This window comes from Sturnus vulgaris, chromosome 2, assembly GCF_052056855.1.
Source record: "Sturnus vulgaris isolate bStuVul1 chromosome 2, bStuVul1.hap1, whole genome shotgun sequence".
Lineage (NCBI taxonomy): Eukaryota > Metazoa > Chordata > Aves > Passeriformes > Sturnidae > Sturnus > Sturnus vulgaris.
The window spans coordinates 47,339,929-47,484,107 of NC_142244.1; the positions used below are offsets into that span (position 1 = coordinate 47,339,929).

The 144,179-nt window shown below is 43.4% G+C and overlaps 1 protein-coding gene and 1 long non-coding RNA gene across 2 annotated transcripts; one reads left to right on the forward strand and one right to left on the reverse strand.

Moving 5' to 3' along the window:
- Nucleotides 1-15,374: 15,374 nt before the first annotated feature.
- On the reverse strand, nucleotides 15,375-73,322 carry ARHGAP20 (Rho GTPase activating protein 20). Its single transcript, XM_014877651.2, is given in 16 exon segments — nucleotides 15,375-17,320; nucleotides 17,323-18,327; nucleotides 19,885-19,996; nucleotides 20,434-20,623; nucleotides 20,869-20,978; nucleotides 21,997-22,158; nucleotides 25,040-25,218; nucleotides 29,326-29,508; nucleotides 31,320-31,386; nucleotides 34,855-34,932; nucleotides 37,610-37,694; nucleotides 38,619-38,660; nucleotides 40,514-40,663; nucleotides 45,755-45,925; nucleotides 63,098-63,183; nucleotides 73,148-73,322. Coding segments are annotated over 16 exon segments (2,763 nt in total). The 5' UTR covers nucleotides 73,247-73,322; the 3' UTR covers nucleotides 15,375-17,276.
- Nucleotides 20,147-26,837, forward strand: LOC148224765 (uncharacterized). The gene is made up of 3 exons (XR_015801374.1): nucleotides 20,147-20,343; nucleotides 23,784-23,842; nucleotides 25,561-26,837. It is a non-coding gene; the product is annotated as an uncharacterized LOC148224765 (long non-coding RNA).
- Nucleotides 73,323-144,179: the final 70,857 nt, after the last annotated feature.

Sequence of the window (144,179 nt, forward strand, 5' to 3'; positions counted from 1 at the left end):
AGGATACCAGGAGTATTGCCCAAGACATTTTCTCAAAGGGCTTTAAAAGCAGTTTTATTGCTGTTTTTCATAAATATAAATCCCAGGAACAATGATTCAGTCGAAGAGTTAGTTCAAAGTTTATTCTTACTGTAGAGTTTCTGGTGTGACATATATGAACCCAATGTGTCCTCCTCTGGCATGAGCTGAATAACCACCGTGAGGATAAGTGGCTTTAGAAAGCAAAACTGTTCTCCTAGCAAAAGGAAAAAAAATCCAGAGAAAGCTCTTCAGAGATCAAGGATGAGAAGGAAAAATGATAATTGTTAGGAAACCTTTCAGCTGGAAAAACAGCCAAGTTCATGGAGCCCATAATTTTTAGTATCTGAAATAATAATGAATTTCTCTTTGAAGTTTTATTTTTTGAAAGCAGCTGGATCCCTTGAGAATCAGAAGCTGAGAGCCAGAAGTGGGGTGCTATGAATGCACATCTCCTGTGGGTAACTGGATTCTTCAGGGTCTTTATCAGCTCTCCCAGCTAGTCAGGTTTGGTGACTAATGGTCACTTAGTTTTGACCCAAATAATTTCTAATCTTAGGTAACTTCCTTCTGGTAATGAAACTGGAAGGGGTGGGAGGTACCTGGAGAGGCAGAGAGGTTGTGGGTAAAAAAACCCAACATAGGTCTAAGAAAAGTTATTTTTAAGTATGGTCTTCCAACTAGATTTTAATTATTCAACGTTTTTCAAGATATACCCAGAAGGAGGAGAAATCTTTACGATCTTGGGTGGATCTTTTTGTTTTCCCATCAGTCTGCACAGAGTATGTAAACACTGAGATGCTATCATTTGTCTTGGGAAATCAAGGAAATTAGAGTGGGAGCATTAGAGACATTTTTAATCACCCCTGGCTCTGCATCCAAGGATTTTTTTTTTTGGTGATTCATCTTCATCACAGACAAGGAACTTCTGTGCTGTGCCTCAGAAGGTGCAAACCCTTAGATCCATTTCCCCCTGCTGACTTTTAACCTCTCCATTTATGGATCTTGTGCTGTTTTAGTTTGAAGGGGGTTTGATGTGGTGCACCTCTGCTCCCAGGGCTGTGTGCCCACTCCCTGCCTGCACCCTCCTGCCTTGCTGGCACCTTATGGGAGCCTGTGGCTCAGGGACAGTGCCAGGGTTGTGGCCACCAAGGTACCTCTGTCTGTCCCTAACAGTGACACAGGATAAAGGGTGATCTGAGGAGTCTTTATGATTCATTTCTTTCCCCTTAATCTCTGCAGGAGGGCTTTTTGGGGTTTTTTTTAATTGTCTGGGGAGTTTTGATGAAGGTTGATAGTCATCATAAGTCTAGCCCAGTGCTTCATGACAGATCTTTCTGCTCACTAGGTGTTTGCTTTGCCTGTGTGTGGTTTAGGGTGAGTCTACATTTTATATTTTAATGGAGCTCTATGCTCAAAATAATTGCTAATCCCAGTTTTATCAGGGACTGTGCAACCAAGTGGCTTCATGCATCCTCTCTACCTAATCTTTGTTGTTCAGATGGAATTTGAAGCTCAAAGTGACTCATAAACTTCTTTTTTACCATGTGCATTTTCAGCTGATCTCTGAGTTGAGTGTGTGTATACTGCTTTCTTGTTTTCCAGGTTAGGACAGCCCCCTTCACAACAGAGTATCTTTCTGTCTTAGGAAATGATCTTTGGAAGGTGTCCTGGGAGTGCATAAATACAGCAATGTTGGAAACAGAAATGTGGCATTTACCTCAAATATCAAGAGGCAAGCAGGGAGTTAAAAGGGTAATACAGACACTGTGTCATTTAAATATATTTAGTGGGTAAAGTGCTGATGAGCGGTGAGGACATTATTGAAAAGCTTTTGTTACAGGGAAGGATAAAAATAGAATTAATGTCTCTCACAGGCAATTACTTTTAAAAATCACAGCTTGTTCCCTGTCTCAGAAGTTCAGTGGGACGATGGAGCTCTTGTACGGGAATAATAGAAAGGACCAATACGAGAAAACTCAACTGCTGCTTTGTGCCAGGTTTCTCCGTGTGAAAATCCCCTCTCCCTACCACACCTTGTTCTTACCTCTGCAGGACCAAGAGAAGGGCAGCCTGAGGGGTGCAAAGGGCCCATGCACACACAGCAGCCCCCTCAGGGGGCTCCCCAAAGCAGGGATCACACACTGAGTGCTGGCTCTGCTGCCAGTGGGTGGGATACAGGGCTTCTGCCAAAGGCACCTCTGGCTTCAGGCGGCCTCTGGGATGGGCAGTGCACAAGCTCCCTCCCACACCACCCCACTACACCGAGGCCGTGTCCAGCAGGTTTGTGACTCCTGTCAGAGCACTTCAGACAGTAAAATAGAGGTAGCAATGGCTAGAGCTGGTTCTTCTAAATCCCACCTAAAATGGGATTTAACATAAATTCCACCTAAAGGCACCTAAATCCTGGAGAACCATTTAGATTCCTGCCTAGACCTACGTGGCATGACACCTGTGCCACGTCTCTGTCATGGTGTGACCCCAGCCAGCAGCCACTCACTCACTCACTGTCCCAGCAGTGGGATCAGGGAGAGAATCACAAGGGTAAAAGATGGAAAAACTCGTGGGTTGAGACAAAGACAAAAATAGGGAAAGCAAAAGCCATGCACACAAGCAAAGCAAAACAAGAAATTAATTCACTGCATTCACTGCTTCCCATGGACAGGCAGGTGTTCAGCTATCCCCAGGGGAGCAAAGTCCCATCACATGCAATGGTTACTTGGGAAGACAAAAGCTGTCACTCCTAACACCCTCCTGTTCCTCTTTCTTCCCCCCAGTTCATACACAGAGCATGATGTCAGATTGTCTGGAGTGTCCCTTTGGCCAGTTGGGGTCACCTGTCCTGGCTGTGTCCCCTCCCAGCCTCGGATGCACCTACAGCTTCCTCACCAGCACATCAGTACAAAACTGACAACACAAAAGCAGAAAAGGCCTTGGCTCTCTGTAAGCCCTACTCAGCAATAACAAAAACATCTCTACATTGTCAGCACTGTGCTCAGCACAAGTCCAAAGCACAGCCCCATACCAGCCACTGTGAAGACAATTCTACCCCACATCCTGCCCTCTGCCAGGGGTCTGTCTCCAGGTCCAGCCTGAGCCGGTTGGTGCAGCACTGTGGGATTGTTCACAGAGCTTTCCTCACTCAGCCACGCCACATCCTTCTCCCAGCAGAATGTTTGGGCTGCAAAGCCCTAAAGGTTTCTCAGCAAACAAAAAAGTAGAGGGAAATCACATGGAATCAAATGGAACCTCTAATTCCACTTGAGATATTAATTTTCCGACTTCTTCTCTTGACGTTTCTAAAATTATATCATTAATTGAAGCAAGATCTGACATAGAATTTCATTTTGCCTTTTTCATCTAAAATGTCAGAGGAAAATGTGGATTTTCATGGATAAAGAGAGCAGGGTTTCAGCACTATTTAAATAGAAAAAATAATTTAAAAATCAATGCGTATTTATGAAATATTCCAATATAACTTAAACCCTTGTCTTCCAACAGAAAAATATTTTGACCAAGAATCTCCACCCAGCCTTTTGTGTGATCTCCAACATCACCTGCCAAGAGCACAATGTAACAGATGAAAACAAGCTCTGTAACCACCCAGCACAAGCTGCCTATCTCCCTTTTTTGCTTGCAAAGAGCTGCTCTCTAGTCACGACTGCAGCAGTAATAATAATTGCCAAGAATTTGCATTTCTGCTTATCCTAAAGCTTGGTATTTCAAAGCAGACACTTCAGAGAACTAATTAGCACAGAGGTTCATTAAATCTAAACATGGCCTCACTAGGTAGATGGAGCATCCAGACCCTCAACCCATTTCCCAAAGGCAAACGCCTCCCTGCCTCCTTACGCTTTTAGCTGAATTCCTTAAGCTGCAGGAGCGTAGGGAATGCCAGTTTATATCATCTACTGCTTCTGCACCAGCTCTGGGCAGCCTGGGGGAGAGCAAGGGCTGGGGCAGCACCCCCAGCACCCCCAGCATCCCCAGCACCCCCAGCATCCCCAGCATCCCGAACATCCCCAGCATCCCAAGAATCCTCAGCATCCCCAGCATCCACAGCATCCCCAGCATCCCCAGTACCCCCAGCACCCCCAGCAACCTCAGCAACCCCAACACCCCCAACATCCCCAGCACCCCCAGCATCCCCAGCACCCCCAGCATCCCAAGAATCCTCAGCATCCCCAGCACCCCCAGCACCCCCAGCATTCCCAGCACTGTCCCGCACCGGGCTCCACTCATCCATCCCCGCCACAAGGAGCGACCTCCCCCTCTCCAGCACACGGACAGCTCTGCCAAAAATGTCGTAGAGAGCAAAGCTCAGCCTGCAGCCAGTGTGCGTTTGCAGAGAGGAAGCTAAAGGGAAATCACAGCAGCTCTGTGCTCACATTCTCCTCTCATTCTTTCTCAGAACCTAAAGAAATGGCTGTGGCTTTGTGTGGAAGTTAATTAATGATAGTAAATAATATTCCTTTGTGCTAGGAGTGAATAGCGCCCTTTATTGGAGGCTCTCAGCGTGCCTAATGCTCTGTATTTAATCCGGCTTCCCAGCTAAAGCTAGCTGAATTATTCATTGCAAATAAATTGTCTGAAGAATACAGTCCTGTTTTTCGCTGCCTGTGAGCCCAGCCCGCTTTCTTTTGATGCCCTTCTCCGCAGCCAGCAGCGCCTTTGCAGCAATTTGGGCAAATGCCCCTCAGTGCCCGGCTCCTTGTGCCGCTGGCTAATTGCGGGAGCGCGCATCGGGACAACCGTGGGACCAAGGGCACAATAATCCAGGTCCTGCCACTGCTCCTGCTCCTGCTCTGAGCAGCCTCAGAGGGGCGAAGGAAGCAATAAGCAATGCTGAGCATGTTCCTCCTCTGCCCACACAGATGAATACACGCGCATGCATATGTATATGGAGCTTTTCATATGCATTTTCTGGCGCTCACGAAGCGCCCGGACTCCAATTAAGACCCATTTCGTATGGTAAACCGGCAAATAAGGGATTCAGATGCCATCCTTCTGGACTGATTTTTGGTATAACGCCCAATGCTACGTACAGAATGCATCCACTCCCTGATATTCAGGCAAATGAAAACCTCTCCCCGCACCCTCAACCAGTAAAAGGCTCTGATTGCCCAAAGAGAGTGTGAACTCCAATTGCTCCAGGAAAGCAGCAGGCTGTGTGTGACCTGACTGCTCGAGGTCCCGCAGCACACAGGATCACTTCTGGATCCCAGGGCCTTTTGGATGCCCTAGGCTGGGAAGGGGGCAGGTTTGAAACTTGGGTTGTGGTTTTAGCCAACCCTTCACCAGCATTTTGTTGCAGTGGCAGGGTTGAAACAAAGCCCCGAAAGACCTTTCTCATGCGGGCAGAGCTCAGCCTTGAACTCGCTGCTACCAGCAAGCCCAAGATGCCAAAATCTGATGTGGACCCAAAAAGCTTTTTGAAGCATTCCCCTGCGTGGAAACATGCTTGCATGCTGTGCAAGGTGATTGGTTAATTAAGTATTTAATGTATGTCTGTATGTATTTAATGCATGTATGTGCTCTTGAGCAATGAACCACCCCGATCTGGTGGCCACTGGGGAGCCCCTCCAGGACAGCTCTCTGTGGTGAATGTTAGGAGCTGGGCTGGACATGGATATTTCCCAGTCAACAGCTGAAACCCTGGGCAAAGTGCCACTAAACCTCTAGGTTAAGTATCATGGTAAATATATATATATGGATGAAAATTATGATTTCCATGCTCTCAACCTAAAAACATCTGCTTGCTGTTTTTTGTTGTTTTGTCTATTTCTTTTTTAAATAGAGCTCACCGTTGTAGGAACTGTTTAGGTTTTTCAAATTTTCTCTTTGGAAATAGCTAAGCTGCCAAAAAAACCCCAAAACATCATAGGCGCATGTTTTTGTCAGTTCCTTGTAACCAATAGCACCCACCTAAAAAAACCTGAAATCAGCAAGGGAACAGACTGAATCCATAATTGTTGGGCTGACATTTTGTAATCACATTTACTGAGAGGAAAATAAATTAAAGTAGTCCAGCCTCCTGCCTCAAACCTGATGGGTTATTTTGGGTTTGTTGGGTGGTCACCCAATGGCCCTCCAAGCACTGAGCAAGGAAAGCACTCAAATACCTGGGCTGGGCTCAGTGGGGATGTGATGCTCAAGGGATGACAAGAGCAAGGATTCTCCATGCCAGGAATGGGCTTCCCAAATATGCTCCATTCCTGAATTCCCTTTTCAGTTGATCCATGTAGTATGATTTCATTTTGACTTCCAAATGTATGGAAATTCATGGTAAAATAGCTGTCCTCCTCCCCAAGGACTCACCTGCTGGAACTGAGCCCTGACCTGCTGGGTCTGACACATTCCATGTTGGGGAGTTCAGTTGTTCCAGTGTCACCTGGACAGGAGATCAAAGGACAAGAGATTGGCAGAAACAAAGGAGCAGTGGGCTTGCAACAACAGAATGATGGTGAGTTCTTCCAGTGGAGGTGACAAGTGTGTTATTAGAGCCACTTTGTCACTGGACATACAGGAAGCATCAGGATCTGGTTGTTTACACTGCTGTTAACTGATGACTGCAGGTGTGATGGACTGTGTCTCCTAGGAGCTAAATGATCCACGTGTTGAGACAGATTTTCTCTTCAAGGATGGGATCTAGTCTCTCTCACAGGCTGACAATTCCCAGTCCTCCTTTCTACTGTTTTTAAAGATGGGTACAATATTTTCCTTTTTCCAGTTACCTGGGACTTCACCTGACTGACTTTTTGAATATCATGGAGAGTGGCTTAGCAACTGCATCAGCCAATTTCCTCGAGGATGCACCTCATAAGGTTCCACAGATTTATGTACATTCAGGTTCCTCAGGTGGTCATGAACCTGATCTTCTCTCACAGTGGGAATCTCTTTGCTGCCCCAGCCCCCATCTTGCAGTCCACTCATGTGGGAGGTGTGGGAAGAGAGGCTGCCAGTGAAGAATGAGGCAAAAAAGTTATTGAGTACCTCAACCTTCTCCTTGTCCATTGTTACCAGTTTTCCAGTCTGGGGTAGAGTGGATAGCTCCCTCTGATGTCCTGCATGGACTGTATGCCTAAAGTCCAGTCAGGAAGCAGGCCTGGCCATGCAAGCCCAATACACCTTTTGTTTTGTTTTGTTTTTCTTGCTTTTTTTTTTTTTTTTGGTGATGTTTTTGATTTTTGTTTTTTTGTTTTGTTTTGTTTTTGTTTTTGTTTTTGTTTTGTTTTTGTTTTTGTTTTTGTTTTTGTTTTTGGTTTTGGTGTTGTTGTTGTTTTTGTTGTTTTTGTTTTTGTTTTTGTTTTTGTTTTGTTGGATTTTTGTTGTTTTTTTTCTCTTCTTCCAGAAAACAATTCAGAAGATGTTTCTGAACCACTTCTCTTGGAAACAAGCAGCAAAAGGTGTCCTGGGATGCTTCAAGGACAGAGAAGCAGATCAATCTTTGTTCTGGACCTGAATCCAGATTCCCAGTATTCCTGGCCACCTCTGTCCCTGTCCTGCTCTGGAGGACTGTCCTTTCCCTGTCCCTCCTCAGAAGGTATTTCACTGCCAGCTGGTGACACACACCTGAAGAGCAGAGTGGTGTTGTACCCTGCTTTTGGAAGTTTGGCTGCCAATCCCACCTCATCCCATTCATTGCATTAAACCCAAATAAAATAAATTTCTTATAAAATAAATAGGCTTCAGGCCCTGCTTCTGCATCAGCCACAGAAGAAAATCAGATTTGAGAACACTCATATTTTTATGATATGTGAGTCTAAGCATTCCTAACACAGGGAAGTATGGGGACTGTATTAAGGCCGTAAATATCTTGGACTGATGAGTCTGGACTAACAGCCCATTTTACAGTGAGACCTGCTCAGCACCCACATCATGTGGGTCTCTTCACCCCGAGGCAGGGCTGAGATTTTGTTCACTGAGACCTGTTTTCAGAATTATGGCTTTTATGGCCTTTTTGAATGTGAGAAAAGCGAAGAATTTACCCAGTAAAAATTCTTGGCAAAGTCAGACCTCCAGTTTCTGCATAGTGAACCTATTATCATGTTGTTGAATTTACACACTTCAGACAAGTCAACTGTAAATTCATATTCCAAGTTAAAAAAAAATTGAAAAAATTCCGACTTTAGCTTTGCCAAACATTTTATTGGACAAATCCTTCCTTCTTCTTCTTTTTTTAATTTTTCTATCTAGACAGGATGCATAAGTATTGAATACTTTTTATTATTTCTTACAAAATAAAATAACATTTTGGAAGTCTCTATCAAATAATAGATAGACCTCTGTAATATAAATTAAAATTGTAGATGGAGGCTTTGTAGGAATAATTTTTTTCAGTAAAGCAGGAACATCTGGTATGGTTTCTAATTTATTTAGAAAATAGGCATGGCTCCAGCCCAGTAAGGAATTTAAATGCATAAGCAATCTTATTGGACTTCTCTGGGACTATTTACATATAGAAGCTAAGCCCAAGCCCAGAAACTCTGCTGAAGGTGACCTTCCAGACTCCTCATCTATCTCTGGATGAAAAGCATGACATCATTTAGATGCTGCACATTTCTGCAAGTATTTGGATATTCAGCAGAGGGATAGCAATGCCATGGAAGTATTGAGATGGGCCTGAGCAATGAAGAGCATCTTTCAATGACAATCATCTGTGGAGAGCAAGTCCTGCTTGGAAAGATGACTTTATCCATGAACTTCCTTCTGCCTGGCCACCTCAGGTTCCTCAAGTCATGGACACCTGGGGACTTGGTGTCAGGTGTCCCTTTCCTGAGCAGTTGTGCCAATAAAACAATTGAGCTCTGCCCTGCCTCCTTCCTGCCACCCCCACACAGCCAGGCCCTCAGCTCTGCTAAGGGAACTTCCAATGGTGCTTCCAGTGGTGTTTCAGGTAAAAGCCATTTATTTAGGGAAAACATTTAAGTCCTAGCATTAACAAAGCTGCTGTTGCCTCCTGGGGGTTGGGCTGCACATGAGCTGCTCCCTGCAGCAAATGGTGACTTACCCCTTCCCTCTCCTGCACTAAGTCCTGCCAGAGCATTTTACACTACATCTGTGCAAGCTGTCCATGGGGCACCTGACATTTAAAACCCCCCTTCTTGTTCAGAACTGCTCTCTCTGTTGTGAGGCAGCCCCTTGCACACAGAGAACAGCACACGAGGCAGGTACTGCTCCTTCCAGCTCATCAGGGTTGACTTCCACCAGGCAAATGGGCACACACACGTGGAAAATGGCTCTCTCCAGTAGCTGGCATTGGCTACTCAGTGTGCCCCAGAGCTGGCCCCAGCTCCCCCAGGTGCTGGCACTGGCACTCTCCAGTCTCTGAGGTTCGTGGTCTCATTCCAGCTGCTGGCACTTGGCTCAGCTGCAGCTGCCCATTTGTCCGGCTTGCAGGTTGGTGCTGCTCTCTCACATGGACTCAGAGTAGAGGGTGTACTCACACAGAAAGTCAACTGAGAGAATGAAACAGTAATTATTATTAATAATATATAATTAGTTACATCTTTACTTCTGAATATTGAGTAAGAATAGGACAGGTGATGAGGTGCAGGGCTCAGACAGAGGGTTATGTTCTGTCACCCACACCAGCCCCTTTAATCCCCTCTTCCCTCTGTTTTCTCATGCTGGTTCCTCCCCTGTCCATCTCAATCCCTCCCAGTCCCTGCCTTTGATCATTACTCTAGACATCCCATAATGAGCTTGGCACAGTGCTATAGCCCACCTGGATCACCTCCTAAGAGGTTTTCCATCCAGCATCCCCAAACACCTTTCCTCACAGTCCCCCATGAACCTCATGTTCCTGCAGGGCCACACTGCTGCCCTGAGCTGAGCACTCTCCTCTGACAGTCCAAGGGAATGGGATGGGGCTCCCTTGGTGTAGTCACTTGGATCTTTCAACCAGCATTGCCCTTTGATCCCTGTCAAAGGGATCCCCTGGAGTCCAGCCTTCAGTCACCAGTGGGTCACTCTCTGCTCTCTTTAGGGGCAGGGCACTCTGTCTTCAGCAGCCCTTACTGCCAGGGCTCTTTGTCTAAACTCTCAGCTGGGATGGTGGAGCCTCAGCTGGGCACACTGCCAGCACATTCCTGTCCCTTCCCTCCCTGGCTGGCACACCACCCAGACCCCCACCTGTCCCAGCCTCTGGGCCAGCAGGGAACCCTGTGGAAACTCTTAAAAGCCAAGAGGATGAGGAGGAGGAGGAGCAGGGGAGCCTTGCCTTCAATGGACATATCAGAATTATTGCTGAGCCTGACAGCAGATTTGTAGCACATTGACAGAAATAGTTTGTGACACGAGAATCAAGTGCAGAGAAATAATTTCTGTGCTGAAAACACCTCTCCCATGCAGGGTCACAGAACGGCTAAATTCTGAAATATTTTACTTAATGAAACTGGCAGCAGCTACCGAGTACTTGTCCTGGAGGACCTGCTGACATTTGCAGTGAAGCCACTACAAAACTGACAAAATAGGGCCTGGAGCAAACCCACTATCAAGGAAAAATCATTACAGACTGCATTGTACATATTTATAAAACACAAATTATGTCCAAAACCTTTTGGCCTTGTGTGGCAACCATGCCCTAACAGAAATATTCAACACCTTTAACCAAAGAATCTTCCCCTTTGGACACCAGTGGGTCAATTAGTTTATCTTGACAGTGGCCTCGATGCAGAGATGTCAGTGACTAATCCTGGGAGCAAGTGAAACCATGCAAGCAGTGAAAGGGAGAGCTGGCTGCCTTCCCCCGATGTTGATGTGGGGCTCTGCTCAGCTGGCAGACATCATGCTCCAGTGCCTCTTACACTTGGCAGGAGCAAGGAGCTCTTCCACGGGGAAGTGGCCTTGCACAAATGCCAAGGATGAGGCTCGATGCAGCCCTTGCTCAGCTTCTTCCTGCATCCAATGCTAGAGAGGGAAAAGCCCCCAGTGTGTCTGGTGCCTTGAGTCTCCCTCCAGGTGTGAGTGCTTGAGGAGGTGCAGTGGTGTCTGAGCTGAGGCTGTGACCTTAGGCATGTTCAAGTATTTCAAACACAGGATATGGAGAGATGCTAAATACTGAGAGAAAAAGTATCATAGTCTCTGCTCCTAATAGAGAAGTTTATTTTAACCTGAAATTTGGATATAAGACTACAGCTTTTTCTTAGACCTTTCCTGTGTTATTTAGGACATCATTATCAATACTCTTGGGCACATGGTGTGACTCTTGGGGATGGTGCTGTGCAGGGCCAAGAGCTGGACTCGTTGATTCTTGTGGGTCCCTTCCACACAGCATTATTCAGTGATACTTGATTCTGTAATCATTATTCCAAAACATGAGGTTTATTCAATTGTCTGAGTTTAGTTATTTTAACTAAATTTCTCCAGCTGTGATGAACATCATCCAGACATGAGCTACATGTCTTTGTCACAAGCCTTCAACGCTGTCTCCTGAAACATTCTCCTGGAGCAAAAATCCAGCTCATGGCTTGGACAGGTGAACGCTTTGCTGAGTGAAAACTCTTTGCTGGCTGGATGTGTGGGCACACAGAGTGAGTGGAGGGGAATAGAGGTAAATCCAACAGGTGGCCAGTCACAAGTGATGTTCCCCAGGGATCAGTTTTGCAGCTAGTTCTGTTTGGTATCTTTATCAATGATGTAGGTGAAGGAGTTGAGAGCCCCCTCAGTCAGTTCACAGATGACACCAAGCTGGGTGGGAGTGTTGATTTGCTGGAGGACAGGAAGGCACTGCAGAGGGATCTGGACAGGTTGGATTGATGGGTCAAGACCAATAGCATGAGGTTCCACAAGGCCAAGTGCTGGGTCCTGCACTGGGGTCACAACAACCCCAGGCAGTGCTGCAGGTTGGGGGCAGTGGCTGAGAAGCTGCCTGGCAGAAAAGGACCTGGGGGTGCTGGCAAAGAGCAGCTGAGCATGATGCAGGGTGTGCCCAGGTGGCCAAGAAGGCCAATGGCATCCTGGCCTGGCTCAGCAATGGTGTGGCCAGCAGGAGCAGGGCAGTGACCGTCCCCCTGTACTGGGCACTGCTGAGGCCACAGCTCCAATCCTGTGTTCAGTTCTGGGCCCCTCCCTGCAAGAAAGACATGGAGGGGCTGGAGCGTGTCCAGAGAAGGGAACGGAGCTGGGGAAGGGTCTGGAGCACAAGTGCTGTGAGGAGCAGCTGAGGGAGCTGGGGGTGTTTGGTCTGGAGAAAAGGAGGCTCAGGGGAGACCTCATCACTCTAGAGCTGCCTGAAAGGAGGGGGTAGCCTGGTGGGGTCAGTCTCTTCCCTCAAATAAAAATAGGACAAGAGAAAATGGCATCGAGTTGCACCAGGAGAGTTTTAGACTAGATATGAGGAAAACATAAAGGGTTGTCAATCACTGAATCAGGCTGACCAAGGAAGGGCTGGAGTCACCATCCAGGGAAGTACACAGAAGATGTGTAAATGTGGTGCTTAGGGATATGGTTTAGCAGTGGACACGATGATCTTAAAGGTCTTTTCCAATCTTCCCAAAAATTATATGATTCTATGATTCTACATGGGTGTGCAAGCCCCTGGCAAGAGGTTGAATCAGAGAGCTCCTGAGGCCCCTTCCAGCCTGAATTACCCCATTCCCCAGTGTTTTTATGGATAAAAATGAGAGGAAGTTGACAGACCCAACTCAATGAGATTGTTTGGGATGTTTTGTAGATGCACAGGCTGATCTGCAAGACATGAAACAAATCTGTTTGCGTGGGTTATGGCAGCCTCACTGTGCAGACATGTGTGATTGCACTTGTGCATGTGGTCCCCAAAAGCACCAGCCCCCTCCCAGCCCCCACGTCTGCAGTTATGTTTAGGATGGGAGGAAACACCCACCACCCCCCTGACCCAGCACACCAGGATACTTAGAGAACTAAGGGACGTGGTGCAAAACAGGCAGCAGAGGAGGCAAACAAATTTGCCAGATATCATAGAGTAGATCACGAGCAGAGCTGGAAATGAGATGTCAACCACCAGGTCCTGGGATCACACATGTCCCCAGAACAAAAAAGGGTGTGAAACAGCAGCTATTGACAGAAATCCAGTGATATGGGCACCTTCAGTTTAAAGGTCATGCTTCATTTCCTGGATCTATAATCTATTTTGCTTGAACTCTACAAACTCGTTTAGACAAGGATTAGATGGTACATGTCTTCCTGCTTGAGTTGGGCTGTGCTGGAGAGATGAAACTTGCAGGGATGAAGCAATAACATTTATGAGATTGATAAAGAAGAATGGAAGAGCCCACAAAGAAAAAAAAACCCAAAATAAAAACCACCAAGCAAAAAAAAAAAACAAACAAAAAAAAAACCTTCAAAGCAGGCTGAGAACAAATTGGTCTAAATTTACATTATAGTAATCTCTGAAATTACCTGAAAGGAATGATGACTTGGGAAACAGAGGAAGGATGCTCATTAACAATGAGAACATGAACCTCTGTGGGACAGAAAATCCAAGTAGTGAGATAATTTGTCAGTTTGCTTCATTTTCTGTCTTTGACAGCAGTAGATGAGAAATCACAGCCACTGTTTCTTCCCTAGCTCAGTCATCTTATTTTATGGTTTTTCTGTGAGGTTTTGGTACTTCATGAAAGAAGAAAGCATTTGGGAAACGTCTCACCTACCATCTGTCACAAAAACTTCAGCATCTCCTCCAAAGCAGCCACCCTTTAGTTTATGGAGACAGGTGACACCCAGTGAGCAGGATGTGTGTGGGACACTCAGCTGCAGCCAGGGCAGAAGAAGGGGCTCAGCACTTGGGCCCATCCCTACCCCACCACCTTCTCACAGAATGTGTTGGATTTACACAGCAGGGTTTTGGTAGTGGGGGGCTACAGAAGCCTGTGTGTGGCTGTGGGTGGGTATGTGGGTGTGGGGTGTGTGTGTGTGAAATGCTGTCAGAAGCTTCCCCGTGTCCAACAGAGCCAATGCCAGCCCGCTCCAAGACGGTCCCACTGCTGGTCATGGCTGAGCCCAGCAGCTGGGATAACGGAGTTAAGAAAGATGAAAAAATACACAATGGCAGCTGGAGAGAGGAGTGAGAATATGGAAGGGGACAGTTCTGCAGACAGCCAGCTTGGTGCAGAGGAGGGGCAGAAGGTCCAAGTGCCAGAGCTGAGGTTCCCCTGTAGCCCCTGGTGCAGCCCGTGGGGAGGCAGCTGTGCCCCTGCAGCCCATGGAGATCCATGGGGATGCAGAGATCCACCTGGAGCCCGCGGAGAAGACCCACAGCAGAGCCAGGAAGATGCTTACTGAGGTGCTCAGATTGCATCTGACACTCTAAAAAGGATCAGTACAATCCATTTTGGATGTTAGCAGCATTTAATTCCTTCACTGTGTGCTCGCAGCCCAGAGGTGTTGCAGACAGTGATTTTCCCCATTAGTGCTCTTTTTTGTGATTGTCACAGAACATGCCTCGTGCAGCAGCAGGGTGTATGTCTTGTAAGACAAAAGTGCATTTCAAATTGTGCTGGGTCTACATCCAGCTTGTCTGCCATACATTTAAGGCTGAAAGCACTCTCGCATTAGCTACAGCTCAAAAGCAGGCAGGTAACACTTCACATCCAAGCACACTTTGATGTACTCTTTCTTCAGACAGCACAGATAAATGACTTGTAGGAAGATACTATTTGCAGGACAGAAAATTTATATTGCAGAGACTAGAGATTTTCTAAAGCTTTATTATTGATGCAATGAATCAGTATTTGCAACTCGATGTAATCTTGGCAGCATGGCAATATGCTTTTTACTGTTTTGAAAAGAAATGGAAATGCAGAGTAGCTGCTTTATTTCAAAATAGCATCACATCAATCAGTCTTTTTTGTTTGTTTGTTTTGAAGGAGGTGTATATGTAGGGCTGCTAGATGACAGGTCTCAAAATGCATACAAACTATTTTACCTTTGGAGGGTGACTGTTACAGATCAGATTCTGCATACTACTGTTTTCATTAAAACAGCTGAATATGAAAAAGAAGAGCCTGTTAATATTGAAGAATAAATCCTGCTCTCATTCATTGGTTTACTCCTCTCCTTTCCTTGCTCCCAATCCTTATATGTATTATCCCACAAGATCTCTCTTCTCCATGTTGTTGACTGAATCCCATAAACTGAAAACATCCTCTTACCACTAGATGAAGAGAAAAAGGGTATGAATTATTGCTTGACCATTACTAGAATTTACAAAAGTCAACAGCTTGATGGTATGCAGTGGGAATGATGCCACCCAAACTGCAGGAGAAACGCTTCAGTCCTTTCCCACACAGGGTTTTCAGTGATATCATTGGGACTTCTGCTTCAGCAATAGCTTGTAGAACTAACACATAAAAGAATTCCACAGAATATAAACTGAATTTATGACATAACAAATAATATTTAATATATAGCATTGAATGCATACACATCAATACCAGTGCCATAACAACAAAACAGAACTTGTAAAATTAGCAGCAGTTTTTTGCAAGTACAAAAATACACATTTTTTTCCCAGAACATATATAATAGCAAAATTTAACAGGATATATTATACAAACTCAAAGCATTTAGATAATGCATTACTCTAATATATTATATGAAGTATGACACAGACAGTGAGACTGAGTGCACTCTCGGCAGGCTGGTAGGTGACAGGATGCTGAGAGGTGCAGTTGACACAACAGAAGGACAGGATGCCACTCAAGGGACCTGGACAAACTTGAGGAGTGGGCCCATGAGAACCTCAGAAGGTTCAACATGTCCAAGTGCTGCACCTTGCCCTGGGTCAGGATAAGCCCAGATGCAGGTACAGACTGGAAGAACTCTTTGAGAGCAGCCCTGCTGACAAGGACTTGGTGGTGCTGGTGGGTGAGAGGCTGGCCATGAGTTGTCAGTGTGCACTCCCAGCCCAGAAAGCCAAAGGTGTCCTGGGCTGCATCCAAAGCAGCGTGGGCAGCAGGGCCAGGGAGGGGATTCTGCCCCTCTGCTCTGCTCTGCTGAGACCCCACCTGCAGTGCTGCATCAGCTCTGGGGGCCCAGCACAGGGAGCACAGGGACCTGCTGGAGTTGAGTACAGAGGAGGACCATAAGGAACATTAGAGGAATGAGAAACCTCTTCTGTGAGGGAATGCTGAGAGAGTTGGGCTTGCTAAGCCTGGAGAAAAGGCTTCAGGAAGACCTCAGTCAGGCCTTCCAGTACCTTTAGGGTGCTTATAAAAAGAAGGGAGATGACTTTTTATATGGGCAGATAGTGGCAGGACAAGGGGCAAGGTTTTAAACTAACAGAAGGCAGGATTAGAATAGGAAGAAATTCTACTCAGAGAGTGGTAAAGCACTAAAACAAGTTGCCCCAAGAAGTTATGGATGCCCCATCCCTGGAAGTATTCAAGGCTGGGTTAGATTGGGCTCTGAGCAACCTGGTCTAGTGGAAGGTGTCCCTGTCTCTATTGCAGGGGGTTGGAACTGGATGATCTTTAAGGTCCTTTCCAACCCAATCCATTCTGTGGTTTTCTGTTTTAGATGTTGCATAATAAAATTACATGTGTTCTGCTTGCAATAATACATAATGCCATTTACAGCAATGTTAAGAAACTATTCACAACTTAAACATGAACAGAACAGCCAACAAAGCACAATAAATGAAACACAGAGTTGCAAGGTGTTAGTTACAAGATTCAGCGTTTCCCTTTACATATTTTTGGGCTTACATTTCTCTTTCATTTGCAGTGTGAAAGAAATAACTACACCTATTGAACATACTGTATAAACATACAGAAAACAACACACTTACTCCTTGGAGGACAATGAAGGTAATATTTATCAGTTTCAGAACAGTAGTATAATACCACAGTTATGGAAGCTATGCTGACTTTGCACGCTACATCAAAAGCACAAAGGACTGGGACTCACATCTGCAAGGCTCAACACTCAAGTGGACAAGGAGAGAGGCCCAGCAGGCAGCCCGCTGCCCTGGCAGGGTCAGGGAACAGGACACTGGCCTTAGTTACCTCCTGGGTCCCTTCCAGATTTTCAGGAGATTTCTGTTTGCTTGCTTTTCAGCAATTTTTATTATTCCTACAATGTTCTTGCAAAGCTTTCTATTGGAACATTATTCAGTTTCCTAAAAAAAGAAAACCTGTGAGTCCGGGGACTGCTCAATTAAATTTGAACAATCTGGATGTTAAACTTAAAATGAACACACATCAACACCAGAGGCATTTTCTTTATGGTGTTTATTTTAAGCATTAAGATTCCTCTGCAAAAAGCTTTGGTCAGTCTCTTCAAACTTTGGACTGCTGTAATGCTTTTCTAGACCTCCTCTTTGATCATGAAGTCTGTCTCTCCCGGTGACTTTCAGAGGCAATGGCTGAAGGTCAGGCTTAATCAAACAGCCATCAACTCCATCAGCAGGTTTCAGGGGTGCTGACCTGCTGCTGGGCCCCACCAAGCCCCCCTCAGCCCCAGTGTCAGTAGGTTGTGGAGATGGTGGCTCCGTGGTGGGTGGAAGAGAACAGTCATCAGTCACAGCAGCAGCAGCGTCTTCGTGTTTCTTTAGCGACTGGTAAGTGCTGTCGAAAGGGCAGGAGCTTTCACTTAAACTAAACAGAGCCTGGTCTGAAAATACTGAGAAAGCACTGTCCAGGGAGCAAATGGACGACACAGATGGAGATGTCCCAGAAGAAGACCGGCTAAAAGAGCTAAATCCTGAGCAAATATTTAATCCCTCTGGCGTTGGAGGCAGGAGACAATGGGACAGGTCTTTCCTTTCAGTGTTTTGGTTTGTGTCGTCACTTTTACCAATGTTAATCCCAATAAGCAAGCTCTGATGGCCGAGCTTTTGCCTTTCCACCTGCAACGACCGGCGCTGGCAGAGACAGTCCTCATCTCCGTGAGCCAGGACAACGTCACAGCTGGCTTTGCGCGCCGCCTTCTCGCGCCCGGCATCGGCGCGGCCGGAGCCGGAGCTCTGCAGGCCAACTGCAGGCTCGGAGGAACGCCGCTGCCTCCGCACAGCCCGGGCAGCTGTGCCCGAGGTAGCTGCTGAGGGGAAACCACTGCAGTAGGGAGACTCATTATTTGAGTTTTCTTGCAAGGAAAACTTCAGGTGCACGTCAGCGGAAATTGCCAAGTGCTTCAGTTTGGTTTGGCTTTGGATTTCGTCCACCTCTGTCTGCTCCGAATCGCCATCGCTCAGAGTGAAGACAGACTCCCTGCTTCTGTTATCCTGGTCACGGGTTTTAATCCAGTCACTGGAGGAAGAATCAGCTTCATCATTTGCCTCGTTTTCCAGGCTGTCATAGGAAGAGTCATTCTGATGCAGAGAAGCAACATCTGCAAGCACAAACCAAGTGTTAACACATCAGTGACTGAACCACCCTCTTGACAAGCAGCTTCTTTTTTTTTTTTTTTTTTTTTTTCCTGGCAAGCATCCTTTACTATCAGGAGCATTTGTCCTTTAAAGATTCTTCAACCAAAAGTACTAATAATTTCATTACAAATTACTGTCTTAATTTCGAACTGGAGAAGCTGAAGTGAGTACTAAGCTACAGTGAAGTACTAAGTTCAGTGAAGAAACACAGGATAATGGCACAAATAAGGGTTAGGGTGTTCTTGTGGTTTTGCTTTGGTTTGGTTTTTTTAAGTGGATAGAAGCTAATCCAGTTGTAAACAATAATTTACATACATACATATATTGAACTAGTAATTTATTTAATTTTTCATTATTGGATATTGAAAGCAACATTTAACCTTCCTTTCCTTCTTTCAGACAAATGAAGAGAACAGGGCATACTTCTTACCTCTACTTCTTCCAGAAAATACAGTATTTTTAAGAGCAACACTCAAGTTTTAGGCTCAGTTTAAACAGCCAGCTCATTTGCACTGAGCAGTGCACACCTGGGCCCTATCCTGTATCTGCAGTAATTGGAATTACATTAAATCTCTTTTGCTCTGGGTTAGGCTAAGCTGCCTTATCTCACATTTGCAGCAGACAGGGTTCATGCACGGGCAGTCACCATGCCTCAGTGCCTGCCTGAAAGCTCCTGCAGCTGCTGTAACCTGTCGTGGGTCTGAGCTCCCACTGCCAGCACATCCCAGCACACCAGATCCCATGTGCTTCACTCCTGGGGAGGGGGCAGGCCAAATTTCACCCAATCTCACTGGAGTCAGAGCATGAGGAGTTTGGAACAGCCACACTCAGTCAGTCAGACATGCTGACACAAGTGCCATTACCACTTTGAGTACAGGCCACCTGTGACAAAATTTATTTTACAAAGATGCTGCTTCAGAAATACTTTAAGGAGAGATATACAAAACTCCAGTCAAAATCAGAGGGCTGGAGAGAAAAAATCATTAATTATAATCTGGAAAGCTCTTGTCAACTAGTCTGCCAAACACTTCCAGTCACCAGTTCCATGATATTTCTGTGCTAGCAGCAAAATTTGGATGTCCCATTGAAACTCTGGAGATCTCTCTCTTTTGATAGTGAATAGACATTTTCAACCCTAACTTAATGGTGTGACAGCTGTATTATGACCACTGTTGATCATTGATCTCCTGATATTTTGGGAAAACATAGGCTAGATTTGAGAGGAAACCTTCTCTAGATTTTTTTTATTTTCTTTGTTTCTCCTCCCTCCTTTTTAACCATAGTGGTTCAGATGATGGGTATAGGAGAGCAACAGTGAAAGCATTTTGTGATATTGTCCAGGTCTATAGTAGGTTGAACCAGTGATTATGACCAATTCTTTGGGGAATTGAATGGAAAGAGAACAGCAGTATCTGGGAACACCACATGAAGAAGGAACAGCATTCTTCTATGGGATATATCAATCTTTTGCCTGGCTGAGTTTAGCTGTCTTAATGGGATCAAAACATCATCTGCATTACCTGAGCTGTTCTCTCTCTTGCATGTCATCAGTATTTCTCCAAAGAGGGAGGTAATTTCATCTCCAAAAATCCTGCAGCAATTCTCAATGAGGAACTGTACCAGACTAGAAATCTGCAAGAAAGCAATGGGAGAGAGATGATCTTCTATTATTCAACTCAGGACAAGCTCACCATACGGATGAGGAAGAGGAACAAACTGTCATCCATGAAGGCAGCCAGGAACTACTCTCTCAGTCTCCTGGGCCTGATAAACTGTCCTGGTACCATCCTTGTAAACATTTTTTCCATTTTACTCTGTCCTGTTCCGAGGTCACCACAACCAGAGATCTTGATGAGAGAAGCATTTTGCTGATACACTGGGCTTTATGACCTCTCTCCCCTTCTTCCAGGAATATTATGAGAATGGATTGATGAATGTTGCTGGAGCCCTGAGAAGAGGACAAGTCCTGATCTGAAGAGGTACTGAGTGTTCTCATGTTTGTAACCAACAGCCTGGTTGAATGGGATGAGGGTTGGCTTGGTTTTCTGCTACACTGAAGTGTTTCTTACCTTTTTAATAAATTCGCTTTCTATATCAGGAGTGGAGGAAACAGGAGGCCAGAGCAGACTAGGTGCAATGCAGACAGCCAGATTAAAGGCATTCATCTGGTTCTCTTCAGATCGCATTTCTATCCCATGCAGTACTCCGAAGATGTAACGTAAGAGAACAACATTAGCTCTGGGGAGATGCTCTATCAACCTGAAAACATATAAAACCCAGAATTCTTCACATTAGTGACCACTTTCCATAGATACACACAAGTCAAGATCATGGAAATGCAGAAATAGGGTAGCATGGTCCACTAATTAAACCAGGGAGGGTGTAAAAGAGATGCTCTTGCTCTTGTTAAAAAAAAAAAAAATTTGAGTAAGCTGAGTATTTGTAATTCTGCATTCTGGGATATACATTTATAGGAAAAGAATGTAGAGAATATAAATAACTACCTTTGGATGCTTTTTATCTTCTCTTCATTATTTCCTTGATCCAGCACAGAGATCCACTTATCACACAGCTGGGATGATAAAATACTGCCTGGGATATTGCGAAGAAAATCCTTATCAAGAGAAAAGAAGAACAAAACACATGAGCAGCTGTTCTGGGGCATGTGAGGGAGAAGGAATAAGATACACAGATACAAGAGGACGTATCCATGCACTTACTGGCAAGCATATTGTTACACACAACAACCAAAACCAGAAGAAAATTATCTGAGATAGAGGCACTTTAGATTATGCTTAGAGTGAATATTTTCCTGCCTTTCCCTACTGTTTCCTGTCAAAATAGAGGTATTTCAATGCTTCATCTGATATTGCTGAAGTAAAAAGTCTGCAGTGAGACTAGTTATTTTGATGTTGCAATAACGTCTGCCTTTACTTATCACTTAACCTCATCTGTAGTCCCTGTTTCTTCTCCTCAGCTGACAAGCCCAAATACCTCCAGACCATAAGCACTCCAAGGCATCCATACCTTCCTTCCCCAAATCAATGGAGTACTTAAACTAGCCATTGATAGTCCTGCTATTCCTCTTTCCTAACACCTAAACCATGGGCATGGAAATTGTTGCAGTTTAGGAAGAAGGCCAAATACTAGCTTCCCAAAATAGTAAGGGTGAGGGAAGCTATGATGCTTCTTTTGCACAAGGAACATTGGTTTTGACATACAAGACTGTAACAAAGATAATGCATGGAAAAAATAATCCAAATATTTATGGCAACACTATAAACTCACTGGGATCTGTAGTGTAGGGTAGTACTGATGTGTAAGGAGACAGGTCTGCCAACATGCCTTTTAGTATTCCGTATGTAGAGATAAAGAGAGTAACAGGACCAGGCTGTAGCAGAGACCTCAGGAAAGCTGTCATCAAAACAAGCTGGCTACTCCTCTTCCTCATCCTAATTCCATGGTAGCCTCCTTTGGAGATCCTCACAAGGTTAATGTGCCAGCCTACCATCTTTTTAATTCAGTCCACCAGCTCCTCTTTGGGCCTGTCCCGGGAGAAAAGCCCTCTCTGGCTGAGCACAGGATGTGTGCTGCTCTCACCCAAAAAGGTGACAGGAACATTCTTCACATACCTTAAACAAAGACGCTGTCACAAATATGGATTCACGGGCCAGGTCCACTTCAGTGCCTGAATCAAGCTTCTCCTTTAGCTCTTTGAATGTTTTTGCACTTCCAGAGCGTCTGAAAATACCCTTGGTGGAAGGCCCCTCTTGATAAAGGAGGGAAAGCATGTCCTAAAAAATTAAAATGGCAAATACAACGTCTCATAAATATATTTTACTATCCAATGCTACTAAAATGTAGTTTTGCCATTTTGACACGGCTGAAAACCTTTTAGTTCTCAAGAATATCAGAAATCAAAAACAAGTCAAGGCTCAGTCTCCAAACCATGCCAAACTGCACAGCAAAGCTGTGATTTGGGGCTCTCACTTTGGAAAACATCCCCTCAGAAATACGATGCTGCCACTGCTGAGCACTAAGTTTCTGCATGACCTTCCAGGACCTGTGCAAGTTTCAGCCAAGTCATTTAAACATATAAACAGTCTGGTATGGGAAAAGGAGAGTGGTCTATCTAATTCAAAGCTTTGCATTTGACAGTGGCCTCAGCTGGACACTACTTTGCAGGAAGATATGAGAACCTCACTGCTCATCATTATAGCTAATATTATCACCAACCACAGACAGGATTCTGTTTCACTGTTGATATCTGAAAAAAAAGACATTTTTATCTAAACTAGAAAGTGCTTTGTTTGTTATTATATACCTGCACTTTTAGAGCAAACCAGAGTCAGGTTTTTACCCCCTTTGCTGCTTGTGAGTGGTATCAGACTCTGCAAGCAGCTCAGGGCTGTCAGCAGGACTCTGAGGCAAGGTGCTCCTGCTTGGGAGGTCACTCCAAGGGGGATAAAGCTCAGCTTGTGGCTCCCCTGAAGCCAGTGAGGCTGCATAGGATTAAATAAGTAGGCAGATTATTATAGAGAAGGGAAAACAAGCAGATTCCTGCCTAGCTTTTAAAATAACAGAAGGGACTGATTTTTTTCTGTTAAATAATAGAGGAAAACAAGGAGAAAAGGAAATGCTGAAACTTCTCCTGAGCTAATACGTTCAGGATATTTTCCAGATGCTTAGTTCTCTGCAGTCTCTCACGGGCCATCTCTCAGACATGCAGGTCAACTCTTGCAGGCCTGCTCCAAGCAATGTAGAATTTGTCATGTTTATCTCTTGGAAAGGGGAAGCACATGCAGATAGTCTCTGGGATTATGTGTATGCATGCAGTGGCCTGAGGACCAAGATATCAAAAATGATGGCAAGAAAAGGGACACAGCGGGGTCCTGGCACACTGGTCCATCATCATTAAACTGAATTAGTGAACAGTAATGGATAAGGAATGGAGTTTGGGGACTTTCCTAGTCTGGGCTCTAAGGTAGGTCTTCATGCCACACAGCAGTGCAGATAAGTCTAATGGAAGCTATTACTTTTGCTTTTATTCTTCAATGTTTCTTTCCCACTCTCTCAGAAGTCCAAGACCAAGAATTGATGTAAGTGCAGATGCTTTGGAGGAGCATCTTCATGGCAGCAGGACCCATGTCAGTGTTTTCAAAACAGGCTGAGTCCCACAGAACAGGATGTTAACACATGAAAATACATTTTGAACAAAATATTCACAAGATAAAAATGGGAAGTCCCTATTAAACTAACAAACCCAGATGAAATTACATGAATGAAGCTATGGTGCAAGACAAATCAGTGTGGCAATAGCTAAAAGAGAGCCCTTCAGCTGTGAAAGCAAACTCGAAGCCCTGAAGCAGTTATCCAGCTGCCAGCAGCATTCATCCCTGATATTTTCTTTCTCTTGCAGGTAAATTCCATTCAGTTCCCCAGTATTCTATTCTTCAGAGACGCTGCATGAATTCAGAAGTAAGTTATATTTTGTGGCATGAACACAGTGTTTAAAATTCAAAGCATGAAGTCTACCAAGCTGTGATTCTATGCTTAGTAACTCTGGGGAGTTTTTTCAAATAAAAATTTACTAATATTTATGTTTTGGAGAAATTTCTGAAATGCAGCATTGGCTCATCTCTTAAACAGAGAGAAGGAGGGATCAGGTGATCACAGTCATACAGAATCCATCTCTGGAGGGTTTATTTAAATAACCTAAATAATGAAAGCACACACTTCTCCTTAAAAAGAAAACACTATTAAAAGACCTGAAAAATCCTGGTATGATTCACTATTCAGGCAGTGATAAAGCAGCACATCAAGCACCAGCTTAGAAGACAAAACATCTCTTCCTGTAAACTGGTGTGACCCTACTGATTTCAGTGGGGTTCTGGCAATTTCTTCCAGCCAGAAGTCAGGCTGTTAGGATGAAGGGCCCAGTCCTGCAGGGCTCATTCCCACTCCATAATACTTCATCTGCTGTACTGAGAACAGGGCCTTCTAACGACCAAAAATACCACATCCATGCCTTAATTATGTGTAGGAATGGGCTCTAGGACAACCTTTTTCATGGTTCTAGGCTGGTTTTGAGAGCACCCACAGCATCAGAGCTCCCTCAAGACAGGATGAAAAGATGCTACTGTACCCTCCACGTTCCCACCTATTTTTTGCAGTGGTGCTGTCAGACCAAAAATGACGACTCAGGAGTGCTTGCCTGCCCTGGAATGACTTCAAGAAAAGCTCTGAAATTGCCTAATTATGGGCAGGTGGCATTTTTATCCATGCGTGGGCTGCCTATATGGGACAGGAGATGAGACATATATGGATGTGGGGATTTTACAGAGATCTTGGGAATGGTTTAAAGAGCATGTGTGAATGTGGCATTTATTTACACTGTGTAAGTGAGGATTAGGAAACTAGCCATACAGCAGGGGCTATAAAGGAGAAACAGCCCAGAGCAGCAGACTGATCACATACATTTCTCAAGCTGTTCCTAACTGGGTCTGACCACAGTGTAAGTTAAAAACCAAAGTTCTTACTGAGAACCACAAATGGGGTTTCCCTATTCTGGTTTCTTTGCTGGGTAATTTCAATGTCCCATTTACGAACATATCCTCATTTACTACACAGAAAAATTCCACCACTCTAAAACCCAACCCGGAGCCTGGGACTCACCAAGAGGGGTTTGGGCAGGTTGTCATCCTCACAGATGGTTGTTAGTAAGAGGCCAAAAAGCTTCCCAGGAGCAGCAGATGTTGAGGAGAGGGGTGCATTGTCCAAGTGAGTGCCTGGGCCACGCCAAAAAGCCCAATTTATGATAGATCTTTTCCTTTTAAATGACTTTTGGCTTAAGTCTGGGGAAAGAGAAAGGTGTTTATTACGAGAAATGCATTTCAATTCTAGTTCCAGTATTTGGGTTTTGGTGGTTGCTATGGTTTCAAAGGAAAAAATGTCATGAACTCAACCAACTCCTTGCATCAAGCTAAGCCTAATCCACCATGTACATACCTGTGCGCGTGTGTGTGTGTGTGTGTGTGTATAGAATGTGTTACTCATGCCCTGAAGAGGATCACCAGGATCTGCCCTGCACTGATGGAGCAGTGTCAGCACTCTCCACATGTGCAGGATGGCAAACCTCAGCCTGCTGACTTCACACAGAGCTGCACTCTGCTAAGTAACTCATTTTCAACCCACAGGTGCAAATCCACTGCCCTCACCTCAGCATGCTGTCCAGGGCCATCCCAGCTCTCCTGACAATATGGTAGACACTCCCCACAAGTAACACCAGAGAATCAACTGATGGGGTGAGGCATTTTCAGGAAAAGCAGTGCCTTTGCTCTCTTCTGTGCAATGCAGGAGTATCATCACTGTCCTGACTACAAGCATTTGCTGACCATGGTGCCTGCCCTTTAATCAATGCCTTCCAGATGGCATTTCAGCACGCTGCCAGCACACTGATGGGCTCTGCTTGTCTTCACTGTAACATATTCCATGAGATATGGATGGAGGTGTACTAACTGCAACTCTTGTTTGGAGTGTGGAGAGAAGGAAATATTGATATTGGGACACAAAAAGGGGTTTCTTTTATATGACCTTTCTCAGCATCAGCCAGTGTGAAGTCGTCTTAACAGCATGGGTTACTGCTAAAGAGAAAAGGAATGAGGACTGTTTATGACAGAAGTGCTAACTGGGAGAAGCTTTTTCTGATATATTTTTCCTTTCTGAAGTGCTTTCAAAGCCAGTCAGCATTGATTTAGTTGCTTGCCAACCCCATACACATTTTAATTAGCTGGTTCTTCCAAACATTTTACTTTCTGCTGTTGTGGAGGCAAGAAACCAAGGCTTGCAGAATGAAGGATTGTGGTACAATACCAGGTTTTTCTCTCCAATACTTTATTCTCTCCTATACTTTATTAAAATTGGGTTTTTAGCTCAAAGAGTGATTTTCATTATACGTCATTCCATTCCAGATCATGCTCCCGTTGGGAATGGGTGGAAGTCTTTTCATTAGATGCTTACAGGATGAAAAGTTACAGTTTAACTCAAAATGTGAACATATGAATGTGAAAGCATGAAGAAAAATGCTTTTCATAAAAAATAATGAGGATATACATTTTAAGCAGTCCAAAGCTTCAAGAAATGTAAGTCTGGCAGTGTCTAAGGCTTTACTTGACACATCATGTTTTGGGAGACCATAACTGACCTGTAACTTTCAAAATTATATTTTTTTCCTTCAGATGAACGCCTGAATAAGGTTTGCTTCACAATCTAAGGTTTGCCAATGTTCTAGTGACACAACAGCAAATACATCCTGATGTTTTCTTTCTGTAAAACCTGTAGATCTCAGTGGGAGCAAAAATTAAGATGCTATTTTGGAGAACAAGCAAAAGCGAATAAAAAAAAAAAAGTCTTAAAATTAGGAACTCTTCTCAGTCTCTTCGTGATTGTTGCCCTCTTAACAGCCATGTCTCAAACTGAGAATGTGAACAAGGGGTCATTGCAACGAACTGCAGCTCTCTCCTGGGACAGGAAGGAAATCTTAGCCAATGTTCTTCAGCATACCAGGGCAGAAACCAACAACTGATGCGTGGCAGTGAAATGCCCTGCCACTTAAAAACTAACATTCACTGAAAAACAGGAAAATTCATCCTTTTCATACCCCCTTTTTAAAGGGGATATGTTGAGAAATCTTAAACTGAAGAGGAGATGAGAAGGGATGGATGTACACTTTCTTTCCTTGAACCTGTGCAAAGTTATAGTACTAGGAGAAGGCCAGACTCCTCTTAGCCAAGACAAATGCCAATTATTGCTCTGCACAAGTACTTCCATACACAAACCTTATGGCCTTGCTCTGGTGGATTATTCTAAGCCAGAATCAGAAAAAAGTAATACCAGTTTGTTGGAAAATTTTGGTCAGAGCTCACAGCAGCCACCTCTTCTGCTCATATTTTACATGAAGGGAATGTCTATTCATAGTTAGTGTCCTAGCCATTGAAACGGCATTTCCTCTCCTTGAAACTAATCAGAAACTTCTAAATGAATCTTCAGCTCTATTTAACAATGTTCTCATGAGCATAATTTAATGGCTGTCTTTAACTGGTAGGTGACCATTCCTGTTACATGCTGAAAGGCTACAGCAGAGGAATAGAAACACTCCATTTCTTCCACATAGAAAATTCTCCTGTACTTTTTAAACCATCCTGCCAGGACAGTTGATGCAATTACACCACCACATTTGGTGTCCACACAATGAGGGCCAGCTGTCAGTCATGCCTGCCTGTCAGCACCTACACTGCAGTCTAACTGTGGTGCACACTGGTGGAGCTGGGCAGCTGCTCCTTGCTGCCTCCAGAAGGGACAGCATGTCCAGCAGTGTGTCCCTCTGCAGGGAAGTGATGGGAGGGAGGACAGCACAGCACGTGGCAGTGAAGTGTGGGGTTACACTCTGTAAGTTCACCCTGTATGTGGCAGTGTGCCCAGTGGGTACCCAACACAGATTTTAGCTTGATGATTTGAAGATCAAAAGCCAGATCATAGCCTTGGCTTGCATGCAGGTAATTTTTGCCATTTTCCAAACCCAGAACAGTTAGGAAAAGCACAAGGAACAGCGCTGCATGTGAGATAATCTGCTTTGCAAGCAGTTACAGCTAAACATCACTTTAACAGGTTTTGTCTGATGAAAGAAGGAAAGGTGAATGGACTGAAAGCCTCTTTCTGCCGTTTAGTGCAGTCCCTGTGCACGACCTGCAGGCTGCCCCAGGCTTCTGCTGCCCCAAGCCAGGCTCACTCCACTCCTGCAGCTCTCACAGCACCGATGATAACACATCTGCATTAGAACTCTACAGGCCTGATTTGCATTTCTATTTTCTTTTGCCAGTCAAGATCAGCTGCCAAAGCAGGGCCTGTAAACCTAATTACACCCCTTTGCTAGATTGCCTCACTCTTGAAATATGCCATGAAGTAATATATGATACAAATCACTGGAAAGGGGGTGGATGAATGCATGTGGAAAGGAAATTAATTTATATAAAATGTAATCAATTTCCAGAATAATTTGTAATGGACTCTGGTATAGCTTCACTGTATTTGATTTCTAAAAAGATTACAAATGGATTCTATTCATATTCATATATTGTGGAAGATCTTAGGTATTGGGGAGTGTCCAAGGTAACATTGTGGATGTTATCTTTTCTATTATATGGTTATTAATGGTGAAGTAGGGCAGAGTTCCAAATTGAGCTGAGCATGCTACTGTGTTAAGAACAACAAAAACACACCACGGGAGGTATCTTTGCCCTAAGTCTAATTCATGAGCAGAGTGCAGTCATTGTGTCGTTGACAACAGAGTGCAAAAACAGAGAGCAGGTGCTCGTATTTTTACAGCATCAAGGCCAAAGACAGGAGAAAATATTACTTTCTTAATTTTACTCAAAGAGAACTGAAATTAAATTCTATTCACTCACCTCATCTAGGTACCCAAGTACCTGCCTAGACTTTGTCACTTGTGCGTCTCAGTGAGGTAAGCATGTAGTCCTAAGTACCTGAGTGAGATGAAGGATGCTGCCAGATGTTGCATGGGAATTCTGTGCCAAAGTCAAGCCTTGACTCTTGAACCGTGAAACCACCCTGCCTTGTTACAGAGCACAGCAAGGGCTGCAGAGACAAGCTCAGCTAATAGACTCACAAAAATTGCAGGGGAGAGATTCTTTCTTTTGCTGATTTTAGAACAATCACTTGACAGGCAGCTTGTCAAAATGTGACTTACAAAGATGACACATATACAACAGCACACTCAAATCAGTGAGAGCTACACTGCAACCCCCCCGAGCAGCTGGGAGATAACACCTGTGCGCTCCTCCGCGTGTCCTGCTGCGCCCCAGCCTGGCACACTCGCCTTCTGTAGCAGGGCCAGGTGGCCAGGCTGTGGGGACACAGAGATATGGGCTGAGGGGACAACGTACCGTTCAGCTGCTGGCACGGGGCCACCTGGCTGGGCTTCAGCACAAACTGGCACTGCAGCTCCTGGGGCAGCTGCTCCGTCAGGAAAGGGCCCTGAAGCTGCCTGGGGCAGGCACAGTGCTTTGATCCGTGGGGCATGGCGTCACGAATGTGGCTCATTTTAATTCCAAAGGGATATTCATGTCCTGTTCAAAGAGAAATCGTAATAATCTCTGTTGGATTGACTGGAGACTTGCAAAACTCCATCTGCCCTGGAGGAAAAGCAGATTTTGCTTGCTGGCCCGCAGCACTTTCTCAGTAATCTAAGAATTGTTGCTTTTCTCCATATTTGCACGGGCATAAATCATACACTGGCAGATAGGGAGTTACCGTGTTTGGTGTAGTTAAACAGATGGAAAAGTAAAATCAGATCTATTACAGCTGTATCACATAAAAGCTCGTCAGAAAAAAATAAAAGTGCCTACTTCTGAATTCAGTGTTTACTCTTTCTTCTGCTTTTATTGTGGCACTGAAAGTTTAGGTACTGCTTGCTCATATCATTCCGGAGAGAAATGAGATTTTGGGATCAGTCACGTCAAATTTTTGCTGAGCATGCAAAACCAAAGAATTCCAGTGTAAAAGTGATCTTCCCTCCCTTAACATGTTAAGTGCAATGGCTATCAACTCAGTCAAATGAGACACAATTATGGTTCCTGTCTGAGGCTGAAACAGGAAGGAAATGTTAATCACAGGGCTGATGCAAATGAGCTTGGCTTTATGCTTGGCTTTAACCAGCATCTTTGGGGACTACACAGAGGCAATTCATTTCTGGAGGAGCTTTCACAAATGCCACCGGAAAGATGCTTTTCACACTTGTCTAAAGACCTGGTGGATTAAATATATTAAATGTGGATGCAATGCTAAGATGTTTTAGTTAGCTTGCAGTTAGACTTGAACACTAACAGAATGGAAGAGATGTTATTTGAGATTATAGTACGAAGCTATGGCACAGTCAAACTGCTTCTGATTTGCACCTATGATAGAAGTTGGGCTTATCTAATAAACCTTTGCATAAGTATCAAAAACAGCATCACTTTCATGTCAGATTCTTCTTGTCCAAGGATTGCAACTTGAATTTGCAGTAAGAGTCAGTCAATTAGAAAGGCCTTCCCCATTTCTGAATTTCTCTATAAGGTGCACAAGTTAGACATTTTATAAATATTAATGTCGTTTGACTGCAGTGAAGCATTTGTAGCTAAGGCTGCTTTGAGAAGAAATGCTAAGATTTACTGGGATTAAATTCTCAGAAAAAAATCAGAAAATCCACAAGTTTTTCTTGTTCTAATAATCTGCAAACTCATATAGCACAAATAATGCTGCTCTTCTACAGGGAAGTGCTCTTATTAATGGAAAAGGATTTGTTCTTAGTGAATCATGGGCCAAAATCAAATCACTCCATCCAATCACTTCTGAGATTTGTGTTGATTCCTGTCCTAAAATGTTTTGAAAAGCATTTTAGATAGTGAATAAGCAGAAATTTGTCCTTATCAGAGGGGAGCTGTCAGACAGAACGAGAAATACAGGATTGGAAAGGACCCTTTGAATTACCTGAGCTGTGGAAGAAAAGAACATTTCTCAAGATTGTGCTGAGTTTTGCTGAGGAGGGGAGTAAACAATGTTTATGGAGGTGTAGGAAGACATATAGGAAAGCTGGACAACCTCCAGAAGAGGAGGTGACTGAAGAGGCCAACCCTGCAGAAACACTGGGGCTCATGCAGCAAAACTGGGGCAGAAATAAATGAACTTCTTCAACCTCTTAGTGACATAAGCAGACAATTGCTCTTCAAAACAAAGGATCAGCATTTCTTTAATTCCCCAGATAGGCAAACTTGCGTGATAGGGAAGTAAGAGAAAAAACAAAACAAGAGGAAACCGAGTATCAGTCTTCTATTTCTTGCTTCCTGCAGCAGTAGTAACTGAGTGAATACTGAAAAACAAAACAATGTCAACAACTTACCAATAAGAGGGTAAGGAGCATGTTCTCTTCCTGAAATCACCCACAGCTTGTAGTCTTTCTCGGAGCCCTTTAAAACCAAAATTAAAAATCAGTTTGTCAGCCATTAGGGACAGGTTCTCACATAGTTTCTCACAATATAAGGATAATCTGCACCTTGCCAGCAGGGTCAAAGGAATCCCCTTTACTTTTGCAGTGCCCAAGTCTGCCACCAGCAAAATTCCTGCAGTGTGTCTCATGTGCAGTGTGGTTTATGTGACCTGTGTCCAGCTCTGAGCAGTGAGAGGTGCTGGAACCCATCACTTCGGAGAAAAAGGGGGAGATTTGCCCCCAGTTCATTCCCTCAGACTGGAGTGACTCCTGGCAGCAGAGGGATGGATGTCAGAGCCCACTTCACTACTCTGCTCCATTCTGTCCCCAGCTTTTCTACATGTCTAAGCAAGGGGAGCTCAGGTTGGTGAGCCAACAGCATCCTGTGACTGACACTGGAGTGCAGGGCAGGAGCACCCTCACCTGAGAGCTGAGCCCACCCTAAAGATGCCAAGGCAAGAATGGCAGCCCCACACTCCTGGCACTCAATGCTGCCCCAAAATCTCGTTGTAGGGCTGCTGCCAGCCTTTCTGTGCAGCCCTTATGTGTGGAAGGACTTGGGACTGCTGGATGGTGTTTTAAGACTACTGAGCCCTCTTTAAAGTGTACAGCAGAGAGGACAAATTTACATCAAAAGAGACAATTTTCAAAAGACTGGGGAGTGTGATCGTTTTTGAAAAGCTGTGATTTAAATCAAATCAAATTAAAGCAAACTCTAAATATTGCCTTTAGCATAAATGTACGGAAGAAAATAGAAAGTGGATAAATACACTGCATTAAAAGTGATCTATTTTACCTTAAATCCCTTTTTGGTGACACTACTAAATCAGAACAGTTAAAATCTAAAAGTTTTCTGGCTATAAAAAGCGATAAATATGTCATTATAGCATTTATTTAGACCCAAAGTTAATTCCTACCTCTTTTTAAACAGACTTGCCTACTATCCTGCATTTTCTGGACCTTCACTCAGTGTTCCTAAGGCTTTTGAGACTCTTCTTTCTTGCTGCATGCACCTGATGTAATGCTGATACACCCAACAAAGCTTTTGCAGTTTGCTCTCTGACTGACAGAGCTTTCTGGCCCATATTAGCACTGCTGTTAAGTCAGTTAGCAGGGGGTAGAAGGAAAATAAATAGGCTTTGGAGACATCTCTGATGCCTCGAGGCAAGCAGCCAGGAACAAATAAATACAGCTGAAGAGCACAAGAAAGGGTATTTGCTTTTCCTTTCACATACATATATGAAAGGGTTCGTTGCTGTGAAGGGGAAGCAGGGGAAGGGAAGAGCCAGTAAGAGTGGTTCCAGGAGGCAGGCTGTTCATCTCCGATTGCAAATGCTGTCCTTTATGGCTTTATGAGGCCATTTGTCAGGATAAATGTGACTGTCCCAGAAAAGTCAGCAAGTGTACTTACAAAGCTGGGAAACCCAAAGCCCTTCCTTCTGCCCCACTTGGTAATTTGGAACAGATGATCAATGCCATTTTGCACGAGCTAGCTGTCATTTTACCAGAGAAACCACAGAGGGAAAAACCCTGATGTGTTAAACCAGAGTGAACTCAGCCAAAGTAATAGCCCCATTAATCACACAATCTGTGAAATGTAGTTTTTATAATTGCCATTGAGAAGTCATGGAGATCCTTTCAAGTGGTTCTCTGTGGACAGAAATAAAAAACCTTGATACAGCATGTAATGCAGAGCTTTCTTGCAGCCAGAACCATCCTACCAGGGGGCTGGGTGTTTGATTGATATACACTCTACAGCTTAATTTATTTAGCTTGTTTGATTTTATTGCTAATCTTATGATACGCCTCTAATGAAAAAAAAAAGGCTTTCTGCTATAAGGAAGCATGTAGTATATTAGTTGGGCAAATAATTCTGCAGGCAAGATTTTACATCTTTCAGATGGCTTTCATTCTTTTTCCACTTGAAATAAAAATGTAAAAAGGAGGAAAAGGTTGATTGTGATACATACAAAAGAACACAATACTGAAACCCAACCAGCTCCTCCTCCTGTTAATCTTACAGTATTCTCTCTAAATACTACATTTTCCTGTTTTTCCTGTACACAAAGTGAGGAAGCATAAATGACACCCATAAAATGGGTAAAAATGAAGCACATCACAATAAAGATTTGCAGTTGTAATAGCACTTAGTGTCCTGATTTTTGGTGCAGAGCAGGGGAGACAATCTGCAATTAAAATCCTGATTTTAATTCACCTTTTATCCTTTTCACCTTGCAATCCCTCTATCAACTCCAGAGATTCCTTAATTAAATGGACTACTGGATTGTGAGCCAGAGCCCCAGCCCTGATGTAAATGAGATGTCTGAACCATAACAAGATGTGTAGACACAAATTGTTGTGCCTGGGAAATGCTAAGCTAGAAGAATAGACTCCTGCATTAAAAGCCTGTATAAATTAGGGATAATGGATGCTGGGGAAGGGAAATTCTGAGGTTACTCCAGCTTTTGCTGTGAGTCTCCAGAAGCCCCAGGGAAGCATAACAGTGGCATTTTGCTTATCATATTTGAACCTCCACACTCAGGGCTATGGTAAGGAAAGATTTGTCAGATTCCATGCAATGAGATCAACATATGCATCACAAGTAAAACATTTTAAAAATCCTGTTACCCAAACAGCAAGCTGATAGACCAGTTAAGGTGCTGCCATCTAGGAGCTTCTGTATAATCACTGGTATTGGTTGGAGCCACATTGGTTGTGAAACATGAGAGAGCCAGAATTCTTGTCCCTGGCACTGATCCTCTACTACACCTGAGGCACTACCTAGTCTGGTTTAAGGCAAAGGAAGCCAGATGAGGCAGTATCTGATCTAGCAGGATCACTGCATCTATCTGGTACACTACCCTGCATTATCATAAGCTCTGTAAAAGCCTTTTCCCAAAACAGTTTCAGGACACTGTTTAAATTGGGTGCATTCAGATTCCATGCAATCACTTAGTTGCATTTGTATCTCACATAGCTCCAAAGGCCCATAGATATTTAGAGTATCTGACTGGGACACTTGAGAGCAGTGCAGTCTGGGGACACAGCTGATCATGCATGCTTGCACAAAACTGAAACCAGCTAACAGGCAGACCAGTAGGCTTCTTGTTCACATTGAAGCATGCAAAAGGAGCTCTATCAAACTCCCACTTCTTGTGTCAAGATATCTCTTCTTAGGCATCAGCAAAAGAGATTTAAAAGCAACTTGAAACATGACTGATCCCTTACAGGAATGAGAGGCTTACTCAAAACTTTTAAGGCACTTGATAATCTCTAGAGGTCTATATGTTAACAAGGCACCTCTGCTGCATTTCAACAACTCTGAGCTACTATGTTAAAGAATTTAATTAATAGTCATATCCTAAAACTTGTAAAAAGTGCAAGGGAAGATCAGATTGTTTAAAGTAACTACAAAGAAAGACTCATTAAAACTGGTGCAAGGACTTACATTAATTCCCAGCTGCTGCAGGGCCATCAGAATGACATCATTTGCTGTATCAACATTGGTTACACTTAGGGTTTTTGACTGTGAACAGAAAAAAGGAGAAGAGGAAAGTGACATTAAAAATTTGGATTTGCAAAGATTATCTGAAGTGCAGTAGCTCTGCATAATTCATTGTTAAAAAAAATGAGAATATCCTGTTAAAATTTTACTTGATAAATAAATTATACTACATAGATAAAGGTCCAGCTGTCTGAGACCAAGACCATGCTTTGTCACATACTTTCTGTATTTGCTTCCTGCTTCTCCAACAGCTCAATCAGAAGAGAATATTACAATTACTGGGGACATGACTTCCACATTAAAATATGCAAGAAGTCAGAACCACTAACTGCACTTTTAGACACTGCATAGGGGAAACATAATGGTTTGATTAATTTAAAAGCATGGAAGTTTCCTTTGAAAAATGAAACATTTCAGGGAGCTTTTTTCAGTGAAATATCAATTGTTAATTTCTGTCCTTTTCAACTGAAGATCTCTGTGGTAATAAAGTATTGTACACATGCTGTTCATCCCCACAACCTTTCCCACATTCTATATAGATTCCTCAAAGCTAGATTTGGCTTAGTGCCAGATGCACTTCCTCTTGGTAATGTTCCATCCAGTCAAAACACGACCTTTCCAGCATCCTCCAGAATCTGCTGATAGGCAGTATGGAAAAGCAGCAGAGACTCCACTTCCTAACCAGCTATGGTGATTAGCACAAAGTGCCAAGCTTTGTGTCAGCCCAAGTGCCACTTTCCACGGGCAGTCTTTCCAGAGTGAGATTTCAGCACCTGCTGCCTGGCACCAGTGCTGCTCCTGTACTGCTGGGCAGTGCTCTGTACCTCAGCTCCATGGGCTGCTCCAATGCTTGCAGCACCACACCCACACTGGCCAGCTTCCCAGCCAATTCCCACACACCAAGCACAGGTCACTGAGCCCCTGTCAGAGGCTGGCTTGGCTCTGCCACCAGGACTACACAGCTTGGGGATTGCAGCTGGTTCACAGCCAGGCTAAAGCCTTGGCAGAACAAAGACAAGCCCAACAACCCACCCAGGCCCACCTGACAGCCCAAAGAAGGGAAGGGAGCAGAGCTGGGATGTAGATGTTTGCTGCCAGTCTCGAAACAGTTTGCAATATCCTGACACTCTGTGCAGCACGTCAGTTTTATGCTGGCCATAAGACATTCAGGTGAAACAAACTCCTGACATTTTGCATTTACAAAGATCTGAGCTGTACCTGAGTGTAAGACCCTGACAGTAACAAGCTGCCATGGCAATGAAAGGAAAGTAGTGAGAATACTGTGTATCTTGCTTCAGGACAGATCTGAATGCTCATACCATAAAAAATTTAACATTTGCCTGAAGCAATGACATCTGGCTCTCAGGAGTAGGTCAGCACATTTGCATAAGTTTTGCTCTTGGCTAGACTATAGTTTGTGCCTTGTATTCAGCCTTCCCGACTGTCCAAAAATGAAATAATTATTGGGCATCTCCAGCTGCTGTAGCACAGGAACCACAGCACCATAAGAACCATGTGCATCACAAAATTTCCATCTGTTCCTTCTGTTTTATTACTGATAATATCTAGACTACATTGTGTTGTTCCTAGGACTGTCAGTATCAAGAGAGCATATATGGCACAAGAGCTAATTATAGCTAAGGAGAAAAGACACTGCAGAAAGCCCCAACAAACCCTGGTACAAGACTGCAACACCTGAGTTCATGTATGATTTATAGACTTTTACACCTGAGCAGACCTTGATCTGCAGTCCTGAATTTGAACTGTCACAATTATTAGTACTGCTTATTAACTTTTGTCTTAGCAACCTGGCAGTTCTATCATTGTTTACCTTAATAATGATTTCCTGGGAAAAAAAAAACAAAGAAAAAGGCAGACTCCTTTATGCTTACATTTATGCAAATATAGAATTCTAAGTGGAGAGTCATTGTTGGGCAAAGACTTACAGTGAAATCTAACTTCTGTAAAAATTTCTTAAGCCCATGCCCATGCTCCTTAGGATTCTGAGCTTCAAATACAGATGTCACAAGCACAGTTAGAAGAAAAAGACAAAAAGCAGAGGAAGAATGGATTGATTATCACAGAATGCTAGTGTATCTCTATGGAACTGGCTACATACAAGAATTTAGCTTAAATTGGTTAAAATTATATAGTCAAAAGGATACAAATCATGCTATGGATGACCTCCCTTTACCATCTACTCTTTGCCTATAAATTCACCAACATCAATTATTTGGTGATTAATATGCTTAAGGCAATTTCAGGGTGTTCTTATACACTGCTTTACTGACTTAAGATCATTATAAACAATAAAAAACCTGCAACTTTGCAGAATTTAATGAAGGCAGCTGTGGGGTTAGGTTAAGTTTTACAGGCAAAAAAAAAAAGGAACATTATATGGACATTTCTGGAGATGCTTATGCATAAATTCTGCTAGAGGCGTTTCTTGGGACTTCACACCATAGTGTCTTTAGTTCATGTGCCAGCACCAGTGTTTCTTACCAAGCACACTGCCTTTAAAATGGAAATAATGTATTAAAGACAGGGAAAAACATTTCAGGGCTGTCTATGACAAGACTTTTCAAGGGGCTGAATACTTAAAGGAGATTGCAAACTTCTCAATATCCAAAGGATTTCAGGTGAATAGCACTCATAGGTGATGTGGATTTAGAGCCCTGTTTAGCTCAAGAACACTTACGTATGCACAAGTTCCAACATCCTTTGCAATTATCGTCAGAGGAATGCTTTTAGGATTGTCTTTCTCCTTCTCTTCTCTTATTCGACTGACAAGGCAAGTACAAAACAAGTAAATTTTTAATATTGCACACATAAATAGCAAGAGGCAGATTTATACAGCAATCAAGCAGTAACTTGGTAAGAAGGAGACTGACTGAAGATGTACTGCAGCAGAGAGATCTCTGAGGCCAAGCAAGCATCCAGCAGTACCTGGATGGGATGCTGACTGGGGCCTCCAGTAATGCCCTCTTGTACTGAAGTTCACTGCAGAAATCAGAGTAAGCAGCAGCAAAGGAGAATAGCTAAAATAGCTAAAAGCTAAAACTGCCCATCATTGTGACACCTCACATTACAGACTCCTACAAAAATCAGAAATCAGTTACATCAGTACAGACTAGCTCAAAGGACTGAACAGGAGAACAGTGAACTGGAAATCATCCCAGCAAAGATGATCAACCAGAAGATCTGGGAGACCAGAAAACAGAACCATCACAAGTAGTTTTCTGTCCAAACACTGAATGAAATAAGACAGCTCTATTTATGTAAATCCTCCCACCTTACCCTCCAGCTTTGGGCATGTTTTTTTCAGAACAAAATACAGCCACCTTGAGCAGCAGAAAGGTTAGAGCAGAGGTTTCTTAGCTGGGCTTGCTTGAATGCCACCACCATGGAAAGAGCTCCAGGCTCAACTCAAGCCATGGTGGCAGAGGCTCCTGCTGCTGTGATGGCAAGGAACAATTTGATAGGAATTGCTACAGTTTTCTGCTGAGCACAGAGAAGCAATTCCCTCCTTGCACAGGGATTGCTGCATGAAAGCACACAACATCTGAGGAAGAAGATATGAGGTTTTTTTTCTTAATATCACTTTGAAAGAGCTTATCTATCATGATGGCATAGACACCACAGCTTGGGAATCACTGGTCTAGACCAAGACTCTTTCCAGTGTTCTTAAAGACCATATAATGAAGTACCTTTGCAAGAAAGACAGCCATGTTTCCTTTTGTTCTGCAGACCTGAAAGAATTAAAGAAAAAAACAGGACAAATCAGCCATCATTCTAATACTAAAATAGTCCTTCCACAAACCACAATGGAATGGACCGTTTCTTTGTTGCAATTCCATAAATACCTACAAAAACTAAGAGGTTTATCCAGATTTGAATGGAAAGTCTGCTTCCCTGCAAAGTCAACTGAAAAGCCTGCCAGGGAGATCAAAAGCCCCAATTATCAGTTTTTGCCACAGAAGGTAAAGCTTCACCAGTGAATTCGGTAGGAAATGTGTTGAGTTCTTAAAGTAATGTCCAAACAGAAGAGGAAAGCACTTTAAGAAAAAGAGCTTAATTCAAAAGTTTAAAGGTATTTCCTCAGGTACACAGATTTATTTCCACTTTCACTATTCTAATTGTCTTCTTATTAATTACGTTTTATCAGCACATCACAAAGTACATATAAGCTCATTGTACTTAGTAGGGTTTAACTTTGGACATTTTGAGGCTTATCTCATTTATTTTTATCTAGTGTATACTTGGAAGGATACAAAGCTGTCCAGTAAAACATGGCTAACAATATGACAGTTCAAGGAATCTAACCTAATTTTGCTCCAACTTTCTTGATTTAAATCATGTCTTAGACGTAGCTGCTATTCCCACTGCTGCTTTTGCAAATCAAGTTTTCCAAATTTCCACAGCAGGCATTTAGGGAACTACAAATCAATGATGCTGCAAGGGAAATGCACTTTATAAATGTTACAAATATGATTCTTGTTTGGTTGTTTCAGTTCTGCTGGACAGATATTTATGCATTCACACATGGCACTTTAGATTCTTCTGTGTACCTCCAGACATCAAATAATTTCACTTCTGTAAAATCTCTGGCTCTTTTGGACTGAAGCTATTGCTTTCCTATTCAACTACTTTCAGTTATCTGTAAAGGATCACATACTGTCTTTAGTTCAAAGCTCCTGTTTATTGGCAAGATTTCAATTGAAAATCAACAGAAAATTTCATCTCTGTTTCAGGACTACTAAGTGTAAAAAACATAAACAGCACAACCAGCTCAAGAGAGTGCAGTTTGTAGACAACATTGTCCTTAGGTATGGACAATGGGACATAGAAATTAAGCCAGATACTTTAGCTTTTGTTCTGTGTTGATAAAGAAGAAAACGCATTTTCCAAGACTCAGGCAAATTAATGTGGCTAAGCAGCTGGGATTTCAGGGGGATGGTGCCCTCCCTCATCTGAAGTGACGAAAGAGCCCTCCTGCTGAGACTAAAATTATCCTAATCACTGAAATTACCTCTATAGCCCTTATGTGCCTAACAGTCAATGCTGCAAAGACAGACCAATTTTTTTTTCCTCTATATTAAAATTCAGAGATTCTGCTTTAAGAGGAATTTCGACATTTTCTCTGGCACAATTAAATTAAAAAAGAGAAATAGGACAAGGTCAGTATTTCTCTGTAAGTTTCCTGCTACTTCCAATACATGGCCTGCTATTTAAAATTGTCTTATGAGAGTGTCTTTGATCCTTTCATTAGCTTGCCTGTTTAATATTTGCAGTTCATCTTAATAATTAGCCAAGGTGTTTGTCGAGTTATACCAAAAAAAGGTAATTTCCACTGAGCAAGTCTGCAGCACAGAAAGTGCTTTGTCAAATCACATATTTTCTCAATTTTTAAAATAATAAGTGAGATGGAAGACGAGGTATGGAGGTCAACTTGCTCGGAACAGTGCAAGGAACTGGTTTAACAATCAGCAAGTTCCTGCTCCCCACATTAATTGGTGCTGAAATGAATCAGTGATAGTCTCATGACCTGTCAGCCTAGAAACATTTATATAATTTATTAAATAAAATATATCTCAGTTCTTACCTGAAATTTGCGACACAGTTTGTGGTGGGCCAGCCCAAAACAAAGGAGCGGTCTGGGTCTGTGCTGCCTTCACACACTTCTTCTGTACAAAATGCTGTCCACATCTCACAGAGACGTGCTTGGCACTTCAGTTTGAAATGAGAGTGTGACCTGCAGGCAGAAATTCACATGAAAACACAGACAGCAGATTAAACAACTAAAGCTTTTCTTCCTTTAGGCACACGTGAGGCTTGCACTGGAGCTGATAGAAGAAGCACTTCTGCTTCAGTTAAAGAAAATGTTTTATTGAGTGCATATAAAAAGTACCAATTTTTCATTTAAATGGGATCAACAAATCTCTTATTTGTGGGATAAACAGATTGCTCCTGCCATCCCTGGACATCTCCCTTCTCAGGGGAAATCTGCCCATGTCTAGAGTTGCCCTCCAAATCTTGCTATGAGGCAAAGATTGCCACTGGTATTTGACTCTCCTTTCAGAGACTTTAATGCCACTGAGGAGTTCACAGCACAGTTCTGCTGCTTAGCTCCAGGGTAAAAAAATTATGATGAGTTTAAGTAGTGACAACTAGGCCAGGGCAAATGAAGCAAACTTGAAGAAAGAACAAGCAGAAAAATGCCGTTCGTGTTAACTACAGCACAGGTCACCACACAGCCTTCACAAACTTTCTACATGGTAGCTTTAGGACATCATTTGGAGAATGAGCCAAGACCTTGTGCATTCTCAAAATATTTACTCATCTACAAGGAAGATACCGAGTTTTCTCAATTTTTAAAAATTTGGCCCTTCCTATCTTTTATGCTATTAAACAATTGAGTAAAGATCAAATTTACAGAATTTCACGTTTTGACTCTAACTCTTTTCTTCCAATATATTTCTCTTTTTAAGTGTTCTTCCTTTGTAGGATTAGTGAGTGCTAGTGCTATGTGAGAAAGAAGTAAAAACTCCCAAAGTCAATCCAGCTCTGTAGCACTACTACAGCCACTTGCTTCAAGTCTTGCAGAATTACCTGAGCTATGGTTCTTCTGGGCCAGCAGGGAAAGGCTGGAGGAAAAGCGTCCCCTCCCTAAAACCAACAGCATGTCAGCTCATCACTGCATTGCAAATGTGGATGGGGACAGTGCTGGGCACCAAGGTGATTAGTGATCTATAAATAAATACTCCAGGTAAGCAGTTTCTTAAGGCTTTGGTACACATGGACTACCTTCTCTGAGATTAGCCTCATTTACAAGGTATTTGATTTGGGACAGACTGAACTAATACAGTCTGAAACATGAAAGCACTTGAACCTGGTGGCTTTAAAGAGGACAGAGATGAACCTGGCTGGTCTGAGTTTTCCAGCTGACATTGTGCCAACAGGTGCAGTGGGATAGTGCAGCACATTCATAGGAAGGTCAAGAAAGAACCATCAGTACATATCAAACCTAAGGCTGTGGTGTCGCCTGCTCAGCTGAACATTTCACCTCTCTTTATCACATTTTGCTACTCAATCAAAGAGAAACTTCAAGTACAGAGCATATTTCAACATGCTTGTTAGCAAATCAGTTTACAATGCAACAAGTCAGGTCTGTCAAGAATATAAAAATAACTGTATTCTGACTGACCATGGAATGAATTGTGAAAATGTAGATCTACAAAAAAATACTGCTTATTAACGTAGATGTTAATAAGTGGATGTCTGGTCTGACTCCACCAAATCAATCTGTTGACCCTCCCTTTCTCCTCAACTTCTTTTTGCCATTACCCAGTACACTGAACACTCTACATGCTGTTTCATTTGTTTAATATTTGCAGTCCATAAAGCCAGATCCCTGCAGTGCCAGTAGTGGGTGTCAGCAGGTTGTTGGCAGAAACATAAGGATGTTCTCCAGTCACGCTTGATGTATATTCTTACCCTGTTTGCCATGCCTAGTCATAGCTTTCAGCAATTATCAATATTCGAGTGGCCTGGTTTCCAGAGGTGCTGAAACAGGAGCCCCCATTAACATCTAGAGAAGCCCAAGTATAATTTTATCCCTATCTGCCATGCCCTTTATGCAATCCATGGCTTCTCAGCATTTGTGAAACATGGGTCTTCACATGGGTCATTTAAATGCCAAAGCATCACCTTTAGAAATGAATATATTGCTGACTAAGGAAGCGGCACGACAGAACATTTAAAAAATGGGTACAGTAACAATCTAATGAGTACTCTATGTTTTTTAAGGAAGTCCCCTAGCAAATGTTACTGTGAATAACAGGCAGATCCCAAATCAACTGAAATCAACAGAAAAATCATGAAAGCCAATGCTGTAGATACTGACACACCCGAAACTATGCCACCTCTGCAGAGTACACACAGTTCCATTTGCTTACAATTGGATACCTTGTAGCCAATAACAGATGGAAGATTATTTTCTCTCTAGCTTTGCTAAGCTCCTTAACTGAACTCTCTGACAAAAGCATTTATGGATGTACTGTAAGACTACTACTGTAATTCCATGTATGAACTCAGCTATTAATTTCTATGTCCAGCCACTTCAGGAAAATACCCTTAAAAGGCACGTGTATGTATGCAGGTGCACATCATAAAGGAGAAAAAGGAAACCATTTCTCTGTGTCTCCCACACCAAAACGAATGTGAGACACTATCACTGGACTGACAGATGCTTGAAAAATTTACTCTGCCAAATAAAAACATACTCTGTAAGAAATCTAATCAATACATAAAAAAGAGTATAACGTTTTACATACTTAACTTTGGTTTAGTTGGAAAAACTCTTTCAATAAATTAATTTGTGATTTAACCCTCACACAAAGGTAGTGAAGGACAGGGCAGCAGAGAAGCACAGCATGTAAGTACCATTCTTATTTTGGTATAATGCATCCTAGAAAACCGTAGGAGTCTGTATTTCAGAAATTATTAGAAAGCAGCAAAAAAATGAATCTACGGGCCCCTTATCCAAAGTCATACATGGACCAGTTACGGAGAGGACGTACCCCTCACAAATTCCAATGGCAATAATCCCAATTTGCTTCCTTTAAGCAGGAGCTCAGTGCTGTACAAGCAGTTCACTTGGCAAGCTCAGAGGACACAAGATACTTGCTCTCTTTAGGAAAAACCTATACCCATTTGCTGGTCCTACAGAGCCTGATTGTGCATGAGCACCATTTGTACAGTGACAGGTCACCTGCAGCTGAGCTCACACCTGCACGGGGCCCAGCTGGACTGAAGATACCTTAGGGGTTCCTATGCCCCAAGCTGAAAAACTACTTAGGACAGAATTATTCACAAGGAATCATTCTGTAGTTAAGTCAGTTTCAACTGTATCATTAATTCTGTCCTAGTCTTACTGCTTTGACTCTGTACCAGCTATTAAAAAGTCAATAGCCATCAACAATCAAGGCCACATAGCCATACACACACTCGGGTTTCCCTTCTAGGAATCAGCATTGGCATTTTAGTGTGAGACAGCTTTAAAAATGCTGATTTTTAAGTAGTATTCATTAGTGACAGCTCTGATGCTTTAATTGCTGACAGGGCAGCTGTAGAGAGAACATCCCAATTAGTTCTTCAAAATACATGAAGTAAAATCACTCAAAATACTATTTTTACCATTTCTAGCAAAGACTTGCTCCCCCCACTTTTTCACATGCAAAAGCACGAATTGTTCTCTTCCACCTTTTTTAAACGTTGTATCTCTTCACCCCATTAAATCACATGCTGTAGAATCTGTTATTACTCCCTGGGGACCAGATTTTTGTGCGGTTACACCAACTAGCGCTTTCCTATGCAAATAGTCCCACTGGGACTCAGCCAAACCTGCAGCAATGTGCAGCTCAGCCTGGGGCTGTAACACAGCTTGTGCTCAGCAGGCTGACCAGGGAGGGGGGGCTTTATCCCTCCTGACTGTACTCATCCACAATTTAGGAGCTAAGCTAGTGGACCATGCCCACTGACTAGCCAGTGGACAGAGAGAGAGAGACCCTCAAGAGCATGACTCCCCTCACCCACTATCAATGCTCTTTCAGCATAGGTGAGTTAGCCACAGTAAGGAGCTGGTTTTGCCTCACTGACTGTAAGAGGAACCCAGAAACCTATGTAAGGTGCAAGTATTTCACTTTACAGCTGAAATTAGGTGAGGTGAATTCCACCCTAAACCAGCAACAAACAAAAATCAATACAGTAACAATGCTGTTACTGTTAGTGCTGGTAGAATACCAAGATTTCCCCTAAATATCCTTATGCTCTCCACCCACCCATAGTGGAACATGTTTCGTGTAAAATATCCTGTGTTGTCACATCACATCAAATGAGGGAGTTCAGCTGGGGGGGTTATGTTTACTATGTGTGATTCAAACAGACACAGCTTGGATTTCTACAGAAAACACAGATTTCTTCTGGCTTTTCCCAGAAGCCCCTGAAACAATTGCTTAAGCAAAACGACACATTGCAAAAGCCCAGGATTCACGCTGAGTTTGCCCACCCTGTGAAACCACAACACAGTGCCTAACAGAGAGTGAAGTTACATCAGGATTTTTTATTATTATTTCTCCATAACCCATAACAACAAGTGAAAGCATCCTCTAAAATTGCCTTAAACCACAAATGCCGTATGAAACTGGCATGTTAGACACAGCTTGTAAATGTGATTTAATTGTGAATGGTAGAGTGAATAATCAGAGCTCAACAGCAAGCCTGATTACACATGAACACTACCCACACTGCTCAGCATGGCTTTCCCTTCCCCATGCTCCTTCTGGCACAGGACAACCTACAGAGACAGACACTGCAGTGCCGCCTGCAATCTCTATTTTTATACAATTGTTCATCCCTGGTGTGTATCAAAGCAGATTCCAGGTAAGGGTTAAAACCTCCAATCCTTCTACAACACAACCACTGGTGTTATTCAAACTCCACAGGACTGAAGATGACTTGTCTAAAACGAGAAGTTGGAGGCAGCACACTGGACGTAGCTGAGCGCCAATGAGTCTTTTGTGACACTGCACTCCCAAAGCAGAGAAGATGATAGAAAACAAGAAATGTATCAAAGAATATCTGATATTCTTCCACAAAATGCTGCATCCTGAAATTCCTTTACGGCTATATGGTTTTCAAAGGTCCCTGGAGAGGCCAAAATAAAACATTTCCTTATAATTTAGGGAAGATTTGCTACTAAAAAAAGCATTCTGGAAATCCATGCTATGTTCCACTGAAGAAAAGGTCTGCTCTGCAGGAGCAGTGCCTGAGGGGCAATACTCACTTGGACTTGGCAACAACCAGAAGGTCTGTGAAGAGGAAAAGGTGTCGCTCCTGGGTTTGCAGACTCGTCTTCAGCTGCACGTGGCCGTCCAGGATGAAGGTTCGGTTGTGGCAGATAAAAGACTGCACAAGGGGCCATGCCTCTGGGCTAATGGGGGACAAGCAGCCTTCCCTGCAAAAGGGCATCAAATAAACAGAATACAGGAAAGCAAATCAGCTACTACTCAGACTGTGAGCAAGAACCAGGCAGTGACTTCCCATATCTGCTGCCAAAAAGTAATTTATTATTTGACTACATTTCAGTGAAAGGTGAGAGGCACTTACAGGATAATTCAGCAGTCAGATTCTGACACAAAAATCTGTTAGAGACTGTCCTCACTGAACCTTTACAGCCCAAGCTGTAAAAGCTGTAGTATTTGTCATGAGTAGCATTTAGCAAAGGACAACAATATATACACAGTCCTCCCCATTTTGGCTATTTGTATTTGTTTCCCTTTGTATTGAAGCCTCAGAGAAAATACTTCATCTCCTGTAGGCTCTCCAAAAAGAAAGAGTACACATATGCAAAATGAGCAGATAACTGCACACCCACCTTGATCAGAATAGGACTCAGGGTTAAAAACCATTTACAGAAATTATTCAGAAACAATGACAAATACAAGGTGTTACTGAACCTTGCTAGAGACACACGGTGTACTCGATGCAACATGAGAAGGCTGCTCAGCCTCTCTCTCTCCCAGCACACAACCAACAAGCATTGAAGTAAGGTCCTGCTGCAGGGTTTGCTTGTGTGACTGGAGTACAGCTATGCTGCTGGGTAATCCAAACTCAAGCTTGTGGGGGAAATACCAGGCTCCCTCCTAGAAGACATTGATCTTTGCTAAGGAGGTATTGAGTAAGTTGCAGCCCAAGGTGGAGACATGACTCTCTCAAACTCTCCTGATACAACTGTTCTACATAAAGCAGCTGAATAGTTATTGAAGCAGAAATAGATTTTCTCTAGCATGATGGTCAGCTTACTCACCCAGACAGGATATTCCTACTTTCTGAGCCTTGCTCTAACAAATGACCATTTATATGGAGCCAAACCAAATGTGTGAGGGTCTGAGAGGAGGACACTCCTTCTCTAGAGCTCCCTAGAAACTTGTAGCAGGTCAGGCTCTCCCTTGGAAAGCCAGAGGCATGGCCTCAAGTTCTCACACAAAGCTGAGAGAACTGAACCTGGGTCTACTATACCCTGGTGTACCTTAAATAATGAATTTCTGGATTACATCCAGGAACCATCAGTATCTTTATTCATGATTTTAAAATTCAACTTTTCAATTATTTGCCTTCTCAAGAGATGCCTCCAAATTAACCATTTCTCTCTGGCAAAACGAATCAGTTCAATTTTTATTCAAATGCATTTACTTCTTTTTTTTCTTGTTAAAAAAATCAAGCTAACATTTGGCAGGATCAGCTTGGCAAGGGCAGGCTGATATGAACAGCTCTGCAATTCCAGTTTATTCCTGGTCCCACTGGAATGAACAGCAAATATCTAATGACTTTTCTGGGAGAAGAAATGGAGCTTATATGGTGAAAGTCACAAAACAAACAGGTGGGAAATGAAAGAAAACAAGAGCAAGCTCAGGAAACCTTCAAAGAAGGTCATAAACCTCTCTTAGAGCCTGGATGGCTCATGACCCTCCTCTCCTTGATACTTGTGGCTGGATTATGCAGAAAGTTATTTAGGAAATCCTAACAGCTGGAGGAGAAAGGATAAGCTTTAAGACTGGCCTACATTATCAGCACATACTTTCACTGATGTATAAGGAGCTGGCGAGGATCTCTACCTGCTGGGAAGGGCCTTGGATTTACCCTTGGATTCCCCTTTCTGGCTGGGAGTCTTCAGTTTTCAAAAGAATTCCTCAACTTATTTTGTCTTAAACTGTGCCTTAATCTTGTATTTCATTACCTACCCCTTCAGGTAAGTGAGAAAGAAGAGGAATGACTTACAGAATGCATAATACAAACTTAATTTATTTGATCATTCCTATGCAGAAGGGGTGTCCAGGAGTGTGGAGGTTAAAGCAGAGGAAGGAATTTTCGTCCAGCATAACAGGAATACACACTGTGTGCCCATCAACAGGAGCCAGGGGAACAAGCACCTCTCCTACCCTGCCATTCCCATGGCACTAGAAATTGCCACCTCACCAGTTCATCAATGAGTGTTAAGTAACTGGGACTGCATTAACTCCCTAGCAGCACTTGGCACAGAAACTTCAGCAGAATTCAAGAATGCTGATGAGTCTACCTGTGTGAAAGCCATGCATGGCCTCTACCTCAAAGATTAAATCAGGGATATGCTCACCTGTACTTGAACCCAGTAATAACAATTGTGAGGAAAACCCTTTTCATGTTACACTGCTGTAAGCATTCTTACAATCGTAAGGTCTGGCTTTTATGTCTCCATATAGGCAATTCTGTTTGATTATTCCTATTTGTACGTTTTCTACATCATGATACATAAGCCCAGGAGTCTCTCAAATTAAACTAAGAAAAATCTTTGCCATGTTGCTACGCAAATGAAGGTGTAGTAGGTTTAGTAATGCAGGGTCAAGCAAATTGAACTGTCTTTTGAGCCAGTGCCTTTCAAGCACATCTATCAGCTGAACTCTAATAAGCACTCTTGCATGCACTAATATTAGAACTTACCTGATAAGCCTTATTAAAAAAAAAGTGCCAATATTTTCTTCAAAGTGGAAAAAAAAAATCAAAGCCATTAATTTAGCCAGAATCTTCTAACGCCCAGAAACAAGGAACATGGAGGAAATTCATGTCAGCAGTGACAGAAATGTCTTTTGGAAAGCAGGCTTTTGATCCTCTCAATTAATGTTCCTTTGTTACAAGACATGAATGAAACCCAAGTGTTGTTACACTGAAGAAAATGCAGATCAGCAATATCCTCAGGCATAGGGATTTATATGAGAGAGGTATTTTTGCAGCTCAGTTTTTAACGGCTCAATGATTTTTCTCGCCATTAGATGGGTCTAATTTTGAAAAAGTGCTAAGTATGTAAATACTGATTATTTGAAAATTCCTTTCAATAAAATTAGGCAAAACCCAGGTCAACATGATTTCTGATATAAATAAAAAATTAAACTCGGTGATGTAGGGCTCTCTCTGCCTTTGCTGTGTTTTCCTAAAAATCACTTTATGATTAGCACATGTAGAAAACCCACACAGTAACATCTTTCCATTTTGGTAGAAAAAAAAGAGCTGTCATCCAGCTTAAGAATGTTAAGAAGGAACTGTGAACTGATTCCCGAAATATGGGGTTAGATGGGGATCCTGTAGAACCAGCACTCAGTCATGTCCCATTTTGCGAGGAAGCAAGGCTGACATGATGTTTTGATGGCACTGCCATTATAAAACTCTAGTCTTAAGTGGACTTTTTCTAAAAGCACTATTTTGGGGGTCTTAAATTTCCATGTGTGATTTTAACTAAGGAGAAAATTTTGTAATTTGAGGATATCTACAGAGATATTCTTGAGCTCTTCAGGAAAAAAACTAAAGTTACTGTGCTGGATGAAACTAGTAGAAAGATAATTGAAGATTTCTCTCTGGGTGTTTCCAGAACATAAATTTTTCAAATTAATCAAAATAGTAATTTTGTGCCTGTTCAAAAGATACTATGATTTAAAAGACCACTTCAATTTTGTAGGTGAAACATATGAGGCTGAAATCTACAGCAGTCAGCCAAATAATGAAAAACACATCTTGGCTGCATTTGGTGTGAAAGCAAACATCAGAGCTCACTTCATTGATCCTTTATTTACCAGAAACCACAGAAACACAAAAAATACTTCTTCCCCCTGAAGAGATTCCTTGGGGTTTCCAATAAAGCTGACACCCGAATGGCATTACCCACAAAATGTTTATTCTTGGTGTCAATGGAGACGTCAGCTTTATTCTCTGTTTGTAGTGAAAACAATGAAAGAAAATATACTTTTTGAAGGAGAGCTCAACAAGCCATGCTAAGTGGTTACTAAACCCATGATCCAAATGTCATTTATTCCAGTAGGAAGCTTTCCCCTGATTTCAGCTGATGATGACTTCAGCCTATCACGGGTTTAGATTAAGCTCTAAAATGCCCCATGGGAACAACCTGTTCCAAGGTAGCTAAGCTGGAATGAGCTGCTGCAGGTATCTCAGCTATATGACATCCCTCTCACAGATTGCTCATGCTCCATCCTAAACCTCACTCCATTGTTTTGGTTGTTGTTCTCTGCCAGAACTTTTCACCACTGATGATCTCTCTGCAGCCACAGAAGTTGATTTCCTCTCACGACGCAGCACCAGTGCTCTCCGCACAACTGATACCTATTGAAATAAAATGCCATTTCTCTTTTTAACCTCTGAAGTCCTTCTCAAGATGTAGGTGAGAAATTCACCTTTTCATCAGCAGAGCAGTGCAATGATAGCCATTCAAAAGGCTGAAACCTGAACCAGCCTAGCCATGTGTGAGCCTGTACTTGGTCTGTCAAACACATACATAACACCTTTCCAACTTCCTCTAATATTGAACAACTTGGCCTACACTCACTTTACAAATATGTACTGTAGGTATAAATCCTGCAAGCCTCCACTGGTGCTGAAGCTCAAGTAAGGACCAGAGGCTCTTTCCAGTTTTCATACAATCAATCATAGAATGATAGAATATCCTGAGGTAGAAGGGACCCATAAGAATCATTCAATTGCAGTGTCACAGAATAGCCTGGGTTGGAAGGGACCTTTAAAGGTCATCTGGTCCAACACCCCTGCAAAGAGCAGGGACTCCTTCCTCTACATCAGCTTGCTGTGAGTCCTGACCAACCTGACCTTGAATCTTTCAAAGCATGGGGTATCTTAACGCTCCTCAAGGAAATTTATCTTATAGGCCACCTTTAGGTGCTGGAAGGCTGCTCTAAGGTCTCCACAGAGCTCTTCTCCAGGCTGAACAGTTCCAACTCTTCCTCTTAGCCATAGTCAGCCTTTCCTCTTAGGAGAGATGTTCCATCTTTCCAGTAATCTTCATGGCTTTCCTCTGCTGGCTCCAATAGGATCATTTTCTTCTGTGCTGGGGACCCCAGAACTGGACACAGAATTCCAGGTGGGGTCTCACCAGAGTGGAGTAGAGGGGGAGAATCCCCTTCCTCGACCTGCTGCCCACACTGCTTTTGATGCTCCCCATGACATGCTTAGCCCTCTTGGCTGCCAGGGTACTGCTCACTCATATTCGACTTGTCACTGACCAGGACCCCCAGATCCATTTCCCCTGGGCTGTTTTCCAGCATCTCACTCCCCAGTCAGTCTGTACATCCACAGTTGCCCCATGCCAGGTGCAGAATCCAGCACTTGCTCTGGTTATACTTCATGAATTTGCCTACATCTCTCTGCACGGCCTCTCTGCCTTCCAGCCAGTTCCTCCCAGTTTGGTGTCATCAGCCAACTGATGTAAGTGCACCTGCAAGTCCTGTGTCCAAGTCATTTATGAAGACAGTGAAGAGGATCTGCCTAAAGTAGAGCTTGCAGCTTGCAGCATAAATCTAACCTTGTTTTGGCTACAAGCTAGAGAGCCCACCAAGCAGAGCACCTGCTCACCTTCCTCACAGTGTTTAGAGACATCAGACTTACTTTGTAGATCTCAAATGCCAGTTTTGGACGGCTCTAAAGAATAAGCAATTTATCCTTTAGGAAAAATAAAGCAAATGAACTTTTATCTTCAGCATCTCTCAGTAAAGCTTTTCCTTTACCATCGCTGGAGCAGCCCACTGAGAAAAGCAGGAGCTACTCACATCCTTTCAAGGCTATGCTGTGAAAACATCAGCTATCTGCACCACAAGAAATGTCTACAGTTCAGCCCACATTACAGATTTTTGCCAAGATGGATTATCAGTCAGGGAAAACATGTCATTTGTGACCAGCAGATACCCCCAAAAGCGAGCAAGATCTAGAAGATAAGTTCCTCCACCTTCTTAATAGAGCTTATATTGGAAATCAGGTAACAATACTTGCACTTTTTTTCTGTGCCTCCCACTCTGACACTTAAACTTCTAAAGAGTTCTGTGAGAAGAAACTTCAATAGGAGCTTAATAGATGGTTTCCTTGGTGTTTTGCTAATGAGGCAGGACCTGCTAACTGGAGCTTGGAAGCCAAGATGGTTTACTGCTGGAAATCTGTTAACACATATTACCCATATTGTGGCTAAGAGGGTGTTTTGCATTCAAGGTAATTAGCTTAATAAGGTAGAGAGAACAATTCTTTAATTAACCGAAAGCAAATAGGTCGAATATGGTGTGCAAGAGCTTGCTAAATAAGGTGAGATAAGGTGGAACAAAAAATCCAACCAAATCTGTAACTCAGCAGTGAGTATTGACTCACCTTGCAGCACTCCTTATAGTGCACCAAAGGGCAGTGTTAAGGTTTCAGGACTTCAACACACATTGAATTTCATCATAAATGGTAATCTGGATGTGACTTGAACTGTATTCTAGCCAACTTGACAAAATCATTGCAGATTTTGCCAAAATAATCACACAAAACAGATCATTGTGTTCTGTACACCAAAGGAGAAGAGTGAAAAACTAAATGAAAGAAGAGCTTTTCTTCTACACTGAAAACAACTGTCCACGCTTGGGCCTGAACACAGGACAATGGAGATAGTCCTGTTCATGCTCCTGCTCAATTTAGTTTCTATCATGCTGGCAGCTTATTGAAGAATATGGCTTGAAGAATCCTCAGGCTAGAACGGCCACAAAGAGAAAGGAGGCTACAACTGCACTCCACCCATTTGCAGATCTACCTCCAAAATCTGGCAGCAAGGGGCTTTGTCTTTGAAAAACAGTTGAGGAACAAGCAAAGCCCTGTGTAAGTTCTTGACTGTTCCCTCAAACCAGCTACAGATGGAAAAGGGAAGAAATAGGAAGACAGCACTCCTCAATAACACTATGTATCTGGAGATGTCCTTGTGACAGCTTCTGGCTTGGCACAAACTATCCATAGAGTAAGGAGTGGAAAACTGGGATGCCAAGAGCCATGCCCATTTCCCATGACTTGCTCAGTCCAGCCTGCTCCATCTCCACTGCCTGTTCACCAAGACCACACAAAGCCCTGCTGGCCTCAGGGACAAGCATTCACAGCTCCCATTGCTGTGAACAAGGTAACACAGACAAGGCTCACCCACACGGAGCAATCTGCAGCTCAGAGCCCTACTTAGACAGGCAGATATATATATAGCTATAGATATATATAGAGATATATAAAATCCTCTGCATTTTTAAAGGTGCTAACTGCTTCTTTCTGCCACTGCCTCTGAACCACAACTAGTGCCCTCAGCAAGTTGCCCACGTGCTCAGGATCTGCCCACTTCAAATCTTCGTGATCCTGAATATGCACTTCATCTACATTCGTACAGCACTTTATTGTAATACATAATAATTATACTTCGAGGGCGAAAGACAGCACAAAAGGTATAAGCTCAGAGGGTAGGAGTGTTTTCCAGGAAGGTGGTAGGTAAGATGTGGGCCAACACAAAGATAGTATGCAGTTGTAAACTTACCCGGACTATTTATAGAAAGGACTTTAATAAACAAGCATAAAACTCCCTCAATCATCTGGGCTGCCAACCCATTTCTGAAAATCTGCTGTCAATTGATCCCTGCTATGCCAAGGGAGCTTCGTTCTGAGGATGCTGGGCATGTTTGCATGCTGTTATCTTTGGTAAATCTTATGCAGTTGAAGCAGCACTTTGTGAAAACAGTGCAGCATTCCAGAAATAGCAAGTCTATTTTCTGCAGCACTCCTTTAAAGTCCCCTAGGCCATCACCGTTGCAGGTACAGTAGCTTTTGTACCATGAAACAAGTGAGATCCACCTTTTTCAAAGAGCATTAGTTGCTAAGTTTTACAATGTCTGATTCTACTTTACAAGTGTTCTTTGCTGGTTGCAACTTCTATTTTACAAGTCATGTATTTGAACAGATATGGGGCAGTCACCCCTCACCCCTGCGTTTTCCCTTATGGACTGTGCCTCTGGATCTCACAGGGAGTCCCCTGACCTGGAGCATGTATCAGCCTCAGTTCACAGCCTCCAGCACAGGGCTGTCCTCACTCTACCCAGGCAAGCAGCTGGACCTCAGAAAATCACACACAAGATCAAGCACTGAGTCCCAACAGGGTCACAAAAACTTCAGACCAAAAGGTGCTGCAACTCCAGTGCTGGCAGGGCAAGCACAAGCCTGGACAAAGGAAGGACGATGTATCTTAACTGAGATTGGGAGCAAGTTTTACTCAGATAAATAGACAAATTTACATTTTAGGGCAGAAATCAAGGCTAAAACTTATATTTATGAAATTGAATATCACTCCTCTGCTTCTAAAACTCAGTGTGCACATTTTAATGCAATATATATTGAGAAAAATATTCCAACTTAAATTATAATAGGATTCTAAAAATTGTCTTGTATTATCTCTGCATGATGTCAAAACCTTATGAAACATAATAAAAATTATTATGAAGAATAAGATGGTTTGCACGAAATGTTTCAGGTGCTGAGGCACATAACCAACTACTTTTCCGTAGTCTGGCTGTAAAATATCACATAGCTGTAGGGTAAAATGCATCATTAAAACAAAATCCTCACACTTCTCAGGATGGAAGCTTGGCAGCTTAACTGTAAACAAAGCTGCACTTAAGTAATTTTTACATAGCCAAAAGGACAGTATCCTCTGCAGAGCAAGCATTCACTACAGCGTGGAGGCTGGAGACAAGAAACACGCTTGTGGTTTGGTTTGCTTCCAAGCCCTTTTGTTTTATTTTAACAAACAGCTGCAAGGTGTTTACTCCGCAAATTTAACATAAGGGTAAAATTCTCTATTGGTATAAATTAGCACCACACGTTTTGGTCATATTTTGCATATTTCCACCAGAAAATAATTTAGGGCAAGTTATTTAAATCCTATTGAAAAGCTCTTGCAGTGTGGGTGTTCTCCAGTCTGCTATGCAGGAGTCAACAAGTTCAAGGGGTTTTGGTCTAAAGCCCCCTGAGCGAGGGAGAGGTTTGGGAGAGGTCACATTCGTATGCAGAAGTCAATAAAAGCTTTTTGGCCTTTGGGAGAATCAATCCTCTGTTCACTACTGCAGTTCCCACTCACTTGTACTGACTGACATAGCAGCACCACCTTGAGTTACTCTCTCTTTGGAGTTGTACCAGGGAAATGCCATTCCAGGCACTGTCTACCCAAAAGATTTCATTGCTCAGAGCAGAAAAAAAATCACCAAAAAAGTGACCTTTGGGGGGAAAAAGGAAAGATAATAAAGAAAAAAATAGGAAAAAAAAGTAGGATGAACTGAAGGGGAAGAAAACCCCAAAACTTAACACCTCAGCTCTACAGTTCTGCACCATGGTTATCTGGGCTTTTCGGAGCTTCTCATGACCTACAAGAATCCTGGATGCACATGCTACCTTTGCTACTACCAACCAAGCTTCTTCCTACCCATTCTGAGGAGGCATACAGAGGAGCACTCTGGGATCTCAGTCCCACTAGAGATCCAGTGCTATTTTAGTCAGCTGAAGGGATAAGGTTTTTGTCCCACCTTAACTTTTCTGAGACGTAGTAATTTCAGTTAGGCTAATTAATCCCACTTAATCACAACTGGAACATTTAAAAGCCTGGCTCAACTCCATTGACTTTGACTCACCTCATGGATGAAACTGACCTTTTATTCAAAAGGGGTTTTCATATATCTTCTTGTAAAGTATATTACAAGAGTTCAGCATAGGTCATATAGCAGCCAGGAATTCTGGGTTACCAAAAATATCTAGGACAGATCTCTACAGAAACAGGTAATTTAAAGCTGGTATGCACATGAGGTAAAAGACTGGTGTGGACATCTTTAGAAATCCTTTCTGGACCATCATGGATAGCTGTCAGTGAGCCTACATGTTTCTGCTGACCCTAACATCTCCAGCTATATGCCACACAGGCTGTAGATGGGCAAGAGTAAGGCACTTGTGTGACCATGTCCTTTCAACAGGGAAATGGCATCTTCTAGTTGACTGCCTGGGTTTACTGCCTGTCAGTCACCTCACTCAGTTATTGGGTAATACCAGTGGGGCTGCTCATGATCTCTCAAAGTTTCACTGCTCAAGAGTCCTTCCCCTTTAGGCTCTGACTTTCCCATTAATGAAGAAGCAATTCAGATAGGTAGGTTGAGATTAGATCTTAGGAAGAATTCTACACTGTGATTGTGGTTAGACACTGCCACAGGCTGTCCAGAGAAGCTGCAGATAGCCCATCCCTGGAAGTGTTGAAGGCCAGGTTGGATGGAACCCTGAGCAACCTGGTATAGTGGACAGTATCCTTGTCCGTGGCAGGGAGCTTAGAACTAGATGATCTTCAAGGTCTCTTCCAAGACAAACCATCCTATGATTCTATGAACTCAGGGAGCAGTGGGGTGAACTCCACAAAGCCCCGCCATGGACATGAAGAGAGGATCTGCTCAGCCCCTCTATTGGTTTCAGTTTGTAAGGATCACTTCTCTGAGAGAGATGACCAATATGGGTGCCAGCATGGAAGACAGGACTGTCACTTCACCTATCCAGCTGTAACAGGAACAAATCTGGCTTGGCTTTGCCTCCAGGACTTTGAATTATATTTTGATACTTGTACTATAGCACAGGAATTATCCTATTACAGTGAAGAGATTACTTGATATGCCTGCTGCACTGCCAGCTATAGCAAGGGTAGTGACCCAGATTCCTTATGAACGTGCAAGGAGCCATATGCACCTGTTTGCTCTCCCATAACTAACTGCCCACCTATTTATTCAATGAGTTTTTCACACTGCTACTTGGGCAGGTTAGTTAGAGGTTCCTACTCCACTAGTGATCTGAGCTGGGGAAGAAAACTGATAGAGGATCGCCTACATCTCTATGTCTTATGAAGATAATTACCTGCTCAGTGCAGCCAACAGTTATGTTGTACTGGGATGTGCAAAAGCAAAACTCCAGGTGTTTGGTAAGCTCTCTGGTCAGCAGGACAGTGTCTAAAGAACTCAAGAGGCACTTGAGAGGTCAGGAAGCCTCTGAGATTATGTCTTTCTGTCACAAGTTTAGAGTCTTGCCCTTAAGGTTTATTATCCTTCATTATCCCCATTACTCAAACACTAAAGAATGGGTACAGAAGATATCTAAATACAGACTGTTACTCCCACAATGTGATTAAAACCCCTCACCAGCAGCTTTGTGCACCAAGAAGATGCATCTGGACCAAGAGAAGCAACTCCACTATCAGCCCAAAGGAGAATCCAAAGGGTATTTAACGCTGGCCCTTGCCAGAGGTGAGAGCACCAGAGGCTGCACATCAGCCTGCACATCATTAGAGCCTTTCTGCTTGTTTACACAAGATAAATTATCACAAAGAAGACTGAGCAAGTTGGTCTGTGATTTCCTCAGGTATGCTGTTGCCCAAACTGCTTGGCCAGACTGTCACTTGGCAGAGATTTTATTGTCTAAAATCAGCAATACACAATGGCTGGACAACAGCTGCATTCTGCCAGACCTCAAGGCCTAATCCAAAAAGTCCTTTAAATGGGCTGCAGCCAAAAGCACATGTGGACACTGAGACATCTGGACAAGCAGAGCTCTGTACTCATCCTGATGAGCACTGCCCCTCACTGTCTTCATACTGCCACAACTTTCTCCAAAAAGGAATCAGCTTAAGGCGTTGGTGTTAAACTATTAGTCATTTATTGTAAAATTAATCCCGTATTTAAACTCCAATCCCTCCAAAACCCTGCTTCCAAGTCTTCTTTCTTCTTACCTCTAGTCCTTTCCTTTTAATAATAAAGCAGCATATCTCCAAAAGCTGCAGCTCATTTCTATCTCCAGATGTACAAACATCACTAAAAGCCAGTCTGTAGGTCGTAAATGAAAAACTGAAAAGTTTTACCAAAAACAAACACATGCACACATACACTCACACAAAACAAAACAGAAAAAACACAGCAGAGGGGCAAGATTGCCAACCTGAGTTAAAAGGCCATCTGAGGCCTCAGAAAGTTCACCTTGTTAACAGTTAATAAAATTTTGTCCTCAGCTATTATTATGTAAAAGTAACTTTTGTGTTCAAACACATTGTTTAAGGAAGCAGTATTCCAGTGTTATAATTAGCTTTAATCAAGCATGAATTAGATACACTAAAAACTGACAATTTGCCGAATATCATCCCAAATTGTTTTAATTATGTGCAATTCCATTAAAAAGGAAGAGGAATAAACACAAAATAGCAATTTTTAAAAAATTACTATTTTTCTACAAATTCATATATGCTTACCTTACGCAGGGAAACATGACATAACGAGGGGAGAAATCCAGGGCAGTTCTCATACAGAGATTTCTGCCCATTCTGTATAAGCATAAAATGTTAAAACACCAAAACTTTCCACAAAATAAAAAAATCTCAGAAAAAATCAAAGTGTTTCGAGGCTGAATTAAATATAAGAATTAGACCCAGGAGCAAATAAACCTTCATTGGCCTTGGTGAGTGAGTCTGTAGGAACAGGATTTTCCCTTCATTTTGATGACTGGCTGGAGCCAGCCAGGATGGATGGTACCTGTCCGTGCCAACTCTCGCTCTGGTTCTGAGCCTTGTTGTCCCTGCTGGTGGCGGGCAGCTGCGCCGGGGGCAAGCCTGGAAGCTGGCACACACACACACACACAGTATGGCCTTTGCCCCTTACAGCCCTGCAAACTCCTGGGCGAGGCACTGTCCGCCCCATGTCACCCCAGGGCTGACCCTAAGCCATGTCCCCACCCGCAATGGCACCATCGGCCGCCCAGGCCATGGCGGCCTTGGCCCAGCGTGCCGCTGCTCGGCCTCTGCCAGGGACGTGCCACCCATGGCCCAGCAAACGCTGCCATGGCGCCTGGGGGCTGTGTGAGAGCAGCACCCACCTCCACATGGGCAGACAGGAAGGCAGGCAGGGGAGCCTCTGCATGGGGGCCTGGCTCTGGGGCAGCAGGTAAAAACGGCCATGGCACGCGGCCCAGGCCTGCGCGGCCTCTCCATGGCCTCAGCAGCCAAACTCACCTCACAGAGATCGCACTGAGAGGCAAAATTAGTCACTAGCATGGAAATGACTGGAAACAGCAAAATCATCGCAGCTGAAATATCTACATAACAAGCTGGTTACTTGCAATGGACTTTTATCCCCTTCGTCCCTGCTCTCGGTTTTGCCTGAAACACCAACTACCCATCTTCACTGTGAAAAAGAGACAGTTAAGGCCTGCTGGCAATTTACATTTATTAAAATTCTCTATTTTTGTCTTCTTCAGGTCGCATAGCTTGGATCATCCACATATCTTATGACTAAGACCCTGAAAACACAATGTCCAAGACTCTGGGAACACTCTGTATTTGACTCCTGCCAAGTGGAATGTATTACTAGATTACACATCTGATCTTCGTTATCTGGGATATTTAGCCTTTGGCACAGGACCCCTAAAAGATGACATGCCAGAATCGCTTACTGTGCACTGGAAGAAGGAAGAACAATCTCTCTGTGAATGGCATAACATTAGTTCTATGTAAACAAGGGGAGAAAACACCTTGGAAACTTGTCAAATCTTCAGTTTTTACCTTCCACTTCTTCAACAGTAAAAGCCACATAACAAAATTGGGTAGAGGTAACATTTTAGGAACTTCCTTTTCAGGTTCTTTATTCAGGGGATTTATTCATAAACCTTTCTAAAAAATATCCTTTGGGGTTTTTTTTAAACAGCCTGTGCTTCCAGCTTACACCAAAATAACATCATAAACACACTTCACACTGTAAAAAAAGAGTTGTTACATTTTCAGTATTTTAACACCTTTAATGTGTAAAGACACAGATCTATAAATGGTCTTCCAGATTCAGCAACTGTGAAATTATATTACTTATAAAAATATCACTTTCAAAGATCGGTTGAGGTGTGCAGTAGAAAAGGGGAAGCTGCTGGCGACTGCAGCACAGAGTTTGGCTGTCCCTGTCAAATATTAGAGATGCAAGCAGAAGATTACCAATGCAGAGCAAAAACTTGGGTTTTGTCACGTGAAAATTGTTTTGAGGGACAGCAGAACAAGAGCTGAAAATTTGACTTGAAACAAGTCTTTAATATTCTATACCAAATATTTGGGATGACAATACCTGATGCTTTAAATCCAGGCCTCAGACATTTCTATTTCAAGCATGTAATTTGTATTGCACTGAACTGTATCATTAAGTTGTGCAAGTTTCACTAAAAGACACCATGAAAAAGTAAGAGGAAAATTACAACTGTGGAACAAGTCCAGGGATAAATATAACTAACCCAAATCCTTTGCCGATTTCATGTGCATTAATGGAATTAACAATCAAATTTATTTTTTCTGCACCTGAATACGAGCCAAGAAAAGCACCCAAAGCATGCTTTTCCAATGTATTTCTGCAATTTCAATCTTGCTCAAACTGCTTCTGAAGAGTAGATTTGGTGATGTAAAGAGTCTTTACAAGGCTATTCATGACAATTTTGTGATGAAAAAGAAGCTGTACATGGAAAGAGGAAGAGAAACAAGAACATGTGGCATGGTGGTCTGCATATCTTCATCTCTTGGATGTAATGCCCAAATTCCACTGTAATATCTGTAGTATTTACTATGTTCCTCTTCTGCCTGCAGGTACAAGTCAAGTGAGGCATGCATTACAGCAAGGTTTCCCTTCTGTGAGGCACCATGCCATGCAGCTATCCCAGGACTCTTCTTTAAGGCTGAATATCATCTAACTCCTTCTATATGATCGACAAGGCAAGGCGAGATTTATAATGAAAGCTGAGTGCTCATTAAACCCAATGATACAGCTGGAGAAAAAGATGCCAAGCTTTTAAGCACACAAGACTTTCAGACTCGCTTCTCTTTCAGGACTGGATAAGAGGACAATGGCACAAGCAAGCATCTGGTTTTTCCAGCTAGATCATCTTGTCTTGATCACATCCTTGTGCCATCACAGCTACAGTAACACTACCATCAAAATCCTTAGTGCCCTGAATGCTAAATAGTCATCTCCAGATGGCACAGTGGTTTCTTTGAGTAAATAGCATTTAGAAACTTTAAAATGCCCCAGAGTAAGTCTGTCCAAAGTGCCACTACATTTTATGAAAGTGCCCTGTATATAAACCAGGGACACCTGACATATAAAATGGTATAAAAATTCAAAATGACTCGGCTTCTAAGTATTTCCTGCCCTTTTAAACTTTGCACTTGTTCATTAATTTCAACAAATATTGAGGTGAGCCAGCTGCTGAGGTGAGAGTATTCAAATAAATCCCTCACAGATGTTTGTTAACTTCAGATAGGAGCTTTATTATCTACAAGTCATTAATCAACCATTAACAAGTAAGTGTTATGGAGTCCTAGTATCAAGGTTCACTGCCAGAGAAGCATAATAGATTTTGCAGACTGGCTGTGTCTATAAGAACTAAGAGCAGAGACAGGTCTGAGGTAAAACATTTGGAGGAGATTAGAAAACATGAGAAGTCATTTTGTTGCTCTTCAGCTCTCCTTCAGAGAAAGCACTTCACCAGAGTTAAGCATTTACACAACAAATCGAGTGGAAAGATCAAACTCATCCATCAGTTTGGTGATGAAAAGGAATGTGCTTTGCACAGCCAAACAAGGAAGTCAGGCACAGGTGAGAACTGCTGCTCCTGTGAACAATAATAAACATCATACAAAGTGTCACTCTCTAAACTGAAAGACTCTGAAGCTACGAAATCACCTGCTCTGACTTCAGTGCCCTCAGACTTCACCCAATACCTCTCACAAAGGCCACAGACTTCAGTTCAAAACAACAGAAGCAGCTAATCTGTTGCTTGCCACAGGCAGAGGACATGACTGAGGCAGCATCCATCAGTTGTTGTGTAGGACAAGCATTGCTTACTGCAGAACAAGGAAATGCATTCTCCTCTCGGGTTGTCTCTACCACACAGCTTCTGCCAACTGGCCTTACAAAAGAATCCTTTCACACACTAGATTTGGAAATAATTCTGGGCTATACAAGCAAGACACTTAAGAAAACATAAAATTCTTAGGTGAAAATGTAGTGTGTATTACACTCGGTGTCTCTACAGTTATTTCTGATACTTACGGAGCAGGCAATAAAGTAAATTTAAAAAGTAGAATTGAAGAAAAATATTAATGCCTGAATACCAACAGGTAAATGAATTTTGACTTTCCTATTTTACAACTCTGATTTTTTCACAGAACACTTTCACAGCTTTCTGAAATACTGTGGAATTTTGCATGATGTCAAACCATTAATTAGATCAAAGACAAAAAACTTTCCAAAGCTCACGTACTGATTATTTAACACACCGCAGAGTAGAAAAAAATATTCCTTACAAAGCCATACTTTTATTTCCCTCAATAACATTTCTTCATAAAGAGCAATACACAGCTGGAAGCATTAACAGCCTACCAGATGGTTCACTTCTCGATAAACATGGTTTGTAAGTTTAAAGTCTAATGAACTGTAGTGCAGGGAGAAAAAAGTTATGTATGCAGAGTGGTTCAAATGGCAGGTCAGGGCTGGGGCTGGACAGGGGAGTAGCTCCATAGAAACTTCCATTTCTATGGTAGCTTTACACTGGAGGAGGGAGGGAGGGAGGGAGGGAGGAGGGAAGGATGGCCAATTCTGGCAGAAGAGAAGGATAAAAAAAGATGAATGCTTAACACCCACATATTCACAAGTGCTAATACGGGACAGGGGAAGGCTGTGATCACCAGATTCCTGGCCCACAGCATTGTCCTGAATCAGCAGGTGCTTCCAGAACCCTGGAGAGCCTGTACCATGCAGTGGGCAACGATAGAAGAAACTCATCTCAAATTAAACTGTGCAATTCTACAGTGAACAATCTTGAGTTACATGTGACACTGTGGAAGCGTCCAAGGTAACAAGCATCCATCTTCTGCCCATGCCATCTCCACAGCAGGCAATCACAGCCAGTCACAAACTGTTCACAGCTGAACAGCCTAAATGATGCATCCCCACCTGAAAATTGCAGAGCAGCCCTGCCCACCCAGCCAGGTATAAACAGCTCAGCGTGGCAGCACTGGGGAAATCCTGTCTAGGAGATCAGCTTGGTGCCTGGGCTGGTTCTGTCACATCTTTCAGCAGGCTTTATAGCTGTGCAGCTACCGAGGAGCCTGAGTTGTGTTCAACAACCTGCTGTGGACAATAGTTCAAAAACATTTCAAGTTTTGGGCTGAGAAACTGCAAAACAGTACAGCCAGCAAAACTCACTCACTCACCTTGAGGCTGATCTAGATCTGCTGAGTGCTTTGACAAAGATCAAAGATGGTGCAGACTGGCGTCTTTGGGCCAAACTCTTCATTTTCTGATTGGAAAGAGAAACACAATGAAATCACAGGTGAGATTTGGAACAGTAACTGCACACATACAGACTGGACACAGCCAGACTCCAATTTCAAGCCATGGGAAAAAGGTTAAGTTATTGCCCTCAGCAACCCCAGAGGGGGAAAATATCACAGAAGCATTACCAGAAAGCCAGTGTAAAGGAAAGCTGAAAATTAGTGTCTATATACAGATAGTTGAGGTACCCTGCACACATGAAATAAATACCTAGAGCTGGTCCTCAATCACTTTTTTGTCCCTTAGTAATTTATTTTATCAAATATCCAGGTGGTGGTTTAAATTTCAAATGCTTCATACATTTCTGTGTCAGATCTGACATCTACCATAAATTAAGGTTTGGATTCTACCCACCTGACCTTACACGCTACATTAGGCTATACTTTTTTAACAAATCTTTAGAGAGAAGAGCATTTTCCTTCCCTAGAAATCTATCTGGAGTATTATATCTTGCCTCTCAGTACTCAACAACTATATTTTTTTCATGCCTGATTATGTATGAGAAAAATAAAACAGGGAGAGGCAGGCCAGTTGTTAGCACCGAACTAGAAAGAGAATAAGGAGACACTCAGAGAACACCGCAGGGAAAAAAAAAAGAAAAAGCACAAGGAAGAGATGAAAATGTCAGTAGCTAACAAGAGAGTGTGGATTTCCAGTCAGTGAAGTCGAATACAATAAAAATACTGAGCAAATAAATACCACCGTTTTCCCCAGAGGTAGAATTTTTCAAAAGCACCCACAGGAGACAAAACCACACATTTCCCTGAACGCAAATGTATTCACCATGGTGCATTCAGTCTCCCTCCTGCAGCCAGAAGCAGGACTGAGTAGTCCTGGCCCTAACCCTGGAGGGCTGTCTTGAACCGGTTGTGCAGCGTGCTGCCAGGGTGCATGACCTCTCCTTGCACTGACCCTCCACCAGAAGGGTGACTGTTACCTTATTTAGCTCAAATACTTTTCAGAATAAACTGGTGAACAAAAGAACCAGGGTCAAGCTCCTCCTGAGACCCTGACAGGAGAATATCCAGTGATGCAGTGGTACCTTACACCGCCCTGGCCACCGCTGAGAGCCCACCAACAGGTGAACCTGTGACAGCCATGAAGTCTCTGTTCTCAGCTAATGACAAAACATGACTCTCTTCCTTCATACCAAAAATAACCACTGACTACCAGGACAAATATGTCAGGGCAGTTGGAACAACTGATTCTTCTGCCAGTGTATGTGCTGGATGTGGAATACATTTTGTTTGGGCAGGTGCACAGCGTGCTCCCCTCGGAGAAACTGAACTCAACATATTTTACTCACTTGTCACAAGTGCATTTCTTTTTCTCACTGCAGTCCATCTGTTATTGTGTCTTTTTTTGTTGTTCTCTCTTTATTGATGTAGAGCATGCTTGCTTGTTTTGTCACTCAGTTACAGCTATTGTGCAGCAATTGTTATAAATTCAACTGTGTCATTTCACTTCACCTTTAAAAATTATCCCCTACTCCCTATTTTATCAAAAAACAACCTTCTCAAGAGTGATAAATTAGATCTGGAAACATTTAACTGTCTCCAATTGGACTATAACAGGATAATAAAAGATTACTAATAAAAGAGATGCCCATTTTTAATAGTTACTTTTAAAATAAATAAGATAAATTGTTCTAGTGAATTAAATCTAGCTAGCAAATCTGAAAAGCTGTTAAAGGTTTTTAAAGTAGCATACCTACAAATATGAAGACAAAGAGAGATCTATGTAACAATGCAGTGTAACATGCTACAGAAGACCAGCCACATATGTCACACAACAGGCAGATTTCAGGAGTTTACTATATAAACCATCCACTCCCAGGGGGAAATTTACTGAATTTACTCATTACTGGGCATGTGGCTTTTGGGGGGGTAAAAACTCGAGCATCTCAGCTCCTGCAAATGCAGTGGAAGTTTGGTTACATTTTCAAAGAGATCTTCAGGTCTGAAAAGAAAGGTACTGGAAAAAAATTGCAATATTTAAAAATGTATGGCAATTACAGCATTTTTTTCATGCTTGGGTTAGCAGTGCTGAACAGCACCTGTGCCAGCAAGATTCTAGTCTTGACTCAAGTGTCTGAAGACCAAAGTAAAGTCTAGACTGCAGCAAGTTTAGAAAGAGCTCAAATAACCGGCAGAGATAATCCTGGTCAGAGGGGATCTGTGATCCAGCCTCTCTGAACCTGCTGACAGCAAGACCCATTCAAGCAGGCCACTCTGGGGCACCTCCAGTGCAGGTCTGTGTTACCTCCAAGGATGAGATTCCACAGCCCCTCTGGGCAAACTCTCAGCACAGATACTAAGCAAATATTAACAGAAAAACATAGCCTCAAAACATGAAAAGATCACTGATGAGAAAAGGAAGATTTTCACAGCACTCAAGTGAGTCAGGTCAGCTGTATGCAAATAAACACATTACACAGAGACATTGATTACAGACAGAAAGCAGTGTTTTATTTTTATTTTGCTATGTACAGAGTTTGGGAAGAGAAAATAAGTGACCATCATGACAACTTGAATTGATTCACTTTGAGAAGGGAGAGGATAAATTCACTTTTCATTAAGTTGGATCCAGTTGCCTGCTATCCTCATTTTTATTGCTTTTATTATGTGCAAGGATGGCAATGTGGAAAAGAGGAGATATATCCTGAACAGCTGTAGTGAGAGCAGATGTTTGGGAGGAAAAGGAGATGCACTGACCAATTATCTAAGCATGGAAGACAGAGAAGCATTTCTCAACATGTGTCCCACATCATTACCTCCTATTTTTTCATGTAAATATTAGAAAGGTCAACACAGACAGAAATTCTCATAGTTGCTGGCTGAGTAACACCCATGCGAAATGTATCATAAAATCAGTATCTATAATGAATGCTTACAGTATACCAGATGCAAAGATGATAATCTTGTGTCAGTCAGGACAAACTAGAGTTATTTCTGTCTTCCTCACATTCAAAAGCTTGAGTTCCTGCCTCCTCCCCTCCGATTCAGGTTTAACTTCATACTTTCTGCATTTCTGGTTGTGGTTGTCTTGACTTTTTAACAGAAACAAAAAGGTTTTGCATTTTCAGTTGTTGGACTGGTGACAGTATTTAGCCAGTTTCTCATCTGGTATAAAAAAGTTATAGGCCTGTAGACTGGAAAAGAATGAATTTACACCAGATATCGATCAGACCTACAATCTGAAACACAGTTTTGTAAACTGTGATGGTAGGTGGTTTATGAGCACATCAGCCCACCATGCTGAGGACAGAAAATTTGCAAACCATCACTGAAAATATGCTGTCTCTCCTCAGGAATCAGAACCTCCAAGGATTACAGTAAAACCTGCACAGGTATCTCACAAGTCATCAGCTGGAGGAAAAATCTATTCCTGGATGCCAGTATTCAACTAATTTTGCCTCACAGTTGAAGTGGATGATGGTAGTATATGAAATTTATATAAATTAATATATTGCCAAGTTACCATATTGATTTCCACTGTGGAAAAGGTAGCACGTGATAAGATAAAAAAAACCCTGGAACTGTTCCTGCACTTTATGTGTATCATTTTACTATATCACACTTCTAAAGAGAATGGCAGAGTGTGAATTAAATAAAGAAGGTATGAAAAGAACTAATGGTACTTACTATTTATTTTGTGATGACAAGTAACTTAAGTAATGCATATAGAGTGTTTATAATATTTTCAAGTATCTAGAGAAGTTAAAAATCGATGCAGTAAGTGGATACCCTGCTGCAGCTACTGCAGACGTGCCGGAGGTCAGAGCAGGCAGGCTGAGGCAGGGACTGTGTGCAGTTATTCCCTGCAGCACACTGCCCACATGGCCAGGTTGTGCTGCCTGACCATGCCATGCTCACACACTTGCACGAACATTCCTGTCCCCCAGCCTGACTCACACACCTGAGCTGTTTGCCCTGTGCTCCTTTTATAGCTGTCAGAGAGAAAAGGACAATTTAGGGCACAGCTCGTCTTGTCTGAAGAAGTTGTCCTCCATTGACTGTAAAAGAAAAGTAAGGTGACAAAGAAAATAGTTAATCATCATCAATCCTCTCCTTGCTATCTGAGCAAAGGACAGGGAACAGAAAAATGTATGTGCTCTGTAACATAGGGAAAAACTGTCTTGCAGTTTGATCTTAGGACGAGAAAACAATATTATTTGATGTCTATTTAAGAGACTCATACAAAACAGTTGAAATTTTTATTTAGTTCCTGAGTGACAGGTAAACACAGTAGAAATGCCTCCTCAGCAATGTGCAGATAGCCTTGTTAAAGCCTCCTCAGACACTGAAGGATTTCAGGCTCCTGATTTACAGGCTCACTCCAGAAATGGGTCAAGGCTGGGACATCTGCCTGGGTCATTTAACTGGGTGACAGGGACAACCCTCAGATGTGCCAATGCCTCGAGCTGAGGATTGCTTTCAAGTGGCTAAGCTCTTCCTTTCACTGCTTTATTTTTCGAATGAAAGGAAGTCTGATTTTAACAAATCCTACTCTCTAAATGTATTTAAGTTAATAACTGTGAGGGATTTCACCCATGCAAACTCTGTTCTTGTTGTCTGAGCAACAAAACATATCTGTGGCACACACTCCTGGTTTAGCTAGATATGAACCAAGGCACAGACAGCAAATCCTTACCAAAAACTGTGAGGCAAAGTTCAGCTAACTGCCTGACAATCAAAACAATCACAACAATCCTCAGCATACAGCAGTTAATTTTCCAGGACAACTGGGCATCACTCTTACCCCTGTATCACTGGGCCACTTACAAGAGGTAATAGGTTATATTTTCCTACATACTACAATCCAGTATTTGTTAGACTTACAGACTAGGGTTGTCAAAAAATACCAAAAATAACAAGAATCTCTTGTACTTTGTTAAAGCAAGAAATGGACCTATGCTGACCTATAACATTCTCAAGCCCTCATAAACAGGGTGTGAAGATGACTGCATTTGAACTGTTGGCTCAAGCAGCAGAGATGTAGGTCCCACAGAGAGACCATTTACCATAAAGGCAGAGCAGGTGACAAAACTATGTGCTTTTGTTTATGCTGGCAGAATACTTTTACTTACAAGGACCTTCCTAGAAAGAAAGCCATTTTTGGATGGGTAATTGTGGAGAAAACAATTGAAGGGGCACAAGAGAAAAGAGCTATCAACACAGTGGAACCAAAAGCACATCATCATGGAACAGCAGCTGCTAGAGAGCACGGCAAAGACTGAAGGCCATCTCAGAGTAGAAAGAAAAATGGATAAAAGAAGCTAAGAGCAAAATATGTTTCACCAGCTACTTCCCAAAGGATACTAATCCTTGGAAGCACTGATAGGGATGTCTTCAAAAGATTCCACTCATCTATATCACAAAATGAAGATGTGAAAGATTAGTAAAAAGATCATAGAGGAGAGGAACATTGAATATGTTGCTTGTGGGTCCTATGGTGAGTAAGGGCACTGCTCAGACCAGTGACTGTGGTGATCTTGTTGAAGCCCAGTTTGCTTCTAAGCCTGCCTCAAAGCAGGCACGTTAATATATGGATAAATTCTGCCCCAGTTTCTGCATATAAAGACTTTCTCAGGAGCAGTTTACAGATAACAGAGAGAGGAGATTCCCCCATCCACATCCATACTTCAAGCAACATTAAGTAAAGAGACAATCATTTCTTATTTGTGGTTCTTGGATATTAGATCCCACATGACCTATCATGCCCCTTCTCTCTTTCCTACTGCCACCAGGAGGGGCAAACAAAAATCCCAGGAATAGGAAACTCAAGAACTAGAACACATCGTTTTCTGCATAATTTTCAGTTTCTTGTGGACAGAAAAATGAAGGATTGCTAACACTAGTTCTTAATTAAAGCTGCACCAGGAGGCACATCACAGCACTAAGCTACCACAAGCCAGCATAGCCTACCAAGGTGATTTTAACCTAATGACCCACTTCGTGGGTGATTTCATTAAAGTAGAGGCTTTTTCAGTCCTCATCAGAGACAAAATAGCTACAGGATATGTCTGCAGGATGATAGGAATTGTTCATCACTGCACTACATAGTGCCAGAAGTGTTCCTGTATGTCTGAAATTTCCAGCACTATCAGGTGTGATTTTAGAAACAACCCACCAGATACTCAGCCAGGACCACAGTAAACAGGACAGAGTCTTGCAGGAAGAAGATATCTCTGCTTAAGGAGATTCATGTTAAAAAAACATACATACATTGGCATGAGATCAAGGTATAAAGTATAATGGCAAATATATACTCGATTCATCTTTTCAGAGTAAAACAAGGGATGAAGATTATGTATGATTACTCTTCCAATGCCATTAATTAGCATTAATTGATCCATTTAATACACTGTTGAGGAACACTATAACTCCCTTTTCCCTGTCAGTAAACTGTTGCTGCATTTGTGATCAGAATCACAAAGAAATACATATTTATGGTGATGGAATTGCCAGACATTAAGTCTCAAACCATAAAGGCTACTTTGATTAGTATTCAAAATGGTTAATTTTTTGCACACTTTGTAGGTGTAAATATTAAAAATCGCCGAGCCTCCAAAACATTTTAAGCAGTTACTTGAAATCTTCAAGGAGGCAGCAAAAATCCTAGGAGTGACTCCTTGTGCTACCAGATATTGTTTTGCGTAAAATATTCAGGGTTGGTTGGAATCTAGCCCCTCTCAAAAGAGAGAAGTGAAACACCAGGAACTTATAAATATGGCTAAATGACCCAGCTGCTACTGCTGACACAGTGACATTGGCATAAAAGACATCTCTGCTGCATAGTTTGATTTGACAAATTTGTAGAAATAAACTCTATTAGTATAGTCACTTTTATTCACGCTACTTCAACCCACTTAAGGGTTGCATCAATTCACTGGTATTGGTTACTAAGCTAAACAGTCAATACAAAACTTCTCTGTAGGTCAATCACACATAGTGACTCCAGTGACTCCAGTAAGTCCAGTAAAGGAGGGAAACTAGCCTAGAATTTTCCAAAAGCATTAACTAAAACACTGCACTTCAATGTCACCTGTTAGCAGAGTGTCTTGAGTGCCTTGTAAGCATTTAACAGAGAGAACCTCCTACAGACTGTGAGGTAGGTTAGCAGTGCAAATTATTTTCCATGCCAAGAATAGGCAAAGAAACGTTTCCAAGATATTAAACGGTCACATAAAATACATGCAAAAAGCCCTAGACATTTTCTGTCCCTGTTCTGGTTCTGTGGTGTGATCAAGCACGTGATCCTTCAGCTTCGTTTTGACAGCCAAGCGGAAGATGAAGCAGGAGTTCAGAAAACCACAGAACAATGCAGCAAATCTCAGCTAATTTGAGAAAATACAGTCAAAAGGGAGAAAGGTTCAGTGATTGCCTAGCATCACATATTTAGGGGAAGCTTTTGCCAGAAAGTAAAACAGTTCATGTTAAATACAAATTTGCAACAAAATTGTTTAACTTGACATGCTGTGTTACCAGTACCAGAACTGATTTCTTGCCAACACATTCTTCCATTTCCCTGTATGTAACCCATACAAACAAGGTAAGCTCCCTGGTACCAAAAAACTTTCTGCACCGTAAAAAAAATGATGCTTTGGCACGGAGTGGAAGACAACACAGAGGTATATATATAGTGTCCAAAGGACCCAAATAGTAAAAGAAATATTTGAACTGTCACTGAGACCCAGCTTCAGGCAAAATTAGGAATACTCCTTCCCTGAACATGGATAAGGTAGGAATCTTCTTCCCCGGAGAGGTATAAAGAGGTGGCATGCTAGTAGTCTCAAGGAAGCACCACAACCGTGGACAAGCAGCTGTGCTGTTGGCTGGATGTTGGTGGCTGCCTGTGCTGGCTGTGCATGGTGTACAAAGCTGCCATATGCTGCAGGGCACAGCCAGGGTCTCAAGCTGCTTCTCCACAGGAAGATCTCCATCTGTACCCCCACTGCATGTGCCTCCACGCTGAGGAATTCCAAAAGGGCTGCCAAGATCCGTAAAAAGTAATATCCCTGCTCTCTTGTCAGCGTTGGCAAAAACAAGGTCTGCATTCCTTTGACTGTGGGCTCTTTGGAGCAGGAATAGGAAACACAAGTGCTACCATTAATATTTGTCCTCAGAATGCTGAATAATGAAGTGGAACTTGCACAATAAAAGCATTCATCTTCACAGTACTTGAACATAACTTCTCATTTCAGGTGGGTGCCTAGCATCAGGGCTCTGCCAGGTTGGAAGGTACATGGTATTCTGTCTTCAGCAAAAATGAAATAAATGTTTGATAAAAATCAAAGCTGCACATGTAGCCATCTCAAACTAGATCACAGTCCTTGGAGAGGGTATCTGCTCCATCATTTTGCCCAGCTGGGCAGCAGAAGGTACTCCACCACCTTGTGTAGGTGTATCACATGCCTAGCTCAGAAACCAATCAGGTATTAACTACAGCAAAGTGTAGTAGAAATCTTGGCCAAACTCTCTCCAGGCAACCACTGACAGCAGCTGCCATAAGAAGAGGTCCCCGGGGCTGCAGTCAGGCTGGAGCACTATGTGGCTTGGTGGGACCCAGCACACACGGACACAACCCATGGAAACACACTGCATCACCTCCTAGCCCGAGGAGACACATCTGCAGGACTTCTCTCTGCACTGCTGTGCCATGGCCAGCAAAATCCCAGTGACTTCTTAGCCATAGGACTGGACACAAGCTCAGACTTTACTACCATCCTAAATTGTCACCAGGTGGACAGATTTACTAAGGGACACTGAAACCTGGCCAGTCATTCTAATCCTGCCAGCCTATTTGGCAGTCATCTGAAGTGCACCTCTAAAGACAAGGCAGTGAATAGATTTAAATGTCATTGTGAAGCAAAATCGGCAAGGCAGCAAGGTACCAGCTCTACTTTAGATAGAAAAACACTACATCATTTGCTAAACCCAAGAAAAAAAAAGAATTCCTGTTTTATACAGCAGGAAGAATCCGGTTATCACAGCTTGCTTGTTACAGCTAAGTAGAAGGCAGAAACAAGTGCTTGGCTGTATGCAGAAGAGAGCATTTTGCATTTGATTGTGTTAGATGCTGATAAGCAATTTGAGACATCAGACAGATTTTACAACCAGTTCTGAAGATGAGACGAGGCTCTTCTGCTATCAATTGTATACACTTTGTACAAGATGCTTCTTTAGGAAGCTCCTTATATTTCTCTTGCACAAAGCACGTGCGAGAGCAGCTACCAAACACTCTCATCTCTACCAAACCCTTCTCTCGCTATCTCCAGGCACACATGCAGCAGATCCCTCTTCGATCCCCTGGATAACCACTCTGCAAGCCCTCCTCCAGCTCTCTCTGATACCCACCGAGCAAAACCTCCAGAAATCCATCCAGCAAAACATCCCTTAGGTTCCCCCACGAAATCCATGCAGCAAACCCCCTTATCGCTCCAGCACATCCATGCAGCGACACCCTCCGCGGCAGACCGCCGGGAAATCCGTGCAGCAAAGCCCTGTGATTCCACCGAACAGCACCCAGCAAAGCCTTCCCGAGCTCTCCGGGACAGCTGCGCAGCGGCGCTCCTTACCTACCCCGGACAGCCGGGTAGCAGCGTCCCTGCGCTCCCAGGACAGGGGATGCGTGCAGCCACCCCCCGAGCTCCCCGCGTTATCCACCCGTCAGAAGCCCCTCGGCCGCACCGGGCACCGCCGCACTCCCAGCTCCCCCGGGGGCACGAACCCTTCCCGCCGACAGCCCCGGCTCCGCCAGCGGCTCCCCCGACCCGGTTCCGACGGCGGCGTGCAGGACCCAGGCAGATGGCGCGGCGGAGAGCGCGGTGCGGCCGCGCTGACCTGCGGTGCCCGCCGCGGGAAGCTCCGGGACAGCGGCGAGGACCGGGGGGCGTTTTCCCGTGCGCTCCCCGGGGGCGGCCTCACCTTCTTGCTGTCGGCGGCGGCGAACCCTCTGCTCTCGCCGCTCACCGAGGACGAGCGGCCCGGGCCGAGGTGCTCCTGTTGCGGGGACATCACGTCCATACAGCCCCGCGCCGCCGCGCTCCCGCCGCGGGGACACCCGCGCCGCCGCCCGCACCATGGACAGGGCGCGCCGCGCCGCGCCACGCCCCCCGCGCGCGGGACACGCCCCCAAGGGGACACGCCCTCGGAGGCCACGCCCCCCCCCCGGTCTCGTCGGGCCCCGCTCTGCGCAGGGGGGTCCGGCAGCGGGAGGGCGGTGGCGCGCATGCGCGGGCTGCGGTGGGGCGCGGGGGAACGGGGCTGGCGGTGGGCGGTGGTGCGCGCGCTCGCTTCCCGCGCGTGCGCGCGCTGCGGAGCCGGGGGGCGCGTGCGGGGGCGGTGGGGAGCCGGGAGCTGCGGGCTCCCGGGAATGGGGCAGGTGTGACGGGGACAGAGCGCTGCGGGGCGGGCTGCAGGGTCACCGTGCTGGGGTGTCACAGTGCGGGGTCCCAGACCTGCAGGGAAAGCGCTGCGGGGCGGGCTGCAGGGTCAGGGCACCGGGGAGCTGCTGTAGGGTCTCAGGAGCGGGGTGCGGGTTGCACGGTGCCAGAGCTGCGGTCCCCCATGTGTCCCTATGTGTCCCCATGTGTCCCTGCAGCAGCCGGTGCAGCTCGAGGCATGGCTCTCCCCAGAGCCCTCTGGGTGCTGGTGTGGGGGTCCCTGGTGCGGAGGAGAAGCCACCATGGGACCACAGGCTTCACGGGGATGCCATCGTGCTCCAGAAAGCCGTGAGCAATAAGGAGGAACCACTAGTTCCACTAATGGATGGTGTTGGCTCGAGAACAAATGGTTGTAAGTAGGCTATAAATAAATCTCAGCTGGAGAAGGGAAGAAAGCGTACTGATCGTACTGATCCTAAGAGGAGGAGGTTGTGGAGGATCCCTGCCAGCCAGGAGCAGAAGCTGTAGCTCTCTGAATGGTGGTGGTCTGATACAGCTGTCATGTTGGTACATTATTGTATACCCTCGTTAGACGTGGTGTCTTCAACAGTGAGGAGCCACTCCTGATCACCCAGGAGGTTCTTTCTAACCCTTCCTACACTTTGTGAGGGATATTTTTATCTCCAGCTTTTCTAGCTGTTGCAGACTCTATATGCATTTTCTCCCACGTTGATCCCGAAAGAGCAGAAAAAGAGAGATCCTACCATCTCATGCGCAGCTTCTCAAAACGGCCACTTTCCTTCTGCAAGAAGAGTTTTTACATCCTTGTGGTGAATTGGGTTGGGAATAGATTCAGCTTTAACAAGGTTACTTTTCATGTGGAGAACCCAAGCTGGTTCTCCTCCTGGAAGAACAAATGGGTGTGCTGCTTCTGCAGCTTGGTGGCAGTGGCTCTTGCCATATATGACTAAAATAGTAGTAAATTATTAATTTGGTTCCATGTTGTGTAGCTACCCTGGATGCATTATTTAGGCACAGCGTGTCCATGTAATAGTGCTTCAGTGATCTCTTTGTTCAGATTGATGTGGGCATCTGCCCTCTCCTTGCACCCTCATTTCTGCAAGTTGGTGGAATCTTGTAAGTAAGGAAAGATTAAATATTTAAGTCTGGAATGCAGCATGAGTTCTTCCGCCTCCTCAGAAGCACTGGAGTGTTGTGGATCTGACCTGACTTTTTCTCCCTACTGTATGACTGACCAATAAAAAGAAAATCATAGATACCTGTGACCACCAGGAAATAGCTCTTGGATGACACTGTGTCTGATTTCAGAAAGCCCAGCAGGCTCCCCCCTGGTATCTTTGGGAGAGCAGTGGATGGTCGGGGCAGAGGTTTGTAGGCAGTGTGTGTGTTAATATGTCATGAATTGCACCATTTCCTCTTCGTTGTGTGTGTAAGGTCTTTCAGCTGAAGTGTAAAAACCTTGAAATGATGCATTCTTGGTATCTGTACTAATTTACAAACAGATGGCCATTCATCACTGAGGCAAAATAGTATATAAAAAAGCCTTCTGAATTTTTAAAGCATGAGTCTCTGAAAACCATGATGTCAGCTAATTTCTGCACCTCTGGGCTGTGGCACAGGCCAGCTGTGAGTGCCCATCCCCACACACGGTGCAGCCCTTGCACTGGTGCTCTCCCAGCTTCTCCTGTCCTTCCACTCCCATCCCTTTGGTCATGTCCCTGTTTCTGCTCCTTCATCCTCTTCCACCATGCCGGTCCTGCCAGGGGTTGGCAGCAAGGGGGGAACAAGCAGGGTCATAGGCTTCCCCTGGCACAGCACCCAGCTCTACAGCATGGGGACAAGCACCCAACCCAGGGGATGCCATCCCCAGGCAGGTCTTTGAGTTTCTGTGGGAGGGCTAAGAAAAGATTTATCAGGGTAGAAAGGAAACAGTACAAAATGCCTATTCAAAGCACAGAATATATTTAGCAATTTGGCAACCTCCTTTCCAAAAACATTTGCAAGTGATATTCTGGGTGACATTTTGGAAACAGGGCTGTATGTGTATGTTTATTTGAAAAGGAAATGTTGCATAAACTTTCTAAAATGCTTGCACGTGCATAGAGGTATTCTTTTATCTACTACCATGAGCACATTTCCTACACTCTTCATTGAATACTGACTCTTTCACCTACTCACAGGGGCAAATAGATCAAAATCTTGATGTTTTGTGACCAAGATGGAGAAGCTTTCTTCTCTTCGAAGCACAAATATGTTTACATATGCAAACATACAGCCAACATGTTTTTGTTAACTTCAGTTCTTCTCTGGAGCCAACGTTTCCATACCTTTCCTTAGCCTCCTTTGCCAGAAAAGTGGACAGGGTTAGTGCAGGAGGTGTGAACTGGTGGGAGTGATGGGAAGGAGCAGGGTTTTACAAGCCTCTCTTCTCCTTGCTGGAGCACAGATGACCAGGAGGAAGCATGCAGAGTGCAGTAGCAATCTACAGGCAGCCTGGAGAGCCTTGCCTGGTGTGACATGAGCAGCAAGTGGGTCTCATGCCTTACCGTGATTAATCTCAAAGGGTAAAAATAAATGAACCCGCTAAGAACTGCCAAAATTGAGAAACAGGAAAAATAAGGAATCCAAAAATACTGTTCAAAGTTTAACCAACAGTTTCTTTCTGGCAGATCAGGACTTTGTTTGTTGGTTTTCCTTTGGATTTTGAGAGAATCTTGAAAATTGAGGGCGTGATCAAGGCTGGGGATGGGATTCGATTGCAGCCTGTGCAGAATTCCCAGAACTGCCTCTGCCTGATGATTAACCTGCCTCTGTGCAGAGATTCCCAGTGGGAAAATCACCAGCTCTCCCTCAGTGTTTGTCCAAGGATGAAGGAAATCTCACATGGGCTGGTGTGAGGCCAGGCATGAGGACAGGGCTGTTGCTGCCTAAGCCACCCCAGTCCCTGCCACCCCACAGCACAAAGCAGGCACACTGTGACGTTGTCCAGGCTGTGGGCACCTACTGGGTGCTGCTTCTCATGCTATCAGGGTTTTAACATCAGCCTGGGTATTTCTGGCCTGTGTTGGTCTGAACAATGAAAAGACAAGGTGTATAATTGTGCCAAATCATCCTTAAACTGCACCATTATCACCACCAGCTAAAATCCTGCTTGAGCCCTCCCCCCCCCTCAAAAAAGACATAGAAGGCTCAGAAAATAACATGCATATTCACAGAAAGATTTTCTTTCTGTTGCCTTGACCACGGTGTGGTGTGAAGAAAAATACCAGAGAGACAGGGGGAGAACTGGGACAGAGAAATATATGGGTGTTGTAGAAAAATCACGTTTGTACACAAGATGGGAGAATTATTCATGGGCAAACCCGTCCAGGTGGAAATATGACCCCTGTAAATCTGCCACATCAGAGGAACCCAGAGTGAACTGTTAGCAAATGCAAGATACACAGGCTGCTGCTACCTCTGGGTTTTATGAGCTTTCCAAGCACATTAGCACTAGCAGACATTCCCTTCCAAGAAAACGATGATATCTGAGAAACGATGTGAGGCTATAAATGAATGAACAGTACTTAACCTGCACTAAAAACCCATGGTTCTATCAAATCTGCCCCAAAAGGACACAGTTGCCTGAGCACTAATTTTATGAATCTCACACGTGCCCCATGCAATTAAAGACATGAAGTTGATCTGAATTGAAACTCCAGGGGCAGTCGTATTTCAATGAGATCTGATGCAATGACTTTCTGGTTTAATATCCCAGTACCTAGAATCTTGTGCTGCTTGTGCATTGTGAACAGCTAAAAATAGGACCATATCCTGGACAGATTGGAGCTACTCAGACAGAGAAAAGCTGAGCTGAAATGAAAGCTTGGAGAAGGAAACAGGATTAATGGAATGGATGCTGGAACTCAGCACAGGAGCTTTTAGAGGCAAGTATTTACAGTGTGAATCCTTCATTGCACATCTTCATGATGTTTACTGCTGCACCTTTCCCAAAAGGTTGTGGTAAGCTGAGAGCATCCTTTGTGCTCTGGTCTCAAAGAGTTTGGGTAGAAGGTGGCCCGGGTACCAAGTCCTGCCCTTCTGTTTTGATAGCAAGCTGCTAATAAAACTGCTCAATGCTATGTGAGTAGCTGCTAAGTGGAATTCATGAATGTCCTGGGATTCAGGCCACAGCAATTATTAATGTTTTGTGCAGATAGTACCACATTAACAGGAAGCACCCCGTTCTATCACTTCCCAAGCAATAAAGTTTGCAGAGCCTTTTCTGCCAGATGTTCTGCCTTGGAGGCTCCTTGAGGGCTGGGAAACACCTCACGTGGTCTGTTCTGCCAAAGCTTGTCAAATAAACAGAGATCTACCCTCTCTCTCTCTACCCCCGAACAACAGGTGGTCCCATGTGAATGTGGAGTCCAAGTTTGCAGCACGTGGCGTGTTTCCAGCAGCAGGGATGAGTGTGCACACTGAACGGGGAGCCCAGCTGGCAACTCAGCTGTAGAAACAGGCACAGGGCAGTGCAGGGAGAGTCTGAGCTCTGGGTGCTCCACATGGGATCACCCCTGTGGCCATCTAGAGCCATCCTCCCATGGCTACACCTGCTGCCCAGATACAAGGGAAGACTTTTATGTCCCAGCCTCATGGATGAACCAGCCAATGATTCTACCAATTCTTAATATCCCTTCAGTCTTATTACATATGCTCTGTGAAATTCAGTCCAGCACATCAAAGGGAAGTTTGTCTTTGAAGGGCTGCATGCTTCCTGCATGCAAACATTGCTCTGATTTAATTGTTTGATTTTTTAATCAGTATAGTTAAACCAGTACTATGCTTGTGAGCAAATATGGCTGGCATAAATATCTCAATGTGTATATGGCCCAATATCAGTCCTCCCAGATGCAAGTGACATTTGAATTTTCCTACCATGCACATTTTCCCTGGTTTTCCTATATCTTCCTTCTCATTTTTATGCCTTATTTCTTTCATTCACATTAATACGCTCATAATATTGTTTATTTTTGGTTTCTCCGCACTGAAGATTTTCTTACTGTCCTTGTCCAGTGCTCAGTCTTTCAATTGCAAATTGCAAGGCAAAGTTGAAAGTCAATAACGGGATATTCATCCACATGGACCTCACAGAGGAGCTAAGTATTAGACATGAAAGGTTAGCATTTCATTTAAGATAAGGCCTAATCTCTTCCCTTTGTGTGCAACATTTCCAAACTTAATCTGAGCACTTGTGTCTGGAGCCATTTAGCTTTGCTCTCAGGTAGGTGGGTAGTGGTGGGAACACACAGAACTGAAACTGCAGCTCAATCCTGAGTACAAAATGTGGGTGCCATTAAGACAAAGGAGGCTGACCTTAGGAAACATCTGCTAAATGTTCAGATATGGGCAGAGCACACATCTCTTCAGTATAAGTTTGAGCCTTATTGGATCTCAATGTACCCATCACACTACCTGAGTCCTGGAAAACCCATGGTCCTCAGCATGCACAGTGATACTCAGCATCAGGGTTTGTTTCTATTAATATTCAATGTATTCTTGAGAAAAGACATTCTGTCAACTAAACTTTGGTGGGGGAGGGTGTTTTCAGATGCTTGTCCCAAAATTACAGTTGAGAAACATGGTTATCAGCATACAGATCATAAATTACCTACGCTATTTTTTGTGTTACAGCCAGGTGTTGCCAACAGACTCCCTGGAGCTCCACAAAGCACTGGCCACATAGACAGTCAAATCCCCACTTCAGTGGTTTGAGGCACAGAGTGATAAATTAGGTAACATGAGTCAGGTTGGCATACAAGGGACTGGTGAGATTATACATTCATAACAGAAATGTTTATAGTAACTAGAATGGGAAGTTATTGAGGTTGCACTAAGAATAGGGCACCTTTGTTTTATGGCTGATGGGACTTAAATTTATTGCAAGCAGAAAGTGGACTGTTGACATTGGCTCTTTAGGAAACATGAAGGAAGCTCCCATGAACAGGGGACCCTTTCGGGTGTAACATACACTCATCCATAAAAATTGTCATGTTATCTTCCTTGCTCTGTATCCATTTCAGGCATCACCTTCTCTGTCTCTCTAATTCACAACCCAGACCGTTTTTACTCTGAGTGTGTTTAAGAACCCTGAGGGCCGTATTTTTTGTCAGTTTGTGTTTTTAACATGCTGATGGATTGTATTGTACTTCTGATCCCACCCTGGATTTGCTATTTTCCCTTCACCATAGAGGACTCCCTTTTCCTAATACCTTGTGGGACTGTCAGGCTGTGAATGACAGACATAAAAAATAAAAAATATGGACAAGATTTTTAGTTGTCCTTTCATAACACACTGCAAAATCTTTCACTGCAAGACTAGGATTCTTTCAAAAGTGATTCAGATTAATAAAAAATGAACTAGACATCCTCCCACTCACTTGAGATCTAAAAGGAAACAGCTCTATTTTTCTTGAAGAGTGTTGAATTACTCCATATAACCTGATGTACATATCTTCAGCCTCTGTAAGCCAAGGTGGGAGCCCAGGCTTCACTGCATTCCATTGAGCAGGGTCTTTGCTCTCCTGCCTGTCTTGGCCATAACAGCACCCCCAGCATTTTAGAGATTAAATGGTCTGTTACACGAGTGTGGTGGGTTGATGCTGGTTGGAAGCTAAGTGCTTACAAAGCCATGCCATTACTCTTCTCTGTCACTGATGGGCTCATCCTTGGCCAGTGGTGGGTCTGTCTTGGAGCCGGCTGGTGTTGGAGCTGTTGGAAATGGAGGAAGCTTCTGGCAGCTTCTCACAGAGTCCACCCCTGTAGCCTCCACACACACACTACAAAAACCTTGCCACACCAACCAAATACAGTGAGGGCTGAAACTCCTGGATCTTCTGTCTGATATGGACAATAAGGACTGTTGACCTCCAAATGAAGTTTGGCTTTTACTGCAGTATAAGAGGGTGTAATTTCAAGAAAGGGAAGGCCAGCAGGAGCAAGACAGGCTCAAAGTCTCTGCCAGGCTCCTACCACAGTCAGTTTGCCTCACAACTGCTACTTAGAGCATCCTAATGTTTTAAGGAAAAAGCCAGTCGTTTCAGAGTGTATTCAAGCTGTTCCCAACTCCCACAGTAATTGTAAGAAGCAGACTTAGGAAGGACTTAAGAAGATCACCTAACCTCATCATCAGGCAGCTTTCCCTCAGTCTTTCCTCAATTACTGCTTCTTAGAAATGAGGGGTGATGGGAATGTGTGGCCTCCCTTGTGAGCCTGTCTCTTTGTTGTCACCTCAGCTGGGAACTATTTTCCCTGATGAAACCACCTCCTCCTCAGTTAAGCCTATGACAACATGTCCTAACCCTAGGGGATATGAACAGAGTTTATTCTTTCCTCCTTAGAGCTACCTTCTACATATTTGGACACTATGTCCCCACAACCCTTATTTCTAGACTAAACAATACCAAATCCTTCAGCTTTTCTTGCAGTCCATGATTCCTGATCCTCTGATCCATCTCGTTTTCTGAATTCTTTCCATTTTGGTACATTTCCTTTCTAAATCATCATTTCCAAAGCAGGATATGTTTTGTTTGTAAGGATGATGTGCACATGTTTCTCTTCCTTTCACACCCCACTTCCAACTCAAATGTTTCCCTGCTTTTTTATTAACTGAAGACAGGTGTAGCTGTGGGGAGAGCTACAGGAAAGTTGGTGGTCCATCCTTAATATTTTACAATTTTTTTTTTGTTATTCTACATGATATGAAAAACCATTTAGCAAAGTAAAACGCATTCATTTTGCATTTCTTAAGTGACATTGTAACTGTTGAACTCAGAAAATATATACAAAACTATTAAAATATTTGGATGGTTTAAGTTTAGATGAGATTCCAGCAGATATTCCTATCACACTTATTTCTCAATATAAAAGCTGTGACCCAGCATTTCTCCTGAATCAGCAGATATGGGCTGTGGTTATCAAGCAAAGCTAAATGGTTATTGCTTTTAAATTAACAGAAAGGTTATTGCTACTGAGGTGCACACATTTGGGTGGAAAGCTAAGCTGAAGGACAATAGTGAGCTTGAATTATTTTAGGATTCAAGCTTGAGGGGAAAAAAGGGTTGTTACTGTAATCGTAGAACCATAGAATGATTTGGGTTGGGAGAAACCCTAAAGGTCATTTGGTTTCAATGTCTCTGCCATAAATGCCAAATCCTTCAAAACGAAAGACTGTTTCATAAACTTTGTTAAATGTTAAAATTTCTTAGATCACAAAGTAGAAAAACCAAAATATGAAAAAATGGATGACACATTTTAGAAGAAAGGTTCCTTCAGATAGCTGGGAGAGTGAAAATGTGAATGCAGAGGGTTTGGGCCACCGAAAGAGCAGAGAGGACTGGAAGGGGTGGAAAGAGATGGGGAGGAAGAGGAGGCTCAGAGCTGTCAGCCATGGAGCTGCTGAGTCATGAAATGCCACATGCAGCAAGAGGGGACACAGAGGCATCAGGGGCATTGGGTTTTCAAATTACATCACTGAAGTGCCACACATTGCAACACTTTGAGAACAACTTCAATACAGAAACACCTTATTATTATTTTAATGTAACTGGGATATTAGGTGAGGTCATTCCTGAGAAATAAAGCATATAGCATAACATAATCACTGTTAGATGCTCCTGGACCATCTTCATGGAACATGGGCAACATGGCAAGCCTACTAGCTTCACATCTTACGTATTTGCAGTTGTCAAAACATAGTTGCATGTGGGGATGTGTACTTGGTCACGAAAATAAAAAATAAATTTACAAAACAGCTTAAAATTATTGTCAAGGAGAGTACTGGCATGTATTAAAAAGAAATCTGAAGTAGTTATCACAGGACTATCATTTTGATTCTGCTGCTCTTCAAGATTCACAGATTAATTTCTGCATTGAAGAGATTTGCTCTTGGCTTGAAGACTTACAGGTCAGTGGAAACTGTTGATCCTGAGAGGCCTGTCAAGAAAAAATGAGTGAATTATGGGGTTTGGCAAAGTCTTGTGCTAATTTCGGTAACCAAGGCAGAAAAAAATCTGTTTCAATTGAACTGAAATTAAAATGTGTAAAAATGTACACTCTAGGTATTGCAGGATTTCCAGTGTTTTGCAGTATGACATAATGACACATTTTTATGTCCCTAGGACAATTCTGCTGGTTTCAAAAGGTTGAGCTGACACTGATGTCATGTGATCCATTTATTCTACAATATATTCTGGCTTTGTGCTTTATTTAATGCTTTGCAGTTTTCTTTGCATGCCCTAATTTTACAGTTACATCACTGGATCGATAAGGAGAAGTAAAAAGCTTCTGGAGGAAGGTTATTTCACCCACAAATTTATCAACAGTCCAGGCCTTTCCTAGCTTACCTTTCCTTCTCCTGCACCTGAATGCAAACCCATTACAAACAGTCCAGGAAACCTCCACCTCTGCATTCACACTCAAGATGCTTGTAAATCATATTTCTTTAACAGGGGTTTATAATCTGATGTTAATGAAACCTCTGGGGTAGCACTGTGTCTGAGAAGGAGATGGTGCCAGAAAGGAGATTGATATATGGTTGCAAATCATCAGTGTTATCAGTGGAAACCCTTGGAATTACATCAGTGCAAGAGCTCTCCCTTCCTCTTTATTTCAGAAGTTTCCATTGGCAGAAGAATCCAGCATTGCACCTCACACACAGTTTACACTGCAAATTCCGGAGCCCTGGCTGCTCCACCACGTGGGTCCCAAAACACCACAGCCCTGCTGCTTCCCAACTGCTGCCAGCCCCTCCAGACCACCCCAGCGGTGTGAAAGGCTCTGTACCCCCTCTGGAAGATGCCTTTCATTGAAGACCCCTTCCCAGAGCTGGGCCAGCAGGAGGAGGCTGGTGTTCAGATGCAAAGCTGTGCTGCAGCCCTGCAGGAAATGTGGTGGGTGCTTGGCAAAGTGGTGGGGTGGCACACAGGGCATAGGAGCTGCCCCTGTGCCTCCTGAGTCTGGACCTGAAGGTATAATGTCAGCTCTTTGAGTTGTGACATAAAAACCAGTCTCTTGAACCACAGCCCCTCACACTGTCCAGCACATTGATGTCATTTGCAGACTCGTTAACCTGCTAAATGACAGAGATACTCCAGAGAGTTGCAGCTGCCTGTCTCTTCTGTTTTCAAACCCTCTGAAAACAGAGCAGTGCTGGTGGTATTTCACCCCACCAGGCATCCCTGGCCTTCCCACAACATCAGCATGCTCCATCCTTGTCTCCCCTTGATCCATCCCCTCTGCTCTGGGATGGATACCCTGCATTTCCCACTATAGACTGAATGGCACTCAGCAAAGAGGATGAGCGTTTTCACCTCTGCCTCCAGCTGCTGCCTACCCCAACCCAAAAAAAGTATTTCTTCAAACTCCATGTCTAAAAGACTGCAGGAAATAAGGTGAGCTTGACTGTGGCTTTGGCTGCTTTATTGCCTAGTGGGTGTATATGGATTGAAGTGTAATTGTCATAAGAGCCTTAGGTAATGAGCTATGAGCATGGCAACGGGGGTAACAAATGAATTCTCTTCCAGAGAGTCACACCAGAAAGCTAACAATCACCACTGAGAGCTCCTTCTTTTACTCAGGGCTTTGAATACCATAAAATCTGTCAGTAAAATAAATACCGTGTTAGGCAATAATAATACTCTGCTGCTAAATTAATATCTAAATGACATTATGGAAGGATTTTCATTATAAAACTTATTTTCTTTCTGGCCTATATATTGATCAATGTGGAGTGAGTATCATTTTGTCTACCACTTGTTGCTGTTCTCAAGTGGGAATTAATCTGAATCAGGAGCTTTCTTGGCTAGCAAGCCACTCAAGTCTCTGCATAAAGCACTGTAATTGTACACAGTCCCTGTAAACTGGAGCATTATATCAGCTGTGGTGAGCATTTTCATATGATGCTTGCCAGTAAAGTTGTAATGTTCACTTATGAGTGGGACCATAGAGTTACTGGAGCAAAATACTCCCACAATACTGTAGAAAATTTCAAAGGATGGCAATAAATGTAAAATGACAATTGAAGTGCAGATCAGAAGTGCAATTGTGACTGATATAAAGTCATTGGTGTTCTAGCTGCCCTGCATGAGGGATGACAAGGATGGTGGTATGCAAAAACTTCCAAGACTCTTCATTTGCCTGATCTCAAAGTTAAAATTTTCTTGCCACAATATCACTTCTCCTCCTTTGCTTTCTGCCGTTACCTACAGCAAGGAATATTTTCCCAGGCATAAACCAAATTGTTTTCCCTTGTTTCACCCCTATTTGTTGTTTGTTCATCTTTCTGATTAACTGCTAGCATTAGTCATTTGTTCTCAGTGGTGCTCACATGCTGCCTGTGTCTGGAGGGCTTTGAGGCTAGCTGGCAGAAGAAAGCAGGCTGTAGGCCAGACACTTTGTTCTGGGCTGTACATTGCCCTGACCTGCAGGCTGGCTACCACTGATCCTGGCTGTTAGACCCTGCTCTTCTGCAAAATGAATTGAAGGCCGGCCGATCATGAGGCTTCTCTACTAAATGTCTTGTTATGCTTCACAGCTCTTTGTTTGTAGCTTTCCAGCCAGTTTTTAATCCATGTGACGATGTTCATTTCCAGGCCAGTTTTGATTATTATTCTTTGGTGTGAGATACCCTATCATTTGCTTCCCCTAAAATCACAGATATTTCCTTTACGTCATTTCTTTTGTCCAGTAATAGTAAAAACTCCATCATAAAATGTAATCAAGACTCTTTGGCAAGATCTTTCATTTAGAAACACATGTGGCTTATTGCACATAAATCCACTGCCATCTTGATCTTTCACGATTGAATTTTCAATCTTAGTGTTGTATTAATGTGGAGAGAAGGGAGACACACACACACACTTGTTTCATACCTGACCAATCATTTTTTATGTGTTTACACTTCCTATAATGTAGAGCACATATGCAAGGGAGCTGTGTTATTTTTCCATGTGGTTTAGGCTGTTTGTTTATTTTGTCATTAGTTCTCAGTGAGAAGGTCATCCTTTCCCCCAGATGTTTATTGCTTTCCAAACCGAAAAAGATTTCTCTCATAACTTGCATTGCAGACCTAATACTTGTAAAATGCATGAACTATGCCAACACAGTAATGGTTTCAAGAACTTTCTACACACAGAGCTGGTTGACCCCACGCCATGGCTCATCACAATTAAGTAGAGAGCCACAGCTTTTAATTAGTAAACCAAGTCTCGGCCAATTTGAAAGCACAATGCATGGGATGTGAGAAGGGGGGATGTGTGAGAGATTTGGGAGAGATTTGATGCACTGGTTTCTCTCAGTTTTCCTATTTACTTCCATTCTTTAAGTTATTATCACATATTCCCTACAAGAAGGAAAAAAGGGTGACAAACGGGAAACATTTGGAGGTTGACACCTTGGAAAAGACTAGTCCAAATCTGATAACCCAGTTTTCAACCTTAACCTTTATTCCCTTCTGGCCCTTCCTAGGTGTATATATACATCTCTGAAAATGTAGAGTACATAAGCATGGAGGTTCCTAAGGTTTAGATATATTATTTCTACTGAAGAATTTTCTCCTTGCAGATTTTGTGATTACTGTGGGTGTACTCAGCTACTTCTGCATAGATTATTACTGACTGCAAGGAGAGCAGGCTTCAAAATTAGCTTATATTCACATTATAGAGAACTGACAAAGACAAGTTAATACATTGCAGTTTCAAGTGTCTGTGAGCCTGAGGGTGTATATATGCATATGCTTTTTGCCTTTGGAAATCTTACAGGTATGTTTCCTTGGGGAAATGAAAGATGTATATTCAATATATAATGTGAAGATGAACTGTTTGTTTGGAGGGGGGTGGCTCAAATTTCTGATTTGTCTGAAGTTGAATTTTTTCATATAGCGTCCCTATTTTTGCCTTGATAGCATGAGAACACTGGTGGGATTTGCTAGAGAAGCTTATTTTACTAGCCAAAAGCTAAATAAGCATCTCTGAGCAGCAGGTGGTAAGGACAGGAGCTAGGTCGAACTAAGCCACCATAATGAACAGGGTTTGATTTAAGGAGAAAGAAATTGTTTTAATGACACCAAATTCCACTTGTGACTGTCTTCTCAGCAGAGACAAGCTGTAACTACTTTTATGTTGAGCAAAATATAAATATTTTGGTCTAGTACTGTATGAGCCAAAATGTCAGAGATAATGTTACTTGATTTAGAGTTTGTGGCATCCACTTGATAAGGAAAGGTGAGAGCCATGTTGTAGAGCATCACAGCAATGATCATACCAAATGTCAGCATAGAAACACTTTGTTTCTTTTCCTCATTGTAGGATTTTTGCTACAGACAAGTCCTAAACAAGTATTTTACGTCAGCTGTCCTGAGGGCAAGGTTAGCAGCTATCTGCAATTCAGCCTTTTTGTAAGTTTGTCCCAGAAATATTTTCGACTGAGTCTGCTGCACTTTCACAGAAGCCAAAAGTGACACTGATCACCACGCCACATGCCCGGACAGGCAGACTCTGGGCTTGGCTGAGACATGCAGTGAGTCACCTGTGAGAGAGATGCGACTTTTCAATACCTCGGGGATGGAGAATTCAGATCCTGCCTCTAAATTAAGTTATCCTCTAGAAAACTGCTGAGTCAGCCTCTAAATCAACTCAATACTCTTTTCTGTTCTGAAATCATAGGCTTGGATAAATCAGTTCAGCTCACATGGTACCCTTGGAAGCAGCCAAATGGGAAACTGGTGCCCAGCTGAAAATGGAAGGGGCAGTGTCCAGGGAGGAGAAGTTATTGAGGATAATCAGGCTCAAGTTTGAGGGAAATATGTCTCATTATATTAATTATTAAAAATGTAAAAAAAATAAATCTCAAATAAGCCAAGGTTTAAAATGTTTCAGATTCTGAACATCACTTTAGTTAAAAAACCTACTAAAATACAGCCTAATTAATAAAATACAGCTGCATGGGTAGAAGCTGTAAAAATCCATGCACCCTTCTGATGCATTGTCTTGACTAGTATTCAGAAAGAGTCAATTCATCCAGTATTATGGTAAAGTATCTCACAAGCACTGCAGTAGATGGGAGTCTCAACTGTCCTTTGCACTTTCCCAGGAATACTGTGGTCACCATCCCTGGACACCTGCAGGAACAGCCCAAACCAGGGATGCTGTGGGTCCGCCCCTTCCCACCTTAGTGATGGCTGTTGGGGGAAATAATCTCACAAGGTAGCAACCAAAACATATTTCTAGAAAACTGATACTCTAGAAATTTTTTATTAAATAAGACTGTGACTCAAACAAATAACAAAAGAGGTAAATTCCGTGCCCTTCCACAAGTTTTCTGCTGCTTAAGCTGTCTTTGGAAAACGTGATTATTATTGATGGTTTAGCTTCTTATATAAAAACAAAGAATTCTAAGGGAGAGTTTCTTTTCTATCTGTTAAATTGTGTATGAAAAGATTTGGAATGAATATGCAAATGTAGAAAAGGAAGTAGGTAGTAATTGTGTGGAAAATAGACAGTAATTGTGTGTAAGTCTAACAAAATACATATTTTCCAGTTGTTTATGATTGTTGTCATCTATGGGCTAGGTGATTGCAAATGACATCTCTGTCTGCCTGTCTATAGTGAGCTTCCCACTTCCCACCATCAGAAAAGATGGGAATGCTTCCCTTGTCCTTTCTAAGTGTGACTGCTCCATAGCACAGTGTGTTCATGCATTGCTCATTTTTCCTCTCTTCATCTGTCAAAACTCAGTATCACACTATACCAGCTCGGGTTTTCTGGATCAAAAGAGTGGCAGATCAACAAATTTTTACCTTCATCACCATAAAACAGTTATAACATGTTTCTTTTCCCCATGACATAATGGCATAATGGGAAGGTCTCCTTTAGCGTTAATCAAAGAAAGGCACTATAATCTGTCCTGCTTGTCCTGTAGGGTTTGCATTTCTGCTCTGCACTTTCCTCAGCCCCTCACAGGTACACACATTCATGTGCACAGACACTTAGAGGGATTCATCATAATTTTCCTGTCCACCATTTTCCTGCCTGCTCTGGTTTTGTCCTGCAGTTTTCAGCCAAGGCCTCTGGCCACCTGTGGGGCAGCATTGTCCCAGTGTGCAAGCCCTTGCATGTTCCTCCTGCTCAGCCTGTCCACAGACAGCTGCCACAGGAGCCAAACAGGTGGTCTCTGCTTCCAGCTGGGAAGAGAGCTGCAGCTGGAGAGGCAGGAGATGTCTGCAGTCATAAAATCCAAACTGTATGATCATCATAAACCCACACAACTTTATCTGCACAGGACAGATGAGTCCAGCACATGTGTTGGTACAAGCAGGAGAGCAGCTTGACTGGGAAAGAGCTGCTACAGTCCTTAGGTAAGGGTGAGCACCCTGAAAATCAAACTGGGACTGTGCTTTTTGTGCTGGACTCACTGGCTGGATGGATGTTGTTATTTACTACATTGTTTGTAGCCAGAAAGAATCCCTGGCATTAATGACCATGACCTCTGCTTTGAAACTGGGTAATTGCCATTTGATCAGAGCACACATGGTGTTGTACTGCAGCCATAGCAGCTCCAGGGAAGTAGCAAGTCCACATTGCTTTCCAAGAAATCATTTCAGTACTGCTGCCCAGAGTTCAGCTTTTCACAGCACATACAGGCAGCTGGTTTGTATGAAGACCCCATCACCTAGGAGTGTGCCAAAATCCCTCAAATGCCTGTCCCTGAGCTCAGAGGACACCTGGGAGAAGAACTCAGCATCTCACTTCACCTTTGCTGGCCATGGCAACAGCAGAGGACCGGCCACCAGTTCACAACTCTGCTGCATACCAGGTCACTACTGGCAAGGGATTTTGTGGCTTGGCCTCTGAAGTCAGGAATTGTCTGGAGATGTTTCTGAATTATGTGGACAAGATGGAAGCTATAAACTGCTGAAAGTGAAGACATTTGCAAAAGAGGCCAGATAAGGCCAACCAGTCCTTTTTCTTGTCTCCACTGACATCCACCCCTGCGTTGGCGTGTCAGAGATGAACATTTCCAAAGTAAGAAATCATATGTTGATCTGGCTAACAAATTGCCAGAGCCATTCTGTGAAGTGCCTCAGACACTAAATCTGAAATCAATTCTCTTTTCTCACCCTAAATCATGCTTTGTTGCATCCACAGTTAATCATTCCTACTTTTCACATAGTGTGTCATGACATGAGCCCCCCTTGGGAGCATAACAAGGTTGCCCCTCACCACTTCCATTCCCGTGGGCCTCTCGTTTTACCTGCCCCTGGTAAGAGACTGCTCACACAAAGTCACTTTTACATTCCCTGCAAATATACCCTGTATTTCTCGATGAAGCTGTCTGCTGCCACAAAAGGCTGTCACTTTCTTCACACAGCTACTTCTCCATGCAAAGGGTCCAGTTCCTCTGTTGTGTAATCTGTCTATTTGATCTTCTGACAGAAAAAAAAAAAGAGACATTTCTATTTCCTCAGTATGCAAGAGACAATCACCCCTTCTATGGGGTAATGATTTGACAGAAATAACGTACAGTCCCTTTCCTATTCTTAGAATAAAACAGTAGCATGTAATTCAGTCTGAAAAAATGTCTTAGCACTACCTGCATCTGTATTCCCAGTAGCTTTTTGAGATGCCTACAGTTATAAAAAAGGTGGGAATTATGGCTTCCCTCTGGAATTCTAGTGCTAAACATCACCTAATGTTAATTAATCAGAGCAACTAGCTGCAAGCTGGATGAGTAAAGTAAGGCACCTGGTTTGAAGCTCTTTGTCCCATTTAACTTCCAGCAAGTCATCTAACCTGCTGTTTCCTTACAACTCAAGTCACTGATATTTGCCCCTTAAAGTGGTCTCCAATGCTGCTTTCCAGTTTGTCCTGCCAGGCTGGGCTGGCTGCTGGTGCAGGAGGGCCCTTGATGCAGCATCTCCAGGGCTCAGAGTCACGCTGTGTCCCGTGGGGTTTGTGCCGTGGCCAGACCCAGCGCTGCGGGGCATGAGCTTTGGTTTGCCCAGCCTGTGCTCCAGACAGCCCATGTGGTGTCTTCCTGACAGCCCTTGCACACTTCCTCCTCTGTACTTTTCCACTTGCTCACTGACGTATCTAACCTTATTTCTGATGTTTGCTAAACATGCAGCCAGCTTCAAGCAAACCACGGAACCCAAACAAAAGAAAACTCATTCCTCTTTTTCCTGACCAGACCCAAACAACATCTATAACACTTCCCCAATCTGAGATTTGCCTGCCAGTCACTGGAAAAAAAAAAATTCAAATCATCCTCTCTGGGACACAGTGGTCAAGCTGAGATACAGCACTGCACATCTCTCTGCATCTCTTGCCCCTGCCTCCACTCTTGGGTATCCAGACCTTGGATCAGCCCATTGCACTCTTGGTTATCCAATGAATTGCAGCTAAAATCTTTTTGACCTCTTGAGTGTTTTTTAACACCATGCTCTGGATTTACTACTGAGGTGGAGAGCTATTTCTGGTAGGTCCTGTGGCACTGTGGCATCTTCTTGATGCTCTGTGTGAAGGGCACCCATTGTCCTGGTGCATCTGCAGGCCCCTAGGCACTGTCTGCCAGAGAGTTCTTGTTGGTTTGGCTCAAAAAAATAAACCCACTCTATCCTTTGGTTACCTCAGATGAGTAAATTTCCTTGCTTTTAGTTAGCATATTGTTTTAAAATGGGGTATTCTGCAAATAGATGTGCTACAAGAAAACAGAAAGCCTTGGACCAGCAATCCCAGCCAACAGCTCATGGAAGTGAAGTGAGTCTAAGTGACTGTGTACAAGTTCACTTTTTTTAGATGTCTGTGGAAATCCACTCTATGCAATTTCCTTTTTGCTGCAGTCCTCAGGATAAGATGGACTGGCAAACCATAAGCTGTTTCTATTCTAGGGAAGCCTCTAAGAAATAACTGTGAGGTTCAGCAAAACAACAGCAGCCTCTGGAGACAGAGCAGCATTGCTCTCCTGTTCCCTTTGCCCTTTCTGTAGGCACTCAGCCCCAAAAATGCCACTGCCTTCCCTCCTCCTCCATGCAAAACTTCTTTCCTTCTTTCCTCACCCTCACACATTTACCTTTCTCCTCTCTGTTTCCCTCCATGCTGCAGTGCTTTTGCACTAACAACCTGTCTGGTTTTATTCTCTCATCCTTCTCTCAGGACACTGCTGTTCCAGTGGCTCAGCGTTTCTGGCTGTCCCAGAAATCCACCTTTTCCTTGTCCGACCCTCTGAGAACTCTCCCACTTGCCTTGGAAAGTGCTCACATCCTGCCCAGCTGCTGAGAGTCCCTCAGCCATATTCCACCATATGGCACCACATCCCCCCGCTTTATCTCATGGAAAATATCTAGATAATCAAACCTGCCTCACTGTGATTCATGTAACCATCTGTCTGGGCTTCCCACTGTTTGAGTGCTCTGATACCCACCCTGCTAGCCAGAATATAAGTGGGCTTTTTACTGTCCAAATTTCTTAATCTAAACAAATACGAAAGGCCAAATTCTGCTCTGGGCTCCATTTGCACAAATCCCATTTGTGACATTAAATGGGGCTGTTTGAATCAGTGTGAGCATGGAGTTTGGCCCAGAGTTTTCCAGCTGATTTATGGTGTCCATCTGGCTGCTCTTAACCAAGGAGAGCCTGGCCTGAGCACAGTTTTTAAACAACACCATTATACAAAAGCTCAGCTATGGCCACAGCCTTGCTTGATACCAGGAATGATGACGCAGCTCTGTCCCTCCTGCATCACTTCCCTTTGTCTCCTGAGCTTTCAGGCACTGCCTGTCTGCTCAAGTGGGACCTTGTTTTCAGTAAACCCTGAAATGGGGATGATGAACTTTTGAAGAAAGCTTGGCTGTGGGCAGTTTAACTGCTACTGGGACTGCTTCTGTAAAGAACTCTTCACCATGGGTTACCACACATGTCTTCAGCTATAGGGAAGAAGCTATAGGGAGATAAACGGGTTTCTCCCAGTTCTGCTTAATACCCAAGGTACTGGTTGCAGTTAGCAGGACCTTGAGCAGACCTGGTCTCCTGAAATCTATGCTGCAGCATCAGTGCTCCTGACATCCCTTTCCCCAAAGGCATCAGCCATGCAGAGCTTCCAGCCTCTGCCTCAAGAGCCAGTGCTGCAATGGGGTCCAGCTCCCGTGATGTAGTGCTACTGGTACCACGTGGCATCATCCTCCCTGGGGAGTCCAGCTCTCCCTGGGATCCATCTCCTGGCCCCATCTGGATAGCTGCTGAGAGAGTCCAGCCCTGGATTGCAGGAAGTGTTCAACCCAGATGTGGAGTGGGATGGAGGTGGAAACACCCCTTGTACCCGAACAGATGGGCACCATCCTGGTGTGTTTGACAAGCTGTGATGGGTATACCTGAATCAGACCCTTTCCAGTCATTTTAGGAACCAAGAATTTCAATCTTCCAGGATGCAACCCTTAAAAAATCATGTTGTGCGTCCTGCTTTTCCAACCAGGCTGTCCACCTTGCACCACTGGCCTAGTGAAAGCCCAACAGCACACAGTCAGTCCAATTTCTGATGGAAATGTCTTAATACTGAAAAATAAAATTTTTGAAACTGAAATCTGTATATTTTATTCACATTGAAAATGAATTACTCCTACAGTTCCTTATAGCCTTTGTGACATGCCCAACATCTGCAATATTTTAAGACCACTGTTCTTGAAACCCAGTGAACATTGGAGAATTTCGGGTTGCCTTTACGAATTAAAAAAACTGCTTTTCCTTGACTTTCCCGAAAAAAAATCCTTATATCGAAACAAAGGAGCCTGCAGTGTAGAGGTTACAAAACCAGTCAAAAAGCAAATAGAGTGATGCGATCCTGTTAATTTTAAAATTTAAAAATTTCTGAATGCCAGGAATTGGTGACACAAAATTTCCATACAGACAATTAAGTGAGTCTTCTAATCAGTCAGCATGATAGAAAGTCTTTTGGATGCTACCCACAGGATTTGTTATTTTTATAACTCTTGGCTCATTTAATTTATTTTTTAAATTATTCTATCTCATTACAGTTTGATGTTAATTAGCATATAGCTGAAAAAAGAAAATGTGTTAAATCTGAAAACCAGGAAGAAGCAGGAAAAAAAAGCCCTAAATTTCCAAAAGCAATGCTGCAGCAGCCATGTTTCCTAATCATTTCAGGCAGAAATTAATCTGAAAGTGATGTCAAGAACTTACACTTTCACCTTTTTGCCTCAAGCCAGGAAGGTCTCAGAACTTCTCAAAGAGGGCCACAGCTCGGGTATGTTCAAAGTGACCCATTATAACCATTTTTTTCAGAGGCTCTTACAAGGCAGAGGATCTGGAGCTGTGTGGGGTCATTCTGCAGGGTCTCCTCATGTTCCAGCACTTCAGCACTGCCTGGCCCGGCCATGCAAGTGGCTAAGACAAGCTCTTGGGCATCACTGGGAGAAAGATGTATCTGTTTGGTGAATTGAAACCCAGGACTTAAATATCTTTATTTTTTCAAACGACAGGGGACCTTTGGGGAGAAGATGTGAAAGCAAAGGGGGAAAACTCGGTCCTGCTGTGTGTGCAAGCAGGAGCTTGGGTTCCCACAGAAGCAGACAGACTCCTCTGCCCATCAACTTCTGCTTTTTGGGTTCAATCTGAATCTGATGTAGACTGGTACCCAGTTCCTGAGGACAGAAAGGAGAATGCTAGAAGGCACCTCAACTCTGCATTTGCATCCTTTGCCATCCTCCCAGGCTAGACCATCCTCCCCCTTTGCTGTTTTACAAGTATCTTCCTCAAGAGAACTGGCACACAAAAAAAAATAAGAGGCGTACGATAATAAAGATAACTGCTTAAAATTTTCCTCATTAATGACTGCCTTTTCTCTGCCCTTAAGCCATTTTTAAATTCCTTTCAGCATTTTCTTGTCTATTCTCTGCCACGCTTTCTGACCTTGCAAATCAATCTGTTGTGCAATGCAGTCTTAAATGTACCCCTGACAGCTGGATGAACTGTGCCTACTGTTTCGCCCTTGTCCACTAATCCAGTAAGCAAATTCATCAGGTCTGACCCGTATTCCTCCTTGGAGAGTAACAGTATTTCACACGAGAGCATCTCACAAGGCTGGAAAACAGAAGCACGCAGCCCAAACACTTTACTAAAGACAGTAACATTCTTCAGTCATCATCCATAACCAGTCTGGCTCTCCAGCATGAAGTGAGAGTAAAATTAATGTCAGTGAGGTGACACGTGAGTGGTTCTGGCAAGGACGGGAAAGCATTCGGCTCTGCCACTTAAAATGCAAGATTATATTTGCTTTTAACATTCTCACACCTGGAGAGGCTCCCGTGTTCCCTGTCAGCACAAGCCTCACACAGCACAGCTGGCGAGGCAGGGTGCTGTGTGCGGAGCTGAGCCGGCTGCGGCCGTCCAAACCAGAAGGTGTGAAAGCAGAGGGCTGCAAAGCGCCTTGGGACATCACACAGTCCAAACCCCACACTGAGACAGGCTGCAAGACATCCAGACTGTCCCTGACGGATGTTTCTCTGACCTTGTCTTAAAAAAAAAAAAAAAATTAATTATCCTTCTAATTAGAAAGTTGTAAAATTAAATGTCTCTGGCTGTAAAATTTAGCTGACTACCACTTGTGTGCCAGTCTGAACCCCAGGGAGGTAATGTAACAATGGATATGGGGAGTTCTGAGAGCTCATTGGTATTTTATAGGGGTTCACGGTCAAAATCCAGGCCAAAGTAAGTATTTCATTATTGCCTTACTAGTGAAACTGTTATTGACACAGTCACATTATTTGGAGGGTAAGAATAGATGGGAAAACAAACGAGCATCTCAGAGCATGAAGGTGAGCAGTGCTGCTCCACTCATCTCTCCCCATGGGCCCAGGAGAGGAGTGTGCTTTTCTAGTCTGCCCTGGGCATGTTCCTTTTATATTCTGTGCTCATGACTATTCGATGTGATGTCCCTGTAGAGACAGAAAAAAAATGTGAATTTTAAGTAGCAAAACTCAGCTTTTAATGCATTTTCCTCCAAAACACATGATGACTAGAGTGTTAAAAAAAAGTTTCCATTTTTTCCATTTGTTTCCCTGAGTTTTCTGACAGTCTCTGTTCTTATTTCTGCCCCTTGCAAACCAAGGATTTGGCTCAGGAATTTCGCTGCAAGTTCCTTCTCTAACCTCAAGGTATTTCCAAGTTCTCTTTTCTGCTTTCTCTCACTTTTATTCACGTGTGAACACCAAAACTGCCATTCATGTGCAAGGGTAGCTATTGGCCTCTGACCTGAGAGAAGCTTGACCAGAAATTGGTAGTTTCACCAAGCTCTATTAATGGAAATATTAAATAGTGTGTCAGATGGAGCAGGTTTCAAACTCCTACAAGCCACTAACATGGTCTGATGTCTCCTTGGAAACACTGCAGCGTGGGGCTTGGCAGAGTGTGTTGGTGATACTACAGACTGCAGCCTGGGACTACTATAGCTGCTGGCCACTGCAACTGTGCACCCAGTAATTCAAAGCTTTCTGCACCCTGCCTCCTAAAGACATCTCTGCAGAAACCAATTTCCAAAGCTAAAAGCTGTGATCTGCGTTTTGGGGTTTTTAGACTCAAGCAGTAAGGGCACAAAAGGCACGTATTCCCAAATTATGCACGTTTTCAGAAGGGTTTCAGCACATCCTGTTGTTTTTCACTAGACATCTACAGTGACAGTCATGGACTGGAAGCTAAGTATGTCTTCTGATGAATCGTGACCCACATTCAAGATTTAACTCGAATAAACTGGCTTTCTAGTACAAAGATACTTATGGAGAATGTTGTGCTTAGACACTAAAGAAAAGCTTTACTTTAAGGTTGCTTTAGCATGAATAACCCATTTTTATCATATTTCCTTTTTAATTTTAGGTAAAGCCACAGATGCATTTGTACACAGCAAAATGAGATAATCTGAGAGAAATATGTCAGGACAGATTGTGGAAAGAAGTGATATTTAGAGTGGATGAAGCAACCCACAATATGAGATGCTGGTAACTTGGGCTGCTATGTACCAGATTACATTAAAAAAAAAAAAAAGGACAAAGCACATGGTTTTTCTCCTTCCTTCCGAGGAATCACTTTCAGGCAAGCCTGAAATTAACCTGTGATCTGTTGTGCCCCTTCTCACCCCTTTCCCAGTGCAGCAAGCAAAGGTTTCTCAGAAAGCTTCCCCAGCCCTGGCTGCTACCCTGTGGAGCTCCAGAAACTGCTGAAGCAGGTGAAGCTCCATAGGGATAAAAAAGGTGTAGCAGACTGGCCCAGAACAGGGCTTTTTGGAAGCAGGTGAGAGCTGTCCTTTGGTGGTGGGGAGGCTGCACTGTGTGGGATGTAGCCATCTCCAGTGGGAGATCAGCTGGCTGGGCTGTCACTCCCACTGGGCTGGATGCAAACCCTGCTCAGAGGCTCTCGGGGCAGGTTGTTCTCTGGGCAGCAAAACCACACCTGAGGAGCTCTGGCAGGGCTGCACAGGCTCAGGGTGGCACGCAGGGGTTTGGCATCACCATGCAGCGTGCAGCTGCAACGTGCCCTGCTGTCTGCCAGCCACAGCCCTGCTCCTGACAGGTTCATGCATCCTTAATCCTCTCAAGGAATCATAGAATGGTGTGGGTTGGAAGGGACCTTGAAGGTTGTCTAGTTCCAGCCCCCTGCCATGGGCAGGGACACCTCCCACTAGATCTGGTTGCTCAGAGCCCCATCCAACCTAGCCTTGAACATTTCCAGGGACAGGGCATCCACAACTTCTCTGGGCAGCCTGTGCCTCACCACTCTGACAGTAACAAATTTCCAATATCTAATCTAAACCTACTCTCTTTCAGTGTGAAGCCATTTCCTCCTTTCCTGCCACTACATGCCCATGTAAATAGCCTCTCTCTGTCTTTCCAGTACCTTTAGGTACTGGAAGGCTGCAATGAGGTCTCCCCAGAGCTTTCTCTATTCCAGGCTAAACAACCCCAATTTTCTTAGCCTTTCCTTATAGGAAAGGTGCTCCATCTCTCTAATCATCTTGTTGGCCTATGCATGATGAGTAATTCCCTTGGTTTTGTATGCATGGGATTAATTTGGACGTGATTCTCTATGGGAATGAGACGTATGTGTCATTATTATTAATGTAAACATGTGCTCAGCATCAACATAAAGCTGTTCCAGCCACAACCACTGAAATAAAGCCATTCTGTCCTCGCTCCTTGCTAGTGTATTTCAGAACAGGTTAAAACGGAAGATAAATCATTCTGCACAGAAGTGGCTAAAACTGGAAAGACTGGGAAAGTTAGCCGTGTATCACTTTTTCCTGCTTATTGGTCCTGGGGAGGCTAAGAATTTATGATACTCAGTAGCACAGGTGACAACAAGGGCAGGACAGTCTGTGTGGCAGTATCTTTCTGGTCTAACACACACACAGGGGCTATTTATTTCTACATATTATTGACGTGATTTTTCAGAATGAAGGCAGTGAAGAATAATAGCTTTTGTTTCCTGTAGGGTGGAATAGGTCAGTAAGAAGGGAAGACATAAGACCTTGGTGACAACTGTATCCTAATAAAATCCTGTATTTAGGGGTGAATTTCATCCACCCAGCACAGCAGTGCAAACTTCCCCAACCATAGCATCCTCCAGAGCTGCTCGACTCTGACCCAGAGAATTCCACCTCTGGGGCTGAGAAACAGGATGGTATTCTGGTTTTCAACTCCCTTTTGCTGTAGTGAAATATTTCCAGTAAAAATAGGAGCTGTTCAATGTGTGGCTCAAACATTTGCTGAATGACAGCAGCACTGGGACTTTGCAGTTTAGAAAATTCCTTGTTCACCCTTATGCGATGTGTGAGATCATGGAAAGACAGAGCAATTCACCTTCTGCTTGCCAAACAACCAATCACCATTTAAAAATTTTACAGCATCCCTTGGTGGATATATATTAGCACCATTTAACTACTTGCAGATATTTTTCAGAGAAAGCAAATTAGAAGTGTGAAAAACAAGAGATAAACAGGACAGCCATCTTAGCAAGAGGAAGCTACAAGAGGAGAGCCAGCAAGTCTTGGGAAACAGTTCTCCTCAAATGAGCAAAGAAGTGCCTTTTTAGGTAAGTACAGGTTCATTCATTATGTGATGCTACCACCACTTACAGAAACATGAATGTTTTTGGGGCAGTAACAGCAGAGAAGGCTTGCCTGGTTAATCTGCCTGCTGGCAGGTAAGTCCTCAAGTGTCCCTTGTGCAAGTGTGGCAGAGTCCATCCTTGTGGCTGCCTGACTCACGGGTGCCAGGAGGAGAAGCTGGCAGAAGTCAGGGATGGAGAAGCTGTGTGTGGCAGCTCCGTGCACAGGAGATGACCCCTGGACAATGGAGGAGCTGTGAACACGGCTCTGGATGTTGGTGGCTGCACTCCAGCGTGGCGGGCGGCTGCGCTGGGGAAGCAGGGAAGTACCGCTGTGATTATGTGCATCAGCTGGCCAGGAACACGCACAGCCCTGCACCACGGGCTGGGAAATGTGCCCACACGCTAATGAGCACAGAGACATGGCAATTAGCTCGTAAGCGCTTTGGATTAGGACCATCTGTGCCATGCTCGTACAAAACCTGCTGCCACGGGCCCTCAGCCCGCCTGGCTGGAATGCTCCGGCAGGACAAACACCCCGAGCAAGGAGCTCACACTTTCCCTGGTATCACTGCAGGTCTTCTTAGACAAAGCAGGGAAAACAATCATTTTTCAAAAGAACATCGTGTTATAACAACTCTGAGCATCATAAGCAGTTAGAACTGCTCAGACCAAGTCAGTCCTGAACTCAGTAACACTTTCCAGCCGAAGAGCACAGCAGAAACATATGCAGGTTTTTGGACAGGAAGGGAGAAGATGGACTGAAGACAATTCTGTGGAAGATTCAAGCACATTTCCAGGAAAAGATAAATGATTCATCACACTTCTAATAGCGGCTAAAGCCCTAACAGCAAAAGCAGTAGCACAGCACAACAGGTCAGATTAATTAAGAAGGAGCAGAATGACATCAATTCTTAATATCAGAGAGAGGAGAAGAGTTCTGGTGAAGTATCTTCAGGGGACATGCTGGAATTTTCCAGCATACAGTCACCAAATCAGAATTTAGAGCTCAAAATCTGCATAAAAGAACAACCAGGAGAGATGTCCTGAAAACCATGGGAGTCCAGTCCAGCACTAGGGGAGCTGCTCACCCCTCTGTTCCCAAGATTAAGTGTTCTATTCGTTGTACCTTATAGTCTAACAGATCATGGTAGAAAATATTACCAACATTTTCAAAAAATTTTCCTTGGAAAAGGTTCATCTACTTGCTTTTTTTTTTTTTTTTTTTGTAAGACAGACCACGGTTTATGGGGAAAAGACATGTACAACTAGTTTTGAATCTGTCTTGTGATGATACAGGACCTCTGTCCCCATTTCTCAAATTAGGCCAATGCTTCATCACCAGAACAGACAAGGGTGTGGAGGATGGCATGGAAGTCAAGCACGCAGTGGCAGCAGGACAAAGAATTCTAGGTCCAGGCTAAGTCCAGAAGAGCTCTCAAAGAGGATGGACAAAATTCCACATGCATTGAAACCACTGCAAGCAGAGGGACTGGGCAGCACCACAGAGTGGCTCCTTTCCTGCAGGTTCATCTGAGCTGTAATGAAATACAAGGAAGGAGCAGTGATCTCACTGTAGGAATTCTGCTTGGTGGTCTCCTGCTCCTTTCCAGAGCACAATTCCTTCCATAGTGCACACCTTGCTGATGTACCTCATTCAGTCCCCAAGGACACATCTCCTAATGCCTGTAGCAGAGACCCATGACATCTTAAATGGTGGAACGATGCCAAATATTGTCAAGAGTATCAAACCCTACAACCAGTGTGTACTGCAATGGTTCAATTCCTTCTCCTCACATAGAGGTGGTCTGTGTACCTGACTCTCAGCTTACTGTGAGTGCCTTGTCAGAGCCCATGACAGAAAAGCCATGTCACATTTGGCCAACGTTCCTTTCCAGGACTGATCCATGTTCTGAAACATGGAGTCTGCCAGTCAGCTGGATATAGGGGTTCAGGCAGACTTTGGTTACCCAAGCAACTCACATGTTATGATTCCTAAACAACTGAGATGTTGGAAGGCTGAGGACACTTGAGGGAAATGATTATGGAAAACAGAAACAGTTTTCCAGCCATACAGTCACACTGTGGTAAGATCTGCATATTGACATGTTTTCAACTCCTCATCATTTTCTGCATGGCCAACAGATTACCAAATATCAGACCAGACATTTTATTTTCCTGTTTCCCTTACGAAGTTCAGACACCAGGAAAAGAAGAACCTGCTTGGGAAGAGCACAAGGGGTGGGCTAGCTGGCTGTGCCCTGCACGCTGCCATGGCACAGTGCCCCTCGGGTGTGCTGCCTGCAGTCAGCCCCTCACAGCTCACAGCTGTCTCCTCAGGCTCAAGGAGCTGCAGAGCACCAGCCGAGATTGTAAAATAGGATCGTGAAGATTACTGAAGGTCAGGGCATCAGATCTTGATGGAACACCAGTCAGCATTGCTCCAGGGACACACACACAGCAGCTCAGCTCACTGGACACCAGTGATAACTGTTTGCAGACCATCCTCATCATCACATTTTTAAATTTTATTAGTTTGCCTGGAAAAACTGTTCTAACTGGCAAAGTGATGTGCTTGGATCTCAAACACCAGGCTGATTTCCAGCCTCCGGTGATGAACAGTTTCCACTGCAAATCAGTGCCCATAACCCCAATAACCTTAATTTAGTTTCACAGCTCCTGACCTGAATCAGACACTCAGTCATTTAATTTGAGGCTCATGATTAATTAGGTTGGTAGCTCATGTTAATCAGCCATTTGTTAACTGTCAAAATGTCCCCCATCTCATGCAAGACTGTGTTTCTCTAGCACGAGCTGTCCTGGTAAGGAGGAGCACGACAAGGAGCTGGTCAGGCAGATCAGAGGGTTTATGTTCATTCTTGTCATGTGCTTCAGCTTTGGCAAAATTAGTCCAAGTTCTCTTTTTCCTCTCTACCTGCCCTGAACTGTGTTTGTAAAGGTTAGCTGGCACTCATAGCATATAGCATTGACAGAAATGCTGCCAATTACTTGAGATACCCCATCAAAATATTTTCAAGGCAGGTATTTTGCAAGTACAACATGAGTCACATCTAAAGTCAGCCCCAAAGTAGCAGCCACTGTGATAAGCAGGATAAATCAAATCAATTGGTTTGACTCACATTTCTTATTCATCAGCTTTGCAGTGATTTGTCTTTTCTGACAGCAGGCTACTTGCCTGTACACCCTTCAGAGGCAAATCCAGAGAGAAATGTGGTCTGAGACATCTGCTAAGCAGCCCTATGCAGAAGCAAAAGGAGTAAGAGTCACAGGACATAAGAAAATGTCATATATGTTGTAGAGCATAATTAAAATGATCCTACCCAGCTGACCTCTGACCATGGGTGGGTAAAGAAACCATTGTCCAGAGCAGAGACCACTCAGCTCTGCATACTCAGCCCATTGCCCTGTGCCAGCTCACAAGTTAAGCTAAGAGATTGCAAGCCCCTTCAAATAGAAATAGACCATAACACATTCTGCAGCAGTCCCAGATACCTATGACCAAAACTAATATCATAAAAAAGCTTTCAGATTCAGACAAATAATCAGAATTTGAAGTGTGACTGCCTCTGGCTACCAAAAACACAGATAGTTGATCTGAAAGTTGTAAAACACCCAAAGCAGCCAGCTCCAAACAAGCTCATGCCATTCCCCAGGAGTCTTCACTCAGCTCTGGAGCTAAGCAACATACTGATTTTGGAATAGCACAAGCCAACTGAGATTTGAAAATTAGCATAACAGCTTAAACTCCTTTTGATTAATTTTTCTTGGAGATAAATTCATCTTTAACTTAGGATATTAATTCATAATATTCTGCAACATTAACCAAATGACAGAATTTCAAAATCTTGGTTCTTCCTTGAGCAGTTCATTCTGAATTAAAATATTCACCCCTTTGTGCACCCAGCCCCCTATTCTTAAATGAAGGTCAAAGTTGAAGCTAAATCAAAGGAAAAAGCGAGGACTATAATATTTGTAATTAATTTAGCATCTGTAAGGAACATTCATACTCTAGAGTTTTAAGTTCACAACTGTTTTGGAAACTGCTCTTTCTAGGCAACATGCCATCACTAAGAGAACTCTTTTGTACCAGGAGTTCCTCATCATTCATTTCACTGATGAGATGTTTTGGGATGAATCATGCATTGCTAGAGTTCATTTTGAGGTTTGTCTTGTACACATCCCAGTGTGAAACATCCAGTTCTACCATGAAAAATTAGTCTGGTGTCCTGATACATGGAGGTGACAAGCAGATATATCCCTTGATGATGAAAGAATGGAAATCTTGTAAGTTGTGTAGTTGGCATCATCACTTTTGAGAAGACTTTACATCTGGAAAACACCTGATGAAGCTATTAAATGCCAGGTACACTCTTTTACCCACTGAAATCCACAATGCACCACTAGACCAATATCTTTTACTTTTAAACCCCTTTTTATTAAAAGTAAACAAGCAAAACGAGCTAATAAGCATTCTGTAATTCAGAAGAATTATGTCTGTTAGTATATTAATCTCCAGGAACAGGAGGGGCAAGTTTCTCTTGTTGCTAATAAACACGACCCAGCGCCAAGATCGAGGTTTCATTAGGATTTCTTACCTCAAACTAGCATGGTTTTAAATTGTTCTATCTGAAAACAGAAAGGCATTTTCCCTGTATTTCAGACAGGGATGTCCAAAGAAGGGCTCGCTGCATGCTTGTGTCATCCTCTGTGAGAAAACCTCGTGTCACAAACAGAGCAGAGAAGCTGTAGATGCCCTGTCCCTGGAAGGTGAGGTTGGATTGGGCTCTGAAGAACCTGATCAGCCTGAATATGTTCCTGCTCATTGTGGGTGGATTGGAACTAGCTGGCTTTAAATGTTCCTTCCAATCCAAATTATTCTGTGATTAAAAACATATCTTGAAGCAGTGAATAATTTAAATCTTTGATAGTGGTAGGTGGGTCCCTTCAAGCAGTGACAATTCAACATCACATGTACTTCTAGAGACCTGTGTATTTTTTTAAGAACCTAGTAGCAGCTAAAAAAAATGAGTTTATAAGTGAAACTTGCAGCTTTTTCCCACCAGTATTAATTGGTCAGGCAGTCCATGGACCAGTATGTAATGGAATAATTGGGGAGAGAAAAACACATTTTCCATACTAAGTATGTGTGATGTCGTCACTGCCAAATAGAAATATTACAAGTATTGCAGTAAATTTTGCCACAGACAGAAGGGGACTTTATTTCTAGTAGTACCCATCATGCTATGTTACCAAGCTGTGTGTATGCTGAAGTATAAAACCTGTTAATAGCCCAGCAGTCCTTCCTCCTCTGCTCCTCCATGTTCCCCTCTCTCACAGCAAGGAACAGACTGGGATGGGGCCTGGGGGCCAGACTGTCCCTCTTGTCACTGACTCAGCCAGAGCACAAAGCCACAGCCTCGCCCTGTACCTTGATTTTCACAGACACCCTCTGTTTCCCTGGAAGCACAGAGCCTGGCGAGCAGGCACCGTGTGCATGTGTGTGTCTGTACGGAGGGGCAGACTGATGGTGTCCCTTTGCACAGCAGTGATGTTTATACCAGCATAAGGAATTGCCAACTTCCCCAGTGACAATGTGCAGACACCATCCTTCAGTGGGTGCCAGCTTAGCACCAGCAGCCGTGTACACACATTTCCCAAGTGCTGTGCAAGCTTCACTACCCTTGTTGCAAGTGGGAGGTTTTTCCCTGGTCACCATCCCTGCCCCTCATTTGTCACCCCACCCTTGGGCCAGCCGAGGGCAGGGTTAGCCAGGTCCTGGTGTGAGCTACGAGAGGTTAATCAGCACTGTGATACTTGAGGATATCACCCACACTCATGTGTGCTCCCCTTCCCCAACAAGCCACATGCCTCAGGAAGATGTGCAGGACGCTTCACCCAAAGCTGTCACACAGGAAGAAGACTTCTGGGGCATGAGTCCTCTCTCCAAATGTCCTCTTTTCCCCTGAGCAGAGACAGGCTGAGATGTGCTCAGGGCTTGGTTACAGCAGTTTAACCCTGGTGCAGCTGTGACTCATCAGCTCTGGTACCTCAACAAGGAGGTGGCAGCTGGGGAAGCCCCCATTAATCATAGACTCAGCCCACCTGAACTGTGCCCATGACAGGGAAGAGGAGAAAGTCGAGGTCTAAACTGCAGGTAAGCAAGTTTGCTTGTATGGCCTTATATTCCTAAGCAAGATGTGGTTTAAGAAATAAATGCTGTAAAGTGCTCATGAGAGAGAGAGCAATGGAAAAGTAGGTGAACAGATCCACTGTGGCATGGGATATAACTTATTGTTTCTTCTGTTTCTCTGGTTGCTTCTCATCATGTACAATAAAAAAATGCTGTGCTCCTCCCACTTGACTTAATCAGCATTTGCACTGACAGTGTGTAGAACTCAGGATAAGTAGACACTCTAAAATATGCCCTTATTAACCTCTGTAATCCTCCCTGTGCTTGTTAAAGGTGATGGCAATTTAATATGTATTATTCTGTTCTATTTAATATTTTACTTTACATACCACTTCAGTTTCAGGTTTTGTCTGTTCTACCAGCAGAGAGGGGAAAAGACAGTCATTCTGCCCTTTGCTTTGCAAGGAAAAGGATAAAACCCAGAAGTCTGGGAGAATAGCAAAAAGCCATATTTATTAAAAAGTCACCTCCTTTCTCTTGACTTGTCCTAAATAGATTTACTAGAAACACAAGTGAGTACTCACAAGGGCACTGTCAATTTAAAAATTACTGCATCTCTGCCTGTAAAGTACTTACTGTCCCTTGCCACAAATAAAGCTGTAGCTCAATATAAATGAAAGCAAAGAAGAGGTAAAAGTCTCTTTTATTTTGCTTCCCCCACTGCAGTTTGTGCATTCACACAGCCCTCTCTATCACTTTGCAGCAATCTATTGCCTCTTTGTATCTATAATCATTCTCCATCTTCAGAGGTTGGTTGTACAGCTGCAGAAAAGATTTCATTTAAAAAAAAAAAGGTATCAGGAGGTGGGAAGAAGACAGAGACCTTCCCTGCACTTGTAAGCCAACTGAGTGTAAATTCAAAGGTAAAACAAATGAAAAGAGCTTATTTTTTAGTCTTGCTGCAATTTCTAGTAGTGAGTTCATTGCTTGTCCTTTGTTGCAGTGCACCTTAATCCCTTATTTTTATTAACTGCTCCCTAACCTGCATTTCTAGAAAGGAAGAGGGACTGTTGGGGTGGGGCAGAAGTATCCACAGGGCCAGAGGTGCTCCAGGCTGCCCTGTGCCCTGTTCCCAACCCCAGCTGTCCAAACAGCATGGATCTGCTGCCCAGCCATGGGCTGGCTCCAAGTGTCATAAAACCTATGAGTAGCAGGTTCTTGTTCCTGCCTTCTGGTGTTTGACCCTCTGCAGGTTAGTTATCAATTATTCCAGACAATTGTTGCACTTGGAAATCTGCTGTTTATGAGAAGTGAGATGAAATTTGCCATTCTCTTGGCCATGGTCATGCAGGAGGCGTCACATCCCAGCCCAGGGCCACCACAGCCACCTTTCATGCTCCTAGTGTTCCTGGCTGAGGGATCTTTTGCTGTGTGCTACATCCTTTTCTGGCAATTAGCCCCAGGGAACTTGTTTAGTGGGCAATGTCAGGAGGATTGACCCCACCACAGCTTCCCCCGCAGCCTCACAATACAGCAGGGTGCCCTATTTATTTAACTCCACAGATAAGCATGTCTCTCAGGTCCTGTCTAAGCAGAGAGCTTCATACAGGAGTCTCCTGCCCACCACTGCAGAATCTGCTACCACCCCTCCTTGTCCTATAACAACAGAGAGACAGCAGAAGTGCCTGCAAAATTCCAGCAAGATCATTCATGATGAAATCAAACATTTTTTCTGGCATTAAATTTTAGCTCAGACTTTTCCTGTCTCCACCCCTATCTGAGATCCAAGCTGCTGGAAGCACACCACCTACCTGGTGTGAGGATGTTGGACTGCAGAGACTGTGCATCTTTGTTCATGGCAAAGCTTTTCTGCCCTCCCCTTTGGAGACAAAACTAACCTGGGAGTGCTGTGGCTGTGACAGCTCTGCCAGGACTCTGCAGTGAGGTTCCCAGCTGGAGCACCCTGCCTCTGACAGAGGACATACACATCTTCTCCATACATCTCTTTGGAAAAGCTAGGGGAGCTGTTCCCTTCCACAGCTTGCAGCAGAAGATCAATGGAGATCTTTCAGGACCAAAGAAAACCCTAATTCATCTTCTCTTCCCCCAAGCACTCTGCTGTATTTGTCTTCTCTGAGTTTGGGGGAACAGTCCTCCACATAACTATAAAAATATGGGAACAGTTATTACTGCAGCATATAGGTTATATCAAAAATTCTGGAAGAGCCCTGTCATGGCCCTGAGGAGCAATTTTGAAGTGTCTTGTAATAAGCACGCTTTCCAAATCTTCTGTAAGCTCAGCTTCCAGTAATGCTATAAGATTTTTCTGAATTCAAATCATTTTTACATTCAGAAAAAAAAGGCAAATATTTGTTGAACCCGTAATAAATTCAGGATGGATGGATACTAAGAGCAGAATAGTCTATTCTTAGAAATATGTAAATGGGATTTAAATAGAGTTTCTCACAAAGGTTGTGCAGGGAGATAATGGGAGGATTACATTTCTAATGTACCAAGCTATTTAGAATTCTGGATGAGTTCTTTTATCTGAAAATTAATTTTTTTTGACAACGCTACCAAAAAAAAAACAAAACCACTTTTTTTTTTTTTTTTTTTAATCTCATTTTAATCAAACGCTAAGTTTATTCAGGTTAGTTTTAAAATATCTAGAATCTGCTTTGAAGGAAGATGCACTAGGGGCTGATTCAACCAAACCACAATTTCCAGCTTGTACATCAGTTTTCTGGGATCTTGGCAAGGCAAACCTGAAGCCCCATTCTCTTCCAGCAAATCCCACAAGTGGCGCTTTTTGGGACCATTCCTCCATGTTCTGAAGGCTGCTCTAGGGAAGGGGTAGCAGACAGATGCTTTCACACCCTTGCACATTTACCATCAGGTCAGCAGAGTGATGCTGAGCAGCAATGCACTCAATGTGGGATTTTGAGCCACAAGACTTCTGTTCCTGCTAATGGCTGCTTGGCCTTTGTCCCCTCCTGTGGGCCTTGTGCTGGATGCACACAGCCATCCCCGTGCTCTGATGCAAAAAGATCCCTCTTGCAGCCTCCCAAGCAAATCTGCAAGCACTGCAGAGTCGGCTCCTCATGGGTTATCCAGAATGAACTGTATGTACACTCCCCATATTGCTTAAAAGCCTTTTATGAAGCAGTACACCCTGGGGAACATTGCTGTCCAGCAATCCACCACTCATTTCTTTTGCCCCACCAGCCTGAATATTTATGAGGTGGCATGTGATTTGATGGTACTGGTTCCACATGTAATGATGATGTCATGTGTTTTAGATTTAAAATGCCAGTTTCATTTTTGTAGTGCATAATAATTTGTTTCTTTGGCAGTCCATAAAGAATTGCACCGAGTCTTGGCATGCCTGGCTGCAGCGATGTGGAAGGGGAAGCAGGACTTAATGTGCACAAGGGGTTGTACCAAGAGTGGTGCAGTTCATGTTTTCTGCCAAAAACATCATCTGACATCAAGATATGTCTGTGCATGCCTGGAACACTTGCTTCTCCAAGTGCTTTGCCAGCAGTGATGAGCAAAGTCCTGCAGTATCTGGGCAATGCACGTTTGATGTGAAGTCCTACCCAGCAAGGTCTGATGTAAAGATGGGAAAGTGAGGCAAAGCATCCTGCAAAGTTTACAAAACCCATGTGTGAACGGCAATCCATCTTGCACAACTCCCACAGCTTCACTAGAACTGTCTTTCCTCTCTCAGGTACAGGCATCATCAGATTTTGGGCATATCTCCCCTACATGCTGTTCTGATTAGAAGCAGCCCACACCTCCAAGCCTCTATTCAATTTTTTCCCCCTGAAATTAGAGCCCTGGGTGTAATCTAACTACCAAACCTCCTAGCTAGTTTTGAACCAGTTTCCACTGCAGAACAAGAGGGGTACATTTGGGAAACAGATGCTCAAAGAACGAGGCTAGCTGGATAAAGAAATAGGAAACCGATGTCTTTTTTATTGGCCTAAAACACTGATGGACAGATCTTACACCTCTAAGGGAATAGCAACAGGAGCCAGCAAGGCATGCAATACCCACTGCAATAAATAAAAGTATTGCCATAAGATGCATACACATGCATGAAATTTCATGGGCATTTACAGAGGAAACAAAGTCCTTCCAGTATTTCTGCTGCTCACAGAGGAGTCTGTGCCATGCTGGAGGTTCCCAAACAGTGGGATGAATGCTGCTTGCCAGGCTATAGGTGCTAGCACAGCCCCACAGGCATTGCTCCATCACTGCACCAGAGGCAGTATTTCTGAGAACTGTAACTTTCTAGTGCTCTAAGCAGATTCATTCAAAGGGAGATCACTCTCTGGCCAGGACAGTGTAAAAAGCACCCTGCTAGTGCACTGCTAGCAGTATACATGCTGGACCTACAGTAGGTGGGTCTAGAGTCTCTCCTGTCTTTGCTGCCTGTTCTGCCCAGATAAATAATTTATCCTTGTCAAAGCACACCCTGCCTGCATGGGCTGTGTATGAATTTTTGTCACTATTTCAGTTGCATCAGTCTGGAGCAAGACTTCCTACATAACTGTGCTGGCAGGGACAAGCTGTGGCTGAAGGTGGCATCTGCTATTTACAGGCATCTACTTGGCATGGTGGTGTGAGTGCACTACACTGTACTATAATGATGTGTTTTATTATTACATTTACATGAATGCAGCTGTACCCAGGTTACAGCTCCTGCTGATCTCCTAATAGCATTCCTGTAAGGATGACATCACGAATCAGTAAGAAAAACTGTGCAGATAAACTCTGAGGAAAAGCTGAGGGAGAAAAATTAAACACCCTGAGAACTGACAAGAAGAAGAGGAATTCCTAAAGGAATTGTTTGCACAACCTGGTTACTGAAATACACCCAATGCAAGCTGCCATGGATGTGGGTGATGGAGGGATGGCTCACGGAGGCACACAGCTGTCCCTGCTGCCTGCAACACGAGACAGCTTCCTCAGGGACAGGTAGGATGGAGTGGCCATCCCAAAGCCCACAGTGGGCTGTTCCCCATCCAGGAGCATGTGGGTGCATGGCAGGGTCTGACCCCAGACTCATGGAACACTCTGGAACCAGTTCTGCATCATGGGCTGACAGACCCAGTGAGACCCTGCAAGAGCTGCTCCATAAACCCTGAGTTTCCTGGCTGGTGAGGTTGCCCTCTGCCAGCTGTAAAGAGCAGCCTGCTGTTATCTACAAGGTCAAGTAGAAGCATGGTGCAAAATCACAGTGTAAAGGTCAAGCCAGTGAACAGCATATTGCTGTATGTTGTAACTTTAATTTCCTATTCTTCTCTATGCCCTGGTCTGATCTCTGGCCTGAAGGATCTTCCCCTTCTGAGGCAAATTAAGGCAACACTAATACCATCTCTCCAGGGACGGACACAGTTGGAGAAGATAAGACTTGAAGAAACCAGTGTTTTCTTTAGGACTGGCACAGCAAAAGAATCCAATACAGGTCCAGAGCAACAGTTCTGGTGCAGTCTGGCTATGCTGATCTGTCAGATCAGATGGTGTCACCAGAGAAAAGATGGGAAGAGCCCAGCTCTGTTTCAGCTCCAAGGGAAGGGTGGCCTGTCCACATTTCATGATTTCTATCTGTAGGTCTAATAAAAGATATTGTCTCTTCCAATATATCCTGCACTCTGAAGCTCTCCTGGTAATTATTTTCTCAGCCAGAGCACTCTAATACTAGGGTGTAATAAGCACAGCACACATGCCTTGGCAGGTTGACTAGATAAGGTTATATACAGTATGACAGAGTTTTTAAATTATTACTGACCTGGCCAAAAGCTCGGTAAGAACTGAACGTCTTGTTCTCGTGACATATTGAACCTCTTCTCCAGACCAGAGAACTCTGAATAAATTTCAGCAGGCAGCAATCACTTAGATGTACTTCAGACTCTCCACTCTGCCACTGCTCTTTAGAAGAGGCCCAGGGGAATGCATTTGTGGTACAATGACTTCAGATTTTCCCTGTCAGAAATCATTTATCAAAACAGAGAAGTGAAAGGTCTCCATCACTCAGCAGTGGAGATGTCAAGCTCACCAGAGGGTGGTCAGGACACAACCAACACGCATGCACACATGTTAGTGAACTGCAAGAAAAAAACTGCAAATACGATTGCTGTTCAAAAATACTTAAAGAATTAGCATAGAAATTTCAGCATGCAGCCTGCTTTGGTTTCCAAGTGATGGGAGGAATTGTCTTATGGCTGTGCTATGTGTTAATCTTGCTCAAGCTGCTGATATATTTTGCAGAATTTCAGACTTCTATTACTCTAAACTAAATGTCTCCAGCCAGCAGTTGCTCCTTTGGAGATGAGCCTTGAGTCATTGAAATGCATATGACCTGCATGTAGACATCTGTGAATCCTGTACAGCCTGGAAAAACAGCTGTGATTGGTACAACTTCAGAACAAGAAGGAGAATATTATTTCAAAAGTGTGGAAAAGAAACATGGTGTCACTGTTGGCAGAGAGACTCAAAGAACAATAAAAAATTTGGCTGCTTTTTTTTTTTTTTCCTGTTAACAGCATAAATGGGATCTGATACAATTTAAGGGAAGAGTTAAACTGAAGACACTGCAGCACTTTACATCTCATATCATGTTTCCAGTTCTGCAATCCTTAATAAAATCAAACATACTTATTTACTTAAGTAGACATATTTATTACCCACAGCTGCAATGGCACCAGTGAAGAAGAAAAATATATTGGTGATCATGGAAACATTGTTTTCTGGATCCCATGAGGTATTTTATGGAGATATATTTTCTGGATATCTGTAGGCTCTGCCTCCTGCTAGTTCATCCCCCTTGCCCTAGGAGAGCAACCACTGCTCCCAACATATTCCTCTGACATGTTTAGTTCAATACTTCAGTGATGTGCAAGACTGCTTCTCTGGGCAGCCTACTCCTCTGCTCAGTGCCTGTGCCATTAGACACTGGCCCTGCATCTGGGGGCCCAGAGTGTCCCCAGTGCCTTTCCAGCCATCAGGACTTCTTGTCCTGCCCCTGTGGGTGTGGGTGCCCTTCCAGCCTGAGAAGCTTCTTGGGAGCAAAACCATCATGGCACTTCCCAGCACTGAGAGTGAGCAGAGATGCAAGTTGTGGTAGGGTGTCAGCAATATGCTGCTTCTCTCCACTCTAGTCCCTGGAAAACCAGGAAACCTGGAAAGCCAGTCAACACAGCCTGTCATGCACAGTGGTGTCACTGCTCTGTCTTGCCCACCACAGCTCTTTCACACAGCCATGTGCACCAGGGCAGAGCAATGAAAAGTCATCCTGCTCCTCCTTCTGCTGCAAAACCCATGTCCTCTGTCACCTGAGGAACCAGCAGCCATCAGGAGAGGGTGGTGCAGGGCATCATTTTCCTTGTGCTTTCAAAGAAAGACACGAAGGAAGAGTGTTTAAAGAAATATGTGAACTGTCTGGACTTAAAAATTAGGTGAACCCCAACCCCAGAAAACTGGTGGGTTAGGTTAAATTCAGTCAGTTCTCAGTGTGCCCCAGCAAAGCCCATCAGAAAAACTCACTGGTCTCCTAAACTGGACAAAAGTAGCAGCTCCTTTTCTCTGCATCTGGCTGCAGAGGCTGCCTGCAGCATTTGACCAGGGCAAAGCTCTGGTCATGGTGGTTTTATCAACAGCTGGAAATGATTTGTACACAGGACATTCATCACCCCTTTGCTGTGACAGTGTATCATTAAATGTGAAGTTAAAAGGAATGTAATCTCACATCTCATCAAAGAGAAGAAATTTGTTGCGTGTTAGCTTTTCTTCTTTTTTTTCAAAGACAAAAAGAAATATTATCTCTTCAAAACTTTCTAACCCAAATCAACCTCAAGTGGGAAAGTCTAATGCTCTCTTTATGACTCAGTACCTTTTTCTGACCATGCTTAAAACTTTTGCAGTGATTGTTGTCTCAGAGCCTCTCATTCTCAGTTTACTGTAAATATTAACTCTTTAGGGCTTGCAGTATTTTTCTCTGAGCTAAACCCATCAAGGGACATTCCTCTCATCTAATATGAACTGATAAAAGTTAGCTTCCTCTTTAGTAAAGGCAACTTAAAGGCAATTAATTAATTAATTGATGTTAAGGTAATTAATTTAAGTATAATTTTCAAGATAATGAGGCATTTCCAAAGAACAAACTCCTCTTTGCTTCATGTGGGGGGCACCACAGCACCACCCCCATTACAGCAGGGCAAGAGGCATGAGATGTGTGTTTTGGATTGCTAAGAGGCTCATCAGGCTGAGCCTCTGATGCTTAGGCCCGTTTTACATCACCCTTTCATGCAAAGTTTTTTGAACACATCACTGCCTCCCCCTGCCCCCCACTGCTGTCACAGCTGGGTGTCCTTCAGGAGAAGTTAAACACCAAAGGTGAGCAGACCTCATGGAGTCCTTGACATATCTCCAAGATATGTTTTCTGGATGGGATCCTTCTTTTTGGCCATAGTCATTTGCTCTGTCATTATTCTAGAGAGGGATTTTTCTGACAAGGCACTGTAACAATTGGGCACGGGGGTAGATGAGTATGTTTATATGTTAAGGAAGGTTTTGAGGCATTTTCCTAAGGGCAGAAAGACTTTTAATTTACTTAATCTCCTTTTAAAATGCATACTGCAGTCAGATCCCTTAGAATAAAATTGCTGCCTCCTGCTTTACTGGGGGCAGCTGGGGAACCATGCTCAGGCTCTCTCTCACATCTAAGGATCTTCATTTCTCATGCTAAGTGAGAACAATGTTGTAATCAAGCATTTCTTCGTTAAAAAATAGCTCTGTTGTGAGCACAGCTGTGCCCTCCCTGCTCCAGAAAGCCACAGGGTCCCTCCCCAGGACCTTGAGCAAGGGTGGAGAGTGCAGGCAGGGCTGGAGGTGCAGTGTGTGTGGGGACCATGGCAGCCCTGATGAGAGCTGACAAAGCATCGCCACTTGTCACTGAATTAGCAGCACACAATTTATGACCACACTGACTTTAGTGCTACCTCTGTCACTGAAATAAAACCCATGAAGGAGAATTGCAGCTTGAGTCAGTGGCCATAAATCAAGCAAGCCCCAAACCTCCAGGACGTCAGGGGATGAGAAATGTGTGCACTTGTAAGCACTCCTAGACTCACACAGTGGGCTCCTTGGAAAGCATATCTGCATTTCATTTGATTTGTCCCATTAATAATAAATACAGTACAATGCACGGTGTAGTGTCTCTATTTTTGCTTTGTTAAAAATGCCATGTCTCTACTCTCTCCCCTATTCCCTGTTTTCTCCTCTCCTATTCATAACATTTCTTTTTAAGCATGCTCCTAGCATTTCAGTTTTGTGCTAAAAGGAAGTAACATTTAGCCCCTGTCGCAAATTTTCTCACAGATTAAAATGAAATACATGACACTGTTCAGATATATCCACATCAGTAAAGAAATATCACAAAGGCTGAAAAAAAGGATTTTCCCTTATGGATTAGACAGGGAACTTAGATTTTTGTAACTTGGGTGCCAAAAATTAGACCCTTAAATTCACACTAATTTCACAATACATACCAACAGTACTTAAATTGGCTTTCTGGGATGCTTGGTAAGAGGCAGCTCAAAAGGAGCTTTTCTGGGTCACATACTCAGATGTTTAAATGTGACACTGGAAGTTTGAGTTTAGGTACCTGTCTTTCCCACGTCAGGAATGTGTCACTGCTAGCTACCAGCTGCATGGGTGGTTGATTCCAAACCAGCAGTGGTGCTGGGACCCCGAGCCACCCCTCCAAGTGTGTATCACACACAAATGTGTATCACTTGTCAGGATGCACAGTGTATGTCACCTCCCCAGTGCCCTCTCACTCTGGTCTTTCATTCAGCTCCTGTACAAAAATTGATGTCCCCTTCCCATTCCTGCAGTGGTGTCACTGTCTGGGGAGTGGGCTGAGGAGATCCTGCAGACCCAGGTCACTGCCCCCAGCCTCAGGAGCTCAAGGCCAGGCTGCTTCTCCCATCCCTTTTATAGACTGGTGCCTCTGGGCATCCCTCTGGGATGCACCCACAGCTCCAGCTGCTGAGTTAAAAATACTCCCCTGTCCCTCATTATTCACCCCTGCAGGTCAAGGCAGGACTTTGATCTGAACAGAAAGGCATTTCCAGGGATATGGTTACATGAAACACATTCTATGAAGGCCCCTTGCCATCAGACTTTGTCTTTGCTTAGTAAGTTTTAACAACATGCACATGATGAGGGCACTGCGAGGACAAAGCAAGCCCATAGCAGGACCCTGTTTGATTTAATAAACATAAAAATTATAACCAAAATGGAGCCATTCCTTGACTTCTTCCTTGGCTGTTTTCTGGTGAGAACACACCTACCTTGATGTTTGTTTTCACTCAAAGCAGCTTATGCTTACCCAGCACACAAACACTGTGTGGTCTGGGACTATATCTCTGCTCCTGGAGCGTTGTGTGCTCCTGGTCATGTTGTAGAACAGGAGAAACTGGCTCTTTTACTCTGGCATTTTGGCAACCACCCATCCCTGTGGACTCTGGGTGGAGGACTTTTCTGGATCCTCAAGTTGTCCTTTGCTCAACATAGAGGACAGGACAGTCACCCAACTGTGGGTGATTTCATCACCTCCAGTGTGTTTCTCTGTGTTAGTTTGTATTGGACAAAAGTAGAATAGGCTATCTCTCAGTAATTATTGTATCAGTGAGTTTTTTAACCAACCGTGGTCATGAAAGAAGGAAAGGGAAGATTTTAAAAACAGCTTAGGTAAAGTTTATGTACTTATTAGAGTTGGAACTTTGTTTCTTTTGGGCAGGTTCCTTGGGGCTTTATGCCACTTGCTTAGGTCAGTTTTGTGTGAGTTTTGCCTAAGGTGTTTGGTTTAAAGCCTGCTCTTTTAGTGGTGGCAGCTGTGGGTGTGCCAAAGATCTCGACTATTTCTTATCTTTTGGGGATGAAGTGTGCTTGTAGCTTTTTCTGCCATTCAAACAGCTCAGGTTTTATATATTCTTGATTATTTTTGGAACAGGTTGGGGAAATGAGGAGGTACAATCACTTTCCATAGGAAAAGTCGGATCAGCTGATACTGCTGGTCATCACCAGCATCAAGCTATGGTTCATCTCAGCCGAGGATTTGCTGCACAGACTTCAGTGGCTAGGGAAGAAATAAAGACATACTAGCTCTGTCCACCAGCATGGCTGTAAATCTGAATGCTCTCCATGAAAGTCAGCAGTGTCACACAGGTGTGAGAAGTGACTCACTGCAGCCAGCTGTGCTCACCCTGCTGTGATCCCAGCTATTTTTCACATGGGTGTCGTTGCTTTACCCATTAAAACTTGCTGGGTGAATGGAGAGAAGTTTTTCCCTGAGAAGGGTGCCAAGGAAGCACAGCTCTGCCAGCTTTCCCCATCCACCCTGGGTGAGCAGGGCCTCGTGTGCAGCTGCTCAGTGGCTGCCCTGCATCCCCAGTGCAGCATCCTGCAGGCAGCTCCTCTGCATGAGGCAGTGCTGAGGAAGGACAGGAATAAATCCAGGAGGTACCAAAGAGGCTGCCAGGAGCCCACCCCCAGCCAAAGCTGCTGTCTGGCCCCAGAATGCCATCAGGAATTAAATGAAGCAGCCCTGACACACGTGTAAGTAGGAGAAAACCTCCTTAAAGCCAAGACCAGCAATTAGGTTCCCACTGCCCATCACTTGTCCTGCCCTGAGGGTTTGAAGGCCACCAGGGCAGTTCTTGCACACCTCACTGCTTGTGCTTGCACTGGTTGAGTGTTGCCCACGCCCTGGGTCACCCCAAAGGCCCTGCCTTACACTTCACAGTCAGCTCTCTGTGGGCACGGCTCAAATCCCTCGGGCTGCAGGGGGTCACTAAATATAGACTGGTATTTTGGAGCAACATGATGTGCCCTGGGATGCAGGAGGTATAGTGGCACCTTGCCCTCTGATTACAGAAGTGCTAACCAGACAAATATTTTTCCAGGTGGAGTCCTCTAGTAAATTTATGCTTAATTACAGAATAATGTGGGGTCATACTTTGTGGCAAATTTACTGTTTGCCAGAAGTGTGTTTTTAAAATAACTTACCATCACAATAATGACAGATTGAAAGGGAAAAAAAGGAAAAAAAAAACCCAGAGTCTGTCACTGACCTGCCATTCTTGACATCCCAAGGGGCAGGACTTAGAGAGAATGAGTTTGTAAAATACTACAGAAGTCAAGAGGCTTTGATCTGTATCATCAGGTAGATGATGGTATGGCAAACACTTCTCCAGGACCTGTGTGGCTCCAGCTCACAGGCCCAAGAAGAAGCAAAGAGGATTCAGTAATCAGGATGGGCACCTTTCTTTCCTAACTCAAAGAATAGATGCAGATAACAAAGAAATGCAAAAATCAAATGGTACATGGAGCTTCCAAGGCTAATGCCTGTCTCAGAGTCAGGAGATATAAACATCCTCTTATTTCATTGCAGTTCCACATGCAGAAATAATATGCTTACTGAGGCTGATGTCAACAAAATTATTTTTGAAATTCATGGGGCTGTGTGTGAAGAACAGCATCTCTCATCAAGAATAAAAGCATGAGAATCTGCTCCTAAGTTAATGAGTTAAGTTCTCATTAATAAAGAATGTCATCAAGACTGTGAAAGGACCTACCAGTCTGGAGATGGGAGCCCTGACCACCAAGGACCTACAGAGAGCCCAGCTCAGTGTTCTGCTCACAGCTGCAGAGGTACAGGAAAATGCTGCTTTCTGTTGCTTATGGGGTTTATAATCAAAATATTCCTTGTATCTGCTGGGAAAAGTTAGACAACTGCCTGTATTTTGCAGGAAGGTTGCCCTTGCCCAGAGTCATCTCACCTACATTTAAGCACTTAATTTGGACACCTGAATTTGGGTGTTTAATCACTTTAGACTCCCCTACCCATCTTTGACGTTGGTGGGCAGCTAGAGGGGAAGCCATTCCTGGGGGTGTCCCAGCAGGTCCATGAACACCTTTCTCAGGTTTTCAGGAAGGTCTATCCTGTATCTGTCCCTCCCTGGAGCACACCTGTGTCCCACACTTTTAGGACTGAACTGATCCCAGCCATGAGGCTAAGTACTATTGTACTGGCAAGGTCTGGAAAACTCTGTCCCCACCATAAGCTGTTTCCCACCTCTTCCAGTTCATGAAGCAACACCTGAGGGCCATTCCAAACTAGAGTACATGTTCTTTAAAGGCACCTTCTGCTTCTTCTTCTGTTAGCAGCCTGCTATCAGGCTGCCTGCTGAGGATATCTGAAACACACTGTTGTGGTATTCAGGTCCATGTCGTTTGGAAGACACGTTGTCCTTGCCTCTAGAGAGCACCATGGTAACTCCTGTGCCCTCTGGAGCTTCTGTGCCTGTGTCACACCAGGACGTGGCACCACAGGACATAAACCACAGCTACTGCAGAGCCTGCATGGATTCCTTACAACACGTGTAATGGAAACAGGTGACACTTAAACAGTACACTTAAGTACTTTTCTAGTTCCCATTAGGGTTTTGTAGCTCTCCTTTATTTAAAGAATAAATTTCTGACACTTAAAAAAAGATAAACAACTGTGTTTGGAAGCTTTAACATAAAACAGCCTCAACTCTGCTCTTTCTCTTGAGAAAATTGTTCAAATCACTATTAAAATGTCTCTGTTGAGAATATGGAAATGTTTGGATAAATCATTATATTTACTTTCTAAAAATGGATGCAAAGAACAAAAACAGAATCCAAATATACAAACATGTGGAAAATGCACATGTACAGAAAAGCAGTCAAGAAACAATAGAGGATGTAACAAATGTTTGGAAAAAAGTTATTATCAGGGTCATCCAGGAAAGAACACCCTCCAAAATACAGAACTTAGGCCACTCTAATATGGCAAGCACACAAGCAGAGTATAGAGCATGCTAACAAACACAAGTGAAATCAAGAGGACTGAAATGGTTATGAATCTCCTTGGATCCTTTACAAATCTTGAAAACTGTAATGATTTCTTATACCCTCGTTTTGCTAAGTAAGGGGTCGGCTCCTGGGTTGATAGGGCTGATGATTTGGGACAGAAACTATTTTGTCTGTGTGATTTTCCCTGGTATTCCTGTGTTCCTTACTGTGTGCTTGGATACTGCAGGGAGGAGGCGAGTATTCCATCATTTTGTACAGGAGGCATGTGGTATTAGCAAAGCTCTCTGGCTATTTATCTCCCCCTTCTGCAAAATGCTCCAGCCTCATCTTTAGGGCTGTGTGCTGGAACCTGCCTTAGTGTCAAAGACTTACTCAAGAGTAACACCTGCCCTACCAGTGTCAGTGCACCTCAATCTTTTGGATATAAGCTATACTGACAAGGTTTTTAATCTGTTGGTTGTTACTGTTTAACTGTCCCTTTCAGTTAATGCTGGACAGAAAATAATTCCTTATCACGACATGGTGCTAAATATCATCTAAATGCAGCCCAGCAGAGTTTATTAACCATGTGCATCCTGTCTGAGTTGTTACTTATCTTGTGTTCCAGATGTCCAGTGCTGCACTGAGGTGTTCCCCGAAGCACTTTTAAATTTAAGATGAATGACAGGACGACTCAGGTGGGAAGGGAGAGCATCCTCCTTGTTATCCTCACTGGACACAAATTTCTCACTGCTCTCTTCTGCTTCTCTTGTTGATTTCCTTCCTGCTTATATCTTCACTTCTATAACCTCTCTACTTAACCATTGAATGTTTATCCAGTTGTGAGAGCCAGCCAGGGCCTCTAATTTTCAATGAATAGATAAACCCTCCTGAAGAAGGTGTCTGCATTTCTCCCCCAGTCAGCAGTGAGAAACAGGATGATTCAAGAGATGCTTTACTGTTATTTGCCAACAGTCAGGTGTCTAAATTAGGTAGATCAGCTTCCATCCTTGTATGTTTATTCTCTTTCTCCTCCTTTCTACACCACATGGCTTTTTTAACCTATGTGTATAGGTTCCTAATGTGTTTGTAGCATAATGGTTTTAGGACCACATGGTAATGTGAGAGTTTTTTACCACATGGTAAAGTGGTTTTAACTTCCAAATATTGCTCACATTTATCTGTGTCACTTTTCCTTACAGTCAATTTTTCTCATAAATATTTTCAGCTTTGGGAAATTCTCCCTTTTTTGAAAGCTGATTATCCCTTCTGCTTTGGCCAAGGTGCAATAAGAAACTCAGACTGTGTTCAGCTGTTGCACAAATAAAAGGATACATTGGGTCACCTGGTGCTCCAGAGTCCAGCTGTGCTCAAGCTGCTGTTCAGCCTGATGGATCAGAGCCTTGCACCATGGCACTCAGCACAAAGGTCCCCAGGACATTCACATCTGCAGCAGACAGATTCTTAGACACCCCTGAACATCACAGAGTTAATGCACTCCTTCATCCAGACACTTAATTATTTCCATTTTGCAAGTCAGGCCACATACGTTTAGTTTTGGTGATTTGTCAATTTAATTTTGGAGCCAAGGGCAGGAGGCAGGGCGGTGACAGCTGAGAGCATGCTGGCACGGGCCCCAGCAGTGCAGGAGTGTTGCTGCAGCAGCAGAGGAGGGCTGCAGAGAAGGAGAGCTGCTCCCTAGCTCTCCAGCACGTTCCCAGTACACACTCCCAGTGTGAGAACAGGCTTTGTGGTTGCATTCACACTCTCGTGCTGATGTCAAGCAGACTTGACATCAGTACAAAATGTCCCTGTGACATGGGATTTTTCAAGCTCTACCAGAGCTAGATCCATATTTCCAAAGTCTGTTTTCAAAGTCACTCTCTGAATTCAAGGGCAAATCCGGTGATCTGGTTGTGTCAGATGTGTGAAGCCAATGGACTGAGTGCATGTATCTTTCCATCACAAGTTAGTTATCCCAGCTGCTGAGGAAAAAAGAGACTGAGCCAAATACAAAGCAGAAATAGTCCTTCCTATTGTGTTACTTTTTTTTTGTCCCATTAGTGACAACAAACACCATGTAAAACTCCATAGGAGCCTGGGCCACCCACTCAGGTAGGGAGAGAAAAGCAGATAAAGGGTGTTTGTCAAGAAATGGGAATTGCCTTAAAAACAAAGCAGGATTGACAGCTCCGTGTAGCACAGTCACAGTATTTATACTGTACTTTTTAATGGCAGCATTTGCCCAGGGAAGCCAAACAAACCCCTAACAATTTCTGCACTGCTGAGAAGATGGAGACAGGCAATATTGAGTGAAATCATCAGCACTCCAACTGATGAACTATAGGAATCATTTTGTATGGTATCTTCCTGTTAAAATCTTCAAACTTTCTTCTCCTCTTTGCTGGAAGAACTCTCGCTTCACCACCACCCACTCAAAGCAAGGGTACAGTAGGTTACCCAGATGAGTTTTGAACCCTCCCAAGGATGGAGATCTCACTGCCTCTCTTAGCCTCTGTTCTGATCTTCATCCTAATTTGGAAGGTTTTCTCCTTTTTTAGAAATTACATGTTTTGCTATTTGTCTCCATTGGCTCTTGCCTTTCTCTGTTCTCCTTCAGGGAAAGTCCAGCTCCATCCTTTCTGCAACTCCCACTAGGTAACTAACAATGCAGCTCGGTCCCCCTCGAGTTTCTCTTCTAGGGCTGAACAAGCCCAGCTCCCTCAGCCTCTCCCCACAGCCCCTTCTGGGCTCACTCATATGTGTCCATGTCTCACTGACACTGAGGAGCCCAGAAGTGGATCCAGCACTCTGGATGAGTCCCATTAGCGCTGAGTAGAGGGGAAGGATCACCTCTCTCGACCTGTTGGCAACACTTTGCCTAATTCAACCCAGGATGCTGTTGAATTTATTTGCTGCAAAGACACAGAGCTGGCACATGTCCAGTTTTTTTGACCCTAGGATCCTCAGGTCCTCCTCTGCAAAGCTGCTTCCCAGCCAGTGCACCCCCAGCCTGCACTGTGATAGAGGGCTATTCCCTTCCAGCTGCTTTCCATTTGTCTTTACTGAATTTTATGAGGGCTCTGCCACTCCATGCCTGTGGGCTGTTGCAATCTGACTGAAATCTCCAGCAACTTCCTCCTGACCACAGTTTTCACCATAGAGAGCAGCCAGTTTGGCCAGACACAATTTGCTCTTGGTAAGTCCAGTGGGGCTGGATCCCCATCACCTTCTTTTCCTTCACATGATAATTGTGGCTTCCAGGAGGATTTGCTCCATTATCTTCCCAGGAGCTATAGCAAGGCTGACCAGCCTGGTGCCTTCTCCCTGCCCTTCCTGAAGGCAAGAGTGATGCCTGCCATTTTCCAGTCTCTTTCTGGCTCTGTCCATCTCATGAAGCCCATAGCCACTCTGTTGTGCTCTCTTTTTTTGACTAAGGACTCAACTCTACTGAAAATAATCATGTCCTTGTGCTCTTAGAGGGCATCAGAGACATCTGCTACAATATATTCAGCTGCACACCACAAGGGCAGAGTGGATGTTGCGTTGGGATTTTGTCTCTAATTTATCTTACTTTGCCAAGAGAAGAACTGTCATAGGGGAAAAATCAGCTGTCATGAATTTACTTGCTCTCTTGTTGGGAAGGAGCTTCCACTGCTTTTCTTAAGGAGCAGCTAGACTATGCTCAGGCTCTCAGTGCACCTCCAGCAATGTTTGCAGTCACAGTTGTCACACTGACATAGCTGTCACTTCAGGCACCAACTCTCTCTCACAGTTTAGAACCTTGAGAGAACTGCACCTGCATGTGTAAATATGAGACATATTTTGTTTCACTATTAAAAATCCAAATTTACCCTTTTGGGTATTAAAGCAGAACTAGCTCCTGGTAGAAACTGCTCTAAAGTGTTAGAACTGGGATTGTCCCCAGTGTGCTGGCCACAAACATTGTGACTTGTCAGCAGGAGGCGTTACCAGCTGCAATTAAAATATTCACATGCAAGTGTCTCCCACAGCCAGAGCCTCCCTGTAAAGGATGAACATCTGGATCTGTAACAGGTGTCCTGTCCATCAGCCCTCACCCACAGCATCCTCAGAGACAGTGCAGAGCATGTCCACTTCTGGGCTGGCCCCAAGTCATTGGCCATGGGCTATGGAGACAGCCTCCAGAAAACCCTCACTCTGTTCCCACATTACAAATTGTGTGTGGCCACATCCAGACAGTAGTGGTCAACAGCTCAGTTTCCAGATGAAAATCAGGGACAAGCTGTGCCCCTCTGGAACCAGACTGCTTGATGTGTCCATCAATGACACAGACAGTGGGATCAAGTTTTCAGACAACACCAAGCTGAGTGGCATGGCTGACACTCCTGGAGGATGGGACGCCATCCAGAGGGACCTGGACAAGCTCAAGAAGTGGGGCCATAAGAACCTCATGAGACTTAACAAGGCCAAGTTCAAAGTGCTGCACCTGGGTCAGGGCAACCCCTGGTATCAGTACAAGATGGATGGGAGATGAAGGATTGAGAAACCCTGCCAAGAAGGATACTCCATGTACTTGCTTGCTGGGAAGATTTATACAACAGTAGATGCTGGACAAGGTATGAGAGAGAGGAAATTCCGTGTTCCAAAAGCTTTCCAAGCAAGTGAAAGCTATGAAGCACCTTAATCTTCTTACATCTTGTGATGCCTTTTAAGGGCTATTCAAAGCCCACAGTCAAGAAGCTGATTTTTATCTGAGGAGCTGGCACAACTAAGCTGGCTGGAATGACATGAGCATTCTCTGGCCTTGTGAGCTTCAGGAGAAAATAGCTTTTCCCACCAGCCCTGTCTATCATCTGCCCAGTCCTGCTGTGATACGAGCCAGTACATGCAGAACTATCTTTGTAGTGCCAGAAAAATCATTGCTCATTTCCCTGCTGACATTTTGGGACGTGACACCTTCACAGGACGGATCACGCTGGGGTTTCCCGCAGAGCTGCAGGAGGTGCTCTGTTTCAGCCAAGGCACCATCTAAGCAAAGCAACAAGCTCAGCCTCCAGCAGGGCTGGGCAAGGCTTTAATCAGCCATTTATCCAGCTTATTAAAGCATCTATGAGTAGCAGCAGATTTGCTGGATCTCCCCCATGTGAGCAATGCGCATTTCCCAAGTCCCCAAGAGTTTGGCGGCTGTGCCAGGGCTCTCCTGCACAGGAGAAACCAGAGGGGAAACCAGAGGGCTGGTACAGAGCCTGAGCACTATCCTGGTAGCATATAAACAGTGTTTTAAGGTGAAGCACAACACACAGGGCTTGTTCTGGCACACAGCTGTGCCAAAACCTTTTGAGGCTGGGAACAGCGGGTGTAGGGAGTGAGAGAAGGGGGTCTGGGACATTAATTGAAGTGGAGAAATCTAACCTACAGGAAGGGTGACTTTGCAAAATCTGTCTGCTTATTTGCACTCCCCTGATATTTCCTGTCCTTCTCCAAGCACAGGGTAAATTAGTCATTCAGATTCTATTAGTTACTTGGGCAAGATTGAAAAATAAATGACAGCTCGCCTCCTTCTATGAGGTTGAGTTATTTGAGAAGCAGTGCTGTTTGTGTTTGACATAAGCCTTGCCATGAGAAATTATGGAGGAGGAGAGAAGAGATATTATCAACTGAAATGGAAAAATTCCTAAGCTCATCACACTGAAGTTTTCCAGGAGTATCTCAGGGCTTCCAGCATGTGAAGAATGGATGAACCTCATCAACTGAAAATCAGGAATGATAAGACTATATCACACATAAAACCAGCAACAAGATCTTTATTTTGGGTAACCCTTCTTTTTAAACTCTGTGATCAACAGCAAAAATGCTTCTAAGCACAAACCCTCTGGATAAAGGAGAAGAATGGAAAAAAGAAAGACATCAAGTAGACAGTTTAACAGAGTGATACTAACTTGAAAGGAACTATTACACTCTTTGTCTTGTCAACTACAGAAAAAGGAGGGCTTGGACCACAAGCTGTAAATGGTTGTGCATTGCTCAGATTTGATCCAGGCTGTACAAGCCTCCCTGCTCACTTGCCCCACTAAGTCCCTCTGAGGCCTCTCAGCTCACCTCAGAGACCAAAGGCATCAGTGGCATGGCACAGCAGGGCATGACAGCATCCCTCTGCAGACACCTCCCAAAATTCATGGTGCTGAGCTCACTGCTGCTGAGGTGACAGGAGTTTGTGCAAACAGATTCTGTAATCCAGCACAACACAAACACTGGCAGAACCTCGGAGAACTTCATGTTTACTTATCACAAACTATATTGAAACCTTTCCCAGTGGCTCCTGCCAGCTCTAGGTGGAATAGTCAGGGTGAGCTGGGTGGGTTGATGGTCTTGTGCTTGTGTGCACAACCCTCCATCTCCTCAGTCTGACATCTTCCAACTGAGATCCTCTTCAGGGAGTGCTGGATGAGCACATAGCAGGTGCTTCTCAGAAGCCACCAAACATTGTTGGGGACAGCTGTAGTGTCACAGTTTAGTACCATGCCAGGGTGGGCCCTGAGTGTACCCTCTTAGGGTATTCAGGTCTTTGTACTTGTTTTAGTGTATGTACAGCTCTATCAATCCACCTTGGGAATGATATTCTGGAGTGTTTAGTTAAGAAATGTGCTTACCTGGGAAATTCAAGTGCTGTTTATCATGCCAGCCATGATTGTGTCACTGACACTATCCTTTCTTCTTGCTGTGGTTAGATACCACAGTCATGTCCCTTTCCACATTTCTGAATTTTCTGAGACATGGAATATCTTCTTACACAGCTTACATATCTTCTTGCATAGTCTTCTCAAGTCTCCTCCATGCAAAAATAATGAGTAATATCAAACTATAGACACACTGACTGTAAAGTTGGTCAGAAAAAAAAGAGGAGGGTTCCTTTTGTGGGAGCAGCTTGCTTTCTCTCACCTCTCAGAAGGAAACTGCTTTTCACACACCTACATTTTGTTTAACACAGGATTATCAGGTTTTACCTTGCCTTTATTTTCCTGCTATACCATTTGCTTCAGAACCTGACAGGAATCTTTTGGGATAAGAATGCTTTCAGATGTACACTTTTAGTTTTAAGTGCCTCTTCCCCTGCCAGTGTATTTTTACTAGTGTAGCAAAAACTTATTCCAAATATGCTCATCATATCATCATTGCAAATCTTGTGCAGTCAAATAACTGGCAGCTGTTGAGCCAACTGTTTCCCATTAAAAAAAAAAACTCAAAACCCAAAATTTATTTATAAAAGAAAATGTCCAGTCAGACATTATTCCCTTTCTGTTCCACAGATGCCTTTTTAAATAAAACCTCATTGATGGAGTCCTCTCTGCTCTGCTCAAGGTTTAATTACAACTTTGTCAGAAGTGAGACATAGTAAATAACAACACGTGGTGGATCTGGGTACTGGGGTTTATTTAAGAGCCTAATTTTAAGCTCTTGCCTTCTGTCATTATATCCTGCAGTCATTTCCCTTCTTCCCTCCAGGCTTATGTGTCCCTCCCACAGGCAGGTTGTTTCTTCTTCAGCACTCAATAGTTCATTTTTGGACAATCGCTTGCTCACAAATACATACCCAATGACCTGCTGCCTGTTAGTGGTCGTAGTTTAAGATACTTTTTCATCTATAACAACTTTCAATAGTATGTTCTTCCATAGAATGGAAGTTTGCTACAATTACATTTTTTCACTTTAATTTCATTCTCTCTGATGAAATTGCTCATCCCAGCTATTGACATTTTCTATGGATGATATGCACATTGATATGTCAAGTACCAATGTAAGCAAGTTGCTTTTATCTGTGTTAGAAAAGATGTTACACAAGTTTCCATTCCAATGTTAATCTACAGCAGATTGTATGAAGAGTTAGTTGAAGCACTACACTGAAGGAAAATGCATGGAAAAGATGTAGGAAAAACCATGGGTTTATGCTTTTGACATATTGTCCAAAAGCATTAATCTGCACAAACTTCTTCGAGTTTTTAGCTTGAGCACATGTCAGGAGTGCTGAGACATTTAAGATAACTTGAGAGAAGATTCTGCAGTTGATGCAAGAGGTAAGGACCTCCTGCTACAGCACCTGTAAGAAATGGAAGCTATTAGTGATGCTTCTCTGAGAGAAGCTCAGCTTTCATCAACTGTCCTTGGAGTAGTCTGGAAATAAGCTCCACTCCTCAAGTCAAAGGTGAGCACCAGGCAGAAGCCAGAGAAACCAGTGATGGCTCTAATGAGCACAGCTAAAGGCTGGGGTGAAAGTCAAGAAATTGGAAAACACTTGGCGTGCCATATATGGGGTGCAGGACTTGATTGTCAGGCAGCTACTGAGAAAAGCTGGCAGCCTGTGCTATCCAAATGAAGAAACTATTTTCATTTGTTAAATTCAGCTGGTTTCCCACCATTTGAATACTTTTCCACTCCCCCAGCGTGAGAATCATTCCCATTCTTTCAGGGATGCCTGTTGCACACAGTCCTAAGGATCCACTGCCAAACTGCTTGTTCAGCCTCGCTGTGGCTGACACACTGCATGACCAGACACAGGCTAAGACCCAGCATGATGGCACTGGTGAAGCTTGTTCATAAAAACAAAGAAATTCATGAGAGGATGCAGAGGCATGAGAACAACAACCCCCTCCTGGGGTTTAAAAGACGACCTGACTGATCCTGAAAGCATCAGCTAAGCCTTTACTACTTCAGGGCCAAGGCAGAGACAGGAGTCCTGATATCTGAGCACTATACAGGGTGGGAGTGCAGCGTGCTTGAGTGCACTGGAAGATGTGGATGTGGTCCTGCATGCTAGAGCAAGGAGAAAAAACATCCAGAGTTTGACATTAAAAAAAGAATGTGCTCTGGGCTCCACCTGTGGGCATCTGGTCATACTTCTGCCCTGATGTGTAACTGCTGTGCAAAGAACCACATCTGGCACAGGAGCAGCAGCTGACTGCCTGCTATTGCATCCAGCCCCACTGCCAGCATGGAAGATGCTGCCTTCTCTATCAAATGGGGAAGTTTTCTGTTGGAATAGTCCTGGTATCCCCTATTAAATTATTTACATTAGCACTAGAAAAGAGAGAAGGCTGGGACACGATCCCTTGCACCAACCAAGTAAACTCATTTAAAGCTGAGAGCCACGAGACAGAAGAAAAGTAATATGTATTCCTTCAGATGTGGAAAAACTGGAGGTAAGAAAGCAATGTCCTGGGAAATTGAAACATTTGTTTCTACCTTCTTAGATTTTGTGAGTTTTATTAATTAATCTATATTAATTAATATTAATGTTAATTAATTAATAATAGAAATAAAAATAGAAGAAAGAGAGGTGAACTAAATACATGGATGAAATTTGTGACATAGTAAGGCTGATGTTTTGATGTGCACATGTCAAATGTGGTTGAAAATTATTTTGATTTAATAACATTTTACACTTCAAGTACAATTCAGATGGAAACATTCACAAACTTCTATGTGGTGATTCAGGTGAGAAATAGTTTTATGACTGCAGAAAGATTTAAGTTTTATTACTCTCTTAATGAACTAGAGCATATGTCACACGAATTCTCACATACATCATCCTGTCCATGGGCAAAAATGTGAACTTTCAATTTCTACCAGAGAAATTTCTAGGAGAAATTAGATGGTAAAATTTTTCCAGCTGTTCTTTGCAGTTCTTCAGTTCATTGAGGTTTGAAACCTTCTAAAAAAGTTACAGTCTAGCCAAGGTCAGTTTATAACAAAGCGTGTTATGTTTGACCTGTGCAGTGCACATGACAAAGCACTCACTACATTTTATATTAGTCTTTGCTACAGAACATGTGAAGGTGGATGTGTGCCCTTAATTTTGGTTCTCGTGATGTATGTTAATAGTGGTCTGTTTACAAGAGTACTTGTCTGCATCTGCATGAAGAACAGGATTTAAAAGTATATAAGGGTAGGAAACATAACTTTTAGGCTAAAAATATTTGCTGTTATATGTGAAATGTCTCCCATGACTTTAAAGGCAGTTCTTTGTGTCTAATTCTGGTTTCCATGTTCATAGATGGAAATTACCTTGAGTATGTGGTTAGAAGACAGTTGCTAAACAGGATTCCTACAGTCAAAAGTTGTGGCTAAATGAAAAGATGGTTCTAGAAAGACAGTATTTTTCTTATCCTTACCTTTCTTTTATGTTCATATTCACAGGCTTTAGATACTGTGTAACTGTTCTTTTTCAGTTTGTGTTTGTTCTACTCATCATCTATTCATTGATCCATCTATCTATCTATCTATATATCTACCCATCCATTCATACAACCTCCCAAAAATGGATTCCCTTCAGCATGCCAGCACTTTTCCCTTTGCAAAACAGTGTGTAGGTAGGAATGACCTGCAAGGTGTCAAATTTCTCTCTCCTTCTGCCTGCTCCTACTTTCATTGAGTAGCCCTTCAGTTTCTCAATGGATGAAACTTCAGGATGGCCAAGACTAGGAAACCTGGGACTGGTCTGCTCTGAGAGGCACAGAGCCTGAGACCTACAAAAATTCAGAGGGACCAGTTACCCCATTACCCAGGGAGGACATTGCACAACCTTCACTTGGTTAGGCAGCCTGGTTTGTGTCTGAGTGCCTGGGAACATGTCCACCCCTCTAAGGTGTTAGCACAATGCCAGCATCATATTGGAGCAGAACAGCTAACCCATCCCAACCAGCTGCTGGGCACAGCTCAGACCAGCACTGGACATGCCCCATGTGCAGAGCAGACACAGCCCCTGGGCTCAGAGGACAGCCTGTCTGCTCCATGGCCACTCCTGTAGGACAAGCTGCCATTGGAAGAAGGCACCAGAGGAGCATCTGGAGGTTTAGGAGCAATGCAGTGACAGGAGATATGGAACCACTTTGGGGAATGCTGATGGCATGTGATAAAGAGGATAAATATTGGATAAATATTGGAGCAATATTTGTGTTTCAGGCCAGGCTGATGGAGAATTCAATGCTGGAAATGCAGGCCTCAGCAGCTGAGTGGCTGTGGCTTGTTCAAACCTGGCAGCACGGCAGGTGCCTTTCCAAGAGAGGAGCCTGCACCTGCACACCTTGCTTGGAGCCTGGGGAAGGGGGGCTTGTTCCTGCTCCATTTAATCAGTGTCCAAATGCATGGTGGGAAGAGCAAGCACCAGGCACAGCCAGCCCTTGGCATCCCAGGCTTTGCAGCACAGTTGGAGTGACTGAACCTGACTGTCTGGGTCACTTGTTCATTGATTTTCTTTAGGGAAAGATGATTTACAAAATGAGAAAAGCATTCCAAAGTGAGTGCTTATTTTGCAGTCAGCACCACAGGCTGAAGCTCCAGACACAGTGCTATGCCAGGACTTGACAATGCAATAGTAGGAGCCATAAAAATAGCACAAAGGCATGAACTAATCTGCTCTCAAACCTCTTTTTTTTTTATGATTAATTTAATTCCTGATAACGTATTTCTCACCTCCATTTCACTATTTCTGAGCTGTCTTGTTATGCAATAAAATGTTGTTTCCTTTGGCTATTTGCTGTAAAAATGACTCTAAAAAACAGATTGTGAATGAAGAACAACATGTGCCAGTTCTGTCAAAAAAAAGGAGACTCAGCTCACAGTTTGGCAGAGTCACAGGAGAAGCTCAGGACTGTGCCAAGAAGGGGGCCAAGCCCAAAATAGACCCTAGTCTGAATAAATGTGTGGTGATGCCTCTGGGCCAGGCAGCTTCAGCATCTCTTTCTGCCTGCAGACCATCTGCTTGCCTTAAACCTGCCATGTTCCAGTTTATAACAGGAAGGAAGGAAGGAAGGAAGGAAGGAAGGAAGGAAGGAAGGAAGGAAGGAAGGAAGGAAGGAAGGAAGGAAGGAAGGAAGGAAGGAAGGAAGGAAGGAAGGAAGGAAGGAAGGAAGGAAGGAAGGAAGGAAGGAAGGAAGGAAGGAAGGAAGGAAGGAAGGAAGGAAGGAAGGAAGGAAGGAAGGAAGGAAGGAAGGAAGGAAGGAAGGAAGGAAGGAGGGAGGGAGGGAGGGAGGGAGGGAGGGAGGGAGGGAGGGAAGGAAGGAAGGAAGGAAGGAAGGAAGGAAGGAAGGAAGGAAGGAAGGAAGGAAGGAAGGAAGGAAGGAAGGAAGGAAGGAAGGAAGGAAGGAAGGAAGGAAGGAAGGAAGGAAGGAAGGAAGGAAGGAAGGAAGGAAGGAAGGAAGGAAGGAAGGAAGGAAGGAAGGAAGGAAGGAAGGAAGGAAGGAAGGAAGGAAGGAAGGAAGGAAGGAAGGAAGGAAGGAAGGAAGGAATAGTTTCTGCAGTAGCATGCTGCTATTTCAAGTTGCAAGGAAAACCTTCTCTCTTCAACGTCATCAAACAAATGTTCTCTTGCATCTTCCCAATTCCCTCTGAAGACCTTTCACATAGCACATGCAGAGAACACCCTTGTCTCTCCCTTCCTTGTATCTTTAAAATCCTACAGACCTGTCCTCCCATGCCTCTTCCAGGTCTTTCCTGATACCCTGAACTATGTTTGCCAACATGGCATGGTTGAGGCTGCCCACCTCCAGGATCTCCAGTGAGCTTCATGTTCTCACCTTGGTGAGCCTTCAGCATATTTGATATTTCCTCTATATATGCTTTGATGGCTCTGGGCTCTGCCACAGCTCCTCTCATCTCTCTGAACAAACCTTCATGTTGGATTTCAATTATCTCATTCATCCTCCTGCAGCCTTTGTCCCTCTGTTTTCCAACTCAACTTCTTCAACCTCATCTAAACAGACAAACCTAAGTCCTTTGGAGCAGGACTTATTTGGACAAATCCTGAGGCACTGTGGCATAATTTTGATGAAACATCTATTGCACACACACACACCAAGCAACACTCTGCAAAGGCACCAAGGACCAGAATTGCTGTGTGTGCTCTTTGGGGCTTTGTTCCCTGCTTCCCGAGACCTGGCTTCATGTTACAAAGGTAACCCAACCCACGTCGTGTGAGCAGTGTGACTAGACTCCAAATTGCCTGTCTAAAGAAGCAGGGCAGCCCTTCAGTCACACCCAGGACCTCTTGAGATGGCACACCATTTAAAAAACATACACAAAAGGGTTGTCTCTGTACTGGACAATGAATGAAAGTCCAGCTGACCCAGATCTACCTAAAGGGAGATCTCTTAGCCTCCAAAACTGTAGCCATTTGAAAACTACTCTTGATAAATAGCTAGGTCTAATACAAACAGGTAAATTGCTGTGCTCAGGGATGTTCCCTGGGCCATTTCATTTCCTAGGAGAGGTACAGCCATGCATGCCCTTCCTCAGCTCTCCTCAGCTTTCCCATAGCAGACTTGCATTCTCACATTTTCCAACTAACTCTCATCTTCATGCTTTTGTCTCCAAACCATTTTACCTTCACATGAATGACCTTGTTTTCCATTGTACATCTTCTCCCAAGTGGTATTCTCATGTCTCCATTTACCAGGCCTCTAGTATCCTCTAATTTAGCATCTCTTCAGGAATATTTATTGGCATTGCTACAAGCACAGTCTCTAGCATGTTCTCCTGCCTGCTGCACAGGCATACACATGGGCACAGGTGCCAGCATTTGTGAGAAGCTTGGTGGGAATGTGGAAAAGGTGCAAGCTCTGAAGGTTTGGAGAAGGCCTGCACAATACAGGTTTTTCTGGTCAATAGCTTCACCTTCGTTCATTGAAAATTCAGAGCTCTTTGTGATGCTCTTCTCTTGCAGGGATGATCCTTAACCTTGGGCATGATCTGCTTTTAAATTCCCAGCTGTATGTGGACACGGCTGGCCCAGCAGTCAGCGCTCCCACAGAGATGCCCATGCCCTTGGAACACATCCCACGGATGCTGCAGTGACACAGCTGGGAGCCTCTGTCCCCTGTGGGTCCCAGTGAACCCATCACACAGCCTTGCAAGCCAGGCATGACCTTCACACTGACCTCCTCTGCTCCACACAGCAGTGAGGCACTACCCTTCACAGCAGCTTAGCATCAAATGCATAAATCAGACCTGAGTTTTAAGGGCTGCCTTGCAAAAGGGAGTTTTTACATTTCATCTGCTCCAGACAAAGTGCTGGAGCCCCAGGCAGTCTGCAGTGTGTGCCACAGAGAATGTCACCAGGCCCAGGCAGTGTCTCACGTGGTGCCCTCCTGGCTGCAAGACCTTGCAGTGGCACTGGCACTGTGGTTCACACCACTCTATGCAATTAAAACCCCACAACGCCCAAACACATTGGGGCCTTTTCTAAATGATTTGTTATTCCAACCAAAAACACCAAACAAGACACAGTATCTAAAGATGGTTGTTAGAAGAATATGTGTTTCCCTAAAGAGTTTAATTTCTCTTTAATAAAAAAGACAGGGCACAGTGAAAAAGAAGGCTGACATTTTACTTTTATTGTCTACCATAATCCCAACATAGACTGGAAGAGAAGTAAATGTCAGTGGCAAAATGATTACAGAATAATGAAAATAACTTTAAAAATGAGTGTTATTTGGACAAAGTTCTAAGGTAGAAACCAACAAAATCAGCACTGTCCCGTTTTTAAAAAATTAATTGATACAATGCTATGAAAAAAAATGAATACCATCTGTAATACTCAACTCTTCATCCCACTTGAAACCTATGGTTCAGAAGCCTGTGGGTGGTGGGGCTTGGAATTAGGCTCATCTTGAGGAGACTTTCCAAATATTTCAGTGGTTTTACTTACTCAAGCAATGAAGTAATTTGTGATGCAGTTTTTGACTTCTGTGATTGCTACCATTCTTCTTCTGGGTTAATGTCCTTGCACAGCCACCTTGGCCGATGACAAGGTTTATGGCTAATTCATTATAGTTATTCAGCCATTTCTAGTGAATTACTATTATGGATGGACTACAAACTGCTGAGATCCACACACAAAACTGTCAGGAAACAGCTACACTCCATTGTGAACTCAAATAGCTGAAATAACAGTGGCTTCTGTGGCACAGCTCTCTAAACCAAAATGACATGTTAATGAAGAATGTCACTTGCAATTTCCCCTGAAGGTTTATGACAATGTGAAAAAAGGTGGAAGGTTATAGAGCCCAGAACAAGCTGAAAGGGAGACCTCTAGAGATGAGGGGCTGAGAGATGACTGACAGACACTTGAAACTAAGAGCAAATGAAACTAATGGCTAATTGCCATTTGATTTCTCTCTGTTCAAGAAACAAAGCTTCATTAGTCTCAATAAGTAAATAAAATGATTCAACAGTAAAACCTCTTGGTGGGATAATTTTGTCCTCTTAGCAGAAATAATCTTTAACAGACCAGAGTTTGTCTAAACATTTGTGGCATAGGGGTATCATGTTGGTTAGCACTATTATCTAAACACACTTCATTCACAACTGCCCATATTCACTGTTTCTTTCATAGGTCATTATTTCACAGAAGACTGGGTGAAACACCCAATCTGAATGCAGAAGCCACCACCTCAACCATCATCACGCTGGAAGCAAACCCAGAACTTGCAACCAGAGCTGCTATCTGTGCTTTGTACTTGGAAATTATACTCGGCTGATTTTTTGGGATCTAGGTTCTCTGAAAAACCTTGTACTGTGATGGAGTTCATTGAATGGGCTTTGTTTTGAGGGCAGTCAGTGAAAAATGAAAATGCTTACATGAGAATTTGTTTGGCACATGTCTTTGGAGGATTTAAGAATAAAATATTCACAGTATTCACAGTCATATCCCAGAGTGGATGACCTGCATTGATTTTTTTTCCTCTCATCCATTTAATCGATCAAAATTCATAGCTGCATGATATTCTTCAGGTTACATTTCACTTTCTTTGTTCACCTTTTGGCCCTCTTGACACTGTGCAAGCTCTTTCTGAGCACAGTAATAATTAAATACAAGCACCATCTATTTTATTGGAGTCTATATTTATTTCACAAGCTCAGAGATTTGCTGGAGAAATTATTGCTAACAGATATGACTGCAGAGACCATACGTGGGGCACGTTTCTGAGCACGGCTCCTCGGAAGGTTCCCATTAACCACCTGCCACTGGGGACCAGGTCTGGAACACATCACCACTCCTATCACTTTTTAAACTTGTCCTTTTTGTTCTATATAGCTTGTTTTTAATAATGCACAGCTACAAAGTTGCTTGGTTTCTGTTCCAGGGGGCTGCCAAAGATTTGAGCAAATAAGGAGGGGGAAGTTGATTTTAGCCCAAGGCAATCTCTATAACCCCCTCCCCAAAAAAGCTCACTGACAGCCCTCTCCAGGGAGATTTATGTTTTCTCAAACTAAATTAGGAAAAGCTTATGGTGTGAAATGAAGGGCAGCATGGTCCTCCCACGCCCATTCTTTCCTTCCCTTTTAGGCTTTTGGGCACAGGAGAGGAGTGACAGGTACAGCGGCCATGACAGCAATGGGGCAGTGTTCACCCACAGAAATCACCCTGAGGACTCACTCCTCTGGTATAGATATCTCCTCCACTACTCGGCTTCCTCTTGTTCAATATTGCTAAAGAAACAGTTTAGAACAATAAAAATCTGCTCTTGTATCTTAGCCAAAGTTCTCCAACATTCATATGATCCAACACATTGAAGTGCTGGTAGGAAAGACATGGAATATTTGGGGATGATTGATTTAATCGCCTTCCCTAACTAAATGAAACGCTGTGGATGCTGCATTTCAACAAAAGCATGAGGAGGTGGGCACTCAAGGCCACTGCTTAGATGAGGTAAACCTGTCCCACTGCAGCCAGGCTCTGAGAGCTCCCTGGGAGGGAAGTCTCACCTGTGGTTAAGCTGTTCTCAGTGGCCTCAGGGTTCTCCCTGGACTATATTACTGCATAGGGAACCTCTGAGCAAACATCTGTCTTTGGTGGCTCTTCAGTGTCAATTCACTGAAATTACATTTGCCAAGGAAACAAACAAACAAAAAATCACAGAAAGAGTAAATATTGGAAAAAACAAGCTAATTTCAGCATTGCCCGAAGTAACTGGAGCAGCAGCAGTAATGGTGGCAAATCTTGGATGGGGCAGGTAGAGTCCTTTATTTGGAGCAGTTGTCAGAAAACACAAAGAGGGATGAACGTGATCCAGCAGCACAGCCACTGCATTGTTTTATTTTAAAGGCAATGTTATTTTAACAATTTGTGATTAGCACCATCACAGTTACAATGGGATATTTTCTCTAACAGCTGCAGCAGAAATCCAAGAAACAAAGGAAACATGGGTAGAGAAAGGGAGCTCCTGAAGCAGAAGTTTGTTTCCCACTTTGAACATATAAAATATTGTACACTAGCATATTGTTATTGTCATTTTTGAAGATTATTTTGTCTCTTCTCTGACTTCTCTGAGTGTTCTTCTTTGCCACTGCAGGGATTATTGTGCTAATAAAAAAGTTTGCCATTCTTGGTGGAGTCCTTGAGCGGGAGATTTCTGTTTCTAATTGTTTTCTTATTGTTGGCTTTGAACTTCACATCTTTTGTGCTGATGTGTGCCTTGAAAGCCCTTCTAGGGGAATATAGTATTACTAATGTGAGATGTTGATCAGCCCCCATGGCAGGATGTTTATATACAGAGGAATGTTTTGATCTGTGGCTATAGCTTGAGTCTGGATCTTGCTTAGGTTAATTTGGATGCTGTTTTCTTTGATTCTGGCAGACTTCCTTCACTGTTTCTTGGGTTTACTCCATAGGTTTCATGTCTTTGATTTATCAATCGCCAGAGAATCATATTTTTCCCCATTTTTACAGATTTTATGGTAAGTGCTATGTTGTCAGCAGTTCCTGTTTAATATGTAAAGAGTTTTAAATTTATGAGCAGCATTATTACCCTTGCTCTGTTGAATTATTAGCAGATTCCCCTGAATTTGGTATGTTTATATAGTATTTGTAACTTTTGATTAAATACAGTGCAGTCCTTGGGACATGTACAGTACTTACATTTGTGAGTTACCCAGCAACCTCACATGATTTTTGTATCTGTGATAGTCACAAGGGACTGTGAGGTGCTGGCTCAAAAGCAAACTTGCTGCTGCTCTACTTGGGGGAAAAAAAGAAAAAAGAAAGAAGATAAATTATTCCAGATTTGCCATGCTGGCTGAAATCCATGGTTGGGCTGGTCTGATCCGGTCTCCCTTGTCCAGCACCAGCTGAGAGCTGCAGAGGAAAACTGAAACAAATAAACAAACAAAATCTGAGAGATATGTAGGCAATTTACAGTGTGATTTACAAGATCAGAGCACTCTTTGCTGACTTAGAGGGATGGCCTGGGGCAGACAAGTGTCATTACCTTTATTAAACCTCCAGGGCTGCAGATTGAGAGGGGTTCAAGTGAGGTGTGAGGCAGTTTGAGGGGGGTTGACACAACACTGGGAGGGGATGTGGCATTCCCCTCCTGGCAGAGGAGGGGAGGAAGGGCTGGGAAAGGCACATTTGGGCAGCACTTCTACCACTGGAAGATGTAATGGAGGCTGGTGGATGCTGGTCCTCCTGTGGCTTGGCATGTACCTGGACGTGCTGCTGTCAGAGAGGTGATTCTCCCAGCTGGGCTTAGTTGTCACTCTAGTGATGTATTCTCATGTACCATGAGAATTGCTGCTCCTGCCAGTCTCAGAGGAGGACGAGGTGAAAGCTATGCAGAGTACTCATCTTGATACATATACAGGAGGATGAAGGATGAGATTCAGGAAAGCACTTTACCATCTCCTCAAGCAAGGCTGTAAAGAGTGATCAGAAAAACCTGGCCTGTGTCCCTGGGAGCTGCCACTCTTGCCCTGATGACAAGATAATTTCTCATGGGCCCCTGGCTGTGGAGGGTGGCCCACTAAGGCGATTACTGCCCAGCAATCTGATCTCTCTTGAGAAGAGTTCTCAATACACTTTCCCATAAGCTTAGGAGGACCTAGAAATCATATCCCTTTCCTCTCACTGTCCTGATTTCCCAGGTCCTGCCCCTCTATCTCTTACAAAATCTCCCTCCATATATGTTGCACCAGTAAAAGCATAATTATTTTAGGGGTACTTATAAGATCCTCTTTATAAGATCTTTGGGGGGGTGGGGGATGCCCAAAGTAGGGTATACAGCTTTAGTCCAGAACAGGGTCTGATTGTGGGTTTAAACAGTTGAGTAATTTTGCCAAAGGAACCAGTTCTGTGCTTACTCCACATTGCTGGAGTACCCACAACCACTTATTTCTGACTCCCTCCAGAATGTTCAGTGCCTGGCAAGACCAGCTCATCACAAGTATCTCAGCAACCCAAAGTCAGTCTGCCTCCAGACATCCAAGAAGAGAGCTTGAACCACCAGGGACTTGTCATGGTCCACTGAATCTTAGTTCCTGTGAGTTGCTCTGAAATGATACAGAGCAAAACTGGATGCAGAAATCTTCTTCAGTTAGTATTTCTGGAGCATCTATAAGAATCAGCAGGCTTTCATAAAACTCTCATGAAGATGAAGACATGGTCCCAGAAGGTTCTTCACAACAATTTCCATCCCAAAGATACACTCCATCCTTCCTATCAGCAGTGGAGCAACTCTTTTTGAATATGAATTAATGGTGGGGGTTTTTTCACAGAATATTTGAAGCTCTTCTAAGTTGTCTTTATGCTAGTGCTGATAGTGTGATTTTACAAATGGCCTCTGTTGCTGTGAAGATAAGCCAGGTTCTGCATTAATGCTAGTGCTGCACATTCTAATCCAGCAAACCACCTCCAGCTCTCTCAGCTTCCAAAAAAGAAGCTGTCAAACAGTTTTCTGTTCTGTCAAGATTTTAGGAGTCTTCTGGACAAGAAGAGTGTCTCCTAGACACATTCCAACATTTTCTAAGTTCCTACTGGTTTTCTAAGAATTTTTACCAGGTCTCCCAACAGTATATGGAGGTTTATAGCAACTAAACACCTAATTTTGACAGAATGCCTTCATTCCATTTTCTTTCCTCTTCTCAATCATTAAGGCATCCTGGACAAAGAGCCAAAAAGATAACATTTGCAATGTAGTGTTTTCTAATATCAGTTTAATAATCCTCAGATCAAGATATGGAAAGAAAATACAACATATAAATAAATTTAGAATATTCAAAGGCACATGTTTATCTGCTGTAAATCCATCTGACCCCACACTGCCCAGCAAATATATATGTGCAACAATTCACACTCAGAAACAGACACAGAAACACAGTGGAAGAACTTAGATCAAGCCACTAGTGCCTGCATTTTTCTCTGGAGGAAAATCCTTTAATGCCTCCAGTTAGAGGTTTCCAGCAGAGCTGAATGACACAATCCATGCTGAGTCGGGAAGGCTGGGAAGTGTCTCTGTGAACAACTTTCATATATTAGTGCTGCACATAGAGCAGTGAAAGTGCAAATAACATCTGGTACTCAACACTGTTACATCAAGGGGCATCACCCAGCCATTAGTCCAGGTGTTAATCCCTCTTCCAGTAGAAATCAGAGAACACCTGGAATGGGAGAAATCCTTCGGGAGCAACAAATCGGAAAAACAGCTTTAACTTCAAAAAGTATTTTAAGGCAAGATTTTCAAATGTACCTAATGTCAGGAGCAAGTACCAACCATGAAATTTAAAACACTCAGCAGGTAAGTTTGTGGGAGGTGAGTGCCAGGTCAGCTTTGGGATTTGTACAGGTGGAGACAAATGATGCCTTGAAGAGTACCCATTGAGGTGGAATGGATGGAAGGAGGGAGAGGGACACAAACAGGTTGCTAAGGCAGGAGCTGCTGGCTCACAGCCAGCAGCAGAGTTCCAGGTGGTGAAAGCAATTTCTCTGTGTTACACTTGGACAATGCGGTTTCCACTCACCAGCCTGATCTCCACAGGTACTCCCACAAGCTGCCTGGAACCAATCTGCCCCAGGGGGTTCCTGGGATAGAGAAGTACCTGGGATGGAGTAGAGCACAGGCTTCACAGGACACAGCAGAGATGAAGCCAAGACAGGGAAGGAAGGGACATAGTGGGATAAAGCCAAACAGCCTCTTCAGCTGGATTTCCTTTTCTTGTCAAGACAAAGTCCTGGTAGAGAAAAGTTTTTGTTCAACACAGAAGACCAAGGGATATTTTACTTTGTTGGCTGTGTGCCATCTGTAATTCCAGCTGATGTTTTATGATGCCAGCACGGGGTCTGCATTGCCATTTTCATTGAGGGCTTCAGGTGTCAGACTTGCACCTGAGGAGTAGTTAGATTGACCCCAGATTTCCCCCATTTTTACTTGTGTTCATTTATATGTGATTGGCATGCCTCCTTTCATTAAAAACATAAACTTTCCTCCTCATAGCCCTCAATTTTTGGATGAGATTATAAACACAGGTATTTTTAACAAGCTATAATTCTTTTTCAGAATTCTGATTTTTCCTAGGGAAAAAGACCACAAGTTATTTCAAGAGCACTGAAACCAGGCCATTTTCTATGGTCCTTTCCCATCCTACTTCCCTATCATCTCCTATCAATTCCTGATCTAGATGAGGGATGTGAAAGGGTAAATACCTGTCTTTCCCCTTTAGTACTTGTTTTGAACCCGTTGTCTATAAATCTGCTTCATTTCTATTTAAATCTCCTCTGCTTAAGCAGCTCTGCAACCTCCTGAGACAATTAAGTAATAAAAATATGACTACTGACTTAGAATTGATAAATCATATAAGTTGGATAAGACATTCAAGATCATTGCATCTGGCCATTAACCCAGCTCTGCCACTAAACCATATCCCCAAGTGCCACACTCACACATCTTTTAAATACCTCCAGGGATGGTGACTCCACCACTTCCCTGGGCAGCCTTTTCCAGGGCTTGACAACCCTTTCCATGAAAAATTTTTTCCTACCTTGTAAAGAAATACTTTCTGTTTTGAAAAATCTTGATATTTAGAATTTGGAAAGTTACCATTAGGAATTATGGTTTGTTTCCAATCCTTCAACCAGCTTTCAGTCCAAAAAGGACCTATTTCCAGTCCCATAGCAACATAACTTTTTCAAAACCTTCAGTGTGGAACTTTATCATAAGCTTTTTGCAAATCCACAATTGCTATATCCGAATAAAAATGCACCCTTTATCAGCATGCTCCCTTTAGCACCTTCCCAGAGCATCACTGGGTGATGCCTGGAAAGGCTGACCTGGAACAGAGACTAAACAGAACTAAAGGAATAAAATAGGTATTTATTGAAAGGATACACTTTGGGCAGAGCAAAATATGAAGTTTCAGAGTTGTACACTAAGCAGCAGAGAATCTGAAAAATATAAAAGCTATAACACAAGGCATCACTCTCTTCACAGAGGCTCTCTTGAATTTTCCCAAAAATAAATAATGCTAACCCATGTGTTCAAACAATCCTGTTCTGCATCAGCTTGCCACCTTACCAGGGTTGGAAGTCAGAGACACTGACTGATAGTATCTTTTTGGAGCCTTTTGTGGATACAAGTTCCACTGAAAATCCACTTTAACAAGGTCTCTAGCAAGCAGCTGTTGGTAATGACAACTCATACACCTTGGCCCACATCCATGTGCACAGGAGCGCTTCAGCACTCCCAAATCAATGTTATCCCAGTCTCACTACTTGATAGGATGTGGCTTTCTTGTTTACACTGCTATACCCTGTCTCTTCATCTCAACCTGATCTAGCTCTGCTCACCTATTTGCAAAGAATCTACTCATGGTCTTCTGTGTTAAGACTGATACAAAAAATTCACTGATCTTTGCTACTTTGGTTTCATCATCGTAAATGCCCTTTTGACATGTTGGTCACCAAGTGCCCAAGTTGGTCACTAGCTTCCTGACTGTATTCTTGCTTTTCAGCTTTTTGTTATCCCCCTTTTCCAGGTGCACTTATTTCTTCTGTAGCTCTCTTATTTTTCTGTTTACATTTGAGCTGCCATGTTTTATGGGTGCTCTGTTCCCTCTTTTGGGTAACCTCCTCTAGTCTTTTCCCTTTCTGACTCTGTTGGGCCACACAATTTTCATTGCATGACTTTCTTATGTTTTTGCTAGTAGGTTTAGGACTACAGACCACATGCAGGATGGGCTGGCCATTTGTTTTTTTAACTATCATGTTACTTTCTTGAGACCCCACACCTTTTATTGTGCTAAATCCTCACTGTACAGTGTGTTATACCTCCACATCCTCAGTCCTACTCCTTGACTCACTGGGGCTTGTGCAGAGCAACAGACTCACCTGGGAGTGTTGCTGCACAGAAAACTGAGACAGGCACATTTGCTTGAATACTTCAATCTGAAACCTGTGAAATTCTGACCATTTTTGATGGTTTTCTTTCCTAAAATGAGCTTTTGTGTCTGTTTTAGGTGCACGTACAGTAAAAACAATTACAAATCTTACAAACCAGACCACTGAAAAATTAGCAAGACTACAAGATGAATTATTCCATTATTCCTTGGCCCTCCTGAGCACTTTGTTCTAGGAAGGTGACATCATCAGTCGAAACAAAAATTGATTCTCCATATGTGTGAATGATAGTGAGGACTTTTTTCTTCTCTTATTAATATTCTATAGCTGTGTGACTTTTCTTATTGCAAATATACACAGGTATTAAAAGTGGTATGATGATGTATTCTTATAGCTTTAACATTATAAGGAATATTTTTTCACCACATTTTAGAAACACAGTTATGGTCCTTGACTTGTTGCTGCATCTGTACAATTTGAAAAGATTTGCTGGAAAAAGTTGGTATGATAAAGAAACTGAACTCAAAAATATGTATGGTTTGCAGGCAAAATTCAATGAAGAGTCTGATTAGTCCATGATTTATTTTATGCTTTTAAAGGCAAATGAATTCAAAGTATTTGGAGAGTGTTTTGTGTCCCAGAGGTCCTGTTAGGACTTAATATGGTCTTTAACTTGCTGGAATAGTCCTAAAGAAATAAGTGATATGTCACAACTGTAAGTGAAGGAATGCTGCATAATAGAAACAAATTATCAGTAAAACTGAACCAGCGTTACTTGCCTAATAAATTAATTTTTGGCACATATTTCACAAACATTAATTTTGATGTCTACTTCCTCTGTTTTTATTTCCTAGTGGTACAGTTTTATGATTGTGACCTCAACAAGGATCTCTATTGATTGTTACTCACAATTGTTTGGCTCCAGTCTCTAACCTGTCAAAACTAAGCCTGTGCTTGGATGTGGGAAGAATAAAGGAATAAGCCAGACCACTTAGTGAAAAGTTGTACAAAGAAACAGCCATGACTTTTTACCTGGACAGAATTTTGAGAGAATAACTTGAGCCACGTCCTTCTGCTGCCAGCCTTAGAGAGCTAGAGAGTTCCTCATGTGTCAGTCAGGAACAACAGGCAAAACAGGGAGGGTGATTCGCCCTCCAGAGGTGCCCATTTCTGTCCCATGACTATGAAAGGGAGCTCACATAATGAGCTTTAGATCCAGCCAGCTCTCAGACTTCCAGCTTTACTTGAAATGGATTACACCCAGAAATTATCTGCAGTGCACATATACACACTGGCATAGTTTGCATCATGAGGAAAGAATTTCATGCCACAGAGATGACAAAACTACCCAGACCCCATGAATCACATGGTGTAGTGCAGGACTGGGGTTTTGTATCCCACTGCAGTGCCTTGGCAGGTGGGGAGATGGATGTATGCAGGTGGGCTGCTGGAAAAGTACAGAGCTGCCCCTGGTCACATCTGGCCATAACCACAGGAATTGGAATGAACAGCACATGGAGTGTGCAACAGAGGCTGAGGGAGAAGTCAGCATCCTCCAAATAAAACCCATAAGCAAAGGCCAGACATGGTGTCAGATGCCTCAGTTTTCCTTTCCCATTTCAGTTTTTTTCCTCAGATGTTGTAAAGTTTCTCAGAGCTGCCAGCTAGAGTATGCCAGAAAATCCTAATTTTGTTTAAAGAAAATGTCTTTATTTGTGCCAAGAAAACTGCATTTTCAGCAATGCTGAAGAACTTGGCCTTGGGACCAAATGATGGAAATACCACCTTCTTCTTACCACATCTGTCCAAGTTCTAGCAAATAATTTCAGGGCTCCAAAGGTTTCAATGTTCAAGGAAGAGTGATATAGAAATGCTAATTAACACATACATTTTAAACAATTATTTTCAGTCCTCTTTGAAATTGCAGCAGAATTATATTCTTTCCAAAGACAGGATCACAATTTTTTTTTGTTATAACATACATAACATACAACATAAAGAAACTATACATTTAAGAAACTAATCAGGCTTAGTTGCACAAAACTTACAGACTTTTAAAATGATTGCTATAAAAATATTATTTAGTGCTTGAATGAAAGAAATCTATTGATCTGCCTATCTTTTTGAAGAAAAGGCAATCTTACAACTTCTTCTCATCATTGGAGTTCACGATAATGCAGTCAGCTCATGTATGTCAGCTGTAATCTACAGCCAATGCATTTTTTAAAAT